Source organism: Crinia signifera, chromosome 1 (genome assembly GCF_055691185.1).
Source record: "Crinia signifera chromosome 1, ASM5569118v1, whole genome shotgun sequence".
Lineage (NCBI taxonomy): Eukaryota > Metazoa > Chordata > Amphibia > Anura > Myobatrachidae > Crinia > Crinia signifera.
Genome location: NC_139217.1, coordinates 34150776 through 34294954, shown reverse-complemented (window position 1 = coordinate 34294954; position 144179 = coordinate 34150776).

Sequence of the window (144179 nt, the reverse complement as noted above, 5' to 3'; positions counted from 1 at the left end):
GAATTCTTTGCAGCATACAATTATACATATGGCTTTCTCAGGTTAAGATGGTCTGCAGTAAAATACCTGCAATTTATGGCTATACATTATTCCCTTATAATCCGCTTCTGCTGCAATTATAAAAGATGTGCATTTATTTAAATTTTGCACTGCTTATAAAACAATTCAAATTTAAAAAAAAAACAATTCAACCTGAAACAGCCCTTGCCAATCATATCTGACTATTATTTAAAAGATAAACATAAAAAGGAGATACCATCACATGAGAAAAAAACAAATTATTAAAACATATTTACTTATAGAATTGCATCTTGATATTTAAATATAAATAAATGTTTTTCCTTTTGTCCCAAAGTTCAAATTAGAGCTTTGTAATACTACAGATCCAACACAGGCCCCTAACCGGCAGTAACATAGAAACACACAAAATGCACCAGAAAAAAATAAAAAAAACTTTTTCTTCTTTTCTGGTAGATGATCCCACACCTGCCGATATTCGCAAACCTGCGCATATCTGCACATCGTCAAATGCTTAATCCCTAGGACTGAGGCCCCATCTATTTAAGTACATTTATTTATATATGCAAAGTCTATCTAATTTATTCATTTCGCACGCAACCAATAATTGAATGTCCAGATTTATAATCAATGAATATTATTTATGAATGTAAACTGATGAAACTGTATCATGGATTACAAAATATAACAATACAGGTATTTATACATAATAACGATTATTATTCCAGCATCCTTAAATAAAGCTAACCTCAGTGTTATATACTGTGTATGCGAATACAGCGCGGGAGGGGGCGTGGCTATGAAGCAGCCATTTTAGAATAACTACTTGTCGGCCATCTTAGCTAGAACACATGTTAGTCTGCCACATGGCATTCCTCCATCTTAGCACACAAAGGAAACCTTAGCAAAAGACTATTAACTTCCGCCTGGCAATCACACATACACTGACTGTACGTTCATTATTTCTATTCACAACATTTACTCCAAATTTAACCTTTAACCTGCATCATGCGATACTCACCGTCCTGACTATAACTTGCACATCCATCAAACACATTAAACCTGTTGCACACACAATTAATATATATTTAATCTGTCTATGCACTTCCGCACAGAACACCCAAATAGTACCACACAATCCAAGGACCAATCACATCACAATCACATCACAAGCTATTACACACACACCATCCGAGCATCACGCTATCCACATTTGTTATATATATGTAGGCTCCATCAGATAGTCTATCCAGACACTCTCACTGGACACCACACAAAGCACTCGCACTCTGTTCTTGCATAGCCTTACACATGCATTCAAACACCAAGAATCCAGACAATAGTGAACTACCCTCACAGCACATGTTTCTCAAAGTCACATCCGAATATCTAGATAATCAAGCCAGACAACACACTCCAAAAGCTTTCAGCCCCACGCATGGACACACTGTGGCTAGTCCAAATGTTAGCTGTTTACCTACACAAAAGACTCACTGCAGGCCAGAGCCTGCAGCACCTGTCTACACATTCTGCTTACATAGTAATAGCATTCACCATGCTCAAATCAGTATAATCATTACAGCTTATCCTTACAAATAAACGTACACTGCTATCTCTACCAATTTAAGCATATCCTCGCTCACAATTCATAACTACAGGCTAGCTAAACATCATTCACACAGATCAACTTCAACTACAGACAGAAGCTTTCTTTGTCCAAACCATAGGTAAACATACACTGGGCCTATGCACATGTTAATATCTGAAGACAAACTAAAAATGGAAGTTAACTACTCTTAAACTCTCTAGCATAATCCATATTCCATAACAGGGGTCCTAGTACACAATACAATTATATGATACATAATACTTATCACATCCAACTCCATATGTTATGGAAAGAGCCTCCCGGTGAAGCCAGACCCATCCTTTCTGCGTCTTGATCGAACAGCCACTGGCTGTGTGTTTCTCTCTTGCTTTTCAAGAGAAGTCTCGGGGGAGGGGAGAATCTATTCATTCACCTGGTTTCACTAGATAGACACGCCCCTTTGTTTGCTGTATCTTGTGACTGGCTTAGCTAGTCTCTTTGGAAATGTTAATGACTTCATCTCTAATGCTGGTTTAAGAATATGTTACTACTAACAATATCCATTGTAATATTTCTCTGCAATGTGATATGGAATTCTAATAACTGTCATCTGACAGTTATTATAATTTCGCACCTTTTGAGTCCAAACATGACATTTATGGGATAAAAGATTATTTATCCTTGACTATATTAATTTAGTGGGCATGATTATAATTATGATTATGGAAATTATATGCTGGGAAAAATTAGGCATTGACAACAGAGATCATGGTTGCATATATCTGCAGATATAGGGCTAAGCACCCAGGCCGTACATCAAGGCATCTCTGTGTCACTGGGGGCTCCTAATACTGGGTGTGGGTTCCCATCATCCCGGCACAGGCCGACCACTCCAGGGCAGCACACAAATGAAAATTAGTAAGGGTTAATAAGAAGCACATACGTGCTATGTAAGTAGGTGAGAAGGTAGGTAAAATAATACAAAATACATGCAATGTGATAGGGATAACAAAAGTGTTAATAAAGTGTTAGGGTGTGCCAACCTGAATCAGCCAAGCCATACCAACAAAGGGGGCACTGCACCCAAAAACCCATCCCATAAATAGTGACAAATATGTCTGGGTCTAATAGCCCATTGTAAAGCCACATGATAATGGCTCCTACTGCATCTTAGAGCCAGCTTACCTAGAGATACCCCTGGCTTCTCCAATGGCACTCTAGAGTCAGCAATACCTCCTAATGCTGACCCATCTATGCCTCTCTAAACTACACAACACATTTATTGGCAAGCTGCTCAATCAGATTATGATGTCACTGATTATGATTTGCTAAATTGGAGGGGTAATTCTGTTTAGGAAACAACATTTTGCTATAGCAATTGGACAGTGAGTGAGAAATAACTACATAATAATCATGTAATACAGAGATCTTGTTGCATATATCTGCAGATATAGGGCTAAGCCCCCATACGTCAAGGCGCCTCTGTGTCACTGGTGGTCCCTAAGGTACTTGTGTAGTTGCATGGCGGCAGGCTATGCTACGTTTTTAGCATTGGCCAAGCTACGTTGTCAGCGTAGTCCAGCGGCTGGCTAGCGTAATCAGCATAGTGTCCCCGGCATCCCTGGCAAGCCTAGTGAGTGCCTCTCACACAGCGCCAGTAACCGCCAGATCCCCTGTGCTGGCAGATGCCGACGGAGAGTGGATCATGCGGGTGCCGGAGGAGAGGCGCTCCATCTGTCTGAGAGACACGAGCATCTCAGATGCTTTTGCATCTCAGTAATTCTTGCAGCAGAGTACTGCAACCCTGCCTGGGTCCGCTTCAGGGAGATGGACAGGGTTAGGGGTTGGTAGCGCGTGCGTCTCCTGCGCAGAGGGGGGGGGGGTTGGGTGCACAAGTGTGTCTCATGCACAATAAAGGATGCATTTGCCAGTGCTCCATGTTACATACTGGCAAATGCCTCCATTTCAAACCCCCACTATCCTATATCTAATCTGTGACATTAGGTTCTATTATATATGCATCCTCCCAACTTGTTCAGACCCCCACTATCCACGTCAGCGTGGAGTTGATTTTATAAAGTGTGGCTCGCAAAATGTGGTGAGTGCAGCAAGCCCCGCGAGGGGATGCGGATTACTTGATGTGTATTCTGTGTCCACTCGCACGGCTCGCCACGCTTAGGGCTAGGTGTCTTGCTGTGCTTGGCACACTTTAAAAAAACAACTCCACGCTGCCATGGATAGTGGGAGTATGAACAAGTCGGGAAGACGCGTACCGCGTCCCCTTACAGGACTCGCTACACTCGCCACATTTGTTGTGGTGTGCATAGTGGGGATATGCTAAATGTGCTAAATTGCATCGAATCACACCGATTGCATGCGATCTTATCACATGCAATCTGATTGCATGTGATGCAATCTGTGGGCAGGGGAAATTTGAAACTACAAAAGTACCATTGCATCGCATCTCATCACGTCGCTTGCGATCACATGCGATCAGATCGCATGCGATGTGATGCAATTTCCCTGCCGCCGTGAAATTACACAAATACCCAATAAACAATATAACCAGGTGGGGGAACATGTACAGTCATAAAGAAAGTTATTCCGAGGGTATACCATGTTAGATTACGTGCAAAGGGTTATGGTGTGACTAGACAGTGAGGGGTTCATGAGTTCATGTGTGATCAGGTGAATAGCTTGAAAGAAGAAACTTTTTAGGCTTCTGGTGGACCTGTTGGGAATAGCCCTGTAGCGTCTTCCTGATGGCAGCAGGTTAAACAAGCCATGGCCAAGAAGTAGTTGGTCCTTGGTTTTTCCCTTATTTATATATATATATATATATATATACTCTTGGTGTGGGTATAAGGTAGGACACGATGTGTTTGTTATTTTAGCCTTGAAAAAAATGCCCAAGTAGGCATTGAAACGTTGGTGTATTGTGCTATTAAAAGTGTGCTATTTGCAAATTCTCTGGAGTGCCACATCGTCTTCCCTTGTATCTACTCCCCTGTTGGAGGCACCCGAGTGATTCTCACTGCATAGGAGGCTGTGCCGGACCCTGCTTTGTTATATATATATATATATATATATATATATATATATACAGTATATATATATATATATATATATATATATATATATATTGAGGTTTGGTAGAACCGGCACACACAAACTTCCAAGAGACATCTGCTGGGGTGCCACACTCAGGCCACAGTCCATGGGGGTACAGCCAATGTATATAGTAGAAACAGAGAGCACTCACCAGTCTTCAAGCAGTATGATGCAAATAAAAAACTTTTAATACATCACCAAAGTCTCAGGCAAAAGGTCGACATTTCGAGCCACACCGGGCTCTTTGTCAAGACACAAGAACAGGATGGGTCACAGCCCCAGAATGTGAATCACCATTAACATATACACAATATAGATAGCCCAGAGACAGGAAAAGCCCGCTGCCATCAATAATCCAATCACAGCATTAAAGCATGCCAAATAACAAATATAGTGCAATACAATGTGCGCTGCGCCACAGCAAAAGCATCCCACACAGTAACACTTACTGATATCCATGATGTAAGGTGGTAGAGTTAGCAGAAGTGTAAAAACTCGTATGGTCAATCCGGCGTGCGTTCCACAGTGCTGGAACGCACAACCCGGAAGTTGCTGCATCCAATGGGAAGGCGGCGCGTCACACGCAGTTACCGCCCATTGGGGAAAGCTGACTCGTACATACTGTCAGCCGGAGACTGCATAACGCAGTCCAGGACCTCTGCACAGGGCAAACTACTATCATCATAACGCATGCGCACAAGGTGCGCTTTACTAAATAGTACCAGAACGCATAAACATAGCGCTAATCTCAGTCTATATATAAATAGTAGCAGCTAACCATAAATGCTTATATAAAATAGTCTATATGAACCACTGTGTATTATACTGATGCTGTAGCGCACGCACACAGTGTGCGCTCCACTCAGAAGTGCTGGAACGCACAGCCATTTTTATTTGGCTAAATCTTCAACTACCACAATCTATCACAGTATAATCATTTGATGATATGATCGGTGTGAACAGTTAACTGTCTCTGGTGCACAAGAGAAAACAAGGAGATGCATATCGAGTTAAGACAAACAACACTAATTAAAAAAACTTTATGGAAGACAGACGGGCAGCCCACTGTGGGTCAAAGACCTCTCCCAGTGTACAGTCCATCGTGGCTCCCACACTAAAAAAGAGAACAATAGGAGTCCTGGCATAACAATCTATAAGGGACAAAAAACATTACTGTATGGCATGGATCGCCAAGGTCACAGAATCACTAGGCATCTGTCTGGAAAGGCGAACTATCTTATTTTATCTTGTACTGTAGAGGTAAGTACACAGATTATTCAACAGAGCAGAATATACTAAAGAAATATATTCATATGGGTTTTTTCATTAAGGCCCCTTGGGACCACTGTATCCAGTCGATGGATCCATCGGGCCTCTTTTTTCAAGAGCATCAATCCTCGATCTCCACCCCTTGGGGGTGGGGGGACCCAATCGATGGCCATACACCGCAATGTAGATAATTGGTGTCGTTCTTTTACAAAGTGTGCGGCCACAGGTTTGTCAGTGGTGCCTGTAGAGTAGGCCAGCCTAATTGAGGATCGATGTTGGTTGATCCTTTCACGCAGAGTCCGTATGGTCTTCCCTACGTACATGAGGCCACACGGGCAGGTCAGGTAGTAGACCACGTGATCCAATTGGCAGTAGAGTCGATGTTTCAAAAAGATCTTAGTACCGCTGTGTGGATGGCAGAAATAAGTACCGGTAATGAGTACCCGGCAAGTGGCACAGCCAAGGCATTTGTAACAGCCATTTTTCTTAGTAAGCCATGAGTCCTTGTTGGCCTTGGCAGGTTTCATATTAGGTCTCAGGAGATGGTCCTGTAGGTTAGGCCCTCTATTCACGCTTAAGAGCGGAGGGGTTGTGCCCATTTTCCTGAAGGACTGATCAGACGTAATCAAGTGCCACTGCTTTTTGATGATACGTTGTGTGTTGTTGAAATTTGTATCACAGTGGGTGTTGATAATTAACCTTGAATTAGTTGTCGTCTCTTTCGGCCTTTGAGACTGCTCTAAGAATTTCTGCCTGGCTTTACTGAGCCTTCTGTTGATGATCTTCTGACTGTACCCCCTATCAGAGAATCTCTGTTTACACTCAATCAACTGTAACTCCATGGTTTCTTCCTCGGAGTTGTTCCGCATTACCCGGAGGAATTGTGAAATGGGTAAGTTGGATTTAAGTTAGCCAAGTTATTGGACCATTACCTGCAACCACTGGTTCAGTTGACCCCTACATACCTCAAGGACACCGCACAATTCCTGAGTGAAATTAGGGGTTTAGGGGTGCTTGAACATGACAGTCTTCTATGCACATTAGACGTCTGTTCACTATATACGATCATCCCACATATAGAGGGAATTGAAGCGGTCAAATCAGCTCTGGTTAAGGGCCCATATTCGGGACCCCCAGTTGAGTACATTTTGAGCTTGTTGGACATGGTGTTGAAGTATAATCATTTTCTTTACCAGGATGATTACTATATGCAGTTGGCGGGGACCGCAATGGGGTCCAATGTGGCCCCGGCCTTCGCCAACTTGTATATGCATGAGTATGAACAAAAGCACATCTTTCCGCACTACTCAGGTCAGATCAAGTACCTTAAAAGGTACATAGATGATGTTTTTTTGATATGGTCAGGCGTTGAGCTATCTTTCTCAGAGATGGTATCCACGCTTAATAGTTTGGATACTCCAGTACGGTTTACATCTGCCTCAGATTCTAGCTCCATGAGCTTTTTGGACATAACGGTTCAAAAAAAAAGGAGCCTTCCTGGGGTTTACACTGTTCAAAAAACCAACGGACAGAAACACTCTTCTCTGGGCTACAAGCCATCACCCAGATTCTCTTAAATCCAACTTACCCATTTCACAATTCCTCCGGGTAATGCGGAACAACTCCGAGGAAGAAACCATGGAGTTACAGTTGATTGAGTGTAAACAGAGATTCTCTGATAGGGGGTACAGTCAGAAGATCATCAACAGAAGGCTCAGTAAAGCCAGGCAGAAATTCTTAGAGCAGTCTCAAAGGCCGAAAGAGACGACAACTAATTCAAGGTTAATTATCAACACCCACTGTGATACAAATTTCAACAACACACAACGTATCATCAAAAAGCAGTGGCACTTGATTACGTCTGATCAGTCCTTCAGGAAAATGGGCACAACCCCTCCGCTCTTAAGCGTGAATAGAGGGCCTAACCTACAGGACCATCTCCTGAGACATAATATGAAACCTGCCAAGGCCAACAAGGACTCATGGCTTACTAAGAAAAATGGGTGTTACAAATGCCTTGGCTGTGCCACTTGCCGGGTACTCATTACCGGTACTTACTTCTGCCATCCACACAGCGGTACTAAGATCTTTTTGAAACATCGACTCTACTGCCAATTGGATCACGTGGTCTACTACCTGACCTGCCCGTGTGGCCTCATGTACGTAGGGAAGACCATACGGACTCTGCGTGAAAGGATCAACCAACATCGATCCTCAATTAGGCTGGCCTACTCTACAGGCACCACTGACAAACCTGTGGCCGCACACTTTGTAAAAGAACGACACCAATTATCTACATTGCGGTGTATGGCCATCGATTGGGTCCCCCCACCCCCAAGGGGTGGAGATCGAGGATTGATGCTCTTGAAAAAAGAGGCCCGATGGATCCATCGACTGGATACAGTGGTCCCAAGGGGCCTTAATGAAAAAACCCATATGAATATATTTCTTTAGTATATTCTGCTCTGTTGAATAATCTGTGTACTTACCTCTACAGTACAAGATAAAATAAGATAGTTCGCCTTTCCAGACAGATGCCTAGTGATTCTGTGACCTTGGCGATCCATGCCATACAGTAATGTTTTTTGTCCCTTATAGATTGTTATGCCAGGACTCCGATTGTCCTCTTTTTTAGTGTGGGAGCCACGATGGACTGTACACTGGGAGAGGTCTTTGACCCACAATGGGCTGCCCGTCTGTCTTCCATAAAGTTTTTTTAATTAGTGTTGTTTGTCTTAACTCGATATGCATCTCCTTGTTTTCTCTTGTGCACCAGAGACAGTGAACTGTTCACACCGATCATATCATCAAATGATTATACTGTGATAGATTGTGGTAGTTGAAGATTTAGCCAAATAAAAATGGCTGTTCGTTCCAGCACTTCTGAGTGGAGCGCACACTGTGTGCGTGCGCTACAGCATCAGTATAATACACAGTGGTTCATATAGACTATTTTATATATGCATTTATGGTTAGCTGCTACTATTTATATATAGACTGAGATTAGCGCTATGTTTATGCGTTCTGGTACTATTTAGTAAAGCGCACCTTGTGCGCATGCGTTATGATGATAGTAGTTTGCCCTGTGCGTTCCGGCACTGTTTGAATTAAGCGCATCCTGTGCGCATGCGCCGATTGGTCTGCAGAGGTCCTGGACTGCGTTATGCAGTCTCCGGCTGACAGTATGTACGAGTCAGCTTTCCCCAATGGGCGGTAACTGCGTGTGACGCACCGCCTTCCCATTGGATGCAGCAACTTCCGGGTTGTGCGTTCCAGCACTGTGGAACGCACGCCGGATTGACCATACAAGTTTTTACACTTCTGCTAACTCTACCACCTTACATCATGGATATCAGTAAGTGTTACTGTGTGGGATGCTTTTGCTGTGGCGCAGCGCACATTGTATTGCACTATATTTGTTATTTGGCATGCTTTAATGCTGTGATTGGATTATTGATGGCAGCGGGCACTTCCTGTCTCTGGGCTATCTATATTGTGTATATGTTAATGGTGATTCACATTCTGGGGCTGTGACCCATCCTGTTCTTGTGTCTTGACAAAGAGCCCGGTGTGGCTCGAAACGTCGACCTTTTGCCTGAGACTTTGGTGATGTATTAAAAGTTTTTTATTTGCATCATACTGCTTGAAGACTGGTGAGTGCTCTCTGTTTCTACTATATATATATATATTTTATACACAATTTTATTTTATTTATTATTATTATTATTATTATTATTATTATTATTATTATTATTATTAGTTATTTATTTGGCACCACAAGGGTTCTGCAGCGCATGACAATACATAAATGAGCACAGAAAAAAAATACGAATTAAATAAAAAAATACAATACAAAGCAATTTAAGACAAGTACATGTTACATAAAGACAGTTCCATCAGGGGACAGGACACTGAAGCAATCATCAGGGTGGTGTATATATACATAGAAAAGCACATGAGAGAAAGGGCCCTGCTCGTGAGAGCTTACATTCATAAAGGGAGGGGCAGATAGACCAGAGCCCCGCAGAAGGGGTAGAAGGGAGCATAACCAGAAGGTTAGAATGAGATTATTATGATATATAGCAGAAAAAAAGATATCAAGCAGCAGTAAATAAAAAGTCCATCCTTGAGAAAGGCCCAATAGGGCAGAAACGCGTTGGATCAACACACCCACCACTCACCAAACTTGCAAACCCAAGCCTCCTCCTCCTGGAGTCGAGCCCACTCTGATCCACCCGCCTCCTCAGCCGGTGACGCGAACTCCGCTGAACCCGGAAGTGTAGACGGCGTGTGTTGAAGCGGCGTGGTTGGACAGCCGGCGTCTTCTCCCACCGCACACGCCGGTGCAGTCCTTTGGCCGTGGCTGACTACAAGGGAACGTCCAGAAGAAAGAAGGTTTCCGGGTATCAGGTACGTGCACGGTGCACCGCCAGAAGTGCATGGGACGCCAGCCTCTGGTGACACCCTGACACCTCCCTTGACCCTCCCCCTGACATCCGTTCATCATCTTGGACACTTGTGACTTTCCACACGCCCACCTGGTTCGGAACACATCTGGGGTGCGCCCATACCCAGAGCTTCCAGACCACCACCTTCCTCTCCACCACCTTCCCACACCCGACCCCCAGCTACTCTCCCCACCCCAGCAGCATCATCCACAAGGGAGCACATCAGCAAGCCGCTGAGCCCTTCCTTCTGCCTTCCCGGCCGGGAACGGCAGGAGACACACACCACCATCCTGTGTGTGCTGTGTTATACAAATAAAGACTGCAATTCACCCCACTCCTGCCTCAGAGACCATTTATTCATTTGTGCATGTAGCAAACATTTATTTGACATCACACAGGTCATCTGCTGTCATTAGTACATATTATATTGCCCGAGCGCTGGTCATACCTCTAAGCATCACTAACTGAGTTGGGACCAACTCGACCTAGCTGCCGGCCAAATTTATCGCTACTATCTACCACCAGTATTGCAGTAAATAAAAAGTGGTAGTCGACCCCAATACAATATAAAAAAAATACCAGGAAGGTGTGTAAATGTGCTAGTGTAATGAGTTACCATGTGTGACATAAAAATGGAAATTTAATAATACTATAAAAAATTAAAAGCAAATCATTAATGAGTAACCAACGATGCAGTGATGGTGGAGACTAATTGTCACCCTTATTAACCGCCAGTCCAAAGACAGCCATATTTAGAGTTCACCCATTTCTGGGGTAAGTTTTGCAATATTGAATGAAAACGTGTATGGCCTAATGATAGCCTACAGGGTATTTAAACCCTGACTTTGCAGAGAGTAAGTCACTGTGAAAAAGCTGCAGAGAGCAGCGAAACACTCAACATGTCACAGGTATACCAGAAAGCTGCAACCTAGACTGTCCACCCTCTGCCCATCTGAGAACTTGCAACAAAGGGTCCCTCCATTCATGTTGGATCCAGTGTGACTATCCTCCAAAGCCAGGAACTTCCAGAACATTTTCCCTCTCCTTGGACAACCATGTTTTTCATCAATCATTTGGACCCCCACTTCTCTGTGGCACAAGACATTTCTTGGAGGACCGCCACCTCCTTAAAGGCCTAGTCATCAGAAGTGGGTGAGGACATTTTCAATTAATATTGCAAAAATGACCCCAGAAATGGTTGAACTCTAAATATGGCTGTCTTTGGACTGGCGGTTAATAAGGGTGACAATTAGTCTCCACCATTACTGCATCTTTGGTTATACATAAATTAATTGCAATTAATATTTTATAGCGTTATTAAAATTCCTTTTTTTCCCGAATCTCAGGATTGAAAAAACGACCTGGGATTAAAATCCATTCTAAATACTGTATTTTATTTTCACTATTGTTTTAGAATGATTTACACATAGCATAGCAGAGGTTAGTTGTGTAACTCTGCTAGAGTATAATAATGAGAACATCATTGTCCATTGTTTTGTTCATGTTATTTTAATTTTTTCTTTTTTTTTTTTTTTGGAGGGGTGGGGGGTGGGGGCTTGGTTAGTAAATTGAAGCTGCAGATGTAGCTATACATATTTAAATAAACATGTGACATCAGGATATATTGTTAAAGCATTGTGTAATAATAATCTACATGAGGCACTATATATAGTTTATTTCCAGTATGATTTTCTGGTATTCAATTCTGGTTTTATAAGCAGAATATAAAGTTTTGGGGAAAATATACAGCCCAGAACCCCAGCACATGAGGTCAGTATGGAAAATATCTCCACAGCTACCGCGTTTTTCCCCTTTGTGCTCAGATAAGCTGGAATCATTGCAATCCAGACACTGCAGAACACCAACATGCTGAATGTGATGTATTTGGCCTCATTAAAGCTGTCCGGTAATGTTCTCACCATGTAGGCCAGAACAAAGCTCAAAACCACCAGGATCCCCATGTACCCCAACATACAGCAAAACCCAATCACTGACCCTTCATTACACTGAATGATGATCTTTCCCTGATAAGTTTGATGGTCATACTCCTGGAAGGGAGGAGAAACAGACAGCCAGATACCACAGATCAGAACTTGGAGAGAGGAGCACACAATGACCACATAATGACATATTTTGAGTGTGACCAACTTCCTCCAGGGACTACCGGGTTTGGTGGCTTTGAATGCAATGCAGACATTAAGAGTTTTAGCTAGTATGGAAGAGACAGCTGTGGAGAAGAAGATCCCAAATGAAGTCTGTCTCAGCCTGCAGGTTATATCCACCGGCCGGCCAAGGAACAAGAACACACAGAGGAAGCTAAACAAGATGGAGACCAAGAGAATGAAGCTTACAGTACGATTATTGGCTTTCACAATTGGGGTGTTCCAGTAATAAATAAAGTTCCCTAATATAAATAATGTTGTGGCAGAGAAAAATAAAGCTGTTCCTGAAGATATTTCCCCCACAATGTCCTGTTCATATGACAGAAAGTTGTATGTTTTGGGATCACATCTGACTTTTCTCTCATCCGGCCATTCATCATCAGGACACCTTTGGCAGGACTCACTGTCTAAAATGAAATATAAAATACACATCAATAGTCATTAGAAAAAATAGCCTCATTCCATTTTATTAGCAAAAGGATATTCTTCTATCTTTTATCTTAATACAAAACTGACCGATATATCACACTGGACATCAAATTGAGATTCGACCTATTTAATGTTGGGTCCGTTTTTACGAATGTTGGAATAGATTCCGATGGTTGAAAAGTTGGTGGACCAGCAAAACTGGCCACCAATAGTCGAAAATGTCTGTGGATTCGACAATCAGAGTGAACATACTCTTTTTTTCATCAGTGCTTGTGGACTCTAACAGGACAACTTCTTACCTTTTATATATTTATATTTTTCTATTTCTATTTTTTTGGGATCCACATTCTGTTGCACATGCAGAAGTAATAATTGAATGAGCTAATTAGAAGATTAGCTTTTTTAATATAGATTATTTATATGTCCATATATACTGTATTTCTATTGATCACTAGTTAAAAACCTATCAAAATTCTGCAATGCTCCTAACTTCACAGCTCCCTCTATCCAGCAAGATTCCTACACGTTTGAAACAGAGCAGTTTATGTGAAAGAAAGTGAGATAAACCCTTCTACCAGCGCTAGAGAACATAGGGGAATGGTTTACTTCCCTTGATCAAATATCAGAGGAACTTCTGTAACGGATCACCACATTCTTGGATCCTTATTCCATTTTCAGAAGCAATTCCACATGCAAGATAAGTGTGTACAATATCATCGCATAAAATGTATTTAATGAGAATCAACAAGATAAAAACATCAAAATGGATAAAAACATCAAAGCAAATATAGAATGGCACACAAATAAAGTGACTATGTGCAGCAGCTTTAAAAAGGGTAATTACCAGATGGTATTGAACTGTGAATACAGTTCAAACAGGCATGGGTATAGCATATATGGGTCCCGGGTCTCATACAGCCACCAGGTCTGCGGGTAAGTGCCCTCCAAGGTCCGCACACAGTCGCCTCTCACCGACGCGTTTCAGATCCGCCTGGATCCTTTTTCAAGGTGTAATTTGGTGCCTCCTCAGTCCAGTATTTAAAAAGCATATCCACCAATCATAGACGCCGCGGTTTCCCGCGGCAGAAACCAGATACAGGACTTCCGGGTCCGCGGGTTGCCGCTACGTCACTTCCGGGTATTCCGCTCGCGTCACTTCCAGTTTCATAGGAGTATCGGGTGTAGTTGAAGCTGCTTCCGGGTGTACTGCCTGTTCATCATCAGTCCGATCCTTTTAGTTCTTAAAGGTACTTTACCAGTCTATGGGAGTCCGATCACGTGACTCCAGTGATGCGGTCAGATTCCTCAGTGTAAGGATATACCTTCTCAGTGCCACCAGAAATCAAGTCCATAATAAAGTCCATACGGAAAGTAGCACATAATGATAAAGGAGGAGAACAATGGGGATAATAAATATATGTAAACAGCATAAAAACTTCATAAAAACCACTTTAATTCAAAATCCGCGTTTATACCATTGGGTTAAAGAGTGTTAAAATCACAGATCATTTGCTCAACTTTTGCAAGCTGAGTGCTAAGATCACGTCTGCGTGCATTCCCTACTATATATTTGATGCCCATAAATAATTTGATGTGGTTAATAGAGCAGGCATGGTCGGTTTTAAAGTGCTGGGACAGGGAGTAGGTTTCTACCCCTTTCTGGATATTTCTAATGGGGTTGGGATCATTTGGTCTATTGCATTATGGTAGAAAGTCATTAGGTCGAATCCATTAGGTCGACATGCTAAAAGGTCGACATGATTCTAGGTCGACATGGGAAAAGGTTGACATGATTCTAGGTCGAAAGGTCATTAGTTCGACAGGTCATTAGTTCGACAAGGTCATTAGTTCGACATTGTCTATGTCGACATTCACAAGGTCGACATGGGGTTTTTCACTGTTTTTTTACCTGAATGTCAACACAATCGACATGGACACAGTTTAAAGGGTACTTTTTACTTAGTTGGGCGCCCGTCGCGGTCATCGCGGGTACATTTATGTCTGGCCGCGATGCGACCGACGCGATGCCCGCGATTTCCCATTGAAACCCATGTTAAACATGGAAATCGTGTCGGTCGCGTCGCGGCTGGCCATAAATGTACCCGCGATGCCCGCGACGCGATGCTCCCGATTTCCCATAGGAATCAATGTTAAAAGGCGCGATGGACCCGATTTTACTGTTAAATGGCTCAATGGACCCAATTTGGCCATAGGAATCAATGTTAAATGGGCCACAGAGCCCATTAACCCTTAAATGTCCCCCCAAATTTTTCACGCCACCCCACGATCCACGCCAACCCGAAGCGTGGCGAGCGCAGCGAGCCCGCGAGGGGCGGCGGTACGCGTCCTCCGACCTTTTCATGCCCTACTATCCACTAGGGCGTGGAGTGAGAATAGAATAGTGTGGCGAGCGCAGCGAGCCACCGAGCCCGAAGCGTGGCGAGCGCAGCGAGCCCCGCGAGGGGACGCGGATACCTTCACAGTTATACGCGTCCCCTCGCGGGCTTCACAGGTGTCCGTGGCGACGCCGACACCTGTGAAGCCCGCGAGGGGACGCGTCTACCTGTGAAGGTATCCGCGTCCCCTCGCGGGGCTCGCTGCGCTCGCCACGCTTCGGGCTCGGTGGCTCGCTGCGCTCGCCACACTATTCTATTCTCACTCCGCGCCCTAGTGGATAGTAGGGCATGAAAAGGTCGGAGGACGCGTACCGCCGCCTCTCGCGGGCTCGCTGCGCTCGCCACGCTTCGGGTTGGCGTGGATCGTGGGGTGGCGTTAAAAATTTGGGGGGACATTTAAGGGTTAATTGTGCCTATTTGGCCTCTGTGGCCCATTTAACATTGATTCCTATGGCCAAATCGGGTTCATTGAGGCATTTAACAGTAAAATCGCGGTCAATCAGCCTTTTTAACATTGTTCCCTATGGGGAAATCGCGGTAATCGCGGTCATCGCGGGCATTGCGGGCATCCCGATTTACCCGCGATGACCACGATGACCGCGATGACCGCGATTTTTACCCCCGACGCCCGCGATTTCAATCGCTGGCGCCCTTCTAGGTAAAGAGTACCGTTTAAAGTGCACTGCATCCCCTCGCATCGCTCGCTGCGCTCGCTATGCGTCGGGCACGGTGCCTCGCTACGCTCGGCACACTATTTTATTCTCCCACCACGCCCTAGTGGATGGTAGGGCATGAAATACCGCCTGTCGGCACATGTTGGCTCAAAAAACAGTGAAAAACTCCATGTCGACCTTGTGAATGTCGACATAGACAATGTCGAACTAATGACCTTGTCGAACTAATGACCTGTCGAACTAATGACCTTTCGAACTAGAATCATGTCGACATTTTCCCATGTCGACCTAGAGTCATGTCGACCTTTTAGCATGTCGACCTAATGGATTCGACCTAATGACTGTCGACCATAATGCAGTAGACCAAATGACCGCATCCCTTCTAATGTGTTCTCCCATGCGCACTTTGAGAGGACGTGATGTCCTACCAATATAATATAAATTGCAAGTACACCCAATGGTATAAACGATATTTTTTACATTGCATGTTATGAATTCTTGGATTTTATGCTCTCTTCCATTAATGGTTATGGTTTCCACCTTTTTATCTCCCTTTATATTTATGCAGGCTTTGCACGACCCGCATCTATGGAAGCCCCTCATTCTAATGCCCCTCCTCAAGTTATTGGCGGGGTGCAGGCTCCGAGTTAATTTATCTCCTAAATTAGGGACCTTCCTGTATATAAAAGCTGGGTTCTTAGGTAGCTCCTTACCCACAATTCGATCCTTTCTTAACAGATGCCGATGTTTTTTTATGGCACCCTCTATTTTCTTATGTTGGGCATTGAAATTTGTTATAAAGGCCCACTTTTTCCTTTCATTACCAGTTAGTGGTTCCATTTTTTTGTCTTTCAATAAATTGGACCGTTTTATTTGGTCAACCTTTTGTAGGTCCTCTCCAACGGTTATTCTATTATAGCCACTATCTACAAACTTTTGCGCCAGATGCTTGGCTTGATCTCTATAGACCTCCTCGTTTGTACAATTTCTTTTTATTCGTTTAAATTGGCCCTGTGGAATACAGTTAAGCCAATTTTTGTGGTGGCAACTATCTAGATGAATATAACTCAAGGAGTCGGTGAGTTTGTTAAAAGTTTTAGTTTTCAAAAATCCCATTTCATCATATATGGTTATGTCGAAAAAATCGAGGGTATGTTCACTGATGGTAAAAGTAAACTCAATATTAAAACTGTTAGTGTTTAAAAATGTGCAAAAGTAATCTAAAAGGGAACGGCCTCCTTTCCATAAAAATAAAACATCATCAATGTAGCGGGTCCAGGACACCAGATTCGCCCGAAATGGGGTATCTGCCCATATGTATTCCGACTCCCATTGGCCCATAAAAAGATTGGCGTAACTAGGGGCGAACCTGGTGCCCATCGCTGTGCCGACCCGCTGCAGGTAAAAATCTCCTTTAAACATAAAATAATTGTTATTTAAAATGGAACTGACACCCTGTATTAAAAACTGTTGTAAAATGGGATCTAAAGTGCTATTTTTTGAGGGCATTCTCTATTGCTTCTATGCCTTGTTGATGATTAATTATGGTGTATAGCGATTTAACATCTGCTGTCACCAATAGGTAGCCCTTTTTCCATTCGTAATCAGGGAGTTTTTTTAAAAGATCATTCGTGTCTCTTAAGTGTGACCTGTTTTTTAAAACAAGGGGCTTTAGGAAGTGGTCTATAAATTCAGATAAGTTACAAGAGACGGACTCCCTTTCTGAAACAATAGGATGCCCCGGTGGTGCCAGGGGGTCCTTACTGTATGTATCTTAGGAAGAACATATATGACAGGAGTCATAGGTTCTTCTATCCATAAGAAGTTAGCCTCCTTTTCAGTGAGGGTTCCATTTTTTTGGTAATTATATAAGAGAGCCTTGAGGCTTTCCATAATTTTCTTTGTGGGGTCTGATTTGAGTTTCTGGTATGTGCATTTATCTTCCTCTGCCTCATATTTGATGGTGTCCATCACTACCCCCCCCCCCCCCCCGCCTTTATCGGCAGGTTTGATGGTTATATTTTGGTTTTCCTTCAATATCACTATTCACTATCTTTAGTGCATCATGTTCTTTCTTAGTTAGATTGTATCTGGTACCTTCCTAAATCACTTAAAGTTTCAACCCAATTACCTTTTAAGTGGGCTGGAAAAAAGACAGATTTCGGCTTGAAGTGATATTGGCTCTCTTGGTTTTCCTCAGGCGTTGCTACAGCTGTTTGGCTGGCAAAAAAAAAAATTAAACATATTTTGCGTACAAATTTGTTAATGTCTACAAAGGTTTGGAATTTGTTGATGTTAGCCGTAGGAGCATATTTCAGTCCCTTTTCTAAAATGCTATTCTCTTCTTTGGATAATAAGTGGGTACTCAAGTTAAATAGTTTTACTTTGCTTCTAATGGTGGGTCCTGAAGGAGTCTTTTTGTTATTTTTTGTCCTACTTCTTTTAGTGCGTTTTTTCTTTTTTCCTCTATGGGTGCTTTTTTTATTATTATTGCCTCAGATTGAGGACATTCCGTCTCCCTAAAAAAAGGGAAGACTCAGGGTGTCTGGATAGCGGAGAGTATCTATTTTCGCTATATCTGTCATTGTAATTGTTCCTGTTTATTCCCTACGGTATGGTTGCCTTTCCCTCCAGTTGTGTTCATCTCTCCCCCTTTTATATTGGTTTTTTTTTTTAGAAAAATAATCCTCTTTTCTAAAGTGGTCATAATTATCATATATTTTTTTCCTCTATATTTTTTGGGATTTGGACGAGATGCCTGATTATTGGGCTTTCTGTCTCTATCATCTCTTTTTTTGAAATGTACTCTTTGTGGTGAATGATCTTTTTGTACTTTTCTATTTTTTTCTTTACGCTTATTTTCTATTGGGGTATTAAAGGGTTTCTCTCTCTCCTCTCCCCTTCTTGATGGCATGGGAGTGCTACAGGGACATGTGTCTTCATGTTCTGAAAAAGAGGCAGAGGACTCCTCCCCCATCTCTGAGATGTCATCCTGTGCCTCTTTTTTGTCCCTGATGAATTTACACATTTTCCTATCCTGTTAAAAAAACTGGTCACACTTAAGAGACACAAAGGATCTTTAAAAAAAAAACTCCCTGATTACGAATGGAAAGAGGGCTACCTATTGGTGACAGCAGATGTTAAATCACTATACACCATAATTAATCATCAACAAGGCATAGAAGCAATAGAGAATGCCCTCAAAAATAGCACTTTAGATCCCATTTTATAACAGTTTTTAATACAGGGTGTCAGTTTAATTTGAAACAAATATTATTTTATGTTTAAAGGAGATTTTTACCTGCAGCGGGTTGGCACAGCGATGGGCACCAGGTTCGCCCCTAGTTATGCCAATCTTTTTATGGGCCAATGGGAGTCGGAATACATATGGGCAGATTCCCCATTTCGGGCGAACCTGGTGTCCTGGACCCGCTACATTGATGATGTTTTATTTTTATGGAAAGGAGGCCGTTCCCTTTTAGATGACTTTTGCACATTTTTAAACACTAACAGTTTTAATATTGAGTTTACTTTTACACATCAGTGAACATACCGTTGATTTTTTGGACATAACCATATATGATGAAATGGGATTTTTGAAAACTAAAACTTTTAACAAACCCACTGACTCCTTGAGTTATATTCATCTAGATAGTTGCCACCACAAAAATTGGCTTAACTGTATTCCACAGGACCAATTTAAATGAATAAAAAGAAATTGTACAAACGAGGAGGTCTATAGAGATCAAGCCAAGCATCTGGTGGAAAAATTTGTAGATAGTGGCTATAATAGAATAACCGTTGGAGAGGACCTACAAAAGGTTGACCAAATACAACGGTCCAATTTATTGAAAGACAAAAAAATGGAACCACTAACTGGTAATGAAAGGAAAAAGTTGGCCTTTATAACAAATTTCAATGCCCAACATAAGAAAATAGAGGGTGCCATAAAAAAACATTGGCATCTGGTAAGAAAGAATCGAATTGTGGGTAAGGAGCTACCTAAGAACCCAGCTTTTATATACAGGAAGGCCCCTAATTTAGGAGATAAATTAACTCGGAGCCTGCACCCCGCCAACAAGGAGGGGCATTAGAACGAGGGGCTTCCATAGATGCGGGTCGTGCAAAGCCTGCATAAATATAACGGGAGATAAAAAGGTGGAAACCATAACCATTAATGGAAGAGAGCATAAAATCCAAGAATTCATAACATGCAATGTAAAAAATATCGTTTATACCATTGGGTGTACCTGCAATTTATTTTATATAGGCAGGACATCACATCCTCTCAAAGTGCGCATGGGAAAACACATTACAAATATCCAGAAAGGGGTAGAAACCCACTCCCTGTCCCAGCACTTTAAAACCCACCATGCCTGCTCTATTAACCACATCAAATTATTTATGGGCATCAAATATATAGTAGGGAATGCACGCAGACGTGATCTTAGCACTCAGCTTGCAAAAGCTGAGATGCAAATGATCTATGATTTTAACACTCTTAAACCCACTGGTATAAACGCGGATTTTGAATTAAAGTGTTTTTTATGAAGTTTTTATGCTGTTTACATATATTTATTATCCCCATTGTTTGCTTCCTTTATCATTATGTGCTATTTTCCGTATGGACTTTATTATGGACTTGATTTCTGGTGGCACTGAGAAGCTATATCCTTACACCGAGGAATCTGACCGCATCACTGGAGTCACGTGATCGGACTACCATAGACTGGTAAAGTACCTTTAAGAACTAAAAGGATCAGACTGATGATGAACAGGCAGTACACCCGGAAGCGGCTTCAACTACACCCGATACTCCTATTCACGTCTGTGAAACCGGAAGTGACGAGAGCGGAATACCCGGAAGTAACCTAGCGGCCAACCGCGGACCCGGAAGTCCTGCTGCACATAGTCACTTTATTTGTGTGCCATTCTATATTTGCTTTGATGTTTTTATCCATTTTGTTTTTATCTTGTTGATTCTCATTAAATACATTTTATGCGATGATATTGTACACACTTATCTTGCATGTGGAATTGCTTCTGGAAATGGAATAAGGATCCAAGAATGTGGTGATCCATTACAGAAGTTCCTCTGATATTTGATCAAGGGAAGTACACCATTCCCCTATATTCTCTAGTGCTGGTAGAAGGGTTTATCTCACTTTCTTTCACATAAATTGTCTTTTGGGATACTGAAGAAAATCCCTGTTTGATATATACCCTTTCTGGCTGCTCACTGGTTGCGCACTGTTGTAAATACTATTCTCTGTTTTACATTCTGAAACAGAGCAGTGTCTGTGCAAAAGTTGCTTTCACTTTCTGTTATGACATATTTTAGCATATAAAGGAGTAATTTAGTCTGTATAGTGGCCTCCAGTCGACACTGATTGACACCTCATATAGATAGATATCTATCGATCGATCGATAGATAGATAGATATGTACTTAGAGTGCTAGTGCAGAGGTGACATAATTTTTTTTTGTTTTACACCTGGCTTTAAGGTGCTATTGTATGTAACCACAAGCATACTATTTTCCTCTTGTTGCTCAATATATTAATAAATAAGTATTTTACAAAAAAAAAACCTCTAGAAAGGAACTAGGTATGTTGTGTACTTTTAAAAATGTTAAAGTATGGACCCTACATTTATTTCTCATTCATTAAACTACTGAAATTAAGAACTTTGTTTTATGTTATTTTTGTGTATTATATTATGTAATTTTAACATATGTCTACTGTAGTGATCATATAGCAATCATAGCCTCAGTTACTAACATATATCTACTATTGTAAGCATATAGCAACCATAGCCTCAGTTACTAACATACAGGTATGTCTACTGTAGTGATCATATAGCAATCATAGCCTAAGTTACTAACATATGTCTACCACAGTGAGCATATAGCAATCATAGCCTTAGTTACTTACATATGTCTACTGCAGTGAGTATATAGCAACCATAGCCTCAGTTACTAACATATGTCTACTGTAGTGAGCATATAGCAATCATAGCCTCAGTTACTAACAAATGTCTACTGTAGTGAGCATATAGCAACCATAAGCTCAGTTACTAACATACAGTATGTCTACTGTAGTGATTTTTGTGTATTATATTAATTTTACCATATGTCTACTGTAGTGAGCATATAGCAATCGTAGCCTAAGTTACTAACATATGTCTACCGCAGTGAGCATATAGCAATCATAGCCTTAGTTACTAACATATATCTACTGTAGTGAGTATATAGCAATCATTGGTTCAGTTACTAACATATGTCTACTGTAGTGAGCATATAGCAATCGTAGCCTCAGTTACTAACATATGTCTACTGTAGTGAGTATATAGCAATCATATGTTCAGTTACTAACATATGTCTACTGTAGTGAGCATATAGCAATCATAGCCTTAGTTACTAACATATATCTACTGTAGTGAGCATATAGCAATCATAGCCTCAGTTACTAACATATGTCTACTGTAGTGAGCATATAGCAATCATAGCCTCAGTTACTAACATATATCTACTGTAGTGAGTATAAAGCAATCATAGCCTCAGTTACTAACATGTGTCTATTGTAGTGAGCATATAGCAATCATAGCCTCAGTTACGCAGGTATGATGATTCTTCCTGTGTACAACACATCCGTACCTGTAACATTGGACATTTCTCCCTCAGAACACGGGACGCAGTCATAGCAGCAGACATGGAATCCTCTATTTGAAGCTTTTCTGTACCCAGGAAGACATCTGTCATTGCACCGAGATTTGGGCATCTTGTATAAGAAATTTAATGTAAAATATGAATCTTATATGCAAAATATTTAGTCTTAATAATTTTAAAAGATTTTATTTATAAATAATTAAAACCATTAACTTAATGTACAGTATTATTTATTATGAGTGTGGTATCCTCTTTGTAACCATTAGGAGATATTGGTAACTGACTCTTGCATTATATACATCTGTGCATGTTCTTGTCGGTTATCGTACGGATTGGTGATGTCTTGATCAATCATGTTATGGTTGACCACCCTTTCTAGAACCCATCTAGTTAGATGCCTAAAGATAGTCGACAGCGTCTAGGGGAAGTTAGACACCAGTGTTAGAGTGATGGACACTTGGTCAACATGAGTTATTCACTTTTTTGGGTGACTATGGAAACTGTATAAGTACACAGTGTCCCCTTACATGGCTCACTGCACTCGCCTTTGGGCTGTGCTCGGCACACTAGTATAATCTCACTCTATGTCCACTTGGATAGTAAAGTATGAATCAAGTCGACCTGTGACATTTGCCACCTAAAAAAACGTGAAAACTCATGTCTACCATGTGACCGTCGACCATGCTGCCGTCACTCTAACCCTGGCATCTAACTTCCGTTACTGTCGATCTAGACATGGCAAACTATCTTTTAGGCTTCTAACATTGTATATCTATCGAGTCTGTAGATCAAAGTATTTTATATGTAGACATCATGGGGTCAGGATTGGGGTCTTAGTGGCCATTAACCTAATTTGACTTCTTAAACTATATGTCCTCTACCCTTTCTATATTATGCAACTTTGCCATATATGGCTTCATTGACCCACTTTGTGTAGTGGCTAGACCAATGTTTGGCCCCTGGGACCAAAACAGGGTCAGGATTGGGGTCTTAGAGGCCATAAACCTATTGTGGACCCAATCCTTTGTCCTAATTTATCTGAACCTTTGCTCTGTTTGGATGGATTGGGGTTTGCGGCAGAAACCACTACTGACTCAGGAACTTTGTGGTGAAACCGAGCTGATTTAATAAAATTCCTTTGCAAATAAAGTACAAACCAAAGAAAACAGAAAGCAAGACAAAATGTCTAGGAGCAAAAAGAAGATGAAATCACAAACACTTTATTAGGAATTAGTCTGTAGAGCAGAACATATGCTGGCACTGAAACTTGGAGACAATGAAATTGAAGGTTATAGAGAATATGGCCACCACAGAAGTACTTGTGGGGATTTCAGATAACTGTAGCATTATACTAGAAGAGTTTGGGAAGATTCAGAAAAGAAGAGCTGGTTCCTTGGTGGGAGACATGAAGAAGCAGCTTAGTACAAGGCATTTGTCTGGATCTATTCTGACTGGGTTTCCCAAAGTTGAAGACAGGAATGGGTCAGATGAAAGCTTTACAATCCAGTGCCGCAAGCACCTCCAGGCCCACCCCAGATTCCCCTCACAGTAGAGGTAGGGATAGATAACAGGCCCACTGACTTTTAAACACTCTATTAAGAGTGTAAACATTATTCTAACCTTTTTCACTTTACAGGTGCTTCTTTATTCTTGCCTATACTTTTATATATTCTAACAACTTAGCGCTCATTTTCCCAAATTCCTATAAAGTGTATGTTGAATGTTATATGACATTTTACAAAAATCACCTTTTATTTTTATAATAAATACCAACAACCAATAATGGTCATAATTGTGATTGTCAACCTTAATAAGGTTGCCCATTGTGTTTTTTATTGTAAACATAATAACAACAACAACCATTGTTAACCAAACCTGATGATGGATAGGTTACAGCAGATATTGTATGTATGTAGCAGCCAATGGGCAATGCACTTTTAACAATGTCCAAAACACACTATTGCTGCCTTAAGGTACGCATGGAGCCCGGCAAGGCAGTGTATGGTTTGTTTTATGCATAAATAATCTCATAAAAATTTTCCGGAAAAATACATATAATTGAATTAATATTATTTTGCAGGTCCTTCATGTGCAGTATTGTAGCAGCCTCATTCACACCAGCAGCTGCAGAGTGTCGACCATTATGGTTTGGTCTGGTGTCCTATAGGTCTGATCAGTGGCGTAACTAATGGTGTGTACACACGTTAGATGTGCCTTAAGATCCTATCCACAATCTGATCAGATAGGATCGTGGATAGGATCTTAAGGCACATCCGATTTGCATCCTATCTTGACTATATAGTGCAGATCTGCACTATATAGACAAGGCAGCCAAGACTTTCTGGCTTCCGATACATGAACGCCCATCGGGATCGGATCGGGATCGCAAGGGTTAAAACCCTTGCGATCTGCATCCGATGTTGATCCGATGTTGATCCGATGCCGACGATATCGTCAACATCGGAAAGGAAATCGGACCGTGTGTACACAGCATAAGGCTCAGCAGCCCAAGCCATTGCGGGGGGGAGCCAGCAATATGTGGGCGCAGTGTCACCGCACAGTACCTGTGAATGCAGGAGCTGGAGGCAGGAGGAGAATGCCGGGGGCTGAGTGTTGACGGCTCAGCAAGGTATGCAAAGTGCTCCCTTGCTGAGATGAGATGTGGTGCCTGGCTGCTGCAGCCTGCACCAGTCTGTGACTCTGACAGCAGCGTGGCCAGCTTCATATATAACGATCTCCCTCTCCTCCCGTCCCTGCCACACTTCACTTGATTTATACAGACTGTGGCAGGCTTTACAATCAACCCAAATCCTCACAGTAAAGCCTATTACAGTGAGGCTTTAGATTGATTATAAAGGCTGCCACAGTCAGAGAGTGAGCTGAAAGAAATGACTGAACTTCCCTGTGTCCAGACTCCGGACAGTGACACCTGCTCCTGAAGCCTGCCAGGTCTGAAGTTCTCTAAATTGTACTGTGTGTTTAGTGGGGGAACAGGCAAATAAGGGATAACTTTGATGGGAGGGACAGGAGGCATAATTGTTATGGGTCATAGGAGTGATGATAGAGATGGGGGACAGGAAGTATTATGTATGAAAAAAAAATACAATTAATGTATGGGAGGGGGGGGGGACGCAAAAAAAAATTCTGCAGGGGGGCGCAATATTTCTAGTTACGCCACTGGGTCTGATGTAGAAGAATCAGTGGTGCACACCACAGGTAGTACACCACAGATCAGTGGTGTAACTATCAAAACCGCTCTCCCCTGCTGAATTTCGATAGCCCCCCAGTAAATATAACAAACACCCCCCCCTCTGCCGCCACCGTTGTTGCCGCCCATGCCCCCATGCCTTACTTTCTGCTGACCTTCAGTTCACTTCTAACAACTGCAGGTGAACTTCATGGAGAGTCAAACTGTTCTGCTCACTGAAATCCGCCACCAGTTCTGAAAGGAACAGGACTGCCACAGAAGTAGAAGCTACACGTATCTGAGTACTACGGATAGCCACTTGTAAAGGGCGGAGCAAATCTAGGCCACTAGTGAACAAACAGAGCCTTTTTGGCATTACAATGCGCAGATGTCTGCTTGAAGGTCATAACACCTCAATAAGCAGCTCACAACCTACCAGCCCCATGACCAAAACCACGGATACACCACCAAGGCATAGTGTCCATACCCAGGAGGGTGGGGCCCCAAAACATGGCAAAGGGGGCAGAGGTGATTTATCCAGAATCTAATTTTAATAATCCTCATTGTTCTCACAATTTGTTTTCTGTATATTTTTGGTGATTGCAAAATGTTATTACCAGTATACATGCCTTGGTCATTATTTATTTATTTTTTAATGTCATTTTAATGTTTGCTCATTGCCGTTATAAATTGTAGCTATTCATTTTGATTAAATAATTGTGCACAGGGGGATGGTGTAATGGATTTGAATCCTACATCTGTGTACAAAATTTAGGGGTTAATTTAATGTTAATGTTGTTTTAATTCAAAAGATAAATATCAGGGTAAGTTAGTTCAATGTTAAGATGATTGTTTAATGTGCTATTTATTTTTCCATAGGGTGTCACGAATAACTCGCCTATAAAAAGTAGGTATTTTTTATTCACCATGTAATTGGTAATTTTTCCCCTGCTCGCAGCGCTGAGTAAGCCAGGACTCATTCAGCATTGTAAAGGCCGTGGGGAGAAGTAAGCTGCTGATGACGTCAGCCGCCCTCCCAATAGCCGGGGATCATTCAGGCGTGCACATAAAAATGCTGGGACTGGGAGTCTCCAGGAAAACTGTAGGTGTTCCTGAGCATTTTAGGGAAGGGTGCATGAGGTCATCTCCAGGCCGGATCTGCCTGTTTCCATTGCTCCAATGAGTAAATCTCTGGCTACTCTGATGATTGGTGCCCAATATAAAAATCGTACCATGGTGAGCCTGTTACGATGGGTTTTGGACATGTTCACATGGCTGTAAATAGATTTGCAGCTGTACACACAGGGCCGGCGCCACCACTAGGCAAATCTAGGCATTTGCCTAGGGCGCCGGCCACTGGAGGGCGGCATTTTGCCCCCAGTGCCGCAGGGGGTACCTGTCCTGCGGCGCTGTGTATTTAAAGCTGGCGGCAGAGGCAGCGAGGGGTCCCTGCAGTCAATAAGAAATAACGAGCGCTATCCGCCGGGCTATGCGGAAGCGCTTCTGTTGTGAAAACACTGTCCGCACACTGATTGGCTGAGATTCAGCCAATCAGCGTGCGCCGTGCTGCCAGTGTTTTCACAACAGAAGCGCTTCCGCATAGCCCGGCGGATAGCGCTCGTTGACTGCAGGGACCCCTCTCTGCCACCGCCTCCAGCTTTAAATACACAGCGCCGCAGGACAGGTACCCCCCCCTCCCCCGGCACCGGGGCGCCCCCACCCCGACTTGCCTGGGGCACTCCGGTGCCTTGCACCAGCCCTGCGTACACATCCATTCACACAGTAAGCACATTAATTCTAAAGGTGGGATTTTACTCTAGTGGGGAGGTGGCTTAACTGAATGCTGTCCTTTTGAATTTGCGGGTGTGCAATCAGGTCTGAATGACCCCCATTATGTAAAATATGTAGGTATTAACTGATAATACTGTATATCATACTTTGAGGATCAATCTAATTGTGAAACTGCATCATTTTCCACTATGCACCCAGAAAAGAATAGACTACATGCTGTTACATACGGTAAGGTCTTCAATATTTGTAATTGCAACAAACCTCTTTCCTTTATAATATTTTTGCAACTAAGCATTGTATTTTTTTAAATAAAGTTTTCTTTATAAAAATGAGCCTAATATAGGATGGCTCACAAAATCTCTCTCTCATGGACAAAATGATGTGCACTGCAGGTGGGGCAGATGAAACAAGTGCAGATAGAATTGGATTTCAGTTTGAACACACCCCACTCAAATCCGAGCACATGTACCGTTCCACTGACCAGGAACAGCAAGTCATTGGGCGGTACATGCGCTCCAGGATGCTGACACAGGGCAGTTCCCTAAATTGTATGTATTATTGTATCATTTGTTTTTATATAAACATTTTCACTTTCAACATGAATTGTGTCAATCATTGTAGTGAAAAGGCGCTGCTCTCCTTTGCATTTCTCTGGCTATTCAATGGGTCTCTGGTTGCTGTCCCAGATGGACCTATGGACATTGCTGGCTCCTTTTGACTTTTTGGACTTTACTCTGATTTGAATTCTCCTTGACAAAGCACAAGGCTGAATGCCAGGATATATATATATATATATATATATATATATATATATATATATATATATATATATATATATATATATATATATATATATATATAAAGAAAAGATTCAGAGTGCGCTATAAATGATTACACACAATTAAAATGAAGAACATAATCTAATAAAACAATGCCCCATGGGCAATATAATAAACACAACATTGAGGTTAAGATCTGTGATCCTTCAGAATTTTGGTCTTTCCAATACAGTTAACGGGCCAACGCGTTTCATCAACAAATTGACTTCATCAGGGGCTCAGAGAGCATTGAATTTAATAAGACCACTATAGATAATACAAATATTCAATCAAATATGTATATATACTGTGCTTTCAGCAGAAAATATATATAACATAATATAATATGAATAGAAGAGGAGGGATATGAGAGAAGAGGAGGACAACAGCAGGGGGTGAATAATTCATAGTTTTAGTGAAGGACTTCATTTACATATTATTTAGATTGTGACAAAAAAATGGCAAAAACATAAACGATTAGCCATCCAATCATAGGCCCTTATTCAGAATCGTGCGGTACGGCCCGCGTGCGGCCGTACCGCCGATGTTTTTTGTCTGCACATGCGCAGAGGTCATTCTGCGCATGTGCAGCCCCCTTCGCCGCAGACGGATTTCGTCCGCCGCAAAGGGGGCGGATAGGGGCGTGAGGGGCTTCAGCCCCTCATTTCCCTATGTGTACGCCCCGCGTTTCATGGGCGTTCCCATGCAAACGCGGGGCGTATGCATGGTAATGAGGGCATGACGCCCTCATTACCATGACATGGGGGCGGAAAGCTGACGTCGCCGGATGTCAGCTTTCAGCCCCCTTACAAGCTCCCACACGGACGATTGTCCGTGTGGTCTGAGCTTGCGGGAGCTGCCGCGGCGTGCGGGCCTGCCTTCGATGGTCGTCGACCATCGAAGGCAGGGGGCAGCTCCCACCATGGTGGAGGCGTAGCCTCCACCATTTTTGAGCGGATCGCCAGCCGTCCGTGTATGGACGGCCGTGGCGATCCGTCTGGTGGGCGGCCCTTGGTTTGTGCGGTCGGAGCCCCGTGTGCGGCTCTGACCGCACCAACCAGAATAAGGGCCATAGTGAGCAATACTTCCATGTGGTTCTAATAGAGATAAACGGGTAGAGTCACAATAAAGGAAAATGTCCAGTGTTATAATTATACACACAGACAAAAAAATTACCTTCATACACAAAAAAATTACCTCCATACAGGACAGAATTCAAATATGCAGTAATGATGATAACAGCGTTCATAAATTTGATACAATTGAAATGAGTCTGGAGAAGAAGGTATATATTTGTATAAATATAAAATCCATTTTTGATAAATGACAGGTTACTTGAAAATATTTCTAAATATTCCTGCTTACAAGCCAAATATTTTTTTCAGAAAAAAGTCATTTAGGGTATGGTATGGCACTGCCCACAAAATTCTTGACCTATGAGATGGATTAAATGGGAGTATTAATCCCCAAAAAGAAAGCCCATCTAGGAAATAAACCAACGGGGTTCCCAATCAGTATATATAGACACACAATCAAAAAGTCTCATACTGTATGTGACAGTGATTGAAACACAGAGCAAAGATAGACAGAAACTTACATATGACTTACATATCACAGGAAGTGTGCTCACAGGGATCCAAAACCAGAATGAGAGTCTGGAGACTCTGAAGGCTATATATAGGGCTCTACGATTACCTCACTTCCTGTCAAGCTTAATACATATTAAACTTTTTAGCATAAACATACACTTTACCGGAGTTAAACCCAAATATAATAAAATGGCTATGTGGGAGTATGAAGCAAGGGCATAAAAGCCCACCTATTATTATCAACTTGAAAGTAACCACTTTCTTTAAATTACTTAATTGAGCCGTGGAACGCAGGGAGATCCCGCCATGCGTTCCATTTGGAGGCCATCTTTAATTATACACGTGGAATGCATTTGCATTACTAAAAATGTAGAATTTGCTATGTGTAAAGCATATACCAACAATTTAGATGGAGTGTCTGCGGCTCCAAAACTGGTTTATTAAGTGGGGCAATGTATTACCTGCCGCTATCAACGTACAAGGCGCCGTTCAGTGCTGAACCCAGGAGATTCCTGGGGCGGAAATGGCATAACTTCAGATAATCCAAATGATTTTCAGTCCCGGAACTGACTGTGCATTCCAGGATATGAATGAAATGGAACGCAAACCACAATAACTATTAGCTGCGGTGCCTCTATCTAGTGAGTGGGATGTGGCTATGATTATAGCCTATTATATATATGCAAATGAACACAGCTACTTGACTATTCAGGTAGAATTGGTAGAGAATGTGGCTATGATTATAAGAAATTAGCCTACAATATGTCAGCAAATGAACACAGCCCTTTGACTATACAGGTTGAACTAGGAATAATAAAATACTATTTAATATGACTGATGAAGTCAATTCGTTGATGAAACGCGTTGGTCACAGATCTTAACCTCAATATTGTGTTTATTATATTGCCCATGGGTCATTGTTTTATTAAATTATGTTCTTCATTTTAATTGTGTGTAATCATTTATAGCGCACTCTGAATCTGATCTTTTTATTTCTATTACCCCTTTGGGTCCTTTCTAACAGGGGGCTCTCAGAGGTGCCGCTACCTATACTGTGTGCACAGTTTGGGTTATTTCTGTATATATATATATATATATATATATATATATATATATATATATATATATATATATATATACAAATACAGGGGGCCCAGCACTCGCCATAATAAACTAACTCACCTTAACATACAAATAATAATATAGCAAGGGGGGTACCGGCACTCTAATCAAATAGAACAATGACGGTGCCTGTCAGTCCCAACAGGGAAAACAATAGCAAGAACAACAGAAAGGCAATCTGGAGGATTTTTCAACATCTGCATGGCGGTAGTGACATAGTAAGAAGGAGCAAGACAACAATCTAGTGCATCTTTAACATTTCGGGCATGTGGCCCTTTATCAAGACATGACAAGTAATACAATGGTACTCACATTTATAGGGGAGTGTGGGGGCAGGAGCACCTTGTGCAGACATCACCAGCTACGGCACCCATCGGGCAGTAGATGACGTCATCTCTACTGCGTGTCGGGGAACCCTGGGTCACCAGGGGGTGTGAAGGAGCAGGATCACCAGGGCAGGAAGGAGCAGGATCACCACAGACGCTGAAAGTGGCGTCCGTGTCAGTGAAAAATGTGCTCCAACGGCAGAGAGCCAAGGGGGAGCAGGAGATAGGAGATATATATATATATATATATATATATATATATATATATATATATATTAGGGCGGAGTGAAAAAGTTGAAATTTAGATATTCAAAATCGGCTAGTATGGAAAAGTTGTGACTTGACCTGATTAAGAAACGTGCAAAAGCGTTTTGCTCTAAGTCAATATCCGGAAAGACACCTAAAGTAAATCCCTTTTGTTTGCCCTTAATAGAACAGTGCACCTCTGTGTCTTCTAATGTCCAACTCTTTACTGAATTCTACAGTAAGTTTAGTCAACAATGCATTAAACTCTGTTACTTAGGTCAATTATTTTAAACACTTCTGTTTATTGTCTTTATTTGTGGCTGTTTATTTTAAACATGCATTTCCCCCTTTAACATCAAGGACAGCTTGAAATCTTTTGTGGTATTTGTGGATGAGGCTCTTTATGTTCTCAGATGGTAAAGATGTCCATTCTTTTGGTAAAAAGCCTCCAGTACCTGTAAATTCTTGGGCTGTCTTGCATGAACTGCACGTTTGAGATCTCCCCAGAGTGGCTCAATGATATTGAGGTCAAGAGACTGAGATTGACACTCCAGAACCTTCAGTTTATTTTGCTGTAGCCAATGACAGGTCTACTTGGCCTTGTGTTTTGGGTCACTATCATGTTGGAACGTCCAATTATGTATCTTGCGCAGCTTTCGGGCTGATGAGTGCAAATTTTCCTCCAGTAATTTCTGATAACATGCTGAATTAATTTTGCCATCAATTTTGACTCTTTCCACTGCCTTTGTATCTCACACATCTCCAAAACATTAGCGATCCACCTCTATGTTTCACAGTAGGAATGGTGTACCTTTTATCATAGGCCTTGTTGACTACTCTCCAAATGTAATGTGTATGGTTGTGGCCAAAAAGTAAAATTTTTGTCTCATCACTCCAAATGACTTTGTTTCAGAAGTTTTGAGGCTTGTCTCTGTGCAGTTTGATGTATGGTAAGTGGGATGCTTTGTGGCATTTGCGTAGTAATGACTTTCTTCTGGCGACTTGACCATGCAGCCCATTTTTCTTCAAATGCCTCCTTATTGTGCATCTTGAAATAACCACACCACTTTTTTTCTTATTTTAGCTGAAGTTATTTGTGGATTTTTCTTTGCATCCCGAACAATTTTCCTGGCAGATGTGGCTAAAATTTTTGTTAGTCTACCTGACCGGAATTTGGTTTTCACAGAATCCCTCTTTTTTCACTTTTTAATTAGGGTTTGAACACTGCTGATTGGCATTCTTAATTGCTTGGATATCTTTTTATATTACATTCCTGTTTTATACAGTTCAATTACCTTTTCCCACAGATCCTTTGACAATTTATTTGCATTCCCCATGACTCAGAATCCAGACATATCATTGCAGCACTGGATGAAAGATGCAAGGGTCTTTCAGGAGACCTGAAACTCACTGACCTTTTATACACACACACACACACTGATTACAAGCAAACAGATCACAGGTCAGGATGGTTACCTTTAGTAGCCATAAAAACCCGTTTGTGTCAACTTGTGTGAATGTAATCAGGCCAAAATCTTCAGGGTATGTAAACTTTTGATCAGGGTAATTTGGATAGTTTCTGTTGTCATTAAGATTTAAAAAGAGTAAACACAGTTGTTTGACAATAAATGGCTTCATCCAACCTCTAACCAGCTGTGGACTTCTTCAAGGGGAGCAGGGGAAACGCGTTGGGCCCCCTCCACCAATCTTCTGAGTCGCCAAGCCTTGGACTGAGTCCCTGTTCTTGAGTCCAGATTCAAGAAAGGACTTTGAGTTTTTAAAAAAATTTTGGCGAGCTAAGTACCTCAAAAAGTTTTTAACATCTATGACACGTTTTAAGTGAACTATGTATTAATTGAACCCCTGTCTTTCAGCCCATTGTTTCCCAATCCCATTCCCATTCCCCTCTATTCCTGTGTACTTACCTAAAAAATCTTTATATGGTACTTGTGTAGTTTCACGGCGCCACTAGATAGGATACTAGATAGGATACGATTTAGTATGCGATTTGACATAAGATATCACATAAGATATAGTATAAGATTTACTATCCATTTCATTACCCCACTATCCACTAGGGCGTGGAGTTGATTTTATATAGAGTGGCGAGCGCAGCGAGCCACCGAGCCCGAAGCGTGGCAAGCGCAGCGAGCCCCGTGAGGGTACACGGAATGTATTTTATGGAATTGCATGCAAATGACATTCGATATTGGTGACTTGCTTTGAAACAACATCCGTGTCCGCTCGCCACGCTTCGGGCTCGGTGGCTTGCTGCGCTCGCCACGCTATATAAAATCAACTCCAGGCCCTAGTGGATAGTGGGGTAATGAAATGGATACTAAATCTTATACTATATCTTATGCGATATCTTATGTCAAATCGCATACTAAATCGTATCCTATCTAGTATCCTTTCTAGTGGCACCATGAAACTACACAAGTACCCTTTATATATATTTTTTTTATATATCAACTGTGAAAATTAAATGTTTTTTATATACCTAACTTATTCCAGTTCTGTGGTCGTATTTGAAAGTTAAATAAGATCAGGCGCCTGTTTTCTCTTCCCCCATCCCCCCATATATATATATATATATATATATATATATATATATATATATATATATATATATATATATATATATATATATATATAGACTTCGTGGGGTAGACACAGCACTCCAGACGCGTGGAATCTCAAAAGTATAAAGTTTTATTGAAGATGGCAATGTTTCAATGCGGATGCATTTTCGTCAGGGAGCCTGACGAAAATGCATCCGCATTGAAACGTTGCCATCTTCAATAAAACGTTATACTTTTGAGATTCCACGCGTCTGGAGTGCTGTGTCTACCCCACGAAGTCTACATACCCCCCTGACACCGGCACCCGACCAGCAACGTTCTAAGGGAAGCAGTGCCCGGCATACCAGAAGTCTATATATATATATATATATATATATATATACGCCAAGATCCGGCACAGCCTCTTAACTCAGTGCTCCACCGGGTGCCCGCTCATTGGGAACAATAGAAGATGCAACAGGGAGCAGCACACCAGCATGTAGTAAATAAAACTTAACTTTTAATCCAGCAACATTTCAATGCCTTGTCATCAGGCTAAAAAACATACATACAACACATACCTTATATCGCTACACTTGATATAACTTGATATATAATATTCAAGGGCCTAGGGCCCTGTACAAATAGCAAACAGTGTATACAGTGCAACACCCCCACCCCCTCCCCCCGTGAACCCCCCTCCCGCGATTTGCTGCACCCCCCGTGACCCCCCCTCCTGTGATTCACGGCAAAACCCCCCACCTCCCTCCTCCCGCAATTCGCGGCACACCCCCCCTGTGACTCCACCCCTCCCGCGATTTGCGGCAAATCCCCCCCCCCGTGACCCCCCCTCCCTCGATTCGCGGCAACCCTCGCAACCCCCCCTCCGCCAGTGGGGAGCCGCTGACTCAAAAACACCCTACTATACTATTGCACACACACACCTAAACAACACGCACGCACACACCTCCACACCCACAAATGTCACTGTACCATCCACACTATCAATGTACATCTTACTCTGTAACCGATTTTTAATTAAACAAAACAATACACACCCCCTTCCAAATCATATGCTCTCTATTTCACACATTCACCTATAACTTAAGTTGCAATACAGGGCATCTTTCATGAAATTCTAACCATATTTCTCACAATACAGACGTTCACAAATTAAGGGGGCGCAGCCCCTTACGCCGGTGTGAAGAGCGCCCGTAGGGCGCGATGAATCACCTAGTTATGTCATATTTGTTTTAAGTACCTTAACTCATTTTTTATATATTTTGATAGGTTGTTCAGCACTACTTTTTGATGATATTACTCAACCCCCCCCCCCCCCTTCTTCCTTCCCACCCCCCTCTGTCTCTGTCTTTGTCTGTATATGTGTATCTGTGTATTGCTCTAACAGCTATACTGGTTCAATTATCTTAAAATGGCCACAGGTTACCAATGGTATATTTCCAGTCCTTTCCATTTGGAGTTGCCTTCCTACTAGATTACCCTAGCATTCCTCTTAGATCTACCCCTTTATTGAATCACTTATGGTACTTGTGGAGTATCACGGCTCCCACGACCTGCATCGTATGCAGATCGTATGTTAAAAATCGCATCACATCGCATACGATCAAATCGCATGCGATGCGATGCAATGCGATCGCACCCGATTTTGCACTGAAATGCATCAGAATGCATTGAAATGTGTATTAAACTTGTGTAATGCCCCCAAATGCCATTTTTCACAGTGCACCACCCCCACTATCAACGTCAACCCGAAGCGTGGCGAGCGCAGCGAGCCCGCGAGGGGCGGCGGTACGCGTCCTACGACCTTTTCATACCCCCCACTATCCACATCGGCGTGGAGTTGAAAATAGAATATTGTGGCGAGCGCAGCTCGCCACCGAGCCACCGAGCCCAAAGCGTGGCGAGTGCAGCGGATACCTTCACAGCTATACGCGTCCCCTCGCGGGCTTCACAGGTATCCGCGTCTCCTCGCGGGGCTCGCTGCGCTCGCCACGCTTCGGGCTCGGTGGCTCGCTGCGCTCGCCACACTATTCTATTCTCAACTCCACGCCGACATGGATAGTGGGGGTATAAAAAGGTCGTAGGACGCGTACCGTCGCCCCTCGCGGGCTCGCTGCGCTCGCCACGCTTCGGGTTGACGTTGATAGTGGGGGTGGTGCACTATGAAAAATGGCATTTGGGGGCATTACACAAGTTTAATACACATTTCAATGCATTCTGATGCATTTCAGTGCAAAATCGGGTGCCATCGCATCGCATGCCATCGTATGGCATGCGATGCGATCGCATACGATTTTTGAGCAAAAATGCTCAAAAATCGGTAAAAATCGTAATCGGGTGCCATCGCATCGGATGCCATCGTATGGCATCCGATGCGATCGCATACGATTTTTGAGCAAAAATGCTCAAAAATCGGTAAAAATCGTATCGCATTGTATGCCATCGTATGCCACTACATATGGCATACAATGGCATACGATGGGAGCCGTGATACTTCACAAGTACCTCACTTATTCTTACATTATATCAGATGGGCTAATGAGGATGAACTCAATGGCATTACAACTGTTGTGGAAGCTTTACACCCTTGGTTTAGTGTGATCCCTATCCTAGTGGCCGAATAACCACCTCTGACACCAGTTCCGTGCACAATACATCATTGTAAGCTGCTGTATGTTGTTTTATACCCTTTAACACATGTTGTACAATGTTGTTTCTCTATATATGTACTTGAAAACCAATAAAAAGTTCTGGGAAAAAAAACTGAAAGTGGATAAATCAATGGGGCCAGATGGGATACATCCAAGGATACTAAAAGAGCTTAAAGGGGAGCTGGTAAAACCAATAACAGAATTATTCAACCAGTCACTAGCTACTGGAGTAATCCAGGAGGACTGGAAAACAGTGAATGTAGTCCCACTGCACAAAAGTAGAAGCAAGGAAGATGTAAGCAACTATCGACCAGTGAGCCTTACATCAGTAGTAGGGACATTGATGGAAACAAAGATGAAAACAAAGAGTTGTAGAATATCTCAAAACCAGCAATTTACAGGATCCAAAACAGCATGGGTTTACTGGGGGGAGATCATGTCAAACAAATCTTATTGACTTTTTTGTCTGTGTGACTAAAGTAATAGATCAAGGTGGGGCTGTAAGGCTGTCTAGACTTTAGTAAGGCTTTTGACACTGTCCCACATCGCAGACTGTTAAATAAACTTGAAAGCTTGGGATTGGATTCTAAGATAGTTGAATGGATAAGAGCATGGTTGCAGGACAGAAAACAGAGATTTTTAGTAAACGGAGTACAGTTAAAGGAGGGAAAGGTTACAAGTGGAGTACCCCAGGGATCTGTACTTGGACCAGTGCTTTTTAATATCTTTATTGGTGATATTGCAAATGGAATTGATGGTAAAATGTGCCTTTTTGCAGATGACACAAAGGTATGCAACAGGGTAGACACACCAGGAGGGGTAAAACAAATGATTGATGATCTAGGTAGATTAGAGGAATGGTCAAGAGCATGGCAACTACAGTTTAATGGCAAACAAATGCAAAATCATGCACTTGGGTAAATATAGTATAAATGGCACTATAATGGAAACTACTGAGGAAGAGAGGGATCTAGGTGTCACTATTTCAGGGGACTAAAAGGCCGGTAGGCAATGTAACAAAGCAATGAAGAAGGCAAGTCAGATGCTTGGTTGCATAGGTAGAGGTATCAGCAGTAGAAAGAAAGAAGTAATAATGCCACTGTATAGGTCATGGTACGACCTCATCTAGAGTATTGTGTTCAATTCTGGAGGCCATATCTCCAGAAGGATATAAATACATTAGAGACTGTACAAAGAAGGGCAACTAAAATGGTGCATGGCCTACATCACAAAACGTACCAGGAAAGACTAAAATATCTTAATATGTATATTTTATAGAGCAGAGAAGGGATAGCCTCCCATCAGAGGTGGTAGAGGCAAATACAGTAGTACAATTTAAACATGCTTGGGATATGCATATTGATATTCTTACAAAAAAATAAGGATCAAATATGGTTTGAGGTAACATGTTTAAAAAAGGGGCAGACTAGATGGGCCAAGTGGTTCTTATCTGCAGTCAAATTCTATGTTTCTATCAGTATAGCATACATCAGTAGGCATCAAGTGCACAGGAAAGCATGCATAGGGACATTGTGGAAACATAAAACATACCAGTTTGTAATTGGATTGGGATGGAATCCAGGAGATCAGAAGACAATCCCCATGCTGCGCCAGCACTGTTCACGATGCTGAGAAACATGGTGCCGGGCCGAGTGTTCAGGAAATGTCACTCAAATAGGCTGGGTCGCACGACGGTCGTACAACAGTCGCACGCAAAAAAAACACAAACGATGCACATGCAATGGGTACCCGGTCGGAGTTGGATTGAGGGATCCTGACTGCAGCAGGTAGGATCCGCAAAGCGACCTAAACGATCCATGGGGACGCGCATCGGATCGGAATCGGATCTAAAACATGCCAAAACATGTCCAAAAGAACATACAATCTTTCGGAATTGATGGGTTGAGGCCAAATCTCTCTGGTGTGTACCAAGCATAAGAATAAAGCAGCCAGTATGTACTCTGTACAGAAACAAAATAACCCACCAAAATGTTACATCAGCCGCACTTGCAGTGCACACAGTTTTGTCCATTAAAGAAGGAGGTTACTTTTGCAAACCAACCTGAATAACCCCCTATTTTTCATATACTGTATGCTCCAGAACACAGTCTTTGAGGAAAATATTAGACCGATGAGGTTATGCTAATACTGTACCTGATTCATATACACAGGGGGACAGAGTAAGGGCCTGATTCAGACCTGATTGCTAGGCTGCGTATGTTTCTCATATGCATGTGAGGGGGGTGCATAAAACATAAACATCATCTCGTATGCAGCTGCATGGGTGAAAAATGATTTGATTTATTTTGCGGCAACCAGTATCTTACCGTGCCTGTTTTCCATATGATGTCATCTGGATCTATGTGGAAATCTCGCTGGTCTTCTAGTGATTCCTCAGAAGTCGTCAATGATCTTAGAAGAAACTCATGTGTAGTATTAGTTCTGTATATGACCCAGTTTGCAATAGACCACTTAGATGGCTGATCTCCTCTCTCATTAAAGATGATCTCTTCCCCAGTGGGATCTGTGTAATGAAGGTTTCTCATATAGTGCCGCTTAAATTGAAAAATAAAATATACAGTATACCTAAATAATACAGATATTTTATGTACGAATACATGTTATACAGCATAAATATGACCAAGGGCCCAATTCACACCTGCTTTCTAAGCTGCGTATATATTCGCTGATATCATTCGATGGTTTCTTGCCATTAATTTAATTTCCTCCGTAAATCAGGACTTTCTTTTTAGATGAACGCTTTCTGTTGAATTGGGGGTGGCTGGGGGCGGACGCTTATGTCATGTGACATCATCTGCCTTCCCTGAGCAGGCAGAGGCAAGTCTACACTCCGGAAGGCCCGACCAGAGTTGCTTTGGGCGTGCCCACCGTGTTTGTATGTGCGCTAATGAAACACTGGGTGCCCACTCCAGAACTCCCCTTGGCTGTCAATCGAGCCCCGGCCAAGGATGGCAGGGGCTCCATCTGTACTGTAACTCATTCTGTCACTTTAGTGAGAAATGAGGCACCAGTATCTATATTTCCAACTAGCTGACCCGCCCGACGTTGCCCGGGAAAACCTTGCATTTTTTTATTTTCAAAATTGCTGTAAAATTTCATCTTATGCTGTGCCAAAGCCTCCACCATAATGTTAGCATGTGTTCGCATTGATACTCAATGACAGCAATTAAATCAGATGTGGTGTTGTTTAAAACACACCACTCCTGACTTGATAGCTTGTGTGTGTTGATGAATTCCACATCTACTACTATGATTTAGCACCTATGACATACCCTCCAACATCTGATGGTCAGAAATCAGTACAAAATCAGAAAGGGGCATAGCCACGGGAAAGGGGGTGTGGCCACACCTCCATTTATATAATTTCAATGGTACAGTTTCTAGGGTATTTATTTACAGGTGCGCGGAGACCGGGGTTGGTGTAACTTAGTTCGACAGGTCATTAGTTCGACAATGTCTAGGTAGACAGTTAAAAGGTCGACATGGTTTTTTCACAGGTTTTTTGTACATGTGTGTAGTGGGCTGTGTATCTGTGCGATGTTTAAGTGTTTGTGTTCTGTGTGTTGTACTTTTTTTGGGTGTGTGTTGTAGTGAATGTGGGTTATCAGGGCAGCCGAGAGGGGGGGGGGAGGGTACTAATTACCCGGGCCCATGATTGCTGGAGGGGCCCAGTGGGGGCCCTGGTCCGACCCCCTCATGCCTTATCCATCCGTCCCTCCTGGGCAGCAGCAGCACACACCTACAGCAGCATGTGCTGACAGCAGGCTCAGCATGAGCATCTCACTGACAGCATGAGAGGTCATGCTGAGCCTGCTGACCGCATAGCACATGCTGTAGGTGTGTGCTGCTGCTGCGGAGGAGGGAGTGGGCAATACCACTCCTCCCCCTTCAACTTTAAAGGGTTTTTTTTCACCCACCTTAGACATTTTTGGCGGTTTGGCCTAATTGTGGGAGTCAGTCACCTCCTGCGATTAGGCCATGCCTCCAAAATTTTACCGGGGCCCGGTATACCTCTCGGCTGCCCTGTGCGTTATACTGTTAATAGTGTGTTTTGTTGTTTGCATGTATGTGTCCAATGTGTAAGTGTGTGAGGTGAGCTACGTATATATGTGTGTGTAGTGAGCTGTGCGTATCCTGGCAATGTGTAATTGTGTGAGGTGTGCTACGTAGATATGTGTGTGTGGTGAGCTGTGCATATCCTGGCAATGTTTAAGTGTGTGTTCTGTGTGTTTTTCAGTATCTGTGCAATGTTTAAGTGTGTGTGTTCTGTGTGTTTGTTGTACTGTTTTTGCGTGTGTTTTGTCAGTGGCGTTTTTTTTTTTCCTATGGGCTGCAGGACTACAGCCCCCCAGGTAAAATCTGCCACTGTCTCTGCCTAAGTGAAGCCAGATGCAGTCTGTATGACAATACTGCGCAAGGACCCTGCAAAGGCAACTCATGGAGGCTTGGGTTAGCGCATGCGCACTAAGTATGTAGTTACTGCGCATGCGCTGGCCCCATGCAGGGGACTAGCAGTCGGGACCAGCAGTTGTGGGGAGCATGGTGGTGGCAGCGGCAGCGGAGGGTGGCCTGCATTGCCTCCTCCAAAAAGTTAAGAGCCGCCACTAATTGTAGTGTATGTGGGTATGTGGGTTTGTGTTGTACTGCATGTGTGTGTGTTCTGTTTTGTGTATCTTTCCAAGTGTGTGAGGTGTGCTACATATATATATGTGTTTGTTGTGTGCTATGTGTGCGTTTGTGGTGTACTGTGTGTGTATGTGTGTATACAATGTGTATGTGTGTGATGTGTGCTATATGTACTGTATATCCTCAATTATTCATAATTGTTTAAAGCCTTCACCATGATGTTAGAATGTGTCAATCATACTCAATGACAGCATTGAATCAGGAAGGGAGTTGTTCCTTCATCATCCGTTTCCCAGATTGTCAATCTGTTTTTCTAGATCATCACTCAAGGCAAATTAAACCTTGGTGTTTTTTTTTTAATTTCTAAGTAAAATTTCCCAAAAACAGCTTTGAGGTGCACCATCGGGTCGAGAAGTACCTTGTTGCTGAATTTGGTGGCTCTGAGTGCCACGGTGTGTCTACAGTGCGACAGACAAGCACACATGTACACACACACACACACACACACATACTCTTGAACTTATTATATAGAATAGATTTCAAGACAGTGTAGGGCATGATATGTACCCGAGCAGCACAAACTTACCAGTCTGGACACTGTGCACTCCATCAGTGCCCACTGGCAGCTGGTATGTGATAGGGGCTTGGCTTTGGAGAGGAGGGATCATGCAGATTTGCGGCTGTTCTTTATTGGTTTATTGTTCAGGGGTGGAGCATGTTTAGGCTCTTAGCTTTAGTTTCTAGATGCTTTTGCCTCTTTCCAGTTTAGTGGTTGGAGGGTTAAGTAATCCTTGGGCTAACTGAAACTCTTCTCTGTTTCTGTATGGTTAGATTTATTCTATTCTCTATCTTTTCTTCTCTCTTTTTTAATACTCTTGCTTGCTTCTCTTTATGTGTCTCCATCTTTCCTTTTCTATCTTTTCTCTCAATAAATTGTACACACAAACTTATTGATAATCATGTCTGCTAGGCCCAGACATGCTGGGGGGGTCCCCGCCCGTTACAGTGAGGGCTTACCAGAGCTGCAGGATCCCAGGACCCTGTGGCCATATTCAGGTCTAGAGGGAGGGCCAGGCCGCCAAGTCATGGCCCGGGCCCGTTTGCCGTCCCATTCCCCCGTTCGAGGCCGCAGATACTGACCTGTGCAGAAACACCCGCCGTATCAAGTTTCTAACCGCCAGTTAGTGGGAGTGCTAAGAAAAACACAGGCGTGCCTATGAAAATGCTGGGAGTGTACAGGAAAATGCTAGACGTGCCTGAGCATTTTAAGGGAGGCTGTGTGACATCGGCTTCAGGCAGGATACGCCTTTTTCCATTGCACCACCGAGAAAGTCCAGGGCTATGCGGCATCTATGATGACATGTGCCCAGCAATGTTCCCTCTAATTTTACGAAGGCTGTGTGCGGCAAAATATTTTGGTTGTGCAACTTTGGAAGGAAATTTAAATTTTTGTGCGTCACTTATATATAACTGGAAAATGACATCCAGCAATTGTGTTAACTTTACTTCAAAATGATATTAAACATTTAAACATTCAAAACACAGCACATGATGTAGTTAATGGGTGAAACCCACATTAATTGAGTCCACAACTGCAAAAAGGGACCACTTCTGCTTTGTGCGCTCTGTTGTAATGTCTGTGCGCACGCTCGTCGAGTTGTGTGCGCGCGCACGTGCGCACAGCTTAGAGGGAACACTGGTGCCCAGTATAAAACTCATTTGATATTAGCCTTTTACCATGGGTTTTGGACATATCCATATATACATCCATTTTCACAGCGAGCACATTGTGGTGGGCTTATACTCTAGCAGGGCAGCATCTTAACTGAATGCTGGACATGTGAATTTGCAGTGTCACAGTAGGCCACCGGGGGTCACGGCGGGTCCGCTACTCACCTGTTTGTGCCTGTCAGCAGCTCTCTGTTGGCTCCGGCAGCGCTCTGTGAGGGCTGGAGGTTTCAGACAGCTGCAATGGACACGTGGCTGCTGACAGGTGGAAGCAGTGAACAGGGACCTGGAGGTGGATAGCGGTGGGAGTCTTGCTTTTGGGCAAAATGATTATTGGTCAGACAGGACCTGTTCTGACCTCACTCCCCGTGTCAGCCAAGGGCAGCTGCCCTCAAGCCTTAAGAGGGATCTGCCTGGGCAGATTGGGGTCAGCGCAAAAAGTTAGACACGCTGTATGCATCCTGGCTCCAAGTCTGCCAATCTAGCCCTATTTTTGTTTAGGTCATCCTGCCATATCGTCGCTTTCTGCGGTCTAGTTCACTATCCGGTCCTGCCTGTCTTGTCATGTCTACTTCACTGTGGATTCCACTCATCTGGCATTCACAGTTTCCGCCGTCAGCTACAGGCACCAGTAATGAAGTTACCTCCCTCAGCTGACACCTCCCTAGTGGCTACCAGCTTCTAACGTCTTCCAGTTCTTCTCATCAGACCAATCACTTCATTAATAACAATCTGCTCCCATTTCCAAGTAATATTGTCCACCTATCAATAACTTCATTCAGTCACCCTACCAGATTCAAGTGCTCCTCTGCCATTGTTTATTATGGAACTCATGCAAGCTGTATTTCATTTGCCTCAAGCTTTTGTTGACAATCAAAGATGTTATTTGGTACCTTTTCTTAGTTTTACTTTATGCAGAGGTCGTTTATTAAACAGGCATATTTTAAACCTATTTCCTCTGGTTCAGTGGTTCTTCCTGACCCTCACAAGAGTTCATCCAATCTTAAGCCCATTACATGCGGCCATGCGATTAGGTCTGAATCGTGCCCCATATCACGAGATGCAATAGAGACAGATACATTTATTTCTATATAGGAACTGTTGATTTGTTATATTTATTTATTCCTCTTGGTGGACATTCAAAGAAACGTGGAGAGTGAAACATTTGACTTTTTGCCACAAACTAATTGGCTCATGTTCCCATGATAAGTATCCAGGGTTTGACTGTCCCAAAGAGATACAGGAGAAACCCCTGGTTGGCCCAACTGCCTGGATCCCCACTTCCTCTTCTAGGGATCATGTTCCAGACTGCCACATCCATAAACATGGGCCCCTACCACTGAATTCCGCTGGTGGGCCCTTAATGCCTTAGATGGACAATGGAGGCACCAAAAGTCAATCAAAATGATCACTTACTATTTGTTTTGATGAATATGTTTTAAGTGGATTTGTTTTATGAATAGCTTGAGCCAGAGCATAGACCGCCATGTAAGCATAGCGAGGTGTGATATCAGTAACGCCATGAAATGTTAATGGGAGATCTTTCTTCTCAGTGCAGTTAACACCAGAAAAATTGTATATGTATTGATAAACATCATTTTTGAATGTATTTGTGGAAAGACAATGAAAAACCCAAAGCCAAATTTCTTCCAGAATTGGGTCACCCGGTCGGTTAGACGGGTCGGCATTCATAATAATTTTATTCATGATGGGAAATGTTTTGGAATTTAACATAAGAATGAAGCTGCAATTTACAGATGGAAAAAGTATCTCGTTCATATATTTTAGATCAGTCCATGATTTGTGGAGGATTAAAGTGATATTTTCATTAATAGTTTCAGACATATCAAAAAATTCCATATAATTTATGCGGAAAACCCCACATATTACTATAATGCTAGCAGTATATTTACTAAGCTCATACATTTTCTGTGTATTAATATTTCTATTATTAGTAAATTTAATGATAAACTCAATGCAGGTCCCGTGTGCTGTCATCATTTTAATCAGTTCTTGTAATTCCATGTCCCCGCTGCCATCACTTGGTGTAATGACTCCAACCCAATTCCAGCCAAAATTTACCAGACACCTAACAATAGCTGCACACCGGCCCTCATCATCTGGTACAATCCGGTAAAAGGTGGGATATAATTCTCTGTCACTTAGGGCAAGGTTAGTGGTTCCATAATTGATCTGGAGAAAGAGAACATAATCTTAAATACTGTAAATATACTATATATTTGATATGACAATATTTAATACTTTGCAGCCATCACATTTGTAGTGGACAAAAGTAACCCCACTGACAATAGATGCATAACTTACATTCCAATACACCCGCACCAGTAGACCACAGTAAACATTTTAGTAATGTTGGGCAAGGAGCCCATAACTACCCTAACAATATCATCCCACCAAACATGCTCAAAGACTACTTGTACATGCACCTGAGACCACACTCTCTCATCCCTTCCTTCATGGGCTAGCTCTTGGCTAGTAAAGCCATTGTAGAGATTGTGGAGTATCTGGAAGAATGAATCTGCAGATGCTCTCTTCCTCTGTGACTTCAATTGCATCAAATAAACCCTCCCAGTGCTACAGGTCCAGGGAGAATAACTGGCACACCCACCTTTTTCACAATAATAGTGCATCAAGTAAAACAACTGGAAGTGATAAAGCTACTGTTCCTTTCAGTTTCTTCTCATTACTCCATGTCCCCCCACTTCCATTAACAATATGTGTACCCGAGGTTCTGTTCTTGGACCTCTCCTTTTCTCTTTATATAGTATGTGCTCTTTAGATTAGCTCATTAGCTCTTTTGACTTCAAATATCATCTATTTGCTTACTTGAATGTGTGTCTCCAATTATATCTCTGCTATATGTTCTTGGATGTTCCAGCACATTCTTAAACTTAACATGTCTAGGACTGAGATGATTATCTTCCCACCCTTTTGCAGAATCTCACCTCCCATAATCTCATTATCTATTGATGGAACTACTCTCTCCTTTAGCCCCATGTTTATTGTCTTGGAGTAATCCTTGATTCCTACCTCTTCTTCCATCCACACCTTCAGCAAACCTGCTGTTTTCATCTCAAAAATATTTTAAGGATCAAACCCTTTCTCACCGAGGACTCGACCAAGACCCTTATAACCCAGGATTCTGCCAAAAGCTTGTTGCCCCTAAATGGAGCATAGATTACACCAGCAAACTGAATAGTATAAATGAAAGATATCCGAGAACCCCAAATGATGTAAATTAACAGTGGGGGTGCTTTTACCATTAGTGAAAAGGTAAACATAATACAAAAAAAGAGAAAAAAGGACTGTTATGGGGGATGCAGAATTTGGTAAATTAAAACTTAACTTTCATTAAGAATATATTTGAATTCCCTTATAGTACACTTAGGGAAATCAGGAACAGAAGAAAGAGAGTACTGTATGTCACTGTGTGATGCACCTGGAGATCAAGTTTATTAAAATGTTACTTTTATTGTATTACTAAAAAATAGCGAAGTATGGACACACAATAAACAAATTGACACACATGAAAAACAAATGTGGTTTAAAAAAGATAATATACCCCAACTTGAACAACTATGAACTATGTGCTTCCTAGCTTATGATAGTTTTTGGGGTGCCGCACCCTGCACCAAGATATAGCGCTAGGGACCCCCAATATACAGAGAAGCCTTGACGCGGCTTGGGGGCATAGCATACACCTGTGCAAGAATATGTAACCAATATCTCTGAATTCTATTATCATGTAGTGTTCAAGATTGGTTACTAATACTACGCAGTGTGCTGGGGGAAAAATGTCTTGTTTACTTACTCAGTATAAACCCCTCCCTCATGCACCTGAGTAATATTACTGAACTAATTGAGCATCTACCACTATCTGTATGTATGTTGTTAGAGGCAGAAGGGAGCCCATATGAGGAGGAGATGTGGGTCCTGATATGCTCCACATGGAGTAGTCTGGGGTTGCTCCAAGGTAGTTAGCTCTTAGTTTGGATATATCAAGTAAGGAGCCATTATCATGTGGCTCCTTGATGGTTAATTGTAGACCCAATTTAGGGTAACAGTGGTGTGGGGTGCGGTGCTCCTGGACTGGTTGGGCTGGGTGGCTTTAGTGTGGCATGCTCTTACATTCTATTAACACTTTTCCCTCACTAACAAATTCTCTCTCTTATTTTAATTACATTTAATTTATCTCTCTATATAAAGCTTCGGCTTCCTATCACTAATTATTAACACATAGTATCTCACTGGCATGCCGCACTGTGCTTCCTAGCTTATGATATTTTTTGGGGTGCCGCACACTGCACCTAGATATAGCGATAGGGACCCCCAATATACAGAGAAGCCTTGATGCGGCTTGGGGGCATATCATACACCGGCGCAGGTATATGTAACCAATATCTCTGAATTCATTTATCATGTAGTGTTCAAGATTGGTTACTAATACTACTCAGTGTGCTGGGGAAAAATGTCTTGTTTACTTACTCAGTATTAACCCCTCCCTCATGCACCTGAGTAATATTACTGAACTAATTGAGCATCTACCACTATTTGTATGTATGTTGTTAGAGGCAGAAGGGAGCCCATATTAGGAGGAGATGTGGGTCCTGATATGCCACATGGAGTAGTCTGGGGTTGCTCCAAGGTAGGTAGCTCTTAGTTTGGATATATCAAGTAAGGAGCCATTATCATGTGACTCCTTGCTGGTTAATCGTAGACCCAATTTAAGGTAACGGTGGTGTGGGGTGCGTTGCTCCTGGACTGTTTGGGCTGGGTGGCTTTAATGCGGCATGCCCTTACATTCTATTAACACTTTTCCCTCACTAACACTATCTCTCTCTTATTTTAATTACATTAAATTTATCTCTCTCTTTATATATAGCTTCGGCTTCCTATCACTAATTATTAACACTTAGTATCTCACTGGCGTGCCGCACTGAGCTTCCTAGCTTATGATATTTTTTGGGGTGCCGCACCCTGCACCTAGATATAGCGATAAGGACCCCCAATATACAGAGAAGCCTTGACGCGGCTTGGGGGCATATCATACACCTATGCAAGTATAGGCCTCCCATGGGACACCGCTGCCTGATAGCAAAAATAACAGTAGCAGGAAGGAAGACTATACTGTCCCAATGGTTATCTATTGACACTCATACTATTGCTTTGCTGATGCCCCATATAACTTACTTATTTAACATGGACTGGTTAGAGATGTCTATACTGTAAATAAAGAGGCAAAAGTAGAACATTTTTTTCAACATATGGTTGCCATATATACAAATCCTGCCTTCTGCACAGAAAGATAAGGCTTACGTCTTGGTATAACTTAGAAATACTTTTAAAAAATTGCCCTCCTTTTTGTGTTAGTAAAAAGGAGATACGAACAGTAACCCAACAGCAGTTTCTTCCCTTTGTTTTTTACATAACTATACATTTCAATTTTATTATGATCAGATGTATATGTGGGTTTTATTCTGTAAAACCACAGTGTGCGATCCCCTCTTCTCATTTTAGTCAATGATAAGTTACAAGGTGCACCTTTATGTACATAGTGAGGGTTGTCAATTTTCACTACAAGTTTCTATTTTTCTACAGCTTATGTTTTCCAGTTATTTGTTAATTATTAATTGTTTACAAGATGTATTTACTGTACTTCTTCTATGAAATACAATATCACTGTATTTTCCTGTTCTATGCTCATATTATATGTGAATGCCTACTTGTCGGAAAACATTTTTGTGCAGTTTTTTCAATTCATTGCATTCATATTTTTAGAATATTAGAAGACTAATAAGATGACTGGGGAAGAGGAAGGAAGCACTTTTCCGGAGCTCCAGGCCTGGACTCTGAAAAAACAGCCTTAAATACCTTCCACCCCCTCCCTCTAACCTGAACTGGCACAGCGGGCACCCCATTACACGTGCCACACTTGCTGGGGAACAGCTGCGGAGTCGGGGGACCCGTGCACGGGTCTCTGCGGACTGCGGCCTAGTAACCGCCGAAGCCGGGCCTTGATTACAAAGCCGATCCGTCGCCGTGTCACTGCACGGTGGTTCGGCGATAGGAAGAGCAGAGGATGGCGCCGGGACTCAGAGGAGCTTCTGGAGTGCCCCCTGTAGCCACCGGATACCTGCAGATGCCTGCCGCTGCCTCCCCTGTAAGGTAGGAGCCACCTGAGCAGCACTCGCTCCCTCCGGCGGCCATATTGGAAGCCCGAGAAGCCACGGCAGCATCCCAATGCGACTCCGGGTGTGCTTGCAGACCCCCGGCGTGGCGTCCACACCTCACTGTCCCCCATTTGGCCCCCTAGAAGATCTTACATTAGAGGCACTGTCCCCCACTTCTAATAAAAACAAGCTGAAAAGAGCGGCGGCCACATTGGATGGGGCAACAGCTTTTCTTCTGCTACCATTGTAACACACAGTGACCTACTGCACTGCTGTTAACTAATCTGAACTACAGGCTCCTGTCCATTACCCTGCTGCAGACACAACCAACCCTGAACATGGCTGCAGGAATATGCCCACTGTGCTAGCCCCCTGATATGCACCACCCTACAGTGTCTACTTAAATAAGACGAGCTCTCAGCATTTATACTTGCCCCTCATCAGAGGAATTACCTGGATTATTAAAGCATCATCTGCTTATCCTACAGTACTCCTACTCTGGGTATTCAACACACAGTACCACTGGGCTCCACTGTTATTCAGCCATGCCGTCTAAGAGGAGTAGTGAAGTGTCAAAGGCTGTCTCACAGGTGCCTTTCTTTAAACCGTCACTGCGTCGTGTGTGGGGCCAGGTACCTTTGCCCACGGAATAGGATACAGCCTGCTCTCCGTCTCTGAATACTGGTGAATCCTTCCGTCCCTCCCATACAGGCCCCCTGGTGACCCCGGGGATTGAGGACAATGCTGCTTTGACCGTTGGGACTTTAAAGAAACTGCTCTATCAGTTTAAAGAAGACATGACGGCGGAGCTGCGAGCTTCATTCCAGGCGTGTCAGCGGTCAATTGATGACCTAGGCGATCGCACAAACACCCTGGAGACCAAAATGGTGAGGTGGTTGGATCTCACAACTTGCTTATAGATGCTCATGCAGCTCTGGAGGATGAAGTAACGGCCCTACGAGATAAAGTCAATGATTTGGAGGACAGATCCCGCAGGAACAACCTGAAGCTAAGAGGGGTCCCCGAAAATATCTCCAACAGTAGTCTCCATGACTTCACCCTGGACATTTTCAGAAAACTCCTTCCATCGGTAGCTAGCTCAGACCTCCTCCTTGATCGGATCCACAGACTACCCAAGCCTAGGGGCGCTCCTGAGGATGCCCCCAGAGATGTCTTGATGTGCGTCCATTTCTTCCATATAAAGGAAGCCCTGTTAAAAGCTGCTAGACCTTCTTCTGACACAGCTGAAACATTGGGTTCCCTACAACTCTTTGAGGACCTATCTAGAGCCACGCTGAATAAAAGGCGGTCTTTTCAGCCAATAACCAGTGTGCTTCGAAAGGCTAACATTCTGTACAGATGGGGATTCCCCACAAAGCTGCTCATCTCCAGAGACGGCTCCACTGTTGCCGTATCTGAGGTTGAAGATGGGTTGAACCTGCTCCACAAATGGAAGTTGCTGGTATCTTCGCCCTCCTCCTCTCCTGAACACCGTCTTCAGCAGGACTGGTCGGTGGTGGAGAAATGAGGGGATTATAGTTATTTACTTGCTACCCACTTTGTCTTATAAGATCTGACTTATTGTACAAGTTCTAGTTCATGCTTAGGCGTTAACTGTGTTGCCCTCTGCCTACTTCTCTTATGTTTATTTGGGTTTTTTGTTTTTTATTATTGCTGGCTATTTGAGGTGGGCGAGAAGTAATTCTAAAACTAGGGACTTGTTGGTAGTCTGTTTAGGGATGTACCCTTAGTATAGATACCATGTTATTTACCTATGTTATCTTTTGGGTATTACTTTTGGGTATTGCCTCGGATAAGCAGTAACCTGCCTAAATTGCCTCATTCGTTCTCTCACCTTTGATAATTAGAATATATTATACCCGTATGCATGCTGTTATTGCTTTTATTGCTATAGTTATATGACGTTTGTTATATTGTTCTGTTGACACTATGGGGTGGGTTGCCACTACCCCCCTTAAGAATGCCTGGTGCGGTGCCCTGTTTCTGGCATCTCACTCCGACTCTGTATAGAGCCGTTATGTTATGTCTATGTGTCCCCTGCCCTCATGTTTGGTCTCCTTCCTCCCATTTTCTTCCCCTCACCTTCATTCCAGGTCAATCAATTTATGTTGGTTCAATATCTGCCTTCCGGAATGCCCCATGGTGAAATTTATATCTTTAAATGTTAAGCGCTAAACTCCCAGCAGAAACGGAGGTTAGCCTTAAATTCCTTCTTTAAAATGAAAACTGATATCGTTGCACTGCAGGAAACACATTTCATTAAATCGGCTCCGCCCAAATTCTTTGACAATAGGTTCCCCCAGTGCTACATGGCGAATGGACCTAAAAAAAAAAGTGGGAGTCGCTATATTGGTATCCTCTAAAAGTTCCCTTACGGTGGAGTCCCAGGTGGCAGATCCGGAGGGCAGATACCTAGTGTTGATTGGCAAATTAGAAGACTCTGAAGTAACGTTGGTCTCATGTTATGCCCCTAATACCGGGCAACTCAAGTTCTGCAGGAAACTATGTGCCATAGTGAAGCAACACCAGAGAAGCTGTTATCTTAATGGGTGATTTTAATATGGTGCTTGACGCCATGGTTGATAAATCTAAGCCTATTAGAGATCACCCTCAGTCCACATCCCCCCCTTCCCAATCCTTAGGATTTTGTCAGCTATTAGGGGAATATGGCCTATTTGATGCTTGGAGAGCCAAAAACCCATTGACGAGAGACTATACCTTTTTCTCTAACCCCCACCAAATATATTCTAGAAAAGATTTAGTCTTAACTGACAAATGGACTTTAAAGTCTGTTACCAAGGCCCGCATCTTACCAATGACGTGGTCAGACCATTCCCCTCTACTGATCAAATATGAGCTGAACTCCCGCAGAGTCCCCCAGGGTCCCTGGCGGCTGGATGCCCATACCTTGTCTAACCCAGAAGCTTGCAATGCCATCAAGACCTCCCTGTCGAATTTTATTGCATCCAATAGCCCGGAGGATACTAGTGTCTTTAATCACTGGTGTGCGCTAAAAGCTGTTATAAGAGGTCAGCCATTCAGGTGGCTTCTAGGATCAAACAAGCTCAATCTGCTGAAGCTAGGCAATGTGAGGCTGAAGTGATTAAGTTGGAAGCGGATCATAAATCCCATCCGAGGGACTTGCAAACCCTCTAATCTCTCCTTAGTGCACGAGAAAAATTGAATGGGTTATCCCTTAGAACAGTGACTAAGAACCTTTTTAAATTTAACCAGAGATTTTATGTGCTGGGCAATAAGGCTAGAAAACTCAGGGGACGTCAGGCTAAAGCTGGGATACACAGTGTTCACAATGCAGCGGGGTTAAAAATATCTGACCCATTTGAAATAGCCAACACCTTTGCAGAATATTATTCTGGGCTCTATAATTTGAAATTTGACGCTGAGACCCCACAGCCCACTGTCTCTGAGATTGAGGATTTTTTGGCGGATGTCTCCCTTCCGAGATTGGAGCCAGGATTGACCGATGCTCTATGCTCTCCGTGGAGTTTAGCGGAGGTTGAGGCGGCCATTGATTCTCTACCTAGAGATAAGGCCCCGGGCCCAGACGGGTACCCTTCTAATTTTTATAAACAGTTTAAATCTATTATAGCGCCAATTCTCCTTAATGTGTTTAATAAAGCTTCTGAGGAGGGCAACTTTCCTAAAGAGATGCTAGAGGCGCGGATTGTCACTATTCCCAAGCCAGGTAAACCCCCCACGGCAGTACAAAATTATAGGCCAATAGCCCTTCTGAACACCGACCTCAAATTGTATGCTAAGCTTATAGCTAATAGACTAGGCCCCCTTTTGCCTTCACTTATTGCAGCAGACCAGGTTGGCTTTGTACCGGGCAGGCAGGCCCCGGGCAATATCCGTAGAGTACTTAATATTGTAGAGAGCTGTGAATCTGAAAAGACCTCTTTGTTAATTCTGTCCCTGGATGCTGAAAAAGCGTTCGACAGATTACACTGGGGGTAACTTAAATCAGTACTGCTTAAATATGGATTCTCTGGTAGATTTTTGGATGCCATCTTTGCACTTTATTCCTTTCCCTCTGCGAGGGTGTTTAATAACGGTTGTTTATCTAATCTGTTCAATATAACAAATGGCACCAGACAAGTTTGCCCCCTTTCCCCACTCATATTCGCCCTAGCTATGGAGCATTTAGCGGAGAAAATTAGGTGCTCTGCCCGTATAGAAGGACCCAAAATGGGAGGGATAAACCATAAAATTAGCTTATTCGCAGACGATGTCTTGTTGTGCTTATTTAACCCAGAGACCTCGTTATGTGAGCTTCACAAAGTACTGTCCCTCTACACTAGGGTATCATATTACAAGTTAAACACCGCTAAGTCGGAAGCCCTTCTATTAACATTCCCTTAGAGAGAGTTAAGCGGTTTAAGGATCAATATCGATATGCCTGGCAATTGACCTCGATTAAATATCTAGGTGTCCAAATCGCTAGGGCCTCTGCTAGGAGAAAAATTAATAGGGGAATGGGGTCTCCATGAAATCTCATGGTTGGGCCGCATCGCAGCAGCCAAGATGGTGCTGCTCCCGAAGATATTGTATCTGTTTAGGGCTATACCAAGGATAGCCCCCAAATCCTATTTTTTTGGAATTCAATAAACTATTTGCCAGATATATCTGGAAAGGATCTAGACCTCGCATAGCTAAACAAGTCCTTATTCTCCCCAAACAGTTGGGTGGGGTGGCATACCCTGATCTGGGGCATTACTTCTCAGCCTGTGTGTTGAACCAGGCAAGGGACTGGTTTGCCACTGGGCAAGTGAAACCTTGGGTGTCTATAGAGCAGTCCTTTTTGCCTAAGGTCCGCCTGTCAGAGTTGTTCTGGCTGCCCAGGGGGGAAATTCCCTCCTGGGGGGGACCAGGAAGCTCAATTAGAGATACCCTACAAATTTGGCATGACTTAATAGCAAAAGACGCAGAGGCCTCCCTGCCCAGCCCAGACTTGGCCATTTTAACTATAGTGTCCCTCATTCCCAACTTGAAATTAGATAACTGGGTAACAAATGGTATATCCACACTTAGAGATATTTGTCCAGTTGGTAATCTTATGTCCTTCACAGAAATCTCAGAGAAATTTGACATACCACAACAAGATTTCTATAAGTATCTACAGCTAAGACACTGGCTGAATGCATCTGTTGGTAGACCTATAGTGCCACTTTCCTTCCATAAAAGACTGGTCCTGGTCCTGACCTCGCAGAACAATAAAGGAGGCATCTCTAGATGGTACAACGTACAAGACAATAGATTACAGTCGAATGAATTATTATCCCAGGTCAGATGGGAGACCGATTTGGGTAGGACCCTTACTAGGGAAGTATGGGATTGTATTGTTCTCTCCTGCTTTAAGATTATAAGTGTTTAATTAATTCAGAAATGTTTTACAAGCTGTGCCATAGAGCTTATTTCACCCCCCGGCGGCTACACACAATTTGGCCGTCGGTCTCTAACCTCTGCTGGAGAGGGTGTGGATCTGTTGGGTCTCTCCTGCATATCTCTGGGACTGTCCAAAATTGCGGCCGGTGTGTGTGGAAGTGTTTGCCCTGTTGGGAGAAATTGTAGGTGTTCATCTCTCTATGGATCCAGTTGTTGCGCTGTTCCATCTATCTCCCTCCATCCCAGAACACGATAGCTATTTGATAGGTCAGATCCTAATAGCCACTAAAGCAGCGATTGGCCAGTACTGGAAGTCCCCGGAGACTCCCGATATTCATCTTATTTTAGGTAAAATACATAAACACTATCTATTTGAAACGATTGACTGCAAATATTCCTCTTCCGCCAACTCTATACAAGTGGCTTAAGTGGTGTACCTATAGAGAGAAAAGAAATCTCCCACTAGGAATCTCCTTCCAGGTGGACCCTGCCTCGATACTGTCTACTGTCTCTGTTGTTATATGAATTATTGCCCTGGATTCCCTTTCCCCTACCTTCCATTTACCACATGTCTCCACCATTGTTCCCTCTAATTTTACGAAGGCTGTGTGCGGCTAAAGATTTTGGATGTGCAATTTTGGAAGGAAATTTAAATTTTTGTGCGTCACATATATATAACTGGAAAATGACATTCAGAATTTCTGTTAACTTTACTTCAAAATGATATTAAACATTTAACCCCTTCCTGACAGAGCTAGTTTTTGCGTTCCTGACAGAGCCATTTTTTTCAAATCTGACATGTCTCACTTAAGTGGGGATAACTTTTTTTTGCTTTTACTTATCCCAGTGATTTTGAGATTGTTTTTTCGTGACACATTGTACTTCAAATTAGTGGTAAATTTGGGTCGATACAGTCTGTGTTTTTTTGTGAAAAATACCAAAATGTCGTGAAAAAATGGAAAATTTAGCGATTTGCAAAATGTTAAATTTTCTGCTTGTGAGACAAATAATCATACCACTCAAAATAGTTAATAACTAACATAGACCATATGTCTACTTTATGTTGCCATCATTATTTCAACTTCCTTTTCATTTTTTTGGACACTAGGAGGCGTAAAATATGAATAGCAAATTCTCAAATTTTCAAGAAAATTTCAAACACTGATTTTTTTAGGGACCAGTTCAGTTCTGATGTGACTTTGAGGGACTTGTATGTGAGACACCCCCATAAATGATGCCATTTCAAAAACTGCACCCCTCACAGTATTCAAAACAGCATTTTGGAAGTTTGTTAACCCTTTAGGTGTTTCACAGGAATTAAAACAAAGTGTAGGTGAAATTTCAAAATTTCATTTTTTTTGCAGAGTTTCAATTTTAATACATTTTTCTAACGAATACAGTAGATTTTACTAGAGAAATGTGACTAAAAATTGATTCCCCCAATTCTTTTGTTTTCATAAATATCCTATATGTGGCCCTAGTGTGCACGGTGACCAAACCACAGGCTTCATAATAGAAGGAGCACCTACTTGATTTTGGAGCCTCCTTTTTATGAGATTATTTTTTAGGCACCATGTAGGTTTCTAGGCACCATAAGATGCTAAAAGTTAGGAACCCCCCCACAAGTGACCCCATTTTGCAAACTACACCCTTCAGGGAATTCATCTAGGGGTATAGTGTACATTTCAAACCCCCAGGGGTTTCACCAATTGTGGTACAACTGGGCAGTGAAAATAAAAAAAAATTAATTTTTCATTTTCACAGCTCAGTTGTATCAAAATTGGTGAAACCCCGGGGGGTTTGAAATGTACACTATACCCCTTGATGAATTCCCTGAAGGGTGTAGTTTGCAAAATGGGGTCACTTGTGGGGGGGTTCCACTGTATGGGTGTTTCGGGGGTCATTCAACCAGAATCTGTGCTGCAAAATCCAAAAATCACTCCTTCCCTTCTGAGTCCTGCCATGCACCCAACTGGTATTTTTTGGTCACACATGAGGCATTGCCGTACTCGGGAGAAATTGGGGCACAGATTTTGGGGTGCTTTGTCTCCTTCATTCCTTGTGAAAATGAAAAATTTTGAGCCAGATCTGCATTTTTGTGTAAAAAAATGTAATTTTTTACACAAAAATGCAGTTCTGGCTCAAAATTTTTTATTTTCACAAGGAATGAAGGAGACAAAGCACCCCAAAATCTGTGCCCCAATTTCTCCCGAGTACGGCAATGCCTCACGTGTGACCAAAAAATACCAGTTGGGTGCATGGCAGGACTCAGAAGGGAAGGAGTGATTTTTGGTGGCGGAATGAATGGTGGGTGCTATGTCGCATTAGCAAGACCCCCGAAGCACCAATACAGTGGAACCCCCCCACAAGTGACCCCATTTTAGTCACCAGCTTTGGGAGGGGGGCTGGCGCTGCGGCTGGCGGGGGGGTGGGAGGGGTGCTGGCGCTGCGGCAGCCGGGTGGGTGGGAGGGAGGGGGGCTGCCGGGTGGGAGGGGGGGGGGGGGCTGGCGATCGGTGGGGTATATACACACACACACACACACACACACACACATATATATATATATATATATATATATATATATATATATATATATGTGTGTATATATGTATATATATATATATATATATATATATATATATTTATATATATACATATATATACACACACACACATATATATATATATATATATATATATATATATATGTGTGTGTGTATGTATATATATATATATATATATATATACATATATTTTCAGTGCATATATTTTATTGTACACCTTTTTCAGCAGCTTGATGCTGCTGCTGCTGCTGCGGGGGGGGGAGGAGGGCAGCGCTGTGTGTGCTCCAGACGCTCCGGGGGAGCCGTTGGAGCCGCTGCTGCTGCCGGGTGAGTGCCCGGCGGGTGCGAGGGGTGGGCTGCACATCGGTGGTGATCGGTGCTGTACCTGACAGCACCGATCACCACCGATCCCTGTGTTACCGAGCGGCTTAGCCGCCGGTAACACAGGAAACGCTGTGAATGGCTGTTCAGATTTGAACAGCCAATCACAGCGATCGCCGACCGGGGGGGGCACCCCTGCCCCCCCTGGGCGGCGAGGGGGGATGTCTGCTGTCAGGGACAGCAGACATCACCTAACTGTCACTGCGTCTCTAGACGCAGTGACAGTTAGAAGTCATGATGTACATGTACGTCAAATGTCGGGAAGTACTTCCCGACCATGACGTACATGTACTTCAAATGTCGGGAAGGGGTTAAACATTCAAAACACAGAACACAATGTAGTTAATGGGTGAAACACACATAATTGAGTCCACAACTGCAAAAAGGGACCACTGCTGCTTTGTGCGCTCTGTTGTAATGTCTGTGCGCACACTCGTCGAGGTTTGTGCGCGCGCACGCGCGCACACCTTAGAGGGAACACTGGTCTCCACCCTCGTGTGTCTGTCCTTTGTGGCTTTCTGTCTCTGGGCAGTATTCAATGAGAAAAGTTCTCCGTCTTTTGTGGAGAACTTGTGCTTTTTTCGCCGTGGAGAGAGGTTTTTTTTCTCCAAAGGCGAGCCACCCTATTCAATGTGAAATATTCTCCGTCTTTCTTAGTGATTCTCGCCGTCTCTCTCCGTGAAGAAATTCTCCATCTTTTGATGGAGAGCAGGAATGTGAACTTTTAAACTAAAAGGGTGTTTTTTTTAATTTTGGTGTCAAAAAATCAGGTTTTTTTTTCTGTGGAGGGCCATGTTATTTTTATTCATGTGCCTATAGCACATGAATATATATTTAATTTTTAAAAAAATATTTTTTTACATTTTTTTTTTTTTTCTTTTTTTTACACAGTGCAGCCAGCAGGGGGCCAGAGCGCTCGAGCCGCTCATTAGATATTCATATATTCACTGCACCCGAAGCACGTTCGGGTACAGTGAATACTGGGTCCCCCGCTGGCTATAGAGGGGGGCAGCCTGTGCTGCCTGGGTCCCAGGGGGGCCCCCTACCCTCACATATGTTCTGTGGCATCCAGGGAGACTTTAATCTCCCTGGATGCCACGTCCCTGTCAGCTCCCTGCTGCGGACGCTCGTCCGCTGCAGGGGTTAAGACTCGCCGCGAGTGGCGGCGAGTCTTATAAACATTGAATAGTGGCAGCAGGAGAGGCAACGAGCCCTCCGGAACACGGAGAGTGCACGGCGAGCAAAAAAAAATGCTCGCCGTGCACGGAGAATATTACCATTGAATACTGCCCTCTGTCTTCATGTCTTTATATTTTTGTAATTTGTCTAGTTCCCCCCTTGTTTATTTTGGTCAGATTCCTTACCTTCTGACTTGATAAATACGTCGGTACTTTATAGGCTTGTGTTATATTTACTCATTTGTACCTTACACTACTTTTCTGCTATTGTTAATATTTGTTGTGGCCTCATGTGAAGTACCTCTTGTTCAAATTTGTACTGGCTTAATAAAAACTATTCTGGAAAAAAAGAAGACTAATAAGATACAGCAACTATACAGAGACCGCTGACCTGTGGGTACTTGTACAGACTCAGTAACTGGGCCATTGCATAACTTGTGAGGAAACCAGAATCACCGATAAATCCAGCCACTTTCCCGTGATCCATACAAGAGTAATTTGGAGCATCCATTGTTTCTCCAGACAATATCCGCAGAACATATTCTAAGGATTTCTTTGGATGTCCACAACTGTTATATATGTGATAACCCAGAGTAACATTGGGGAGAAGATTGGGGTCCTTGTTGATCTCGTCAATTGCAAAGATAATTGCCAAAATGCTCCTGTACTCTTCAATATTAATACTGTGAAATAGAAAGAATGTGGTTTATTTAGTAAATCAATCATTAGCTTCAGTTGTTCAGATACAGAAAATACTGTAGTTTAGCTGTATCCCAATATGTACTTAGAACTCACCCAGGAAGAAAACTCAAGGATGATAGTAGAGTAATCCGAGCCTTCTGCCCCAAAAAAACTAAAGAACCAATACTTGGCAGAAACAAAGGTGGTGATTCAGGTTTACTCGGTATGAAGAAGGCTGGGCATCCCCATGAGAATGCAGGCATGTCAAAGCTTACACAGGGTGGGCAGCTGACATCACATGATGCCAGCACCCACCCCAAATTTGGCCATGTCCGGGTCAAATAAAAGTCAGTCTACATTTACATTTGTTTGCGAATTGGTTAAAAGTATTTTGATGGTCTGCGACCATCAAATGATTTTTTGCCCGTTTGACCACATGCGAATGAAAGTGTAAGCCTGCACATCCATTCGCATGCAGACATGGACATTTGCGCGGTCTCGGAGGGTGGGAGTTCGCTCTCCCTGAACGCAGAATTTCACACTTGCTAAGTTGCGAAAGAATGCTGCTTAGTGAGCAGGTCTGAATCAAGCCCAAAGTTTCTAAAACATGCACACTGTCGCAGATAATTGTCAGGGTACTTGTTTAGTTTCATGGCGGCAGCGTCTCAGTCGTGGCAGTGTCTGTGTCCCCTTGCGGGGCTCGCTTTGCTCGCCCACGCTACGGGCTCGGTGGCTCGCTACGCTCGCCACGCTATCTAAAATCAACTCCATGCCAACGTGGATAGTGGGGGTATGAACCAATTCACGTTGGCATGGACTTTATTTTAGAAAGTTTGCCGAGCGCCGAACCCGTAAATAGCAGATGGCCATGCTGCCGCCGTGAAACTAAACAAGTACCATTGTCAGTGCTCTGTGCTGATGATGTGCATCAAGACCAGCCACTTCTAGCTTTCTACTAGAACTTCTTAGCTTTATGTGATAGTGCAGAGCAATGTCCGGTGGATGAATGGTCCTTAGTCTTTCATCTCCGCACAGACCCGACTACTTAGCAGAACCTGGTATTAACATCTGTCTGTATCTACACAAAATATTGTCATGGGGCTTGGGGCACAATTCAGCCGTGATTGCTGCTGTGAGAATTCACACAGAGCATGCTTTTCGATGAACTGCGGATGCGTATAGGGTGCAAAGCACATGTGCGACACCTGCTAGTAAGGAACTCCTGCTACTATTTCCCTTAATTTCAGTTTCATTCTGAGGAAGCCGCAGATGACATTTACAGGACCCTACTTACTGGTGAAAAACCAAACAGAATCCCGTAAGTCACTTCCAGATAAGGAAGATGCATTCTGGGGAGGCACCAGCAGCCAGGAAATACACATGAAGATATCATAGGCATCATGGGGCTTCTATATATTATTGCACTTGGAGCATCAAGGCCGACTGATACCCCTTTTCCATTAGCAAAAATAACCTGCTATATTGTACAGGGATTTTTACTAGTGGAAATGCTTCCCAAGGCAAAATCCCGAATGAATGAACCAGGACTGCAACCTGGGTAGTTACCTGGGTTGGACCCGAGATGCTCCCGGGTCTAGGGGCAGTGGAAATGTGTAACCCCGGTCGATGCGACCTGGGTCCCTTTTCTGCAATGTAAAAGCAGCTGCTGGGAGATGGGGGTATTAGTATTATTTCTAAAGTTACTTTTGTTGCATATACTATGGATGGATACTAAAATGCATATTATCTACTACACTGCTGTGAGAGAGCAATGAACCTTGTTTCTACTAATTACTTATCCATATCAGCTGTGAGAGAGCTGCTTTCAAAGAAGCTTTCCATATAACTATACCATTTTGCTCATATTATCTGTTCCACTGCTGTGAGAGAGCAATGAACTTTATTTTGATTTCTAATCGGTACCAGCTGTGAGAGAGTGGTTTTCAAGAGAAGAACTTTGCATGTGATTGCAACATCTTGCTTATGTTTCTGCCATTAACAAAATTCAGCTGTGAAAGAGCTGTAAAAAGCTTATAACACCAATTGCCATTCTTTACCTGCATTAACTTCTTGCACTAAAGTAGGAATTTAAGAATGCCATTTTGATGAATTATATGTAAAAGCCTCAGATTATTAGATATAACATTTTATGTGTTAATTTTATGTTTTTTCCCCGTCTGTATATTAATATGAGAGTGTAATGATGTATTTTGTGTATTAAATGTCATTTGTATCAATTCCAATAGCGCTGCCTTTATTTTATGTATGTTGTTGACTTTCCTTAAGGGCTGAGTATCCCGTTAAGGCAGCATCAGATTGAGGTTAAAAGCAGACCCACTCTTGGTTATTGGCTTTATTTCAACACCTGGAGATACTGTATGCCTGATGGTAGCTACACACATGTTGTGGTGTCTTTCTCAGTACAAATAGGTAATATGGAGCATGTCAATGAGGACATGTGTATTCCCTGTTTTACTATATTAGCCATTTCATGAAGTATGTATCTTTCAAATAAGCAAATACATCAAATTAATTTGTTGTTTTAAAAGCACCACAAAAACACATATAAATTCTCTACTTACAATGCACATATACTGCATAATACAGGAATGCCCTGAAAATAGTTATTCTCTACAGTTCTGTAATGAGCTGATATTAATCCGCCCAAGATGATGTCTCCTTCTTGGTAATACTTATACTCAAACACAGATCTATGTGCAGGAAGGTTACACTGAATGGAAGAGTCCTGCTTTATACGTCCAGGTCCATAGCATGTTACCAGTAGGGAGAGTGTAATCATATAACAGGCAGGGAGTACAGGAGACCAGTACATGGTATACACAGGATCTTCGCATTCTGTAGTGTCACTGACTGCACTGTGTATCCTCAGTACAGGGGAGTATGCAGCCACCAGCTGCTTATATACATTATATGGGACTGATTTAGTTTCAGAACTTTGTCTGCAGAATAAGATACAACTGCAATAATTGCATCATCAACTTAAAAATAATATATATATATGTTTGATTGGGATAATTTTATTATCAGCCAGATTTCTTTATTTCCTTATTTGTAAAAACAAAAGTGGATTGCTAAAGTGTTTTTTTTTTTTTTTTCAAATGATTAATTACAGTGTGTGTGCTGAGCCAAAGTACAAAGGACAAAGGGGTAATTCAGACCTGACTGCATGACTGAGAATTCCCACAGTGGCCGATTATCGATACACTACGCATGTGTACGGTTCGCAGTATCCATGCACAAGGCCATCCTGCAATTCTTTTTCTATATGCACGTTGTTCGCGTAGACTTAAATTTTACTTTTTTATCACACCAATATAATGCAAGTTTTTGTTGTTTATGTGTAAGGCAATGGCAGGAGGATTGGGCAGCCTTTGGATGTCTCTTTTTTCCCATATGTTCTCTTATTTAATCTCCTTAGTTTCATATGTCGATTGGGACATCCTTATGGGTTGTCATTTTGGGTTCAGAAAAGATATGTTAAAACTGACGGGATTGTATACTTCATACGTTTTTATTTTCACCATGTTTTATTTATGTGCGTAAGTTTTATGTTTATTTCTGATATGAGTTCTTCGTTGGATGCTTATGTTTCCTATGCACCTGGGTCTGCTTGCTGGGATGGGCCTGGGAGCAATTTTCTTTGGTACGAATTTGATCGATACCCTAAATAGGGAATTGGTTCGTCTTAAATTTGAATGCCGACCCTTAATAACACTGCATAACTTTCCAGCTCTACGGCTCTAAAGAAAAATGTAAAGCTTTTTTTATGGAATGTAGAGCGGTCGAACACACCTGTTAAATGGAAAAAGGTGCTACACCATCTCAGAATGTTCCATCTCTATATAGTTTTCTAGTACTTGTGTATTTTGGCAGCGCCCATCGCATCGCATACCATAAGGCATGCGATGGTATGCGATGTGACGCGATATCGCGCTATATTGTACAATGCCATACAATTTTAAAATTGGGGGGGGATGGTAGCAGCGCTGGTTAGAATAAAAATATATTAAATTAAAATAACATAAAAATGATGCAGATTGGACTGATTGTACAGTTAAAAGGAAATACAATTTATTATGATAAGACCAAAATGGGCTGATAAAACACAGGGAATATATCCTGGGGGGGTAAATAACAATGAGGAACTGTCCGTTCCTATTTCGCCTGGAATTAAAGTCATATGGTGCAAAATTGCAATGAACAAAATTGGGTTACCGTCCACCTGTAGACATGCTGAAGGGGTGTGATGAATCTCTCCCTGGGACTCAAGGCCCGAATCGTGATATGGGCCGAGTCACCGTCCAGAGTAGGGGAGACACCCGAGATGGAAACTCCCAGAGATGGTATTGGGGTCTTTCAAGATCCGGTTTGATGTCCACGGTTAGGTATATCCCAAATGGGGTCCACGGCTGGTCTGGAACAGTCCAATAAAAAGTGAGGGGGGGGTTTGAAGAACACCTGACGCGTTTCGCCGTCTCAACGGCTTTATCAAAGGTGACATACTGGTATGGCTGAGGGCTTTTTATGCCAGACTTTGCAGGAAGTGGGTTTGGTCACATGATACACAATATACATATAATCAGTCCAATCTATAATAAAAATTAAATGTAGGTATGTGGAGGAGGCAGAGAAAGCATAAAATTGATTGTAAAGTAACATTTTTGTAAAAAAGTCGCAGCATAATACATAATAAAATAGAATAGAAATCGGGGGAATTAATTATCAGTGCACTTTAATCACATGGTTCCTGGAAAGAGCTACCTTCCCATAGGTTGTATCAAAGTTGCTGTTTTACTAATATGTCCCCGTATTGGTTGGACGTATGAGAATAGGAAGAGGGGCAGAGGTTTGTGATGCTTGTGAGGGCGGAAGTGGTGTGTCCGTCCGTTTGTTTATTTATTTTAGCAGCTGATAGGGCGACGCCGGCAGTGTGCGCGATGACGTTGCGCTTCCAGCCGGCTCTCTTCTCAGGAGATTATCTATAGTACGTCCAGGAGGTGGACGCGGGGGTGATGTGTTAATAGTATCGTGGTGTAGGATACTCGCACGATACGGCCGGGTATGCGCGTGATTGCGTCACACGTCCGGCATCCCTACTGAGGCCATGAATGGCTAGATTTGGTCACGTGGTTCGCATGCGTCATGTCATCTACACATAGATGTTTTTTATCAATGGACCATATTACTATCTATTATCTATTTGGTCACGTGATCGGGAAAGGAGATCACGTGATCGGGATAATACATGACAGTTGCTATGGTTATCGTAACCAACGGAGAAGTGTGTATATCACTAGGACTAGGAAGATTCAAAACAAAGTTTTGTTAGGTGAAGTAGGTCACAAGCTGATATTATAGTTATGGCAGATAAACATTGACTGGACATACAGGGAAAACACATTCTATATAGGGGACAGATAGTGTCTCCATACAATTCGACCCGTTCAGCAGGGGACACAATTCTTCTTTTCATTTGTATATAGGCAGTTTATAAGAATTTGCAAAACAATCTATTAAGGAAAATATGTGTGAAAAGATATATATTATTAACCGTTATATGTGGGCAGTGTCCAAAGAAGGGAGCAATGGTTTCTCAATCCTGAATAGCCATATTTTTAAACTCTTATACTAATGACAATTTAAAATAAGAAGATCCCCTATATCACAATGTTAGTAAACACAGCCTGGGAAGCTCCAAGCAAATATATTAGAAGATGACAATAGGGGGTCACTCTGTATACATATAAATATATATCAGATTTCCCTACATTGAAGCTTGTTAGGCCTATGGGACATCATGCTGGTAACTGGATAGAGACAACGAAATTCTCAGGAGAGAGCAGAGGAATTTATGGAGAGAGAAATGAGAAGAGTAATGGGTTCTATTTTAGATTAGAATATTCAATTCGACGGCCTCATTTAGGCCTTCCGGGTGTATTGAGCCAAACTGGTGCATCCAAAATACTTCCTGGCGACACAGGTTTCTGTATCTATCGCCACCTCGTGGGGTCGTGCCTATATGTTCAATCCCCAGAATCTTTAAACTCTGGGGGTCTTTGTTGTGGTGGGTGTAGAAGTGTTTGGACACACTATGAGTTGCTAGGCCGTTTATAATATTGCGCCTATGCTCCAGGAACCTTGTTCTCAACTTGCGGGTTGTCCTGCCTACGTAAAAGATGTTGCAACTGCAGGTCAGGACATAGATGATATATTTAGTGTCACAGTTTATAAAATTTTTGATTGTATATAGATTTTTACTAGTCGGAATTGTATAGGTTTTGGTTTTGAGGATATGTGAACAGGTTATACACCTGTTCCCATTACAGCTGAAGCAACCTTTCGGTTTTTGGGGTATCCAGGTATTAGTAGCACCTATATTAGGTTTTTCTTCTTTCAAGAAGCTTGGAGCTAGGATTTGTTTCAGGGAATTACTTTTCTTAAAAATGAAGATGGGTTCCTTTGGGAGAGATTTAGCCAGAAGAGGATCTTGTTTGAGAATAGGGAAGTTCTTCTTTATGATATTCTTTATTTCTTTGCTGGAACTACTGAAAGTTGATATATATGCCACTTCTCTGTTTGATGTTTCTTTTTGTTTGTTGTTATAAACCAGAAGGTCTTTTCTCTCGACGCTCAATACTTCATTGTAAGCTTTGTCTACTATATAACGAGGATATCCTCTCTGTAGGAATGCTGACGACATTTCTTGTGCTTGAACCTTAAAGTCGCTGGTAGTGGAGCAGTTGCGCCTTAACCTAATAAATTGACTCTTTGGAATTGCCCGCTTCCACGGGAAATAATGTTGACTGGTGAAGTGCAGGTAGGCATTTTTTCCTACATCTTTTATATAATTTTTCGTGATAATTTTGTTATCAGATATTTCTAATGAAATGTCCAAAAAAGTGGTTTGAGTAGCGTGAAGGTGATGGGTGAAGGTTAAATTAAATGCATTGTGATTAAGGTGATCAACAAAAGATTGTGCTGAGCATGCATCCCCATCCCAAATAATAAAAAAGATCGTCAATGTACCGACCATAGAGGACCAGGTTCGCGCCAAAGTCACTACCCCAAATTAGTTGTTATTCTAACTGTCCCATATATAGGTTGGCGTAACTTGGCGCAAACCTGGTCCCCATGGCGGTACCCATGACTTGTAAATAGAAAGTGCCGAGGAAAAGAAAATAATTGTGTTCCAAAATAAATAAAATAGAATCCCGTATAAAGTGTTGGTGTTCCACCCTCAGGTCATCATCGCTCGCCAATCTATCTACAATTGCTTGGATACCTGTATGGTGTGGGATGTTGGAATAGAGGCTCTGTATGTCCAAAGTAAGAAATTGATAGGTGTTTTTCCAGGTAAAATCTGTAATTAAATTCAGAAAGGAGGTTGTATCCTTGATGTATGACCTGAGGGTGGGCACCCGTGGTTGTAAAAAATTATCAACATAGAAAGAAAGGTTAGAGGTGAGTGAATTAATACCTGAAATAATAGGTCTCCCAGGGGGTGCTGTGAGGGATTTGTGCACTTTGGGTGAATGATAATAAATAGGCACCACCGGGTATTCAGAAAAAAGGAAGTGAAATTCATCTTTTGAGATGATTCCGTCGATTCTAGCTTGTTCTAAGAGGGTGTGTAATTCTGTGAGGAAAGCAGTTGTTGGATTTTTGGTCAATTTCCTGTAGAATGTGGTGTCTTCGAGCTGTCTAAAGGCTTCGGACACGTAATCCTCGCGATTCTGGATCACGAGTCCTCCGCCCTTATCGGCTTCTTTAATTATTATTGTAGTATCAGATGTCAATTTTTTGATAGCCTGTTTCTCTAATTTTGATAAGTTGGGTTTGTTCTGTATTTGGTGGCCTTTTGGGGAAGGTTTGTTGAATAGAGATTGAAAGTCTGATAGAGTGGTCTTGTAGAATGTCTCTATAGTTGGGCCCTTGAATTTTATGGGAAAAAACTCAGATCTTGGTTTGAAACTCCCTCTTGTGATGTCGAAGATCTTCTCCGTTGTTGGTTCTGCTTCGACTGAGGAGTTTGTTGATTGGAGTTCTTCTAATATTCTTAGTGCCTGTTGGTCATCTAAGTCCAGAGTGATGGGGAGGGCTTGTTCATGATCATTCTGGATGTTCTTATTTGCGAAGTAGCGATTCCTGCAAAGGCTACGTATATACCGGTTTAACTCCACAAATAATGTGAAGATATTGGTGGTGGAAGTGGGGGCAAATTTAAGGCCACGGCTTAAAAGGGAGATTTCTGGTTTAGTTAGTGTTTTATTAGACAAATTTATGATGTTAACTGTTTCTTTTTCATTTCGTTTGTTTATTGAATTCTTGAGTGCCAGTCTTCTTCCTCCTCAACATCCTCTATGCTGTACCTTCTTCTCTTGGGGGGGTCTGGTATCCTGTCCGGACGTGAGGTTCTCCTCTGGCTCAACTCTAAAAAACCCAAGGGTTCGTTTGATCTGACTACTTCCGAATACAGTCTCTCCTTCCTCTTTGGTCTTGCTCCAAGTCTGTTGGGGGTTTCATCTGTATATGATGTTGATTCTGGTCTTTGTCTATGTGGTGGTGTTGGGTGATTCGGTCTTGGTTGGTGGTGACTCCTTCTTATTGGTTGGGAATCTGGGTATACATTTTGTTGTGATCTATCCCTATATTGTTTGGGGTATCCCTCTTCGTTTCTTCTTTTTTCATATGTGTTTTTGTTATTATACTCTCTTGAATTCTGGTAATTAATTCTTCTTTTAGTCAAATTGGTTCTGTTTAGGAGTTTGTATGTTCGTTCTTCCCCTCTTTTGTAGTCTTCTAGATCTCTTTTGAACTTTGAGCATTTATTATTTAAGAGTTGTTGTTCAAAACTCTCTACTTTTTCAGTAACTACTTTATCTCTCTCCTTAAATTCCTTGCTATTGCTCAGAGGTTCCATTGAAATCTTGAGATCCTCGATCTCTTTTGCTATGGACTCTGCTCGTTCTTTCCTATATTTAATCACCACCTCCATCAGGGAAAAGGAACAACGGTCGAGAATGTTGTTCCATTCCTCCTGGAAGATGGTCTCCTCTTGAAACACAGATGGCTTAAAAAGTCTCAGCCCTCTGGGTACCATTTTTTTGTCGACATACTTCTGTAGGTTGGTACTGTCCAACCAATGTCTTAGTTCGGATTTTAATAAATCCTCTAGTTTAAAAAAACTTTCTTTAAGTCCATCATTTAGATTTCCAGGGGGGTCCTCTATTGAGGATTCCCACTGTGAAATATGGTTCTGCCTCCTCTTCATCCTATCTTGAAAGTGAGTGAAACAACTCATGTCAGCAGCCACCCAGAGACTAGAAAAGAGAAAGGTGTTGTACTTCTCCACAGGGGAGGGGTACGGGTTGGGTGGCGCTGTGACTTGTGTTGAGTCACTAGCAGCTGCTGATTTATGTCGGGGTTGTCAAGCCCGAACTAGATAGATAGCAAAAAAGGGGGGGATGGTAGCAGCGCTGGTTAGAATAAAAATATATTAAATTAAAATAACATAAAAATGATGCAGATTGGACTGATTGTACAGTTAAAAGGAAATACAATTTATTATGATAAGACCAAAATGGGCTGATAAAACACAGGGAATATATCCTGGGGGGGGTAAATAACAATGAGGGACTGTCCGTTCCTATTTCGCCTGGAATTAAAGTCATATGGTGCAAAATTGCAATGAACAAAATTGGGTTACCGTCCACCTGTAGACATGCTGAAGGGGTGTGATGAATCTCTCCCTGGGACTCAAGGCCCGAATTGTGATAAGGGCCGAGTCACCGTCCAGAGTAGGGGAGACACCCGAGATGGAAACTCCCAGAGATGGTATTGGGGTCTTTCAAGATCCGGTTTGATGTCCACGGTTAGGTATATCCCAAATGGGGTCCACGGCTGGTCTGGAACAGTCCAATAAAAAGTGAGGGGGGGTTTGAAGAACACCTGACGCGTTTCGCCGTCTCAACGGCTTTATCAAAGGTGACATACTGGTATGGCTGAGGGCTTTTTATGCCAGACTTTGCAGGAAGTGGGTTTGGTCACATGATACACAATATACATATAATCAGTCCAATCTATAATAAAAATTAAATGTAGGTATGTGGAGGAGGCAGAGAAAGCATAAAATTGATTGTAAAGTAACATTTTTGTAAAAAAGTCGCAGTATAATACATAATAAAATAGAATAGAAATCGGGGGAATTAATTATCAGTGCACTTTAATCACATGGTTCCTGGAAAGAGCTACCTTCCCATAGGTTGTATCAAAGTTGCTGTTTTACTAATATGTCCCCGTATTGGTTGGACGTATGAGAATAGGAAGAGGGGCAGAGGTTTGTGATGCTTGTGAGGGCGGAAGTGGTGTGTCCGTCCGTCCGTTTGTTTATTTATTTTAGCAGCTGATAGGGCGACGCCGGCAGTGTGCGCGATGACGTTGCGCTTCCAGCCGGCTCTCTTCTCAGGAGATTATCTATAGTACGTCCAGGTGGATGCGGGGGTGATGTGTTAATAGTATCGTGGTGTAGGATACTCGCACGATACGGCCGGGTATGCGCGTGATTGCGTCACACGTCCGGCATCCCTACTGAGGCCATGAATGGCTAGATTTGGTCACGTGGTTCGCATGCGTCATGTCATCTACACATAGATGTTTTTTATCAATGGACCATATTACTATCTATTATCTATTTGGTCACGTGATCGGGAAAGGAGATCACGTGATCGGGATAATACATGACAGTTGCTATGGTTATCGTAACCAACGGAGAAGTGTGTATATCACTAGGACTAGGAAGATTCAAAACAAAGTTTTGTTAGGTGAAGTAGGTCACAAGCTGGTATTATAGTTATGGCAGATAAACATTGATTGGACATACAGGGAAAACACATTCTATATAGGGGACAGATAGTGTCTCCATACAATTCGACCCGTTCAGCAGGGGACACAATTCTTCTTTTCATTTGTATATAGGCAGTTTATAAGAATTTGCAAAACAATCTATTAAGGAAAATATGTGTGAAAAGATATATATTATTAACCCTTATATGTGGGCAGTGTCCAAAGAAGGGAGCAATGGTTTCTCAATCCTGAATAGCCATATTTTTAAACTCTTATACTAATGACAATTTAAAATAAGAAGATCCCCTATATCACAATGTTAGTAAACACAGCCTGGGAAGCTCCAAGCAAATATATTAGAAGATGACAATAGGGGTCACTCTGTATACATATAAATATATATCAGATTTTCCTACATTGAAGCTTGTTAGGCCTATGGAACATCATGCTGGTAAATGGATAGAGACAACGAAATTCTCAGGAGAGAGCAGAGGAATTTATGGAGAGAGAAATGAGAAGAGTAATGGGTTCTATTTTAGATTAGAATATTCAATTCGACGGCCTCATTTAGGCCTTCAGGGTGTATTGAGCCAAACTGGTGCATCCAAAATACTTCCTGGCGACACAGGTTTCTGTATCTATCGCCACCTCGTGGGGTCGTGCCTATATGTTCAATCCCCAGAATCTTTAAACTCTGGGGGTCTTTGTTGTGGTGGGTGTAGAAGTGTTTGGACACACTATGAGTTGCTAGGCCGTTTATAATATTGCGCCTATGCTCCAGGAACCTTGTTCTCAACTTGCGGGTTGTCCTGCCTACGTAAAAGATGTTGCAACTGCAGGTCAGGACATAGATGATATATTTAGTGTCACAGTTTATAAAATTTTTGATTGTGTATAGATTTTTACTAGTCGGAATTGTATAGGTTTTGGTTTTGAGGATATGTGAACAGGTTATACACCTGTTCCCATTACAGCTGAAGCAACCTTTCGGTTTTTGGGGTATCCAGGTATTAGTAGCACCTATATTAGGTTTTTCTTCTTTCAAGAAGCTTGGAGCTAGGATTTGTTTCAGGGAATTACTTTTCTTAAAAATGAAGATGGGTTCCTTTGGGAGAGATTTAGCCAGAAGAGGATCTTGTTTGAGAATAGGGAAGTTCTTCTTTATGATATTCTTTATTTCTTTGCTGGAACTATTGAAAGTTGATATATATGCCACTTCTCTGTTTGATGTTTCTTTTTGTTTGTTGTTATAAACCAGAAGGTCTTTTCTCTCGACGCTCAATACTTCATTGTGTGCTTTGTCTACTATATATCGAGGATATCCTCTCTGTAGGAATGCTGACGACATTTCTTGTGCTTGAACCTTAAAGTCGCTGGTAGTAGAGCAGTTGCGCCTTAACCTAATAAATTGACTCTTTGGAATTGCCCGCTTCCACGGGAAATAATGTTGACTGGTGAAGTGCAGGTAGGCATTTTTTCCTACATCTTTTATATAATTTTTCGTGATAATTTTGTTATCAGATATTTCTAATGAAATGTCCAAAAAAGTGGTTTGAGTAGCGTGAAGGTGATGGGTGAAGGTTAAATTAAATGCATTGTGATTAAGGTGATCAACAAAAGATTGTGCTGAGCATGCATCCCCATCCCAAATAATAAAAAGATCGTCAATGTACCGACCATAGAGGACCAGGTTCGCGCCAAAGTCACTACCCCAAATTAGTTGTTATTCTAACTGTCCCATATATAGGTTGGCGTAACTTGGCGCAAACCTGGTCCCCATGGCGGTACCCATGACTTGTAAATAGAAAGTGCCGAGGAAAAGAAAATAATTGTGTTCCAAAATAAATAAAATAGAATCCCGTATAAAGTGTTGGTGTTCCACCCTCAGGTCATCATCGCTCGCCAATCTATCTACAATTGCTTGGATACCTGTATGGTGTGGGATGTTGGAATAGAGGCTCTGTATGTCCAAAGTAAGAAATTGATAGGTGTTTTTCCAGGTAAAATCTGTAATTAAATTCAGAAAGGAGGTTGTATCCTTGATGTATGACCTGAGGGTGGGCACCCGTGGTTGTAAAAAATTATCAACATAGAAAGAAAGGTTAGAGGTGAGTGAATTAATACCTGAAATAATAGGTCTCCCAGGGGGTGCTGTGAGGGATTTGTGCACTTTGGGTGAATGATAATAAATAGGCACCACCGGGTATTCAGAAAAAAGGAAGTGAAATTCATCTTTTGAGATGATTCCGTCGATTCTAGCTTGTTCTAACAGGGTGTGTAATTCTGTGAGGAAAGCAGTTGTTGGATTTTTGGTCAATTTCCTGTAGAATGTGGTGTCTTCGAGCTGTCTAAAGGCTTCGGACACGTAATCCTCGCGATTCTGGATCACGAGTCCTCCGCCCTTATCGGCTTCTTTAATTATTATTGTAGTATCAGATGTCAATTTTTTGATAGCCTGTTTCTCTAATTTTGATAAGTTGGGTTTGTTCTGTATTTGGTGGCCTTTTGGGGAAGGTTTGTTGAATAGAGATCGAAAGTCTGATAGAGTGGTCTTGTAGAATGTCTCTATAGTTGGGCCCTTGAATTTTATGGGAAAAAACTCAGATCTTGGTTTGAAACTCCCTCTTGTGATGTCGAAGATCTTCTCCGTTGTTGGTTCTGCTTCGACTGAGGAGTTTGTTGATTGGAGTTCTTCTAATATTCTTAGTGCCTGTTGGTCATCTAAGTCCAGAGTGATGGGGAGGGCTTGTTCATGATCATTCTGGATGTTCTTATTTGCGAAGTAGCGATTCCTGCAAAGGCTACGTATATACCGGTTTAACTCCACAAATAATGTGAAGATATTGGTGGTGGAAGTGGGGGCAAATTTAAGGCCACGGCTTAAAAGGGAGATTTCTGGTTTAGTTAGTGTTTTATTAGACAAATTTATGATGTTAACTGTTTCTTTTTCATTTTGTTTGTTTATTGAATTCTTGAGTGCCAGTCTTCTTCCTCCTCTACATCCTCTATGCTGTACCTTCTTCTCTTGGGGGGGTCTGGTATCCTGTCCGGACGTGAGGTTCTCCTCTGGCTCAACTCTAAAAAACCCAAGGGTTCGTTTGATCTGACTACTTCCGAATACAGTCTCTCCTTCCTCTTTGGTCTTGCTCCAAGTCTGTTGGGGGTTTCATCTGTATTTGATGTTGATTCTGGTCTTTGTCTATGTGGTGTGTTGGGTGATTCGGTCTTGGTTGGTGGTGACTCCTTCTTATTGGTTGGGAATCTGGGTATACATTTTGTTGTGATCTATCCCTATATTGTTTGGGGTATCCCTCTTCGTTTCTTCTTTTTTCATATGTGTTTTTGTTATTATACTCTCTTGAATTCTGGTAATTATTTCTTCTTTTAGTCAAATTGGTTCTGTTTAGGACTTTGTATGTTCGTTCTTCCCCTCTTTTGTAGTCTTCTAGATCTCTTTTGAACTTTGAGCATTTATTATTTAAGAGTTGTTGTTCAAAACTCTCTACTTTTTCAGTAACTACTTTATCTCTCTCCTTAAATTCCTTGCTATTGCTCAGAGGTTCCATTGAAATCTTGAGATCCTCGATCTCTTTTGCTATGGACTCTGCTCGTTCTTTCCTATATTTAATCACCACCTCCATCAGGGAAAAGGAACAACGGTCGAGAATGTTGTTCCATTCCTCCTGGAAGATGGTCTCCTCTTGAAACACAGATGGCTTAAAAAGTCTCAGCCCTCTGGGTACCATTTTTTTGTCGACATACTTCTGTAGGTTGGTACTGTCCAACCAATGTCTTAGTTCGGATTTTAATAAATCCTCTAGTTTAAAAAAACTTTCTTTAAGTCCATCATTTAGATTTCCAGGGGGGTCCTCTATTGAGGATTCCCACTGTGAAATATGGTTCTGCCTCCTCTTCATCCTATCTTGAAAGTGAGTGAAACAACTCATGTCAGCAGCCACCCAGAGACTAGAAAAGAGAAAGGTGTTGTACTTCTCCACAGGGGAGGGGTACGGGTTGGGTGGCGCTGTGACTTGTGTTGAGTCACTAGCAGCTGCTGATTTATGTCGGGGTTGTCAAGCCCGAACTAGATAGATAGCAAAAAAGGGGGGGATGGTAGCAGCGCTGGTTAGAATAAAAATATATTAAATTAAAATAACATAAAAATGATGCAGATTGGACTGATTGTACAGTTAAAAGGAAATACAATTTATTATGATAAGACCAAAATGGGCTGATAAAACACAGGGAATATATCCTGGGGGGGGGGTAAATAACAATGAGGGACTGTCCGTTCCTATTTCGCCTGGAATTAAAGTCATATGGTGCAAAATTGCAATGAACAAAATTGGGTTACCGTCCACCTGTAGACATGCTGAAGGGGTGTGATGAATCTCTCCCTGGGACTCAAGGCCCGAATCGTGATATGGGCCGAGTCACCGTCCAGAGTAGGGGAGACACCCGAGATGGAAACTCCCAGAGATGGTATTGGGGTCTTTCAAGATCCGGTTTGATGTCCACGGTTAGGTATATCCCAAATGGGGTCCACGGCTGGTCTGGAACAGTCCAATAAAAAGTGAGGGGGGGTTTGAAGAACACCTGACGCGTTTCGCCGTCTCAACGGCTTTATCAAAGGTGACATACTGGTATGGCTGAGGGCTTTTTATGCCAGACTTTGCAGGAAGTGGGTTTGGTCACATGATACACAATATACATATAATCAGTCCAATCTATAATAAAAATTAAATGTAGGTATGTGGAGGAGGCAGAGAAAGCATAAAATTGATTGTAAAGTAACATTTTTGTAAAAAAGTCGCAGTATAATACATAATAAAATAGAATAGAAATCGGGGGAATTAATTATCAGTGCACTTTAATCACATGGTTCCTGGAAAGAGCTACCTTCCCATAGGTTGTATCAAAGTTGCTGTTTTACTAATATGTCCCCGTATTGGTTGGACGTATGAGAATAGGAAGAGGGGCAGAGGTTTGTGATGCTTGTGAGGGCGGAAGTGGTGTGTCCGTCCGTCCGTTTGTTTATTTATTTTAGCAGCTGATAGGGCGACGCCGGCAGCGATGACGTTGCGCTTCCAGCCGGCTCTCTTCTCAGGAGATTATCTATAGTACGTCCAGGTGGACGCGGGGGTGATGTGTTAATAGTATCGTGGTGTAGGATACTCGCACGATACGGCCGGGTATGCGCGTGATTGCGTCACACGTCCGGCATCCCTACTGAGGCCATGAATGGCTAGATTTGGTCACGTGGTTCGCATGCGTCATATCATCTACACATAGATGTTTTTTATCAATGGACCATATTACTATCTATTATCTATTTGGTCACGTGATCGGGAAAGGAGATCACGTGATCGGGATAATACATGACAGTTGCTATGGTTATCGTAACCAACGGAGAAGTGTGTATATCACTAGGACTAGGAAGATTCAAAACAAAGTTTTGTTAGGTGAAGTAGGTCACAAGCTGGTATTATAGTTATGGCAGATAAACATTGATTGGACATACAGGGAAAACACATTCTATATAGGGGACAGATAGTGTCTCCATACAATTCGACCCGTTCAGCAGGGGACACAATTCTTCTTTTCATTTGTATATAGGCAGTTTATAAGAATTTGCAAAACAATCTATTAAGGAAAATATGTGTGAAAAGATATATATTATTAACCCTTATATGTGGGCAGTGTCCAAAGAAGGGAGCAATGGTTTCTCAATCCTGAATAGCCATATTTTTAAACTCTTATACTAATGACAATTTAAAATAAGAAGATCCCCTATATCACAATGTTAGTAAACACAGCCTGGGAAGCTCCAAGCAAATATATTAGAAGATGACAATAGGGGTCACTCTGTATACATATAAATATATATCAGATTTTCCTACATTGAAGCTTGTTAGGCCTATGGGACATCATGCTGGTAAATGGATAGAGACAACGAAATTCTCAGGAGAGAGCAGAGGAATTTATGGAGAGAGAAATGAGAAGAGTAATGGGTTCTATTTTAGATTAGAATATTCAATTCAACGGCCTCATTTAGGCCTTCCGGGTGTATTGAGCCAAACTGGTGCATCCAAAATACTTCCTGGCGACACAGGTTTCTGTATCTATCGCCACCTCGTGGGGTCGTGCCTATATGTTCAATCCCCAGAATCTTTAAACTCTGGGGGTCTTTGTTGTGGTGGGTGTAGAAGTGTTTGGACACACTATGAGTTGCTAGGCCGTTTATAATATTGCGCCTATGCTCCAGGAACCTTGTTCTCAACTTGCGGGTTGTCCTGCCTACGTAAAAGATGTTGCAACTGCAGGTCATGGCCTCAGTAGGGATGCCGGACGTGTGACGCAATCACGCGCATACCCGGCCGTATCGTGCGAGTATCCTACACCACGATACTATTAACACATCACCCCCGCGTCCACCTGGACGTACTATAGATAATCTCCTGAGAAGAGAGCCGGCTGGAAGCGCAACGTCATCGCGCACACTGCCGGCGTCGCCCTATCAGCTGCTAAAATAAATAAACAAATGGACGGACGGACACACCACTTCCGCCCTCACAAGCATCACAAACCTCTGCCCCTCTTCCTATTCTCATACGTCCAACCAATACGGGGACATATTAGTAAAACAGCAACTTTGATACAACCTATGGGAAGGTAGCTCTTTCCAGGAACCATGTGATTAAAGTGCACTGATAATTAATTCCCCCGATTTCTATTCTATTTTATTATGTATTATACTGCGACTTTTTTACAAAAATGTTATTTTACAATCAATTTTATGCTTTCTCTGCCTCCTCCACATACCTACATTTAATTTTTATTATAGATTGGACTGATTATATGTATATTGTGTATCATGTGACCAAACCCACTTCCTGCAAAGTCTGGCATAAAAAGCCCTCAGCCATACCAGTATGTCACCTTTGATAAAGCCATTGAGACGGCGAAACGCGTCAGGTGTTCTTCAAACCCCCCCCTCACTTTTTATTGGACTGTTCCAGACCAGCCGTGGACCCCATTTGGGATATACCTAACCGTGGACATCAAACCGGATCTTGAAAGACCCCAATACCATCTCTGGGAGTTTCCATCTCGGGTGTCTCCCCTACTCTGGACGGTGACTCGGCCCATATCACGATTCGGGCCTTGAGTCCCAGGGAGAGATTCATCACACCCCTTCAGCATGTCTACAGGTGGACGGTAACCCAATTTTGTTCATTGCAATTTTGCACCATATGACTTTAATTCCAGGCGAAATAGGAACGGACAGTCCCTCATTGTTATTTACCCCCCCCCCAGGATATATTCCCTGTGTTTTATCAGCCCATTTTGGTCTTATCATAATAAATTGTATTTCCTTTTAACTGTACAATCAGTCCAATCTGCATCATTTTTATGTTATTTTAATTTAATATATTTTTATTCTAACCAGCGCTGCTACCATCCCCCCCTTTTTTGCTATCTATCTAGTTCGGGCTTGACAACCCCGACATAAATCAGCAGCTGCTAGTGACTCAACACAAGTCACAGCGCCACCCAACCCGTACCCCTCCCCTGTGGAGAAGTACAACACCTTTCTCTTTTCTAGTCTCTGGGTGGCTGCTGACATGAGTTGTTTCACTCACTTTCAAGATAGGATGAAGAGGAGGCAGAACCATATTTCACAGTGGGAATCCTCAATAGAGGACCCCCCTGGAAATCTAAATGATGGACTTAAAGAAAGTTTTTTTAAACTAGAGGATTTATTAAAATCCGAACTAAGACATTGGTTGGACAGTACCAACCTACAGAAGTATGTCGACAAAAAAATGGTACCCAGAGGGCTGAGACTTTTTAAGCCATCTGTGTTTCAAGAGGAGACCATCTTCCAGGAGGAATGGAACAACATTCTCGACCGTTGTTCCTTTTCCCTGATGGAGGTGGTGATTAAATATAGGAAAGAACGAGCAGAGTCCATAGCAAAAGAGATCGAGGATCTCAAGATTTCAATGGAACCTCTGAGCAATAGCAAGGAATTTAAGGAGAGAGATAAAGTAGTTACTGAAAAAGTAGAGAGTTTTGAACAACAACTCTTAAATAATAAATGCTCAAAGTTCAAAAGAGATCTAGAAGACTACAAAAGAGGGGAAGAACGAACATACAAACTCCTAAACAGAACCAATTTGACTAAAAGAAGAAATAATTACCAGAATTCAAGAGAGTATAATAACAAAAACACATATGAAAAAAGAAGAAACGAAGAGGGATACCCCAAACAATATAGGGATAGATCACAACAAAATGTATACCCAGATTCCCAACCAATAAGAAGGAGTCACCACCAACCAAGACCGAATCACCCAACACCACCACATAGACAAAGACCAGAATCAACATCATATACAGATGAAACCCCCAACAGACTTGGAGCAAGACCAAAGAGGAAGGAGAGACTGTATTCGGAAGTAGTCAGATCAAACGAACCCTTGGGTTTTTTAGAGTTGAGCCAGAGGAGAACCTCACGTCCGGACAGGATACCAGACCCCCCCAAGAGAAGAAGGTACAGCATAGAGGATGTAGAGGAGGAAGAAGACTGGCACTCAAGAATTCAATAAACAAACGAAATGAAAAAGAAACAGTTAACATCATAAATTTGTCTAATAAAACACTAACTAAACCAGAAATCTCCCTTTTAAGCCGTGGCCTTAAATTTGCCCCCACTTCCACCACCAATATCTTCACATTATTTGTGGAGTTAAACCGGTATATACGTAGCCTTTGCAGGAATCGCTACTTCGCAAATAAGAACATCCAGAATGATCATGAACAAGCCCTCCCCATCACTCTGGACTTAGATGACCAACAGGCACTAAGAATATTAGAAGAACTCCAATCAACAAACTCCTCAGTCGAAGCAGAACCAACAACGGAGAAGATCTTCGACATCACAAGAGGGAGTTTCAAACCAAGATCTGAGTTTTTTCCCATAAAATTCAAGGGCCCAACTATAGAGACATTCTACAAGACCACTCTATCAGACTTTTGATCTCTATTCAACAAACCTTCCCCAAAAGGCCACCAAATACAGAACAAACCCAACTTATCAAAATTAGAGAAACAGGCTATCAAAAAATTGACATCTGATACTACAATAATAATTAAAGAAGCCGATAAGGGCGGAGGACTCGTGATCCAGAATCGCGAGGATTACGTGTCCGAAGCCTTTAGACAGCTCGAAGACACCACATTCTACAGGAAATTGACCAAAAATCCAACAACTGCTTTCCTCACAGAATTACACACCCTGTTAGAACAAGCTAGAATCGACGGAATCATCTCAAAAGATGAATTTCACTTCCTTTTTTCTGAACACCCGGTGGTGCCTATTTATTATCATTTACCCAAAGTGCACAAATCCCTCACAGCACCCCCTGGGAGACCTATTATTTCAGGTATTAATTCACTCACCTCTAACCTTTCTTTCTATGTTGATAATTTTTTACAACCACGGGTGCCCACCCTCAGGTCATACATCAAGGATACAACCTCCTTTCTGAATTTAATTACAGATTTTACCTGGAAAAACACCTATCAATTTCTTACTTTGGACATACAGAGCCTCTATTCCAACATCCCACACCATACAGGTATCCAAGCAATTGTAGATAGATTGGCGAGCGATGATGACCTGAGGGTGGAACACCAACACTTTATACGGGATTCTATTTTATTTATTTTGGAACACAATCATTTTCTTTTCCTCGGCACTTTCTATTTACAAGTCATGGGTACCGCCATGGGGACCAGGTTTGCGCCAAGTTACGCCAACCTATATATGGGACAGGTAGAAGAACAACTAATTTGGGGTAGTGACTTTGGCGCGAACCTGGTCCTCTATGGTCAGCACAATCTTTTGTTGATCACCTTAATCACAATGCATTTAATTTAACCTTCACCCATCACCTTCACGCTACTCAAACCACTTTTTTTGGACATTTCATTAGAAATATCTGATAACAAAATTATCACGAAAAATTATATAAAAGATGTAGGAAAAAATGCCTACCTGCACTTCACCAGTCAACATTATTTCCCGTGGAAGCGGGCAATTCCAAAGAGTCAATTTATTAGGTTAAGGCGCAACTGCTCCACTACCAGCGACTTTAAGGTTCAAGCACAAGAAATGTCGTCAGCATTCCTACAGAGAGGATATCTTCGATATATAGTAGACAAAGCATACAATGAAGTATTGAGCGTCGAGAGAAAAGACCTTCTGGTTTATAACAACAAACAAAAAGAAACATCAAACAGAGAAGTGGCATATATATCAACTTTCAATAGTTCCAGCAAAGAAATAAAGAATATCATAAAGAAGAACTTCCCTATTCTCAAACAAGATCCTCTTTTGGCTAAATCTCTCCCAAAGGAACCCATCTTCATTTTTAAGAAAAGTAATTCCCTGAAACAAATCCTAGCTCCAAGCTTCTTGAAAGAAGAAAAACCTAATATAGGTGCTACTAATACCTGGATACCCCAAAAACCGAAAGGTTGCTTCAGCTGTAATGGGAACAGGTGTATAACCTGTTCACATATCCTCAAAACCAAAACCTATACAATTCCGACTAGTAAAAATCTATATACAATCAAAAATTTTATAAACTGTGACACTAAATATATCATCTATGTCCTGACCTGCAGTTGCAACATCTTTTACGTAGGCAGGACAACCCGCAAGTTGAGAACAAGGTTCCTGGAGCATAGGCGCAATATTATAAACGGCCTAGCAACTCATAGTGTGTCCAAACACTTCTACACCCACCACAACAAAGACCCCCAGAGTTTAAAGATTCTGGGGATTGAACATATAGGCACGACCCCACGAGGTGGCGATAGATACAGAAACCTGTGTCGCCAGGAAGTATTTTGGATGCACCAGTTTGGCTCAATACACCCGGAAGGCCTAAATGAGGCCGTCGAATTGAATATTCTAATCTAAAATAGAACCCATTACTCTTCTCATTTCTCTCTCCATAAATTCCTCTGCTCTCTCCTGAGAATTTCGTTGTCTCTATCCATTTACCAGCATGATGTCCCATAGGCCTAACAAGCTTCAATGTAGGAAAATCTTAAATATATATTTATATGTATACAGAGTGACCCCTATTGTCATCTTCTAATATATTTGCTTGGAGCTTCCCAGGCTGTGTTTACTAACATTGTGATATAGGGGATCTTCTTATTTTAAATTGTCATTAGTATAAGAGTTTAAAAAATATGGCTATTCAGGATTGAGAAACCATTGCTCCCTTCTTTGGACACTGCCCACATATAAGGGTTAATAATATATATCTTTTCACACATATTTTCCTTAATAGATTGTTTTGCAAATTCTTATAAACTGCCTATATACAAATGTAAAGAAGAATTGTGTCCCCTGCTGAACGGGTCGAATTGTATGGAGACACTATCTGTCCCCTATATAGAATGTGTTTTCCCTGTATGTCCAATCAATGTTTATCTGCCATAACTATAATACCAGCTTGTGACCTACTTCACCTAACAAAACTTTGTTTTGAATCTTCCTAGTCCTAGTGATATACACACTTCTCCGTTGGTTACGATAACCATAGCAACTGTCATGTATTATCCCGATCACGTGATCTCCTTTCCCGATCACGTGACCAAATAGATAATAGATAGTAATATGGTCCATTGATAAAAAACATCTATGTGTAGATGACATGACGCATGCGAACCACGTGACCAAATCTAGCCATTCATGGCCTCAGTAGGGATGCCGGACGTGTGACGCAATCACGCGCATACCCGGCCGTATCGTGCGAGTATCCTACACCACGATACTATTAACACATCACCCCCGCGTCCACCTGGACGTACTATAGATAATCTCCTGAGAAGAGAGCCGGCTGGAAGCGCAACGTCATCGCGCACACTGCTGGCGTCGCCCTATCAGCTGCTAAAATAAATAAACAAACGGATGGACGGACACACCACTTCCGCCCTCACAAGCATCACAAACCTCTGCCCCTCTTCCTATTCTCATACGTCCAACCAATACGGGGACATATTAGTAAAACAGCAACTTTGATACAACCTATGGGAAGGTAGCTCTTTCCAGGAACCATGTGATTAAAGTGCACTGATAATTAATTCCCCCGATTTCTATTCTATTTTATTATGTATTATACTGCGACTTTTTTACAAAAATGTTACTTTACAATCAATTTTATGCTTTCTCTGCCTCCTCCACATACCTACATTTAATTTTTATTATAGATTGGACTGATTATATGTATATTGTGTATCATGTGACCAAACCCACTTCCTGCAAAGTCTGGCATAAAAAGCCCTCAGCCATACCAGTATGTCACCTTTGATAAAGCCGTTGAGACGGCGAAACGCGTCAGGTGTTCTTCAAACCCCCCCCTCACTTTTTATTGGACTGTTCCAGTCCAGCCGTGGACCCCATTTGGGATATACCTAACCGTGGACATCAAACCGGATCTTGAAAGACCCCAATACCATCTCTGGGAGTTTCCATCTCGGGTGTCTCCCCTTCTCTGGACGGTGACTCGGCCCATATCACGATTCGGGCCTTGAGTCCCAGGGAGAGATTCATCACACCCCTTCAGCATGTCTACAGGTGGACGGTAACCCAATTTTGTTCATTGCAATTTTGCACCATATGACTTTAATTCCAGGCGAAATAGGAACGGACAGTCCCTCATTGTTATTTACCCCCCCAGGATATATTCCCTGTGTTTTATCAGCCCATTTTGGTCTTATCATAATAAATTGTATTTCCTTTTAACTGTACAATCAGTCCAATCTGCATCATTTTTATGTTATTTTAATTTAATATATTTTTATTCTAACCAGCGCTGCTACCATCCCCCCCTTTTTTGCTATCTATCTAGTTCGGGCTTGACAACCCCGACATAAATCAGCAGCTGCTAGTGACTCAACACAAGTCACAGCGCCACCCAACCCGTACCCCTCCCCTGTGGAGAAGTACAACACCTTACAATTTTAAAATTGTATGACATTGTATATGGCATACAATGCCATACAATGCAATGCGATTAAACATTGTATAAGCACCCTAATGGGTGCTTACAATGTTAAATGCACCCCCACGCCACCCCCCCACTATAAACATGAACCCAAAGCGTGGCGAGCGCAGTGAGCCCGCGAGGGGCGGCGGTACGCGTCCTCCGACCTTTTCATACCCCCACTATCCACGTCGGCGTGGAGTTGAGAATAGAAAGTGTGGCGAGCGCAGCGAGCCACCGAGCCCGAAGCGTGGCGAGCGGACGCGGATACCTGTGAAGCCTGCAAGGGGACTCCGATACCTGTGAAGGTATCCGCGTCCCCTCGCCACGCTTCGCGCTCGGTGGCTCGCTGCGCTCGCCACACTTTCTATTCTCAACTCCACGCTGACGTGGATAGTGGGGGTATGAAAAGGTCGGAGGACGCGTACCGCCGCCCCTCGCGGGCTCGCAGCGATCGCCACGCTTCGGGTTCACGTTTATAGTGGGGGGGTGGCGTGGGGGTGCATTTAACATTGTAAGCACCCATTAGGGTGCTTAAAAGCACCCTTTAGGGTGCTTATACAATCTTTCATTGCATGGGGGGCAAAAATCGCGTCGCATCGCATCGCATGCCATCGGGTGCATGGCATGCGATGCGATTAAAACATTGCGCGATGGAGATTGGGGGCGCCGCCAAAATACACAAGTACCAGTTTCCTTGCAGAAAATACACTGGAGATTGGGTGATCTTAATATCTTAAGAGACATGTGGGTGGGGGAGTGCTTCATATACTAATAAGACATACTGTACGGTAATAATATTTATGCACCCCAGGGTCCCAATTGAAGCTTCTTTTCTGACCTTTATACCAGTTTGCAGACTTGGAGGAAAATGCCCTTGATTTTAGATGGAGATTTCAATGTGGTTCTCTGGATGTGTCTGGAAGTCCTCAACAGCTTGGCCAAGTTTGACCCCCCCCAGTTTCATTATTGATATATTTGTTTCAATTACTAGACCCATGGCGTCACCTGCACCCACTGGCCCATGAATATTTTTCTCTTCACACTCAAATAATTTGTTTTCTTATTCGGATTATTGGTTGAGGTCAAGTTCTTTACTTTATAGATTGGATAGAGCTTTAATTGCAGATATTTTCTTCTCTGATCACAACCCTATATGCCTTACTCTACAATTGCCTAGGCCTTGTACTATTTCTTTTAATTGGAGATTCCTGATTATTTAGATGAATTGGCTGATATCTGAAGTGTTCCAACTCAGTCCTTCCAGAATTACTGTACTAATAATGCTGCTCGTGAACAGGATATTAACCTTTTTTTGGCAGACAGCCAAACCTGTTATATGTTGTTTAAAGAAAAAAGACTTTTCAACAAAAATTTTCCTTCGCAACAAATAAGGTATCATCTGCTTACTCCATTATGTTGGCCTATCCGACAGAAACTAATCGGCTACTTTATAAGGATGCCAAACTGGTTTACGATAATTTGTCCTCTTAACAAGCACATTAAATTTACTCTATCAGAAGAATAGATATTTTAGATGGGGTAATAGACCAGGAAAACTATTGGCAAATTTAATTAAATTCTCTTTAGCAACAAAACCAAACACAATTATCCATACTCATACTGGCGCCCTTTGTAATCAGCCGGAGGAAATTAACAAGGATTTTTTCTTTAGGCACTTTATTCGCCTGATTCTCCAACAAGTGAAATGGAATCCGTAATGCAAACCGGACGCCTTAAATTAAAATCTGATGACTGAGATGATCTTTTATCAACATTTACAGAATTAAAAGTGGAATCGGTACTTATGTAGTATCTGGGCGTCCGATTTAGAAATCGGATCGGATCGCATGCGACCAAATCGTATGCGATGCAATGGTCAAGATTTTTCCATAGGATTCAATGTTAAAATGGTCTGAGTCCATTTTAACATAGAATTCAATGGGAAAAAGGGGTCCTTTTCCTTTCCCCACTATCCAAGTGGGCATGGAGTTGGATATAAACCTGTGGCGAGCGTAGCAAGCCACCGAGCCCGAAGCGTGGCGAGCGGACACAGAATACTTTTTAAGAAACACGCGTCCCCTCGCGGGGCTCGCTTCGCTCGCCACGCTTCGGGCTCGGTGGCTCGCTGCGCTCGCCACGCTATATAAAATCGACTCTATGCCCACTTGGATAGTGGGGAAATGAACAGGACCTTCTTAACATTGAATCCTATGCAAAATCGCATCGCATCGCATCTCATCTGATTGTATGCCTTAAGGTAAGGCATACAATCACAAAATCGGCAGCCCAGATACTACATAAGTACCGTGGAATTTATTATAAAGTTGAACCTTAAAAGCAAGACCCAAGGCCCAGATGGTTTTTATGAAAGCGACTATTAGCTTCTTCTTTCGCAACTTAACCCATATCTAAGACAATTATTTAACTACATTTTAGGTGTTCACAAGGCTACAGTTTTTTAATGAAGCTAGGCTGCTAAACCAAATAGGGATCCTGCCCTGCTTGCTTTTTATAGGCCTATTTCCCTGTAAAAATAAAAGATTTTAAAATATTTACCAAACTACTGGCCAATCGCCTTCAAACAATACTGTACAAGTTAATTCACCTGGCTCAAACTGGGTTTGGGAAATACCATCATTTGGTACATAATGTCCGCACTCTGCTGAAAGAGATGTTGTAATAACATCAGGGTGATGAGTGGGATAATATAGTAATTAGTTGCAACAAATCAATTGATAGAGTTTCTTTGGCGCACTTTCTGTAAATAGAATCTTTATGCATCAAGGATTTGGCTCTGAGTTAATTCATATCTTTAATACCATCTATTATCAACCTCAGGCCTACAGAACTATACATGCCCTTAACACCAGACCATTATGTTTAGATAGAGGTATGAGACAAGTTTCCCCCCTATCTTCTCTGCTATTTAATCTTGCATTTGACCCTCTTTTATGTCATTTTGTTAAGGAAATGGTTTGGTCGGGTATTAAATTAGCCAACTCGGAAATAAAATTTTCTGCTTTTGCTTATGACCTTTTTGCTTTTCTTTTCAAACCCAAAAGCCGCACTGCCCTGCTGACCTCCCTATTGGCTGATTTTGCACATATTGGAGGTTTTAAAACGAAAAAACACTGGGTGCAGATGCAAACTCCATATTATTAATAAATAATAGAGGTTCTTGGTATATTCATTGGCCAAGAAATATTTGCCCACCAACCAGCTTCAAGGTGACCTAATTTCTGGTGGGTCCATAATACTAAGTTTGAATCTTGGGCACGGAACCCCAAAAAGGCTGGCATAGGCCAGTCACTCCAAGGCAGCACACAAGTGAAAAACTAAGCTATATTAATAAGAAAGAAGCAGAAGCTAGAGGTTAAAAGGTGAAGTGCTAGAAAGTATAATATTAGTGGAAAATAAATAGTGCTAAATAAATGTTAGGGTGTGCCACCCTGAGGGCAACTCAGCCACACTAACCCAAATCCATCCCCAAGATTAGCAATTAGTGTCAATTTTTAGGTCTTACCTTAATTGCGCCTTCAGTTTGCAGTCTGGGACCAAACTGGTTAACTGATGTTCAGATCAGGTGGGCGGGGTGCTACTCTAAGATGAAGGAGACCCAACCTTCAGGTGTACGGGGTACACAAAAGTAGCTTATGGGGGGGAATCTTAGAATGCACACCCTACAGTATTTACATGAGGTGCTATCGTGCTGGGACTTGTAGTTCAGCAAAGAAAAACACTGGGTATTTTCTTAGCAGAACTAAACAGGAGCGCGCACCTGGCAATTTATCCAGCGACCATATTCCCAGCGATATCAGCCCCTATCGCTGCCATGTGTACACGGCTTGACACACTCCTATTAATACATTCCACTTGTTTAGCTTGGAGAGCAGTCTGTTGCACTCTTGGAGTGTCCAGAACAGCTTCTATAATATCTTCCATTCTGGGGTAACCCTAATTTTGCCCAACAGAAACTATCACCATTTTTTAGGACCTGGTATAAACAGGGACTTTATTTTATATATCACTTTTTACACCCGGAAAATAGACAATTACAGTACTTACCAGTTCACAATTACAAGACAAATTTCCTGACAGTACGATACCTCTGTTTCCATTTTTACAAGCAACCAGTTATATCCAAAATGTTTTGTTAGGCATGATTAAAGTAAATATGAAATGTACTGTATTTTGGATAGAACAATGTGCAGATTGCTCAGGACCCCACTTTCTATCTCCATTATTTACACTCTCTTCCGCCCGTCACTAAATATTGATATGGGTCCGGTGGGTCTTTTGAAGTGGAAAGCTGAATTCCCTTTACTATCTATGAAGAATATATTTAAAGCATATATGTGCATCAACCAGCAGCTTGTTTCTATATCTTATTTTGTTAATGCATCACAAAAATGCATCACAGTAGAGTTGAAACAGATATACCTGCATCACCTGGACTGCCATTAACCCTTCTCCTGCTGCCTGACTTATTCGAAGACAGCCTGACTGACTCTGCAAATATTGTTAAACAGCCTGACTTAGCAGTGGATGGCCATACATTGCCTGTTCAGGTATTGTTCCCCTTTTTTGTATATCCATTTGGTGCAGTTTGTTTTTATGCACACTACCCCTGTTATATCCCAATAAAATAATATCCTTACTGAGAGAGAACCTTGTTTCCTTTCATGTGACACCGGGAACATTGGAGGTAACCATTGAAATCCCAATAAACATACTGGGACCTAAAGATACCTTGATAGGAGTATCACCACTTGTGTATATGTGAGTACGGTACGAACCTATTTAAAAATCCATCCCTATGCACGGAGGTGTTTTCTGAAAAACCCAAAGATACCTTGATGTGGATGTACATGCACTGTTTCGTGTGAGTGAGGGTACGATATCTATCCTCTTGGGAATCTTTTCCATTGATCCCCCCAAACTCTCTGTCTATTATTTATATAGAGACCCCATACTGATTGCTGTCTTTTTGTTTTATTTGTTTTCCTTATAAACACATGTAAACCATTGGACAGCCACCTTATTGGGTCAACAGGAATTTAGCACCCCTTTCACACTGGTTATCTTCCTACATTTCGACTACTAGAGATAGTCGGTGATTCTCTTCTTCCAGTGTAAGGCTGCAAGATTCGGGCTTAGCGCCTTGGGACTGATTCACTTTTGTCGTATTGATACAAATATAGTTGATTGCTTGTGGGACTGTCCGCAGGAGGTACAATCAGTGTGGATCGAGCTTCAGGATTATATTTGTATGAAGATAGATTCCCAGATTTACAAACAACAGGCTTTTTGGGGGTTATACTCTAAAGAGGATGTCGTTAGCATGCATTATGGCAACCGCACATTACTTATAAAATTAGCTGCAGCCACTAAAAAGACTATTCTCTCATAATGGATACCCACAGATTCAGTGTCTATAAGCTTAATGTACAGATGGAGCCGCTCTCTTCATCTCCACTAGCGCCCAAGATGCTTGTTACTGGCTGCTGGTGTGCCGGCTCCTGTGAATGCATGAGCATCTCACATGATCGTGAGTCCATTGCCGTGGATGGAGCACGCAAGTGTGTGAGGTGGGCCTCGGTGAATGGCGCACTGGTGAGAAAGGCTCCATCTGTATACCAGAATCTCTTTTTTTTTATTTTCAATGATCTTTGTTGAAGCTTTTCTGGACATCACTTTTTTTTATATCTGGCTCCTTTATGTACCCACTTTATAGGTGGTCATGAGGTAGACACTACAGACCATTTTCAGAGATACTTCCTGGTATGACATGGATGTGCTTCATAGAGGTCCGTCTTGTTAGGCTTTTGAACATGTACAGTATTTCTTTGGCTTACTTGGTGGACTCTGATTCATAACTTCATACTAATGATATTCTCAGAAAGCGTCATGTCTATGGCCCTTATTCAGATTCGCGCGGTACGGCCCGCGTGCGGCCGTACCGCCGATGTTTTCCGTCTGCACATGCGCAGAGGTCAATCTGCGCATGTGCAGGCGAATTCGCCGCACAGAAATTTACTACGCCGCAAAGGGGGCGTATAGGGGAGTGAGGGGCTTCATGCCCTCATTTCCCTATGTATACGCCCCGCGTTTCATGGGCGTTCCCATGCAAACGCGGGGCGTACGCATGCTAATGAGGGCATGACGCAACTCATGGGGGCGGAAAGCTGACGTCGCCGGATGTCAGCTTTCAGCCCCCATACAAGCTACCACACGGACGATTGTCCGTGTGGTCTCAGCTTGCGGGAGCTGCCGCGGCGTGCGGACCTGCCTTCGATGGTCGACGACCATCGAATGCAGGGGGCAGCTCCCACCATGGTGGAGGCGTAGCCTCCACCATTTTTATGCGGATCGCCAGCCGTCCGTGTACGGACGGCCGTGGCGATCCGTAGGGTGGGCGGGGATTCGTCTGGTGCGGTCGGAGCCGCATATGCGGCTCGACCGCACCAACCAGAATAAGGGCCTATGTCTATATTAATGTACTTTTCTGTGGTTGTATCATGGTTGTACAGGGCCGGCGCTACCCACTCAGCAGCTCCTGCAAAGCAGGGAGGCGCCATGCTGAAAAGGCGCTGTCTCCCTCCCTGCTCTGCTAAAGCTGCCTCAGCCCTCACTGTCACTGCCTCCTGCACGCCACTCGCAGCGCCTGTCTGACAGCGGAGGGGCGGCAGTATATAGAGCTGCTCCCTGCTTCGTGCACACACTGTCCTCCTGTGACCTGCCCCCTCTTCCTCATGGACACTTGTGCTGAGGCATGAAGCGCTGTCTGTGAATGCCTGGATGATATGTCATGTCCGAATTCGCCCCCTACCCATTGCTCCCTGCGCCTGTCAGCTGTCAAACAACAGGCAGCAGCACCGCCCTTCCTTCCCTCCTCTCAGTGTGCTGTGCCAGTGCGGTACTCTTTACCTAGAACGGCGCCCGCGATTGGCATCGCGGGCGTCGGGGGTAAAAAATCGCGATTTTCTCATAGGGATCAATGTTAAAAGTGAGATTGGACTCGATTTTAGTGTTAAATGCCTCAATGCCCGCAATTTTTACATAGGAAACAATGTTAAATGGGCCACAGAGCCCTAATAGTCCCCCTGAAGTCTTAAATGGCCCCCACAATTTTTCACGCCACCCCACGATCAACGTGAACCCGAAGCATGGCGAGCGCAGCGAGCCCGCGAGGGGCGGCGGTACGCGTCCTCCGACCCTTTCATACCCCCACTATCCACGTCGGCGTGGAGTTGAGAATAGAATAGTGTGGCGAGCGCAGCGAGCCACCGAGCCCGAAGCGTGGCGAGCGCAGCGAGCCCCGCAAGGGGACGCGGTTACCTGTGAAGCCCGCGAAGGGACGCGTTTACCTGTGAAGGTATCCGCGTCCGCTCGCCACGCTTCGGGCTCGGTGGCTCGCTGCGCTCGCCACACTATTCTATTGTCAACTCCACGCCGACGTGGATAGTGGGGTTATGAAAAGGTCGGAGGACGCGTACCGCCGCCCCTCGCGGGCTCGCTGCGCTCGCCACGCTCGTTGTACTTTAATTCATACCGGTCACTGTTAAGTCATCTATTTCTAGGATAATTTCTACAGACCTAGCCGGCATCAACTGACAGTCAAGAACTCACTAGTCTCTGCTGAGACTGAGACATTGTTTATATATATTTCAATAAACATATACTCTGTTGCCATAGTGTAACAGAAAGTGAATCATTCCTGGGGAATCTGTATTTATAACAGAGCATTTTTGAGACCATTATAGAAAATTATAGAGACCATTTACAGACACACGGGAGCCCCGCACGTGCTGTTTTTAAACACGCACTTATTTCACTTTGTTTGTCAATATTTGTATGTTTTTTTTATATTTTGCAGCCCTCCCAATGGACCATGATGGTGCTTCCCGCCACATGGACCCCACTGTCCACCACCCCTGACACTGCACATAGGTGTGTGTGCCACCGGATCTTCACCACTGGCACACACCTATGATCAGACCCAACACATCACAGTGATGTGCCACTGGTGGATAAATTTAATGTTTGTTACGACCAACCTCCCCACTCCTATCTGATGTGCATAAGAACGCACATGCTGGATCAGGCAAAGTCATCCCAAACTTGATAAGTGCATGGGCACCTTTACTGACCAGTGAGATCACTACCTGAGACATTTTTCTCTGAAACATGACCTGATCCTTGTTGGTATGACACTTTGTCAGTGTATTTCATGCTGAGGAAAAATACATTTGGTTCAAATGCAATTGACTCCCCTCTGTTGATTTCAGGTATCACATTTTTTGCCCAAGACTCATTAACCCTTGAAAAACTGCAGCTAATAATTCAAAATGGTAAATTATAGTGTATGTGTCCACTTTGCTAGCGTACTTCTTGCCCAAATAAGTGTTGGGCAACGCAAAATACAAATATGCACTTGACCTCTTCTGTTGATATCAAGTGTCAAAACTTTTGCCCACGACTCGTTAACCCTTGAAAAACTGCAGCTACTTATAAAAAAAAAAAAATTATGGTGTTAAGGTCAGGCACAGAGACAGGGAGGTCAAGGGGGACAGCTGACCTGGGCCCCACTGATCTGAAAGGCCCCAAAACAGGCACCTCCACCAGGCCACCCCACTCAATCGGTCGTCTCGCTGGCTGCCGGCTGCCGTTCCCCCAGCTGAAATGGGTAGCCAAATGCTCAGCTACTCGGCACCCCTGCTCTGCAGATGGGCGGAGCTACACCATACCTTATGGGGGCGGAGCTAATGGGTACCTAGCCAGGGGACAGAGCTATAGGTGGCTGCTGCTGCAGCTTCCTGCAAGGCCTGCTGCATTACAGAGGAGAGGCTGCTGCAGTCAGTTACAGCCAGCCCCACCCAGCAAGGCCCACCCAGCCAGCTAGCTGGGGATCTTTTCAAAGAAGGGATGATGGTGTATGTGTTTATATACTGTATGTGGGGTGGGTTAGCCTTAGGCCTCTGGGGGCAAGGGTTAGGCCATCGATGGCGAGGGTTAAGCTTTAGCGGGAAGGTTCAGAACTAGGGGTATAGACAGAGGCTTAGGAAGCGTGTCAGCGTTATAGAGCCCAGGCTGCAGTGTGAGGGTGTTTGTCAATGTGATAGAGCACAGGCTTAGTGTGCGTATAGGTGTGATATAGCGCAGGTCACAGGGTAAGGGCTGCATATCAGTGTGAAAGAGCACAGGCCACAAAGTGAAGGAGCATGTCAGTGTAATAGAGCTCCGGCCACAGGGTGAGGGAGAGCAGAGTGAGGGAGCATCAGTGTGAAAGAGCACAGGCCACAGGGTGAGGGAGCACGTTGGTCTAGTATAGCATAACAGAATGTTTTGAAGGAGTGCATCAGTATGATAGAGCACATGTCACAGGGTGAGTGAGCACAGGGTGAGGCTACATGTCGGTCTGATACAGCGTGGGCCGCAGGGTGAGGGAGCATGTCGATATGATATAACATAGTCCACAGGGTGATGGAGCGCATCAGTGTGATAGAGCGCACGCCACAGGGTGAGTGAGGGTACATGTCAGTCTGATAGAGCATGGGCCGTAGGGTGAGGGAGCATGTAGATGTGATAAAACACAGCCCACAGGGTGATGGAGTGCACAGGGTGATGGAGTGCATCAGTGTGATAGAACGCAGGCCACAGGGTGAAGGAGAGCGTCCGTGGAATAGAGTGCAGGCTGCAGGATGAGGGAGTCCGTAAATGTGATAGCAGGCTGCGGGGTGAAGGAGTGCATCCACTTTATGTTCCAGCTGATAACAGTTGAAGGGGTGGGGTGCCCCATAGATTTCTGCTGCCAGCCCAGACTAATTTTCTGATTTGCCAATGTACTTTCTGCCCAAACCAGTGATATGCAATTGACTCCCCTATGTTGTTTTCAGGGGTAAAATTTTTTGCCCAAGACTCGTTATCCCTTGCAAAACTGCATCAACTTATTAAAAATGGTAAATTATAGTGTACATTCCACCTTTGCCAGCTATTTCATGCCCAAACCAGTGTTGGTCAAGGCAAAATACACGTGGGTCATATGCACTTGACGCCCCTCTTTTGATTTCAAGGGGGAAATTAATATAGGAAATTTGTAAAAAAAATAGGTGTATTTGTATCCAGAAATAAACTTATTTTTGACATTTACTATCCCGAAAATACGGCAATTCGTATTGGTATTGATAGCACATCAATATGATTACGAATTGGCGTATTTTTGGGATAGTAAATGTCAAAAATAAGTATACTGTATTTCTGGATACAAAAACACCTATTTTTTTTACAAATTTCCTTTAGTAAATTCCCCCCCAAGAGTCAATTTTTTTTTATTGTGAACATTTTTTATTTTGAATGAAATAAATCCCAATAAGTGAACATCACAAAAAGCCGTAAATTTAGACCATGAGAGTAATAGAGAGGTAGAGGAGTAATTCTCCATGTGCATGTATATTCGTATTGGTAGTATTGGCTATACAGACATACTTTCATGGAATATACAGTATATCTAATATATCTAATATAGAGTAATAACAGGGATGGCATAACTATTGAGTAAACACATTAATCCGATATTAATGTCTGTTCCGTAATCTTTATAAATAATATCCATCGAATGAAATACTATACCAACTAAATAAATACTATAGCACAATGTTAACATAGATAAACCCGCGAGAGGAGGTGTGTGGTGGAGGGGTGGGTTTGGGCCAGAAAAGGTGAGGGGGGATGTTACATTCATATCAAAACTTAGTAGTACATCTAAAATGACAAGTCTTAAATTATTTGAAAGTACTGGTGCAGTTTTGTTTGAATATTATATTCTAGTATCCTAAGGTAGTCATTGGTCAGTGAGAGTTATCCATCTTGTTCTCTTATTGGCCGTAAGGTAAGTCTCTGAAGTTATTGGGGGGTAATATGAGGTTGTCACTGATGATGAATCCAGGAAACATTTGGAAGAGTAGGTTGGAGGGCCAAGCAATGCACTGCGTGCTCTCTTCTGGATAAGGGTAAAAGTCTTCAAATTGGAGTCAAATTATGGGTAACTTGGGTTTTTTGGTGTTGGAGCAAGGATTCTATAAATAAACCCCATTTAGACAAAAAAAAATTCTGGGGACACAGAAGGTGTGTTCATTAGAGATTGTTCATCAAAAAGAAGTAATGGTACTTGTTTCCTAGCACGGCGTCCACGATTTTAATCTTATTACATCGTTTTGATCGCATGCGATGCGATCAAAACGATTATTTAATTGTACATGCACCCTGATGGGTGATTAGTATGTTATATGCACCCCCATTGTTAATGCCACCGCCACTATTAAAGCCAACCCAAAGCACAGCAAGCGCAGCGAGCCCGCGAGGGGCGTCGGTACGCGTCCTCCGACCCTTTCATACCCCCACTATCCATGTCAGCGTGGAGTTGATTTTATATAGTGTGGCGAGCGCAACGAGCCACCGAGCCCGAAGCGTGGCGAGCGCACGCGGATAACTTCACATGTATTCTGCGTCCGCTAGCCACGCTTCGGGCTCGGTGGCTCGCATAGAAATCGCATCACATTGCATGCCATTGTAATGGCATGCGATGCGATATTAAAATTGTACAGTGCGGCTCTTAGGACCCGAAAATCGGGTCCCATCGCATACCACTAATTAAGGTATGCGATGGTATGCGATGTGCGCCGTGCTAGGAAACAAGTACCAAAGTAATTGGTGTATTCTATTTTTCAGGACATCTAGCGTTGGGGCAGTCTTAACTGGCCAGTAGGTTAAAATAATTTTTTTAGCCATCATAACGAGGGTCGGAAGGAAATAGCAGCAGAGCGAGGGGTGGTGGGGGGGGGGGGGGGGAATTGCCAGTTTGTAAAGTTAACACAGAGGTATGCCAGTGCATCCAGGGGGAAGATAGACGAGTATAGAGCATTAATGTACATCAGAACTTTACACCAGAACCTAAATATTTTAGAACAGGATCAAAACCAATGGTAAAAAATTTGCATTTGTCATTCTAGAAACATAGAAACATATAATTTGACAGCAGATAAGAACCATTTGGCCCATCTAGTCTGCCTCTTTTTTTAATCCTTCAGGTAATCTCAACCCTTTTTGATCCTTATTTCTTTGAAAGGATCAAAGAAATAAGGAAATTCTACACTTTAAACATTCCCCAGTAGCGTCAGGTTTCATGTATTTAATTTGTACAGTCTACAGTATGTTTGGTTTTAACATGCACCTCTTGTAAATAAGCAGATTGTTGGTACTTCATTGATTGTTTGAAGTGGGCAAAGAAAGCATCATTGTCAGATATGGGGAAATCAGTTGACCATTTATGTAAGAGCTGAGGGTTAAAAGGTCTTGTTGTATGGGAAGTTAAGGTATCATATATGTATAACTAGTTTTGTATTTGCATACATTCATTATCACAAAGGTATGTGCTGATAGGTCTGGGTCGTGTGGCAATTGCAAAGATGGGATTAAGGGTGTTACAGTGGGGGAAATTTACTAAAGGAAATTTGTAAAAAAATAGGTGTATTTGTATCCAGAAATACACTTATTTTTGACATTTACTATCCCGAAAATACGGCAATTCGTAGTCATATTGATGTGCTATCAATACAAATATGAATTGCCGTATTTTCGGGATAGTAAATGTCAAAAATAAGTGTATTTCTGGATACAAATACACCTATTTTTTTACAAATTTCCTTTAGTAAATTTCCCCCATAATGTCTAGCTTGGAGAGACATGAACAGTGTATTCAGAAGATTATATGTCGTTTTCAAAGTAGAGAAGGGAAGGATGGAGCCTCCAGGGTCAAATAGTTTTGTGTCCAAGTCTAAAGCAGCCCATACACACTGCTTTGTGTGGGCGTGCTTTCCGTGCTGTACTAGCACGGATCACATTGCATTGCATCCGTTGTGCATGCAATGCAATGTGATGAAACCTAAGTACAAAAAGTATGTGCAAGCACGTACTTTTTGTACTGTGCGATGAGGTGCCGCAGGAGCGCGCACCTCAAAGCACACATCGGGTTAGCACTATAGCAGCGTGTATGGGCTGCTTCAGCCTTTACATCTTCATTCCAGGAATTTGGAGTTGGTCATGGAGGAAGAAAAGGCAGGGTTGCCCCATATGGGTATAAACTGAGACTGAGTAGGGTCTCTGTGTCATTTTTTGTGAATAATGAGCGATGCGATTATAATTGAGCACACGCTCAATTATAAGACCTTTACATTCAGTGGAGATGCCTAACAGGAACGGCAAGGTATGAGATACAAAAGTGGCTAACTCTGGGCCTTTCAGGGATTCTGGGAGGCCGATCACCCGGAGGTTCGGGCTGTTCTCCATATCATCAAGTTTGTTCTATAATTGCCTGTTGTCTCTCTGCAATCTGATTATGTCACGCTGTGGTAGGTGCATGTCATGGCATGCAGCTCCTATTTTGTTCTCATTATCTGTGACGCTAGCTGTGAGATGCTGCAGTTGCTGTGTTATATCTGCCACTGCTTTGGAGAGCTGGGGGTTATTGTGGCATTTATAGAAGCCACTATGTCATTATATGTGACAGGGAGGTCTGGGTTTGGTGGGTGCAGCTGTACCTGGGAGTCTGCCAGCTTCTGTGCTGGGTTGTGAGGAGCCAAGGCAGTGTCAGACGCCATCTTGGATTCTGCCAGGTGCTTCTCAGGGTGCTGCTGCGGTGGCTTCTGAGTGCCTGGGTGGGAGGAGAACTTCTCCATTTGTGTCATCAGTGCCTCAGCAGGGACTTGCGGCTGGATTGAGGGCTGGGGAGCAGCCTGAACAGCGGGTGAGTCGGTCTGTGTGTAGACACCGGAAGTGGAAGTTCCGTGTCATTTTTTTCCCCAAGACTCGTTAACCTTTGCTAAACTGCAGCTACTGTACTTATTCAAAATATTAAATAATAATATGGTTTATGTGACCACTTTGCCAACATATTTCATGCCCAATTTAGTGTTTGGCAAGTCAAAACACGTGTGTCATATGTATTTGACTCCCCTCTATTGATATCATGGATCAATTTTTTTATCCAAGACTCATTAACCCTTGCAAAACAGCAGCTACTTATTCAAAATGGTCAATTATAGTGTATGTGCCCATTTTGCCAGTGTATTTCATGCCCAAACCAATGTTGTGCAAGGTAAAATACATTTGAGTCATATGCAATTGACCACTCTCTGTTAAAATTAGGTGTTATTTTTTTTGCCCATGACTCGTTAACCCTTGCAAAACTGCAGGTACTTATTCAAAATAGTAAATCATGATACGGTGTATGTGCCCACTTTGCCAGAATATGTCATGCCCAAACCAGTGTTGTGCAAGCCAAAATACATGTGGGTCATATGTAATTGACTCCCCACTGTTGATTTAAGTGGTCATTTTTTTTCCCAAGACTCCTTAACCCTTGCACAACTGCAGCTACTTATTCAAAATATCAAATTTTAGTGTATTTGCCCCCCTTTGAATTGTATTTCATGCCCAAACCAGTGTTGGGCAAGGCAAGATAAATTTTGGGTCATATGCAATTTACCTCTCTGTTGATTTCAGGTGCCAAAATATTTTTTTCAAGACTCGTTAACCCTTGCACAACTGCAGCTCCTTAATCAAAATAATAAATAACGGTGTGAAGGTGCTCACTTTGCCAGCATATGTCATGCCCAAAACAGTGTTCAGCAGTCAAAATACGCGTGGGTCCACACTTATTTATTGCCTAAGACTCATTAACCCGTGCAAAACTGCAGCAACTAATTCAAAATGGTAAATTATAGTTTGTGCACTCTTTGCCAGTGTACAGTATTTCATGCCCAAATCAGTATTGTGCAAGGCAATATATATGTCATATGAAATTGTTGATTTAAGGTGTCAAATGTGGTACCCAAGACTCTTTAAACCTTGCAAAACGACAGCTACTTATTAAATTTGGTATATTATTTGGTATATTATCGTGCATACATTATGCCAACTTTGCCAGTGTATTTCATGCCCAATCCAGTGTTTATCATAGCAAGATACAACTCTATTGATTTTGTACAGTATGTAAAAATTTTGCTTGACCCTCGTTAGTCTTGTAAAATGTTATGTTCTGAATGAGAGGCTGGAGCTTGAATAAGAATCTAATGTCTTCCTCATTGCAGAAAGCACTGCCGGCTCCTGAGCTCTCTGCGTTCTCTCCAGAACTAAAGCCATGTCAGGGAATTGGCAAGCCTGCCATTAATAGCATCACTAACTGGGTAAGTAACAGTCTACTATTAGACTGAAGACAGAGTCTAAATTAGACTGAAGACAGAGAGTGGAAGTTTTCTTGAGGGGGACAATGTAATAGCAGATAATATTAATAATTATTTCTGCTCAGTATTCACTGCTGAAAGAGAGGGGAAGGGGCCACAGTTAAGTTGCAAGTATAGTCAGAAAACTGAGGAAGAGACAAGTACATTTACAGAGGAGAAAGTCCTCACAGAACTCTCAAAACTGAAAGTGGATAAATCAATGGGGCCAGATGGGATACATCCAAGGATACTAAAAGAGCTTAAAGGGGAGCTGGTAAAACCAATAACAGAATTATTCAACCAGTCACTAGCTACTGGAGTAATCCCAGAGGACTGGAAAACAGCTAATGTAGTCCCACTGCACAAAAGTGGAAGCAAGGAAGAGGTAAGCAACTATCGACCAGTGAGCCTTACATCAGTAGTAGGGAAATTGATGGAAACACTCTTAAAACAAAGAGTTGTAGAATATCTCAAAACCAGCAATTTACAGGATCCAAAACAGCATGGGTTTTCTGGGGGAAGATCATGTCGAACAAATCTTATTGACTTTTTTGACTGGGTGACTAAAGTAATAGATCAAGGTGGGGCTGTAGATGTAGCTTATATAGACTTTAGTAAAGCTTTTGACAGTCCCACATCGCAGACTGTTAAATAAACTTGAAAGCTTGGGATTGGATTCTAAGATAGTTGAATGGATAAGAGCGTGGTTGCAGGACAGAAAACAGAGAGTTGTAGTAAACGGAGTACAGTCAAAGGAGGGAAAGGTTACAAGAGGAGTACCCCAGGGATCTGTACTTGGACCGGTGCTTTTTAATATCTTTATTGGTGATATTGCAAATGGAATTGAGGGTAAAATGTGCCTTTTTGCAGATGACACAAAGGTATGCAACAGGGTAGACACACCACGAGGGGTAAAACAAATGATTGAGGATCTAGGCAGATTAGAGAAATGGTCAAGAGAATGGCAACTACAGTTTAATGCCAAAAAATGCAAAATCATGCACTTGGGTCTCAGAAATCCAAAGACTCAATATAGTATAAATGGCACTATAATGGAAACTACTGAGGAAGAGAGGGATCTAGGTGTCACTATTTCAGGGGACTTAAAAGCAGGTAGGCAATGTAACAAAGCAATGAAGAAGGCAAGTCAGATGCTTGGTTGCATAGGGAGAGGTATCAGCAGTAGAAAGAAAGAAGTAATAATGCCACTGTATAGGTCATTGGTACGACCTCACCTAGAGTATTGTGTTCAGTTCTGGAGGCCATATCTCCAGAAGGATATAAATACATTAGAGATTGTACAAAGAAGAGCAACTAAAATGGTGCATGGCCTACATCACAAAACGTACCAGGAAAGACTAAAAGATCTTAATATGTATACTTTAGAGCAGAGAAGGGAAAGGGGGGACATGATAGAAACTTTCAAATATATCAAGGGCTTTAACAAGGTACAGGTGGGAGACATTCTTCACAGGAAGAGGAGCAACAGAACACGAGGACATGCACTGAAACTAGAGGGAGGAAGATTCAGGGGAAAAGTGAGAAAGATTTTTTTCACAGAAAGAGTAGTAGATAAGTGGAATAGCCTACCATCAGAGGTGGTAGACGCAAATACAGTAGTACAATTTAAACATGCTTGGGATAAGCATATTGATATCCTTACAAAAAAATAAGGATCAAATATGGTTTGAGGTAACATGTTTAAAAAAAGGGGCAGACTAGATGGGCCAAGTGGTTCTTATCTGCCGTCAAATTCTATGTTTCTATGTTTCTATGTTTACTATGACCACTGGCCTCTGATACAGATGTACTGCCTGTCAGATTTGCTCGGTGCCGGACACAACCTCCCCTCTGGCGAGCGCTGGTGGACAGGGGCTACATTGAACTGGGACACGCGTGCCTCTCATGCACACATGTGTCCCAATCCTTCAGGGAGATGGGCAGGGTTAGGGGGGGTTGGGGCGGTGAGGGGGACCGGGGGAAGCTCCGTAGCCACGGGGCACGCGAGCGTCTCGTGCGTGCACACCCCCTGGTGGGAGCTGGCAAAAATGTACTAATCGGCCATATTTACAGGAGTTGTATTGCCCGATGGTGTAGGTGGCCAAATGCCTTCGTATTTGTAGGCTGTATATACGGCCGCCAAATACATATAAAAATTGGCAGCCTGCACAGATCAATCAGTGCAGTGCTGTGTGTAAAAAAAGGCCTGCCTCACCCCCCACCCCCCATCCCCCAGGACTATAACCAGCCCCGGGATCAATAAGGGGAGCTGGCAGCAGCCTTTTTTGAAGCAGGGGAGGAGGGTGGCGTATCTGTGCTGGGTGCCATGCTGTTTTCGGCATGTCTCTTCTCCTGCCTGGGGACTGGCACTTTGGAAGGTGTCGCCGGGGAAAGAAAGCACTCCATGCACTGCACAATGTGCAGGGGAGCAGGGCAGCTGTATACGGAAGCCACGTGTTGCTGTAAAATGCTGAGCTGTGTGGTTCACTCCGGAAGCTCCCAGCTGTGGTACTCACTGCATGAAGCTGGAATAGATAGTCTTAGATAGTATAACTTTAATTCACACTACAATAATACAAACTATACATTACTCACCTATTGCTCCACCACAGGTCTGTCCCCTTGTCCAGTAGAATCCAAGTGGGTGGACCTGTGGAAGGAAATTACACTTACCAAGGCCTCCGACTTAGGTTGTCTGCTTTATTCCTTGTAGCATCCCTGGATAGTATAAGGAAAAAAAACACAGTACGAGTACCAGCGGAACGAATAGCAGAGAATGTTTGCTTACATTCTTCGCTCCTCCCCCCGAAGTGCACAATTGATCCCTTATCAGCCAATCAGGAGCTGAGTTTCAGAAAACTCAGCTCCTAATTGGCTAATGGACAGCCTATCGTGCACTTCCAGGGGAGGAGCGGAAAAGGCAAACATTCCCTGCTTCTCCCGGTTCGTTGGGTATGTGTACTGTCATTTCCTTTTTTTTACCTGTCCGGGGTTGCTACATGGAACATAGCAGGCCGATCTTCACCTTGGTAAGTACCGTTTCTTTCCACACGTCTGCCCACTAGGATTCTACTGGAAAGAAGACAGGGCTGTGGTGGACTAATAGGGGAGTATAGTGTGTAGGATTATAGTTATACTTTACTGGTGTCTGTGTGTTTTATTTAACTATTTTCAATGTTTTAGAAATTCAAGACCCAGTGGGCCATTTAATGCCCAGCATACTGGAACTTGTGGTTCTCCAAGTCACTGCATGCGGTGCAGGCTTGCTGGGACTTATAGTTCCACAACAATGTACAATCGTTTTAATCTATTTTTAAAATTTAAACCATAAGCTCAGTGACCATTTCAGGTTTACGGCCCTTTATTGGGAGGGTTCCACTCCCCGAGGTTCTTTGCCTTGGCTGAACAGTAAGTGGGATTAATGTTTGAGCAGGTGAGCTTAGATAAATAGTTTCCTCTGGCAATGGCATTACCGTACCAGAACTGGCTCTGAAAATATGGGGGACCCCCTACTCATTTTGTCCACTGTGTTTTGGCAACCAGGGCCTTGAGCCTGGTGCTTGCTTTAGAATTTACAGGGATCCCCTATGATTTTTGGCCTTTGAATTGTAAATCCAGGACTGGCACTTTGAGTCTGGGCTGGTTATAGCTGTTAGGGAGGGGGAACCACCACACCATTTTTTTTACACACTGAAACCTGTATGGATTTGACCGATCTGTGTAGGCTTCAGCCAAATACGGAAATTTAGGAGTTTTTTCCAGGCGTTTATTCAGGTCCTATACCGGCTGTATTTTACATATGGCTGTTTAGTAAATTCACCATGAATGGCTCTCCATTTTCTTTTGATGGCGTATTCATTTATATTTGAAAATACAAAAACACCTGGAATATGAATACGAATGCCCATACTGTATCTGGGCCATAGTAAATTCCAAAAATCCAAATTTACGGCCCTATAGCACAAATGGCTACACATAGGCATATTCATAGTCATTTGAGCTTAGTAAATTTCCCCCAATATGTATGGCTGATCCTACTGTCGCATATAATGGGTTACTGTGATCACTGGCCCTGTATTTGGGAGCTATTCAGATGTAGAATACAAAAGATCTGACAACGCTCCCCCCTGTGGATGCTCCCCACAGCAGGTAGGCAGCCTTGGTGCCACCTACCCTACCCTAGACAACCTGGTGATTAGAATGTAGGCCCGTCGGCACAGTCAGGCCCTCTCAGCCTGTGGGCATGATAGTCGTGCCCCGTTGGCCCATTGGTGCTTTAGTCAGCCCCTTTTGGCCCATGGCCAGTAAACTTTGGCCACCCCAGGCCCATGGCCATTATTGTCAGAGCCTCCAGGCCCATGGGTAATTTAGTTGGTAATTTAGTGGGGCCCCCCAGGCCCATGTGCAAAAATAGTTGGGCGCTCAGGTTCGAGGCTCTGTGAGATGGGTTTTTCCTTCAGGCCTGTGCCTACATGTAACAGTATTAGGCCTGGGAGCAGTTATGAGATTGTGCCCCTATTATAGAGACAGCTGACTTTGGACATTAGGCCCAAGTCACCTTATCCTGGCCATGTTTGATGGGCACTAGGTTTGAGGATGTTAATCAGGCCCCTTGGATAGGGGGCAATAGACCCAGAACTGTAACCCCCATAGCATATTGAGCTTCTCATGGGCGTTTGGGGTTAAGAGGTGGGCAGGCTGTGCAGCTGTCACTTCTCTGGTTCCCAAGTAGATTGAATGGGAACATTTAGGGGTGTGTGTGAGCTGACCAGCTCTAGCTAGGTAGAGAGTTATAACACCAGAAAATAGGCAGAGATTTCATGGGACTGTCTGGTTGAAAATCTTGTACTGTGTTGCATGTTTGTTTTGTTCCTGCAGAGAAAAGTTGTTTAGCCGGTTTGTTATAGTTGTATCCCACCGCACACACCTACTCAGTTCTAGGGCATTGTGTTGAAGTTATGGTAGTTGTGCCACATTTAGCTAGTGTTAGGCTCTGCATGGTTCTGGTGTTCTTGTCTCCTTACATGGACCTGTGAGGAGAACCGAGGGTGAAGCACAAGATTGATCACGGTGAGTGCCATCTTGTCCGTCCATCTTTGTGTGTCTGTCTCTGCCTATCTCCCTTCCTTCTATGCAGAATTTTGACCTTTTATTCCTAGGTGACACTTCGGGTTCTGAGGCTGTGTGCTGAGGATGACATTCCCTGGAGCCCAAAGCTCCTTTGTGTAGGGACGGAGGGTGCATCGGTCTGCTCTAAGGAACAACAGAACTCATCTCCTCTCCTTCCTCCTAGGTGAAACTGTCCAGGTTCCGGAGTATTACCATCAGGGCATAAAGTGGTCATGCATAGGTGGGAGAACTCATTTCACTATGCCACCTAATTACACCCCCTCCCATCCCCCCATTAGGCAGAGACAGGGCCAGTGGTAGGGTTTTTTGGCACCCCCCTGCAAACTGGAAAGTTTTTTGTGAGAAATACTGTGCAGGGCCAATGTGGAGGTTAAAATGTTCCACCTCACCATTAGAGGTGATGGAACTCAGTTTCACCCCATTCCCTCTAACTTTAACCCCTGATTACCATTACCATGGATTCATCATGGCCTGAAGGTGAGAGCGTATGGTGCCAGGTAAGTGGTCAAGCTGCACATGCAAGGCAGCAGGCACCACACCATACGGGTCCCCTCACATGCCTTCCATTTCCCAGATGCTCCCACCATTTATTCTGGCACGCCTGTGTTTTCCTTTTCGTTTCCACCCCCAGACACCTACTTCCCTGTCAATCACCTTGTGATCATCGGGCATATAGAAAAAGTATTGCAGGATGGCCTTGTGCATGGGCGAGTGAACCATACACATGTGCAGCGTAGCGATAATCGGCCACTATGAGAATTTGCGGTCGTGCAGTCAGGTCTGAATTACCCCTGTGTCCTCTTTATTGGCTCAGCACACTTACTGTTTTTTACAAATAAGAAAATAAAGAAACCTGGCTTATTCTAAAATGATCGGAATTAAATATAGATATTATTTTTAAATTGATGATGCAATGATTGTGTTTGTATCTTATTCTGCAGCCAATGCTCTGAAGCTAAATCAGTCCCATACAATGTATATAAGCAGCTGGCGGCTGTAATCCCTTGTACTGGGAGGACCCTGTGTATATCATGTACTGGACTCCTATACACTCAGCTTCGTATATGATTACACTAACCCTGCTGGTAACATGCTATGGACCTGTACATATAAAGCAGGACTCTGCCGTTCAGTGTAACCTTGCTGCACAAAGATTTGAGTTTGAGTATAAGTATTACCAAGAAGGAGACATCATCTTGGGAGGAATAATATCAGCTCATTCCAGAACTACAGAGAATAGCTATTTCCCGGTCATGCCTGTATTATGCACTATGTGCTTATTGTAAGTACAGTATGTCTTTGTGTTCTTGCAGTTTTTTTTAAACAATTGCATTTGATGTTTATGCTTAGTTCAAGGATACATGCTGTATCAAGTGGCTAAAATAGTAACATAGGGAACACACGTGTCCTCACTGACATGCTCCATATTACATACATGTACTGAGAAAGACACCACAACATGTGTTTTGCTACCAACAGGTATATCTCCAGGTGTGATACAAGAAAGAAAGAAAATGATTGTCTCTTTTGCTGGCTCACTAGTAGAAATAATTTATAGATATGTGAATATTCAGAATAAAATATACCTTTTATCATTTAGTAAAAAAAAAAAGTTTTACATGAAATATACAATGCAGTCATATATATAAAATAACAAACACATTTTGCACAATAAATTATAAGATGTATTACATGTGTTGCTGTGTGTTGTATCACGTTAAGGGGAACACATGGGATGCGGTCATTTGGTCTACAGAATTATGGTCGACAGTCCTTTGGTCGACATGGGAAAAGGTCGACGTGGTTCTAGGTCGACATGGTTCTAGGTCGACATGGTTCTAGGTCGAAAATTCATTAGTTCGTCAGGTCATTAGTTCGACATTGTCTAGGTCGACAGTCAAAAGGTCGACATTGGGCTTTTTCACAGTTGTTTGAGCCGACATGTGCCGACAGGCGTTAGTTATTTCATGCCCTACCATCCACTAGGGAGTGGTGGGAGAACAAAATAGTGTGCCGAGCGTAGCGAGGGGATGCGGTGCACTTTAAACTGTGTCCATGTCAACTTTGTTGACATTCAGATAAAAAAACTGTGAAAAACCCCACGTCGACCTTTTGACTGTCGACCTTAACAATGTTGAACTAATGACCTGTCGAACTAACGGCCCGTCGAACTAATGACCTTTCGACCTAGTACCATGTGGACATTTTCCAATGTCGACCTAGACACATTTCAACCTTTTCCTATGTCGACCTAATAGTGTCGACCATAATGCTGTAGACCAAATGATCCCAACCTGCACACATATGTAAATAATTTATTGTGAATTATTAAATGTGTCTATACAGCCGACCTTGAAATTCACGGTAACTACCACCTACTATTAAGTAGTTTGTGACAATAGTCAGATTGGTTGCACTGCTTCAGAAATATTGTAGCTAATATTGCTCAGGGTTCAGTTTTATACCTCTGTTTGCGGGATTTTATTACTGCTTCAATAGCTAGGAACCTTGGATCATAGATTGGTTACATCTGTACATGAATTGATGGATCATACAGTTGATCCTAATTTGAAGGTAATATGAATTATCAGATAATTCTTAATAAGACTACAAGGGTGACATTTAACAGGATGAGAGATTCAGCAAGTGAGAGATTTGGTAGGAAATCTCAAGGTTTTTTTTTTTTTTTTTTAAAGCGCCAATAATTTACACTGCAAAATCAAACTGGTTTTGCAGTGTAAATGATTGGCGCTTTAAAAAACTGGAGATGTCTTACCAAATCTCTCACTTTCGGAAACTCTCATCCTATTAATTTTCACCCAAAGTATTCTGCTGCCTCTTTATGCAATTGCGGTCTGCTTGTGCATTTAGTAGATGAAGATTCCTGGGCTGGGCTCTGGTTAATAATATTTTATTTTAAATCAGTGCATAAACGTACAAGGTGGGGGCTAAATTATTCTGCTGCCCTTTATAGAGTTGTAAACTGCTTGTGCTTATGGTGTGTACACTGGAAGCGGTCATCTATTAGAATGAACTTAGGTCTACAGTCATTAGGTCGACCCCACTAGGTCGACTGGCAGGAAGGTCGACCTGACTTAAGGTCGACATGGGCCAAGGTCGACATGACTTAAGGTCGAATTTGCATAAAGGTCGACATGCGGAAGGTCGACTGGTCATAAGGTCGACATGGGGTTTTTCACTGTTTTTTCAGCCGACATGTGCCGACAGGCGGTATTTCATGCCCTACCCTCCACTAGGGCGTGGAGGAGGTTATTAAAGCTGTGGCGAGCGAAGCGAGCCACCGTGCCCGATGCATTGCGAGCGAAGCGAGCGATGCGAGGGTCCGATTCTCATTGCCAAATGTGTCCACTGTGTGTCCATGTAACTGTGTCGACATTCAGATAAAAAAACAGTGAAAAACTCATGTCGACCATATGACCAGTCGACCTTCCTCATGTCGACCTTTATGCAAATTCGACCTTAAGTCATGTCGACCTTGCACCATGTCGACCTTAAATCAGTCCGACCTTCCTGCCAGTCGACCTAGTGGGGTCGACCTTATGACTGTAGACCTAAGTTCATTCTGACAGATGTACCGATTCCGTGTACACACGGTGAGATTCCCTTGCTATTTGAATTAAGATTCGAGTGCTATGCAATCTTTGTACTATTTACATACAATTCATGCTATCTACAATCGATTTACCCTATATAGTCATTGCTGCCCTGTCTATCTGGGTTTCGATTTGTGCTGTCATCGGGATCGGAAGGTAAAAAACCTGTGCGATCTGCATGGGAATCTGACCGTGTGTACACAGCATCAGCTACAGCCCCAACTGATATGCAATGTCAGGCACACGTCTTCAGGGTTAAATTACTCTGCTGCTTTATTTATGCAGTGGCGATATGCTGACATTTCCAGCAGCCAAATTGTCCCTTTAGTGTGCACTGATAATATTGTTTTAAATTGGTGGATGGGTTTGCACTGTGGGTTTAAATTGTTCTGCTGTTCCTTATACAGTTCTAAACTGCTTGGGTTCTGGCAGCTACAGTCCCCCCAAAGAAAACACTTTTACTGGATAGTTCTAGGCAGCTTGAACCACTGGATCTTAAATTAATTATTTAACGTACACTGTTAAACAAATTGAAAGAACTAGTCGGAGATGCAGGTTTAACAGTAGTCAGTGTGACTCCAGCCAAGGTGTGCTGGTATTCACAGCAGTCTGAGTTCCCTGAGCAACACATTGTTCAGCATTACTTTTCATTAACCCTGCAGTTCTCTTCGGGTAGAAACGAAACTTGATTCAGTGTCAGTTCCTTATTTATGTAATTATGATTGTTATATTTTGCAGGCAAATATATATATATATATATATATATATATATATATATATATATATACAAACACAGGGGGCCCAGCACTCACTACAACAAACTGACTCACCTTAACATTCAAATAATCAATTAAATAAAAAATAAAAAACACATGTTCATTTTAGCTATGATGTGCAAACAGTTGCCAGGTTCCCATGAAAACCAGTTTTTAGTGTAGGATTTGCAGTGAAATGGGGTCCCTTGGCGATGGGCTGCAAGCTTAAATGCATTACACAATTCATGAACTAAAACCCCATTATTTATTTAATTGATTATTTGAATGTTAAGGAGAGTCAGTTTGTTGTAGTGAGTGCTGGGCCCCCTGTGTTTGTATTTACTAGAGTGTGGTCACAGGCCAATGCACCCCATCCTGGGAAGTAGGTGCTGTTTGCACCCCATTCTTAGGAATGGCGAGTGTGTTGGTACTTCTGTATCTATCTATCTATCTATCTATCTATCTATCTATCTATCTATCTATCTATCTATCTATCTATATATATATATATATATATATATATACAAATAGCAGAACAGGTGGCACTCAGAGACGATGTAAATGAAACCAAACTGGTTTAATAAGTGCTGTAGCAACGTTTCGGGGCTGCGCCCCTTTCTCACGCAGTACAAAACAACAAGTGAACATACATACAAAAAATTGTGTTTAAATACCTTAACTGAAGCAGCCGCCGCCTCCTTCTCCCCATTGTCACGTGCTACACGCCGTCTCTCACATCCGCCCCTATCCGAAGCCTGCTCTCACCAGGCCGATGACGTGGGCGGAAGCTGTGGTGTCAGCTGAGCCACTTCGTGCGTAAGCGGGGGGGGGGGGGGGGCGTCTCTGTTGCCTGGGAAACAGAGACAAAAACATAAACAAACATGGAACGCAAATTTGAAAAAATACTTTACATATATAAAAACAATTGACTTAAGGAAAAGCTTAACAATGTGGGTGTGCCGTGTGTGACATGCAGTATGATTACAATGTGGCCAATGAAAAAAGAGAGTGTATGTGCGCGAACAGCACTACCTGTCGGTCTTCAAGCATCGCACTGCTATTGCAATGTGTGTGTCTCGATTGGACTGTGTCCGTGTTAACTGCCTGTGATAAGTGAGTGTAATCCTGTGGATTATGTATACAGTCTGCAATACAGACTTGGGGGAACCCCTAAGTGGCATAAAAACATACTAGGGCAGTGAGATGATGTGATGTGGTTATGTGTTAGCGGTGCCATGCGTAGGCATTTGTATATTGCCTGTTAGTGCTGATGGTGGCATGTGTCAGTGCCTCCCTCTCTGTGTGCACCAACTGCTGATGTGCCTGCATTGCTCTAATCTTTAAGAAAAACTGTGCAGAGTATACAGATTCTAGCCGTATTGATGCTCAGGAATGTGTTACTGCTATATCTGTCATATCTGTCTGTCCTGGCTATCAATGTCATGGGCCGGAGTTTATAGGGAACATTGCCATGAATTATGAAATGCTATGCTGCCAATGAGGCTAATCTAATAAGTGCCCTTGCTGGGACATATTGCATGGATGGATCAGGGGACTTGTAGGAACCCCTCACATGGCCTGTCAGTTATGTGTGTTGCAGCCTAAGACTGATAGCAAAAATCCTGAAAAAGAAACACATGTTATAAGAAACAGCCCAACCACAGGGATTCATTTAGCCCTTTGGGCTGCACCGTATCCAGGCGGTGGATCCATTTAGCCTCGAGCTGTAAGAGGATTTTTCCTCTGTTACCTCCTCTGGGAGATGTCAGGACTTGGTCTATTATTTTATGCCGCATGGTAGCCACCCCATGTTGTAACAGGGCGAAATGGCGTGCCACTGGTTCTTTGCTGGTCCCATTCACCAGGGCTGCCCTGATTGCTGTGCGGTGTTGGGCCATCCTTTCATGGAATTGTAGCTACGTTTTGCCCACGTAACATAAGCCACATGGGCAGACAGAGCGTACACTACGAATTTCGATGTGCAGGTCAGATTTTTATCAATGAAAAACTTTTTCCCTGAGTGCGGATGCGAGATGGAATTTCCAGTGAGCATGTATCCACATGTTGTGCATCCTAAGCATTTATTGCAACCTTTTTTGCTGGATAAAAAGTGTTCATGCCCTGTCGGAACCATTCTGGTGACATCAGTCTTAACGAGCCAGTCCTTATGATTGTGACTTTTTTTGAATCAGACGATGATGTTTCAATGCTTGAGGATCTGGATCTGATGTTATGATGGACCAAAATATATATACAGGATGCAGGATCCGGCACTCCAAAATGAACTTGGAACGACCTAGGTGCTTCCTAAATGGAGTTAGTATAGCAGGTAAGTACCGAAGCGTTCTAATGTTTCGGCAATTGAATGCTTTTTTTAAAGACACACAACATTGAAACAGTACTCACTTAAATAACAGACAGATCACAGTGCATCATGCAGCCTCCCCTCCTCCCAGCAGGTCCCACAGCGGTGCCGACGAGTGACGTCATCCCGCTCAGTCAGATGCGTTTGTCAGGCTTGTTGCTAGGGCAACCACAAGCGTCCCGGCACATCCTGATGCTCTGATGTATACGTCACCAGGGCCGGCTCTACCATTAGGCAGCTTTAGGCAGCTGCCTAGGGCGCCAGGATCTGAAGGGGCACCACCAAGTCTGCCTACCAAAAAATCAAGGATTTCTATGAGGATTATGTACCTTGTTGTACTTAATGCAGGTGTCTGTTGTGGAACTTCTAAGACCTTATCTCCATACTTTCCCTTGAGGCATACTTCCCTATTTAACTGCTTCCTCCTCCTTGTACTCTGTCATGGGTGGCAAGTTCCTATTATTGTGAGGCTTCCTGTACAGAAAGTGCTTTTTAAAGTTTGCTCACGAGGGGTTTGCAGAGCTTTCTCCTTGGCTGCTTTAAGCGTTAAGTCATAACCCCTGTGTTCAAATTTATCGACCATTTTATCCATTTGTTGGTTAGCATTTATTTTATTGCTAAAGATCCTCCTTACCGTCAATAATTGAGAGTAGGGCAGGCCCTTTTTTTGAAGTGGGAGGGTGGAAACTTCTTGCATCCAAAAGGGTATTTCTGTCTGTATCTTTATGGAATAAAGAAGTGGATAAGGTTGTCCCTTATCTCTCAATCCGCACATCCAGATTGCCTCAGAATCAATGACCAATGTAAACTTGATGTTGACATCACCCGCATTAGCCTTGATAAGCATCTCTTCCAATGCTTTCCAGGTACTTGTCCTTATCAGTAGGATATCATCCATGTATCTTACATTGATGACAATTGTGATAATATAAGACTTCCATCTCGAACATAAAGGCATTGGAATACGTCAGGGCTATGCAAGAACCCATTGCGCAGCCCCAACGTTGCAGGTAGTATGATCCGTCGAAGTAAAAATAATTTCATGTCAATGACAAGGAGACACAGATAGAACTCAATATCAGGGCCAGCATACTGGTAGAAATGAAGGACCTCGTAGCTTGTATCCCAATGAGATGGGGGATCTTGTATACAAGCTCACTATATCTAGTGAACAAAAATAAAGTTCTCTGGGAGATCTTGCAGTGTTTGTAGTCTACAAATCAAGTCAGTGGTGTCCTTTAAAAAGGATTTTTGGGCTTGGACCACCGGCTGGAGGTATGCATCAAGGTACTGCGAGATGACATAGTACAGGGATCCCCTCACCAAAATAATTGGGCGACCTGGCAGATTTGTTGGATTCTTGTGTAACTTTGGGATGGTGTACAGAATTGGTATCAGAGGAAATTTAGTTTTTAACACCACATTTACTGGATATGGTGCCTTGCATCCTTGCTGTTAAGATGGTCTTGTCCAATTCTATCTTAAATTGTTTGGTAGGTTCCCCCAATAGTTTCTCATAGGTCTCTGTGTCATTGAGCTGCTTATAGACATCCAGTTTATACTTCTTCACATCCATTATCACAATTGCTCCCCCCTTGTCCGCTGCCCGAATTACGTTTCTATATATATATAGAATAGCAGATTGAAGGCGGCACTCAAACAGACTTGTAAGTAAAATTCCTTTAATCGGTCCATTACGGGAAACAACCCGTCATCACGGACACATAATCACAAATGAACAAGAGACACATATAAATTCATGAAAATTGACAAACTTCCCCGCCCCCCATGTGAAACCGATTGGCTGAACACTGACCTCACACAGCTGGAGACATCAAGACATGGAGACCTAATAATTGCAACGCCAATGCTAAGAGCAAGGCAGTGGCGTGCCACAGGTTGGTCACTGGAACCACTGGTTAATGTCTGATGTATGGCCGGCCTATGCAGGGCCACATGCTCCCTGAAAGAGTGCTCAGTTTTCCCTACATAGGTCAAACAAGGGGTACGAATATTACAGACTCAGTGGTCAAGTTAGATATCACAGGTTGGGATAAACCTACTGCCACTCATTTTCTCTCTAGAAAAACATGGCTGTCATCGGTGTCTCAGGTGTACTACCTGTAGATCAATGTCAACTGGAGGCTTTTTCAATCATCCCCACACAGGGAAGAAAATAGTTATAAAATTTCCCTTGACTTGCACATCCACTCATGTTTTATACACATTGACCTGCCCATGTGGTTTGACCAAATTTGGTATGAAATACCGATGGTCAAAATACCGATGGTCCAAATCCCGACGGTCAGAATACCGACAGCTATTGACCAACGGTCAAAATCATGACAAAATCAAAATCCTGACGTGGTCAAAATACCGACATTTAAAATACCGACAAGGTCAAAATCCCGACTAGGTCAAAATCCCTACAAGGTCAAAATACTGACATATAGAATGTAGACAGTTTTTTTACCCGAATGTCGACACAGTCTACATGGACACAGTTGGAAGTCAACCGCAGCCCCTCGCATCGCTCGTTTCGCTCGCCATGCTTCGGGCACACTATTTTATTCTCCCGCCATGCCATAGTGGATGATAGGGCATGAAATACAGCATGTAGGCACATGTTTGGTCAAAAAACAGTGAAATCACTATATATATTTTATATTATTATTACTAATGTACTGTTCTGGTCAATATGACCCTATGTGAATGTTATGTTAGTGAGTGTCCGACAATGTTTTGAAACACATTGGGGAAAATGTAATAGGATGAGAGATTCAGAAAGTGACAGATTTTGTAAGAAATCTCCAATTTTTTAAAAGCTGCAATCATTAACACTGCAAAACAGTTTGATTATGAAATTTCACCCTTTATTTCAATAGCAAAAAATTCTGAAAAATCAGGGCAAGGTCTGAATCAGGGCCCAAGACATCTCACATGTGTAATATTCTCTATGTTATTGTAATTTCTCATCAGGCTATAGCGATAAACCACTACATCCCCTCAAGACAATACATTTGAGTTACGCCACTGGTTTCTATAGGTCAACCTGATGTCATATTGTCCTGACATCAGGTTGACCTATAGTGACCAGTGGCGCAACTAATAATGTTGCAACCCCCCACACACACACACACCAAAATTTCAGCTGCGCCCCTCCCCCCCCACACACACACAGTTAACACCCTCCCCACCCCACAGTAAAGTTGTCTTGCCGTTGCCACTGCGGCCGCCAGGAGATCACCTGTGGTTTGAGCCCAGGACCTGCAGAAGATTTATCTGTGGTCTCAGCTCCCCTGTCAGCTCCTGGCTCCAGTGTCTAATGAAAATGGACCATCACAAAATGTCCACCCCCATACAGCAGACAGTTTTCTGCTGTATGGGGGTGGTCATTTTGTGATGGTCCTTTTAGATTAGAAGCAAAAGCTAGGAGGGGACAGGGAAGCCGGGACCACAGACAAATATTCTGTGGGTCCCGGGCTCCGACCACAGGTGAGCTCCCGGAAGGCGGCAGTGGCAGCGGCATTACAATAGCCCTGCAGACCCCGGCGCCCACACCTATACAGTGCCTCCCCGCCACCGTGGGGTCTGCTGGACTTTTGTTATGCCACTGATAGTAACCCATTATTCAGTCTATAATATGGTAACAGCATCAATTATTCCATTCATATCATCAAATATTTAGTTTCCTAATTTCAAATACACGCATGTGTCATTGCTCATTTACAGTGGACAAACCTGACAATAGGCCATAAGCAGACAGGCATACATTGTCAATACATTTAAAGCTTCAGTAAAAAGTATCTTTACTGTTTAAGAAGAAGAAGATTTAGGATATTATGGTAAAGAGTTAACACCATAGGATATTCCATTCCTTGTGTCTGCTGTTTCCCTGTGTACCATGGTGCATTGAACAAGAGAGTGAGACCAATCCCGATAAGAAGGAAGATGAGCAGCCAAATTAAATAGCCTTCAAATTCGGCAGTCACTTGGGGATTCCAGCTGAACTTTGAGGATTTTTAAAGGGACACTAAGTTACACAATGAAAATGTATGCCCTGTAAGTGACTGTCCATTTAAAATAAGTTATGAGATACGCCGGCATCCCTTATAGTCAGGGGCGGATTTAGGGGTGATGGTACCCCTGCACCCCTAGGCACAACAATAACGCCCCCCCCCCCCGCCTAAATGTATTATTTTTATTGATTATTTATAAGCCCTCATTTAATGGATTAATTAATAAAAAGCCACTAACTGACTTTTTTAAATTATGTATACATATTTACTAAGTAGGACAGTTTACAGGGGCAGTATCTACATGTCCTATCCATTTACACTCTATTCAAGAAGGAATATGGTATTGTACAGTGTATATTTTGCACTTACTGGTACATATCAGGGTGATAGTTCTATCCCAAGCATCCAAGTGCCGCCCCCAAATATGTGCCGCTCCTAGGCACGTGCCTCACGTGCCTAATGGGAAATTCAGCACTGCTTATAGCCACCAAATTCAAAGGCCATTACATCTGCAGATGTCACAAAACCTGATAGAAATATTAAGTCCATGGGTTGTAAAACTGGATCCCACTGGAAATCTATAAATAAATGAGTATTTAAGGGTGTTAACAAATGATAATTATTGGCCAGTTATACCCAATATTGTGTGACTCTAGCAAACATATACTATATACAGTTGTCCTTGTATCAATTATTATTTTGCCTCCAAATGATGAGATTACCCTGTTGATAAGTCTCATTATAGTTCATATATGTTCAAACAGAGATCAAGGGCCTGATTCAGAACAGATTACTAGGAGTAGACAGGGAATTACACGGTTGGAATGAATACAGCAATATCCGGCCTAGAGCTGATGTCACACCCTCCCCTAAAATGCTTTGGCACCCTGCCTTTTCCCTGACACTAACAGTGTTTTTATTTTTGACAGTATTTTTTAACACTCCCATAAAACGTTATTTTACCACCCCAGATGCCTACTTCCTGTCAATCACCCAGTGAATGGCTAAAGAAGGAAAAAGCTAGCAGGCTTTCTTTACTCACGCTTTCTCACACATGCTTTGCACCCTATTAGCATGCACAGTTCATCAATAGTCATCCCCTGGGCAAATTCTCGCAGTAGCGATCATGGCTGAATTGGGCCCCACGCCTCATAACAATATTTTGTGTTGATTCAGACAGATATAAATACAAGGTTCTACTAAGTGGTCCGGTCTGTGAGATGAAAGACTAAGGACCATTCATCCACTGGACATTGCTATATGCTATCAAATAAAGCAAAGAAGTTCTAGTAAAAAGCTGGAAGTGGCTGGTCCTAATGCACTTGATCAGTATAGAGCACTGACACATTTCTGCAACACTGTCCATGTTTTAGGATCTTTGGACCTGATTCAAAACAGCCCGCTAGGCAGTGTATGTTTGCATCCTATCAAATCAGATGGCCGCTGTATTCTGAATTCTGGGTGGGTGCTGATGTCATGTGATGTCAGCTGCCGGCTGAGAGCAGGCACCACCACGCCAGCCTTAGCAGGGGAATGCCCAGCAGTTTTATTGGGACACTGAGCATTCCACTGCTGCCACCCTCTTCCTGCCACCAACCACCCCTTACTGAGCGATTGCTCAAAACTGAACACCTGAAGCTAATGACAGATTTACTAAATAAACCATTTCTTACTATTTCACAGTATTAATTTGGAAGAGTACAGGAGCATCCTGGCAATTATCTTTGCAATTGACGAAATCAACAAGGACCCTGATCTTCTCCCTAATGTTACTCTGGGGTATCACATATATAACAGTTGTGGAAATCCAAAGAAATCCTTAGAATATGTTCTGCGGATATTGTCTGGAGAAACAATGGAGGCTCCTAATTACTCTTGTATGGATCACGGGAAAGTGGCTGGATTTATAGGCGATTCTGGTTTCCTTACAAGCCATGCGATGGCCCAGTTACTGAGTGTGTACAAGTATCCACAGGTCAGTGGTCTCTGTATAGTTGCTGTATCATATTAGTCTTCTAATAAGTTATTCTAACAATATCAATGCAATGAATTGAAAGAACTGCACAAAAATGTTTTTGGACAAGAAGGAATTCAAATATAAAACGAGCACAAAACAGTAAAAGACAGTGACATTGTATTTCATAGAAGTACATTAAATACATCTGGTAAACATCATTTATGATTAACAAACAACTGAAAAACATGAGCTGTACAAAATACAAATGTATAATGTAAATTGAGAACCTTCACGTTTTTGTCAATTGTTTCACCGCTCGTTTAGTTTTTATTGACCGTTTTTTCGTCAGAAATCTATTTCACACTGTCTTTGTACATTTAGATTTTGTTGTATCTATTACCTAACAACAGATGGGTTTACTCAGGGCCTCAAAAACAAAATCTCTCTAATCTTTCACTACTGTGGTCATGTTCTGTAATTGGCAGCACCGAGGTCATGATATGTAACTGGCAGTACTGGAGAAATGATATGTAATTGGCAATACCGGGTGGAGACATCTGTAACTGGCACTACTGGGGACATGATATGTAACTGGCACTACTGGGGACATGATATGTAACTGCCACTAAATATGTGCAATAAAATTATTGCTTAGTATTCAAATTCAGTACCTGAGATAGTACACAAACTTAGTTTCATGCACAAATTAAATATATTTGTGAGTATTTCATTAGTTTGCTGTGTTGATACTATATATGGTCCGATCCTGAAGATACCACATTAAAATATCAAATATATTCCAAAGTACAGAATACCATTATTAAAAATACTTTTGGTCCCAAACATTTTGAATAAGGGAAACTCAAAATTTGGGATGAACAGAGGCGTGCGCAAGGGGGTTCCCGCAGGTGCCGGACCTCTAGCTAGAGATGTAATAGAATGAGATTTTTAGACTTTGCAGACTTTTAATTAAAAAATGGAAAATCTCTGCTCCTGATTGGCTGGTGGATGGTTCTAACCCCTGGTTTGGGGAGGAGCCGAGATTCTCAACAAACAGCTCTAAGAAGTGGAACAATCTACACCAAAGGCATTGGGGGAGTACAATTTCCTTCAACAGGTACCCCTAATTGGATTTTACATGGACAAGAGGACTGGCCCTCTGTGGAATCCATAGGTGAAAATGAGTGAGTGGATGTATAATGAAATAAAGTTTAATTTTTCTGGTGCGTCCAGGGTTTTTTAAACTATTTGTAATGTTGTGCCCTTTAATGCTCCATATGCTGGTACTTGTGGTTCTCCAAGTCCTTGCATGCAGTGCAGGCTTGCTGGGACTTGTAATTCCACAACATTACTCAATAGTTTTTATCTATTATTAACAATTTAACCATCAGTTTGGTGCCCTCCATGCTGGGGCACCAGGAACAGCCCCGGTTTCAGCCCAGGCAGGGTTCATTCTGAAGGGGACCCCTTTATTGGGGGGTCCCCACTACTACATGGTCCCTGTCTGGGCTGACCAGGCACATGGATGAATGCTTTAGCTAGATTAACTAATATAAATAGATTCTTCCGGCTGTGGCATTACCCTCCTGGCTGTTTGGGCCAGGTGCTTGTTGCCAAAATACTACTCATTTTTTCCTGTGTAATCTGGGGACCAGGACCAGCCCTTGAGCCTGGTTTTGGTTTTAGAAATTACAAGGAACCCCTATGTCCATTATATTTCAAAACCCAGGACCGGTTCAATGGGACCGGGGGGACCCCACCCCGTTTCTTTTTTTTTAACCTAAACTGCACAACACCATGAGAAAAAAATTACACATGTTTAGCAATTCACACATTTTCATGACCAATAATCGCTGTTTTACATTTTTAAAAATTGCAACAAAATGCATGTGAAATCCATTTCTGCCCTTAAATACACATTCTATTACATTTGCGAATTTTCAAAAATTGTGCAATTTTTAAACATGCCATTTGATGCGATTTGAAATCTTACCAAAAATGTAACCCTATTTAATTTCACCCCTGGTGTCTGTCAGAAGAGCACAGTGCACCCAGCACTCCCCAGAAAGTGCATATTTCCGGGAGTGCTGTTGCACTGTTAGAAAGGAACTTCCTAAATAACAAGAATTTATTCCCCTCCCCATACTGGCAATGAGTATATAAGTCCCCTTGGCAATGAGCATGAAAGTTGCCTTGGCAGCATGCATGCAAACCCCGCTCCCTCTGACAATGAGTAAATATCTCCCACCTGGCAAAGAACATATACTGTAAGTCCCCCCTTTTGCATTATGCTTAATGGACATTACAGCTTAGGGCATTATATGTAATGGGCATAATATTGTGTGACATTATGTGTAATGTGGGTTATAATGTGTGGCATTATGTGTAATTGGCATTACGGTTTGTGGAATTATTTGTAATGTTCATTATAGTGTGTGGAATTATGTATAATGGGCATTATGGTGTGTGACATTATGAGGGCAAAAAAACATAGGGGGAGCTATTGGAAAACTGAGCTCAGGAGGTTATGAGCACAGAGAATATGGAGGCTGAGGTCAGGGACTTTGTGTGGGGGTTACAGGGAGGCTAAAGTCAGGGACACTGAGGGTGAGTTGAAGAGAGGCTGGGTTCAGGGACACTGAGGGGGGGGGGGGGGGTTACAGGACAGCTAAGGTCAGGGACATTGGGGGTGTTAAAGGGAGGCTGAGGTCAGGGACACTGAGGGGGATATGTAGGGAGGCTGAGGGCAGGACATTGAGGGGGAAATTGCAGTGAGGCTGGGGTCAATGACACTAAGGGGGGAGTTGTAGGAAAGATGAGGTTAGGGACACTGAGCAGGGCCTGGCTAGCCTCTCAGCAGCACTTATTGATGTCGAAATGGCTGTGCAACCCAGCTGTGATGTTCCAGTCACTCTATTTGCATAGTGCATGCTGAATGGTCGATTGCGATAAACTTATTTTGGTCGGCACCTTCCAGGAGAACTACTCTACCTTATAATTAAAACTGCACAAAAATTGTCCAGTGGTTTTCAAGATTATTGCTTTCAGACATACAGGCATGCTTCAGTGACTTTGCTTTATAATATGTAAGTATTAGTTAAAAGCACATGAAAATTATGGCTAGTCCTGATCTGTTCCTACCTCCATTCTATCTATCCTACTGTCTTCACACCTCCCAGGAAGTTTGACACATGAGATTTTGGTTTCACTTTCTGTTAAGGAGTAATTTGGTCCATCGATTGACCTCTAGTGGTCACTGTTTGTACTTCACCTAAAAAAGGTGAGTAGTTAGGCTTTTTATATATAGTATTGCAAGTAATTATGATGTGCATAGCGATGACATTTGAAGTCAAAAGAGCTAATGAGCTCACCAAGAATGGATGAATACAGAGAAAAACGGAGAGGAACAAGACTTGAACCTTGTGGGACACCTACATTTAGTGGAAGTGAGGGGACGTAGAGCCATGAGAGGAGACAAAAATAGAACAAAAGCTTTATCACTACCAGTTGTTTTATTTGGGCAAATAAGATGCACAATTAGGTTGAAAAAGATGCGTGTGCCGATTATTCCGGAAGCACAAAAAGGGGCTATTTGGAGCAACTGAAGTCGCAGAGAAAAAGAGCATCTTCCAGATACTCCATAATCTCTGCAATGGATTTAACAAGCCCAGGGCTAGCCCATGAGGGAAGGGATGAGGGAGTGTGGTCTCAGGTCCACGTACAAGTAGTCTTTGTGCACAGTGGCATAACTATAAATTATGCTCCCCCCTGACATAAAATTTTGTGCCCCCCCCCCCCCATATAAAAATGTATATATATATGCAGGTGCTGGGGGGCCAGGAATAATACTGCATGTACCCGGGGCTGGCAGTGACAGATTAGTGATGACCTGGTTGGTCTCCATTAATGGGGGGGTGGGGTCAGGGCTTGGGGTGAAGGAGCCCAGCTGAGTGTGCGGCTGTCAGCATGTGAGAGATCAGCTGCCAGCATCTCTCCAGAGGGAGGTATGGGAGAAGTGAGAGAGAGTGCACAAGGGAGGGAGAGAGAAAAAGATGGGTGGGAGTGGGGTCTCACATTACATACATACATTACATACATATACTGCCTTACTCATAGATACCTACACTGTCTCCCTCATAAATACTGTACAAACATACATTCACTGCCTCCCTCATACATACATACATACACTGTCTCCCTCATACATACATACGTACATACATACGTACATACATACACTGTCTCCTTCATACATACATACATACATACAGATGGGGCAGGCCTCTTCCTTGCTGGCGAATAGCCAGAACGTCAGCGCTGGCGATCCGCCAGCAGCCTGCCTCACCATCTGACTGAGACGCGTGTGCGTCTCACGCGCACGCGCATCTCAATCTCCGTCGGCGGGGCGACGGGAACCCTGTCCGTCTCCGCCTCAGGGAGACGGACAGGGTTAGGGGGGGTGCGGGCAGGCGGCGGGGACCCCGGGTTACCGCCGATGAGCCGGCGGTGACCCGGGGGAGCGTCTGGAAGCGCCGTCGGAAGGGGACGCGCGTGCCTCTCGTGTGCCCGCGTCCCCTTCTCGCTATGCAGATGGCGCTGGCGGGGGATGGCGGCTGGCGTCGCCATCGCCATCCCCTGCCAAGATGGGACCTGCCCCATCTGTACATACATACATACATACATACACTGTCTCCCTCATACATACATACATATATGCATACACTGTCTCCCTCATACATACATACATACACTGTCTCCCTCATACATACATACATACATACATACATACATACATACATACTGTACACTGTCTCCATCATACATACATATGTACATAATACATACACTGATTCCCTGTACATGACCACCTCATATAGTGCTGCAATGTCGTCGTCCCCCCCCCCCCCACACACACACACACACACTCAATTAGGGTCCATATCAATAGCCCCACTACCCCCCCCCTGCGATGAGGCTCTATCATGGGCAGTATATCATGGGCAGTAACTACACTACATGGCAATGAACTACATGTACCCCTCCCCCCGCTTCCCCGCCACCACCTCCAGGTGCACTTACGGTTCTCACTTCTCAGTGCTGCTAGCGGTGCTCCTGTTTCCTTATTCCAGGCGGGAGGAGCAGCTGTAAGCAGCCAGGTCCACGGATGTAACTTCCTGCCGCTGATGGCGTGCTGACCCCACTGGCGGAGGTACGGGGATGGGAGGGAGCCGCAGCAGGAGACTGCCTCTCTGAAACCCTGGCCGGACATCATCATATAGAGCGGCGCCACTGGAGCAGGAGAGGAGAGCACATCACAAACACTGTCCCTCCTCCTCCTCCCAGCGCGTGTCGCAGCGGTGTGTATGTCAGACGTCACTCACTAAGATGATTTCTCAGTGTGTGCCCACGGGTGCCAGCGCCCACACAGCCCCCACTCCCCCAAGCGGCAGCGGGGGCTGCCTTACACAAGCTACGCCACTGTTTGTGCATGTTTTTGGTAGCTATGGGCTCAGTGTCCTACTTTACTGAAAAGTACACCATGGTCTAGTGGTGGAGATGTATTGGAAAGTAAATTGTCGGTGGGGATACTCCTGCACAATACAAAAGTGATGGCTGCAAAGATGTAAATATTGTCATCTTTAATATAAAGTATACTTACAGTATTTGCTATTATGTTCTCTTTCCCCAGATTAATTATGGAACCACTAACCTTGCCCTAAGTGACAGAGAATTATATCCCACCTTTTACCGGATTGCCCCAGATGATCGGGGCCGGTATGCAGTTATTGTTAGGTGTCTGCTGAATTTTGGTTGGAATTGGGTTGGAGTCATTACAGCAAGTGATAGCAGCGGGGACATGGACTTACAAGAACTGATTAAAATGATGACAGCACATGGGATCTGCCTTGAGTTTATCATTAAACTTACTATTAATGAAGATATTAATAAACAAAAAATGTATGAGCTTAGTAAATATACTGCTGGCATTATAGTAATATTGGGGATTTTCTCCATGAATTATATAGAATATTTTTTTATTTCTGAAACTATTAATGAAAATATCACTTTAATCCTCCACAAATCATGGACTGATATAAAATGGATGGAAGATACATTTTTCCCATCTGTAAATTGCAGCTTAATTCTTATGTTAAATTCCAAAATATTTCCCAAAATGAATAATTTTATTATGAATGCCGACCCATCTAACCGACCGGATGATCCAGTTCTGGAAGATATTTGGCTTTTAACTTTTCATTGTCTTTCCACAAACACATACAAAAATACCATTTATCAAGACATGTACGATATTTCTGGTGTTAACTGCTCGGACAAAAAAGATCTCCTGTCAGCATTTCATGGCGTTGCTGATATCACACCCCGCTATGCTTACATGGCGGTATATGCTCTGGCTCACGCTATTCATAAAACTAATCCACTTAAAACATCTTCAATAAAGCAATTAGTAAGTAGTCTGTACTTTCTGTTAATAATAAAGTGATCATTTATGAATTACTATTGTCCATCTGAGGCATGAAGGGCCCACCAGCAGAATTCAGTGGTAGGGGCCCATGTTTAGTGTTGTGGCAGTCTGGAACATGATCCCTAGAAGAGAACACGGCTGCCGTGTGAACAAGCCCTGGCGAAACGTACGTCACTCCATCCCTGCCGATCACGTGGGCGCTCACGTGACCGGCTGTCCCGTCTCCGTTCAGCCAAAAAGAATACCTGCGGCAACGAGGAGACGCCGTATCCATGTCCAGACCCGGTAATCGGACCCCCCATGGTGTGGACGGTAGACTCTTAATAGAGTCTCCTGTCTACCCAGTGGGCAGCGGTCCGTCTCTCTCTATATATTTGCAAACAAGTATCTATAAATCTGTCCTTGGTTTTTTCATATGTATGCCGTCTCTGCCACAGTTAAAGACCTACATACACTGCTGAAATTTACATTTTCTTCAGTTATAAATAGCATGCCTACTGTTTTTTTGTGTATACCTAGTCTGCAATTATCATTGTGATATGGGTTATAATTAAGGCATAAGCAAATTATATATACTGCTGAAACAACATTTTCTCCAGTTACTAATAGCGTACACACTGGTTTCTGTGTGTGCACTCAGATTGCATCTATCACTGTGAGATTGGAGGTGACGTCAATTTGGGACTGCACCCAGCATTTATTTGCACAGGCAATATAGTGATATAAATGGCAGAGTACGCTTGATGTTCTGCATGCGGGAACGAACATATTGTGCTGTCGAAAGGGGCCCCCTCTCTCCTTCTCCCTGCATATTGCTAACCCATTGTGGGTATTCAGTGTGGGGAAGTGGCTGCAACCTATACATAGGGGATACATAGTTGCAACTGAGAGGGATTAATTGATGCATGGTTACATATGTTACAAAATTCTCCTGTCTCGGATAGCCAAACTTTGTTGCTATTTAGATTGCAAGGTGATGGTTTATTCTGTAGACAGGAATTTCAACCAGTAAGGACAGTATAGAGATATATGTCGACAGCTTGTGTCCACTTTGTATATATGTAAAATATGTGTATATACTTTATTTGTTTTGGTGTGTGAAATTTCTGTTGACCTATGATTAAAACCTTACCATCACTCCTGTGAGTGAAACACCGGTAAAACCTATGGTGTATATGATAGGGTAATATGATGGTCATTATAATTGTTAATTATTATCACACCGATTCCTTTATGAAAAGTGGACACACACCGTTGAGATACCGGTGTTTGATTTAATTACCTTTATAGAAATCGCTGGGATTTGAATATTCAACTCTTTACACAGCAATGTTAGCAACTAAATATCACTAATATTTATTAAAAATAATTTTTGATAATAAACAAAATAAAATGTGCACAGCAGAAAAAATGTACAAAAAAAATCATAATTTAAATTAACAGAACAACTGTAGTTAGGGGATCTAGAGTGCACCCCACCCGAGTTTCTTTTTTCTTTCTCGTTGTTAAAATGACTTGGCCCAACTCGGGGGTGCACCACTGAACAGCACTATTGTGGCCCAGGACCTTGTGGTCAAAGGCTATATGTGGTGTATAATATAAAAAATAAATTCTGTAATTAAAATCAGTTCGATCCCTACTGTAATTAATTCAATTAAATAATTAACCCTAATACATAGTGCAGTTCCCCAAAACAACCCTTGATATTGGGCATACCTGCCACCCAGGACACACATATGCCCGCCAGAGGCGCATTGGCATTTTGGGGGGTGCAGCCTAATTAATGGGGGCATGGTTTATACTCGCAACTCCCACAAGGCCACACCCCATTTTCGAAGCTTTGGGGGCATGCCCAGCAGCTCTGTGAGGAGCTGGGCATGCGCCCAGCCCCTCCGGCTGCAGGAATAGATGCTGCGTACATGCGCACAGTGTCTTTTCAGGTGACAAGGGGGACTCCCAACAGCCCCCCACGCCGCGGGACACTGCCAGCCACAGGAGGGACGCCGGAACGTCCCAAAATACCGGGACGTTCCCGCGCTAAGCGGGACAGTTGGGAGATATGTATTGGGGGAAATTTACTAAGAAGAAAGTTGTATTTCATATGATATTTTTAAAAAGTGAGCCAGTGAGACACCCAAAAGAACTGGATCTGGATTTTGCCGAGCGCTCGTTTGATCCCCGCTCTCTTTAGTGAGTCACTTTGCCCATCTCTACTGACACTTCCTGATTTCTAATACTACTGTATGCTGCTGCATGCTGCTGCCTCCATCCAGCCTCTGTTAAGCCGATGGGTCCTAGTGCCGGCAGGTGGCTTACCTTGTTATAGTAGTAAGTCCGGGCGATGCAGTGCAGTGACTAGCACTTCAAGTAAAGACAAAGTCAGCCGCGCTGGTCATCGGCCCTTCTGGCATTTGCCAGAAGTGACAGATGGCCAGTCCGGCCCTGCATGGGAACCTAAATAGAATATACATGAGGCAAAGATCAAGGCTACCAGGATATTTATTTCTCCATTGTCATTTAGGTACACACCAATCTAAATATATTACCATTGCCTATAATGAACTTGGTTACATTTATGCTGTATAACATGTATTTGTACATAAAATTTCTGTATTATTTAGGTATATATTTTATTTTCACATTTAAGCGGCATTATATGAGAAACCTTCGTTACACAGATCCCACTGGGGAAGAGATAATCTTTAATCAGAGAGGAGATCTGCCCTCTAAGTGGTTTATTGTAAACTGGGTCATATACAAAACTAATACTACACACGAGTCTCTTATAAGAGTATTGAACACTTCTGTAAAATTAGAAGACCAGCGAGATTTCCATATAGATCCAGATGACATCATATGGAAAACAGGCACGGTAAGATACAGTTTGCAGAAAAAAGTGCATGGAATAAAAAGCCAGATTCGGTAAACAAAAAAGCGAGGACATGCCCAAATTCTGATACATTGATGGTGAAGCCGGATATAATACACTGCATATTCTGTGTCTCAGCCTATTGTATCATAACATGGGCCCTTATCTTGGTTCACTCGCGGAGGCAAATTCCTTCTGAAATGGACAGAACCATGTGCACTGCAGGTGGGGCAGATGTAACATGTGCAGAGAGAATTAGATATGGGTGGGGTTTTACTTCAAAGTGAGGTTTACATTTGCATATAATTACAAACATCTGTTCATAGTTAGTTGGCTCTTTTTACTTAATGACATAATGCTCCATGTGGTATGTCCACAATAACCTTCATTATATACACTATGATATTACTGTAAATACTACAAACAGTAGCTGGAAGGTGCAATTGGTTATTGCATGTCCCTGAAACTATAAGGGGATATTTATGAAAGGTCAATATTTAATCAATTAAAATCAATTGATCCTGTTTGAAGGCCAAAACACACATTTACTAACAGATTCATTTCTACATTCATTTTTAGATTTCATTACAGATTTATTTTCATTGATTTGAAAGCTAACACCGACCTTAAGTAAATATTTCACCTTTTGATTTCAATATTGCACCTAAACTACCAATAGACTTAATATATATCTAGGACTTTGTGAAGCAAAGGGGTAATTCAGACCCACATGGCCTGGGATGAATTCGCTAGGGTTAAGGTTTGGGAGCCTATACTCTGGCACAGGGGTGCTACCAGGGATTTCCTTTTTAGAAGGACCCATGGGGGTCTTGAGGCCAGAAAAAGAGTCCGGCCACTACACAAAGTGGGCCAGGGAAGAAAGACATGGCAAAGTTTTATAACGTAGAGGATACATGGGGTTTAAGAAAAAATGATTGGGTTATAAGGTTCATGATTGGTATTAATTAGGTTCATCTCCACTAAGACCCCAAATCCTGACCTTATGGTGATCCTGGGGGGTACAAAAAGGTGTCCTGCCATTACACAATGTGGGCCAGGGAAGCAAGATATGGCAAATTTGCATAACATAGAGGGGATTGAAGACATGAGAATTAAGAAAAATGTTGCCAGATCCAGAATCCAACCACAGAGAGGTGCATGGGCATGGGGAGCATGTTCAGGACCTTCAACTGTATGTATTCGGATGAGAACATCAGAGAGGGATGGCCAGGACCACTGTTCCATTTCAAGTTGGTGTATATTGGGCAGACCCAGGAAAGTGTTCAGGGCCTTCCACTAGAAGTATTTCGATGGAAATGTCACAGACAGATGACAAATGGTCTATGATGTATGTAGAAAAGCACATATCGCCTTCTACAAAAAAACAAGATGCATCCCTTGGTTGCCATAGGGAAATCCTCCTGTTCTCTCCTCATACACCTTATTGTAGAATTCTCCCATGCAGTGGATATGAGGAGAAAAAGAGAATAAATGTGGTATGGCGAAATACATGTAAATGAATGTAAAATTACAGTAGTTTCCAGCTGAATTGAAGTTGGGGATGCAGCAGTTTAACCAATGATTTGTGACTAGAGGTGGTGTATCTGATTGGAATATTTTAGGAAAGGGAGTAGGATTCCAAGGCTCATGTGTACTAAGCCTTAACAAGAGATAAAGTGGAGAGAGGTAACGAGTGGTAAAGGAGCCAATCAGCTCCTAACTGTCAGGTTACAGGCTGTGTTTGAGAAATGACAGTTATGAGCTGATTGGCTGTTCCTTTATAATTTTTTATCATCATCCACTATATATATTGCTAAGGTTTATTACTTCTGACCCTTAGGACCTTACCCCTTTCCTTAAATATTGTATGCCAATCAGATGCACCACCAGTAGTTACAAATGATTGGTTAAACTGCTGCATCTCCAGCTTCAATTCAGCCCAAAACTACAAGCATTTTCCATTTTGCAACTGTGTGTGGGGTCCTTTTTAATTGTCGACCCAGATTGCAGGGGCTTCTGGCTTACTCTGCAACCAGGGCTTTATCGCCGGGCTGCAGGGAGGTGACGGTGAGCAATCCTGCGCTCAGGTGGGTGAGCTCCTGCCAGGTGCTCAGCTCCCTGTTGTAGAGTAGGTGCGCCCAAGCCTGGAAATTGGTGCGCATAATAGACTAGAGCTACAGGTTGATTGATGCAGCGTCAATGCATTTGTCAGCAGCTGCTGTGTGACGCACCTTTAGCATTGCCCTTAGAAATATAAAACCTATGCCATTGCTTGCTCCATAGATGTGGGCTTCCACAAAGACTTGATTCATATACTGTAGCCATTTTGTTCACTTGCTCGGTGCTCGAGTCTGGCCTGCTTGTACTTTATGTTATTCATCCTTTAATTCTGTGTTTATCTAGTAATGAGACGCACGTACATCAGTGCCTTTACAAAAGTGTAAACTATGCCGTTGATAGCTCCATAGATGTGGGCTCCCATGAAGCCCTTGCTGAATTCCAGTAGCCATTTTGTTATCCCAAGTCTGGCCTAAAGTACGTACAGAACTTTGGCAATATTGTATACTCACTTACTTGTCCCCATAGTATGTAAAATAAATAATATTTATTGTAACAGTTACACTAAGTGGGGGTACAACAGGGAGGGTGTGGATGCTCTAAGCAAGAGTCCGTGACCTGTAGATAGTTACAGGTATGGGTGGTACAAGTCAATGGCAATGAGCCCTGGAAGGGAATGAGGGTGTCAGAAGAACCCTTTGTACAATAAAGATCCTTCAGTTTATGTCTCAAAGCTGTAATGGGGTGTGGGGATAGATAGTGGTGTGTATGGGCCTATATGGGGAATAAGGGTATCAGCAGAACCCTTTGTGACCATAAACCTCCTATGGTTTATGTCCCATACAATTGGGCTGTGCGGTTGGTGCCTCTGAGGGCCTGTAGTGAGGCAAGTCAATGTTAATGTGGTGGGGGTGTGATGGCAGTGAGCGGCATCCCACTCAGTGTCCAGAAATGCCTTTGAAGGCATTCCTGGACACTGCCACCCATCACTCACTGCCTACCCTGGGGCCACGCATTTGCTAGTCACCCGGATTTTCCACCATTTCATGGGACTTTGCTCCAAACCTACTGTGGATTACAAATTCTACATCAATCGTGAGGACCTCTTAAACATCTGGGAATAAGATCATCCTCCAGCGTGAATAAACCTACTGTGGATTACAAATTTCAGACTAATTGTGAGGACTTCTCAAACATCTGGGAATAAGATCATCCTCCAGCATGAATAAACCCACTGTGGATTACAAATTTCAGACTAATTGTGAGGACTTCTCAAACATTTGGGAATAAGATCATCCTCCAGCGTGATTTTCTATATCTGGCACGGTACTGGACTCTTCTACATCACGAAGTGGCACAAACCCAGTGGATCAAGGAACATATCATCTCCACGGGAGTAAGACAAATTAGCAGCTCTCCAGTTACTAATAAGTATAAGCCTTCATTGTCTATATCACTTATTGATACACATGCTACAATTTTAACTTCAATATTGTCATTGATGTTTATTTATTCTTCCTTTTTAATCAATATTATTGTAATATTCAATTGATACGCCGTTATAAACAGTGTATTGAGACGCACGTCTATGTAATAGTATTTTTTGAGAAAAATGTCTATTTACCATACTGTACAGTACAGTATAGTAAAGTAGTTATTGTACTATAAAGCATTTCAATGGACACTTCACACATGCATAATGCGGATTCTTTTGCTATAGTATTAAAATAGACATCTGATGAATGCGCAGTGGTGATTTTTACAGAGCAGCCTCTGGTGGATGATTGCTGGTATTGCACTCATTCGGTAACACCATATGCCATGCTGTGCAACTTATTGCGCTGGAGTGCGACTAGGCACACTTTGACAAGTTGTTGGGTCAAGCACCATAGGCAGCATACAGTAGATGAGGGTGTCTCCATCTGTATTACCTCACTTATTTATTTGCCTAAGCCAAAATGCTTAGGTCAGACATGAAGTGCATTGAACTCAAAAACATTTCTCTTTGTCAATGTATGATCAATGGTGCTGCTTTTACATCAAAAACACGGGTTGGACCCGGGATCTGAATCCCATCCCGAACCCTGCTCCGCACATCAAATCTCACCCGCACATTATAGAGTGGGACCTGAGTTTAACTCTTCTTAGAACCTGGGTAGAATTGGTGGGATGCTTGACCTAGCTTAAAAGGTTTGGTGCTATCACCATGCACCTCAATCTGGCAATATCCTGGTCCAAGGTGCCATATGAAAGTGGTTTTAAGGTGCAGATGTATCAAGCTTAAAAAAGTGTTAAAGTGGACATTGATAAACATCCAGCTAATCTGCTTCTCACTGCCATTTTGCAAACCCAGCCTATAACATGGCATGTAGGAGCTGATTGGCTGTTTGTTTCTCACTATTACATTTTTAACCTTGATACATATGGCCACAAGTGTTTGACCAGTGCCATTTTTTTCTTCATACAAAATACTTTGACCTACAGACAAGGACAAACATAGATGTATATAATACAGGAGTCAGATATACCAATATCACCTAATAAAACAATGGTTACAAATTGGAAATATGACACTCATATTACATAATACATTTAATTAATGGTTGTAATAATGTATAAATAAAATGTATTAAAACAATTAAGATGGAATATTTTGCATAAAAAATCTGATTAATATTTTACATTGCATTACTTATACAAGATGCCTCAATCTCGGTGCAATGACAGATGTCCTCCTGGGTACAGAAAAGCTTCTAATGGAAGATTCCATGTCTGCTGCTATGACTGTGTCCCGTGTTCTGAGGGAGAAATGTCCAATGTTACAGGTACAGTATGGTTGTGTTGTACACAGGAAGCATCCTCATACTGTATGTGCATAACTGAGGCTATGATTGCTGTATGCTGACTGCGGTAGACATATGTTTTATATATATATATATATATATATATATATATATATATATATATATATATATATATATATATATATATATATATATGTTAAAATTAATATAATATACAAAAATAACATAAATCAAAGTACTTCATTCCAGTAGTTCAATGATTGATAAGGTAAATCACCCATAGGTGCACCCTTATTGGACTGTATCTGGGCCTGTACTGAATGTATTTCATAAACTGCCCTAACAGGGCTTGTACCCAGATATTGTAATCCTTAGAACTGGCCAATAAACCCATGCGGATGTTGTAATCTTATCCATACCAGAAGGGATTTTTGGAACTATGACATTTTATTTTTCTATACATATATCTATACGTATATCATGTATGGACACATTTCTGTTGAAAGGGAATCATGTTTGAAGTCAAACGCCAGGTAGAGTGAACATTCAAACCTTGGTTAGGAACCAACACCACTTTAGGAATTCTCATTTTATGATCTAGATAATAAAACAACTTTTTTTCCTGTTGAAAACATTCACTTTGTTGAAATACCACTATTAATCTGCTAACACTTGATAGAGTCTTGCTAAAGTTGAAACGCATTGGTATTCATCTCGTCACCATTTACGCACTGAAAAATCTGCATTAAGGGGGTTATTTTGGTTTACTCTTTCTGACAAATTCCTTCTTAGATGGACAAAACCATCTGCACTGCAAGAGAATTAGATTTTGGTGGGAGTTTACTTCAAAGTGAGATCTATATTGCAGTGTAAAAATAAAGCCAGTATTTACCCTGCACAGAAACAAAATAACACCCAAATCTAATTCTCTCTGCACATTTTACATCTTCCCCCCTGCAGTGCACATGGTTTTGTCCATCTAAGAAGGAATTTGTCAGAAAGAGTGAACTAGAATAAGGCCCTAAATTTTACATTTGAAAAGAAAGAGAATTTTGAATAAAAAAAACTTTTTCATGGACTTCATTGATATACATTATTTGGATTAAGAACTGGAACACGGTTTGAAAAGGTTGATTGATGGATTATAACCTCTGTTAGGGCTCCATCCTATAATTGTCTACAACTGGTTTTCATGGGAACCTGGCCACTGCTTGCACATCAAAACTAAAATGAACATGTGTTTTTTTCTTGGGTTAAAGCTCAACTGCCATGTACCTTATTGCTTTTAAAGGTGAGACAATCCCAAACACAGCACCTGAATTAGTATTAATGGGGCATCTGTCACAGGTTTCAGGTAAATGAGCTTATCTAGGGTGCATGAGAAAGCTATGCACCTATTACTGTGATGTAACAAAGGTTAATTAAAAATCAACCCAAATATATAGATACAGAAGTACCAACACACTCGCCATTCCTATGAATGGGGTGCAAACAGCACAGGCCTCTGCACCCCAACCATGGGAAGTGGGTGCTGTTTGCACCACATTCGTAGGAATGGCGAGTGTGTTGGTACTTCTGTATATATTTATATATATATATATATATATATATATATATGTGACTCAACCACTGACTCCTCCACTGTATATATATATATATATATATATATATATATATATATATATATATATATATATATATATACAGTATATATATATATATATATATATATATAGACAATGGTGGTACTAGCGTTACACTTAGCTAGTCCGTCATAAGATTGTAGGTTGTCCAAATCCACCCTCCCTCAAATTCGAATTAATAGCCATTTATCCAGTAGTTTTTTTTTTTTTTTTTTCGCTGAGAAAAACTCGGTTCGATCTGAAATAATGATGAGAAACAGCGCCACCTAGTGCAAATTATTTTGTGAGTTTTTAGTCTGCCACCAATGAAATAAACAGCCTAGAATTTAAGGTGTACCATAGTGTGAGGTTTGACCACCACTGCTATACAACACATCAGATACTTAGATGCAGCACACCATCCCTGTTCAAAAGGCGTCGTCTTTCCAAAACTCCTTTCTCCTCCAGATGTTACCGTGTGCAAGTAGAGGGGAACAGAAAAGGTCACAATAGTGTCATATGTATAACAATTTATGAAAACACGTAGATGACACACAAGTTGCCCATACAATATTTCTAAAATTGAAAGCTTATCTGAAGCGTGCTTTTCGTCCTAAGCACCCATATTTCCAATGAGTTTTGTCCCTGTGCAAGTTTATGCTGGAATTCTTAAGGAGTGGAGTATTCTAAATTGTAACAAGTCCCAGTTTAAATACAATACTAATGGGTTCCAATTAGAGTTAGACACACCGTTGTGGTTTTACAGAACCAGATTTCCTGGGTATGGAATGCACTTCCTGTCTTTGGAACACATAGACAAATAATTATCTATCTATATATAGCCAGAACAAATAATAGCCAATGTAAACGGTTTGGGTAATAATAAAAACTGGCAAACAATGGTCTTCTGCCCAAATTTAAATGCCCATGTTATTTGGTAGTGGACAGGACAGAACACAGGACTGTGTGGGATTAGTGGGTCACAGTGCCCTCCCTCCCAATCCGTGAAATGTCCCTCACAACTTACCCACAATATAAAAGTGCTTAAGTGCCAATAAAAAAAATATAAAAAATATATAATACAAACTATAAAAATATCGTAATACATAGTAAAAATGATGATGATGGCATAACAAAGGAGAATTACGATAAAACCACATTAAGTTATAAAGACTATCAACACTATAAGAATCCGTTTGGATTTAGTGTATTGAGTTCATAACTCCAAAACATCTCACGCCATGATAGTAAATTCACACGGTCTCCTCCTCTTCGAGCCATAAGAAAATGTTCTGAAAAGACCTTGGGATGGTATGAGTATTGTTCTTATTTATGATACTCCTTACATGCCCTGATTTTCAATTGTCGCTTCATTTTTTCCCATGTATTTCAGTTTACAGGGGCACTCTAGTAGATATACCACCCAACATGTGTTACAGGTAATTAGGTCTTTAATTGTGTCGTCTTTTGTACCACCCAATATCTTATTGTCATGATTTGAGAACTTGCAGCTACTGTATTACAATGACTACATTTGAAAAAAATCTCTAGGTTGATCCCAAGTTGTCCTGAGGGATTTCTTTACTGTTGGTAACATGCTTGGGGAATGAATTTCCTTCATGGGGAAAGACCATATTAGGAATCTCTGGAAGGATTTTTATTAAGAACTGGATCCATTTTCAAGATTCCACACTGCTTATTGAGTACTTTTCTAATTAATGTGTCTTGTAGTGACGAAGTTAATGCCCTTGTTCAGGGGCTCCTGTGTATTATACACTAATAATGCATTGGTATCCACTAATTCTAATTTGATAGAGGCCTCTCCTGTTATATTCTTCAGAAAGCCCCTCTCCAAGAAACATTCTTGATATACCCTCATTTGTTCAGTTAAGTCAGCTGGTCTCGAACAGTTCTGCTTCACTCTAGAAATTGTGAGAATGGAATGTTTGTCTTCCACTTGGGTAGATGCCCATTTTTAATAAAGGGGTTTTTTTTTTTTGTGTGGATATATTCCCCTGAATGCAGTAAAACCAGATTAAGATATTCTACTTGTTCAGTACTGATTTTGTAGGTAAAAGATAAGTTAAAATAATTTATTCCCAAAATCTCCATAATTTATTCAAATTCCACCTTAGTACCTTTCCAAATGATAAAAATGACAACAAAACTGGTTCTTTTTATATACATTCTTATATTCCCAACAGCCAATGTGTAAATTAGCAAATCTTGGGGCAAAGACTGTGCCCATTAGGGATGGGACATCAAAAGAAAACATGTTGCATGATGTTTCTCAACATTGGTTACAAAAAATTATTTAGACCTAAACATTGGTATTCTGAAACCAATGTTAATCAATATTAACCAATGTTTCTATATATTTTTTAATTAACTGTCTACTTAAGTATATAATACACTAATAAACTTATGAAATGATAAATAATCCTTCTATTAAGTTTATCTTGTTGGCGGCTTACAGTTTACACACATTAAATATGATTCATGTTTTGTGGTAAATAAAATTTGTTACGGAGGGGAACAAAAATGAAGCATTAACTAGCAAAACTTTATTGCAACAATTCACAGCAGCTCACAATCTGCTATTTTAAAATATTTTTAAGGTACTTCCTCAGCTGACGCCAGTTATGTTAGCTGCTACATGAATTGCGATTGTCCCTTCACGATTGCTCACCACGCTTCGGGCTTGGTGGCTCGCGCTGCTATGCTTGCCACAACATTACTAATTGTGGCGTGGACTTCAAAAATAACCCTAGCGGCTCGCCGTAAGCTAAGTAAGTTCCGTAACATAAGCGGTGGCCGCAAAGATGAGGAATTATCACTTTTAACTTGATTTATTACAGTAGCAACAGGCTAATAACTTAAGTTGAACATAGAAAATAACAAAAAACTGTCCTTACAGTACAACATAGAACATACTGTACGTTGAAAAAAATTGCCTTTTCTTGTGGCAATATAGGAGTTTACTATACAGTACCTTTAATGTTCTCACGGTTTTTTCTCTCTCTTTTCTCCTCTCTCAACTGAGATGTGTATTCTACTTCACATGTGATGTTGCTATGAGCAACTGATCAAAATCTACTTCTTATTTATTTAGCACCCTCTAGAAGATAGTAGACAGGATCTGATTAGTTTCCCATAGCAACATCACCTGTGAAAAAGAATTCACATCTTAGTACAGTACATTTCCCCCAGTGTGTGTTAGTGTTTTGTATCTGTTTTTTTTAGTTGTCAACGAATATAAAACAAGGACTGATCTGACTGCCGAAAGCAGTGACAGCGCCACACAGTGACACACAAAATAATTTTTTTTTTGAAACTTGAGTAAAACATCAGGGGAGAAATCTAGCAATGTTGACGAAACATTGGATCCTCAACATTGCAGGGTTAAACATGGAACATTGGAACAATAAATCTGATGTTACAAATGAAACATCATATGATTACCCATCCCTAGTGCCCATGGCAGTTCCACACATTTTGATGTAAAATTGGTCTAAAAATGTAAAATAATTATGGGTTAGAATGTATTGCACGAGACAACAGATAAAATACTTGTGCTCCATTCCTAAAGTGGAATCTCTCAGTGAAAACTCCCGGCATGATTCAATCCCCTTTTTGTGTTCAAAGTGTACAGGGATTGTATATCTACAGTGGCTCAAAAGTATCCTTTATATCCTTTATTTCCTTCAGGATTATTGGCATTTAAGCACTTTTGTGGGTAAGGTGTGCGGGACATTTTGCGGGTTGTGAGAGTGGGCACTGTAACCTACCATTCCCACCCTGTCCTATGTTCTGTCCAGTCCACTGCCAGGTAACATGAACATTTCAATTTGGGAAGAAGACCATTGTTTGTCAGCTAGCAAAATGGTGACCGAGGTCTCAAGAACCAACTTTGCACAAAATATACTTTTTTTATAAAATGAGCCTTTACAGTGTTTTTTAGTAATGAATACAGGCTAAAAAAAAGTCCATATGGGAAGTAAGATAATGGGTGCGCTCCGATAATCAGAAGTACAGCACTGGCATATACATATGCACAGTCCCTGCCAATACCGGTAACATGTGGAGCGCATGATATAGGCTGTTTTTTCTAATGACTATTTTTGTGTGTTTGTGTTTTATTTTAGACAGTGAGATCTGCCAAAGGTGTCCTGATGATGAATGGCCGGATGAGAGAAAAGTCAGATGTGTTCCCAAAACATACAACTTTCTGTCATATGAACAGGACATTGTGGGGAAAATATCTTCAGTAACAGCTTTATTTTTCTCTTCCATAACATTATTCATATTAGGGAACTTTATTTATTACTGGAACACCCCAATTGTGAAAGGCAATAATCGTACTGTAAGCTTCATTCTCTTGGTCTCCATCCTGTTGAGCTTCCTCTGTGTGCTCTTGTTCCTTGGCCGTCCTTCGCATATAACCTGCAGGCTGAGACCGACTTCATTTGGAATCTCCTTCTCCACAGCTGTCTCTTCTGTACTGGCCAAGACTATGAATGTCTGCATTGCTTTCAAAGCCAGCAAACCCGGCAGTCCCTGGAGGAAGTTGGTCACAGTTAGAGTATCTCATTATGTGGTCATTGTGTGCTCCTCTGTCCAAGTTCTGATCTGTGGAATCTGGCTGTCTGTTTCTCCTCCCTACCAAGAGTATGACCATCACACTTATCAGGGAATAATCATCATTCAGTGTAATGAAGGGTCAGTGATTGGGTTTTGCTGTATGTTGGGGTACATAGGGATCCTGGCGGTTTTGAGCTTTGTTCTGGCTTACATGGTGAGAACATTACCAGACAGCTTTAATGAAGCCAAATACATAACATTCAGCATGCTGGTGTTCTGCAGTGTCTGGATTACAATGATTCCAGCTTACCTGAGCACCAAGGGGAAAGATTCGGTGGCTGTGGAGATATTCTCCATACTGACTTCTTGTGCTGGGGTTCTGGGCTGTATATTTTTCCCAAAACTTTATATTCTGATTATAAAACCAGAATTGAACTCCAGAAAAATCATGCTGGATAAAAACAATTTATAAAGCATTATTATACCATGTCTCAAAATTTTCCCTGATGTCACATGTTTATATAAATATGTATAGATACATATAGCAGAGTTACACAACTAACCTATTACATGTAATGCTCTCTGTAAATCATTCAAATATAATAGTGAAAATACAGTATTTAGACAAAAACATTGGCCCAGCCCTTGTCCCCTCTCTTGCCTCTTATCTGGCAGGCAGGGAAAGTGCAGTAGGGATGGTTTAATTGTTAGCATTACTGCCTCACAGCACTTACAGTAGGTCATGGGTTTGATTCCCATCATGGCCCTAACTGTCCGGAGTTTGTATTATTTCTCTGTGCTTGCATGGACCTACTCTAGGTACTCCGGTTTCCTTCCACAATCCAAAAATGTACTGGTAGATCTGTGGAATGCATTTGCATGTGGTTGGGATTTGAGAATATAGATTGTAAGCTCCACTGGGGCAGGGACTGATGTGAGCTTTCAAATATTCTCTGTAAAGATTCTCTGTGTAGATTTGTGTGAGTTATTTTGTTTCTGTGCAGGGTAAATTCTGGCTGCATTATTTTTACACTGAAATTTATATTTCACTTTTAGCACACCCCACCCAAATCTAACTCTCTCCGCACATATAACATCTGCCCCATCCGCAGTGCAGCATGCTTTTGCCCATTTTGAGAACAAATTTGTACTGCGATTAGATCTGAATAAGGGCCATAACGCTTACACAGTTCACAGAAAAGTCTCATTACCTTCTCACTGGTAATGTCCTACGAACCTTCTATATAACAGGACATTAGCACATATGTAAAGGAGTAAAGCTGATTATATTTTTCACAACCTTATGTGAATTTAGGAATGTTTTGTGATAGTAATGTCAATCAAGTTTAAAAAAAAAAACCTGCACTGTTTTTGAAATCTGTAAATTAAAAAAAAAAAAAAAAAAACCATACTATTTAGCATTTTTTTGGAGCACTGTGAGTGTGGTATATTGTGGTTGTCTGATCTTGCTAATAAGAAATAACTGTTGCAGTCTGTTATTGAAAAACAGTAACTATTACAATAAGTATTACAAGTAACAGTGTAAACGGTTTAATGTATCATTTTAAATACAGTATCACTAAACATTAGATGTATTTGTTTATTACATCATAATACACTTCAACGTATTTAACTGTTTATATATTGGCTTATCTTTGGCATAACTATGGCCCTTATTCTGGTTGGTGCGGTAATATCCGCGTGCGTTCGTGCCGCCGATGTTTTGTGTCTGCGCATGTGCAGAGGCGTGTCTGCGCATGTGCGAGCGGGGCGTATGGCCAAATTCCGCATGAAATGTGTACACTACGATCAGGGGGTGGAGAGGGGCGTGAAGGGCTATTTGGGCTCATTACCATATGCATACGCCCCGCGTTTCATGGGCGTTCCCATGAAAACGCTTGGCGTACGTATGGTAATGCGACCATCGAATGATGGGGGAGGTTACCTGAGATGGAGGAGGCGTATTCCATGAGAAATACACTTGCGGTCCGTTCGGACATTTTCTTACCGCGTTCGGACGGAGTTGGCGATCCGTATGGAAGGCGGGGTTTCGGACGCACGGTCCTGCCCGCATATTCGGATCCGGCCGCACCGATCAGAATAAGGGCCTATATGCCGTAATGCAGCCCATTCATGTTGCCAGCACAGTTGATGCAAAACTGTTTTTCAGGCCAATTCATGATTAAAATAAACTGCCGCAAGTAAAGACAATAAACAGAAGTGTTTTAAATACTGCACCTAAAGAACAGAGTGTAATGCATTGTTACTGAACGTACTGGAGCATTCAGTAAAGAGTTTGTTGGACATTAGAAGACACATACAGTAGGTGCAATATTCTATTAAGGGCAAACAAAAGGGATTTAACCTGTTTTTTTTTGCACCAAGTTTATTTTCTTGATCACATCAATTACAGAGCATCCTCTCCCAAAAAATAAAAAAAGAAAACATGTTCAGGAGAAAACACCATAAAAACAGTTGAAACCATGAAAATGGGTCAATTATCAGGGATTTTTCTCCAGCCAAAATCAGTCACTTTGCACTAGGACAAGCTCGTACTCTCTTTTACTATGGTCAAGTATATTAATGAACCACTCTCTGAGATCCTGACATAATTTTAACTAGATCGAAGCATCTTCACAGTTTTTGTCTTTTTCACCTAAAAAGTGAAACTTTAGGACTCTTGCCATAACTGAAGATGTTGAAGCTTTTGCACGTGTCTAATTCAGGTCAAGTCACAACTTTTCCACACTAGCCGATTTTGAATTTCTCAATTTCAGTTTTTTCACTCCGCCCTAATAATGTATATATATATTTAAAAGAACCTGTGTGTGGTCTCCATTTCTTCTAAGTTGCCAAGTGCTGCCTGGTTACTCTCTCTCTCTCTCTCTCTCTCTCTCTCTCTCTCTCTCTCTATATATATATATATATATATATATATATATATATATATATATATATATATACATACATACAAAATACCAATCTCCGCAAAGTCTCTGAGATAATGGTCTCCATCCAGAAAAAGGTAATGAGGCTGCTCTACTTCAAAAGAGGCTTGCTCGAGCCTCAAACAATAAAGGACATGTGAAGAAAACAGAAGGAGTGTACCAATGAGCAAAAGTATCAAAGTTTACAAAAAACAAAACATCAGCTCACATACATGATAACCAAAGACTGTTAGCATATCACCGTATCGCCCAACACTCGTCCACATCAAATATGTACATTGAAGGGAACCCAGCACGGTAAGGCAGTATCAGGCGTACTCCTCAGCAGAAGACACCCGGTGGTGTACGGACAACCGCAGCTGGATACACGAGATGGAAACCGGACAGGACAGCGAGTATACGGATCAGCACATTGGGAAGCCACGCCCCAATGCGTTTCGTCACTGGGGACTTCGGCAGGAGGCGAAGTCCCCAGTGATGAAACGTGTTGGGGCGTGGCTTCCCGACGTGCTGATCCATATACTCGCTGTCCTGTCTGGTTAAGGGGGACTAAAGAGGAGGGTGGGGGACACTGTGCAGCTTCTGCCAGTGGGTGAGGGTCCAGTGTGGCAGCACAGGAGTATAGGACGGTGGTCCTGAGTCAGTGTCTCCTCCTACTGGGTGGGAGTTAGGGTGCATGAGAGCAGGAGGCTGGGCTATGAGGCGTGAGAGGGGCATGTGGGCAACACAGCGTCAGTGACTCCCCAGTGGTGGAAGTTATGGTTCAGGAGAGCAGGAAGCTGGGCAGTGATAGAGGTGTGTGGGTATGAGGGGGACTAAAGCTTTTGTGCTGGTGCAGAGGAGACACTGTGCAGCTCCAGCCAGCGGGTGAGCATAGTGCATGCCAGCACAGGAGTACAGGACGGTGCCCCTGAGTCAGTGTCTCTTCCTACTAGGTGGGAGTTAGGGTGCATGAGAACAGGAGGCTAGGTGATAAAGCATGATAGGGGAATGGGCAACAAAGGGTGAGTGGGTCATCACTGGTGGAAGTTACGGGGCAGGAGAAAAGGAGGCAGGGCAGTGATAGGGTGTATGGGCATGAGGGGTAGTTAAGGCCTTTGGCTGGGGGCCCGTGAATAGTGAGAGGGGGCGCTGGGGTCCACAAATCGCGGGAGGGGGGGCACAGGGGGCCCGCAAATCGCGGGATGGGGGGTCGCGGGGGTCTTTGTGGGGTGGGGGGGGTGGTGGTGTGGTGTGCCGCTCACCTACACCATGGTGGATGGTGGGCGTGTACTTTAGCCCTGGGTGGGCGGGGGGAGGTGATGTCAAGGGGGTGGTGGTGTGTATAACACTGTATTTTTCCTGAGGGGGGGCGGGTTTGTGTATAGCGCTGGGCGGGAACGTTACACACACAGGGGATTAGTGACAGATTAGGCTAAATATATAAGAGATATATAAATTAATATTATTATTCCTACCTGCAGTTACCCATTGACCAAGTTTATACTGGCCTTATTTTGTGTTTTGACATTGTAATATTCACCCGTGCTGTTTAGGGCCAGTAATGACAAGTGCAAGGGGCCCCCTGTCTAAAGTGACCCGGGCCCCCTGAAGGCTTAATCTGTCCCTGTATACTGCCCCCTTCTCATATTTAATGTATATTTTTATTCATCCTCAATGTATAATAACCTACAGTAGTATCTGAAAAGGAGGATACAAAATAGAAAATTTTCTATACAATACTATATTACACTTTATTAAGAATTATTATATTTAAAATTGTCCTGAAATTTACAACACTATTTTTGAGTGCATCTACAGTATAGTACAGTACAGTACAGAACATCTACAGTACAGTACTTGCATGAAAAAACAATATATCAATAATGTACAGACTTTTTTTTAAATACTATTCATTGAACTATTTTATGTGATAATACAAACAAATAGATAAGTACAATCAGCATAGTTCCCAGAAGTAATATTAGTGGACATACCAAAAGCCATTAATTACAGTTTAAATTGAGCACTCTGATTTGTTAATACAGTATTAGTAGGTTAAGAAGTACAAAAATAATTAATATGGGGTTGTTCACATTTATCTTTTCTTGGTATGTTAATAGTAAGTGGTACTGCTGCTGATCTATTAAAAATAGAATGAAGGACTTGCAGAAACATTCAATGAAGACAAGAAAGGGGGAGTGGAAAGGAAAGGGGAGAAATGGTAAATTGGGCAATGGGGGTTGGATATCTCAGGCTATTGCTTTAGACATTCTTTTATATGCTATACCATAAATAGATAAGTTATCATACAGATGGAGTGCCTCTCAGCCAGTGCTGGGGCTAGCCAGACTGATAGGTGCTGTATCTGACTGGGATGCGCTAGCATCTCACATCCATGTGCGTCCTAGTTTTTGGGTGGTAGGGGATGTGAACCCTGCCCATCTCAGCTTCAGGGAGATGGGCAGGGTTAGGGGGGGTGCGGGGAGGCGGCAAGAACCGTCAGGACCAGCGGGGAGCAATGGGGAGCTCCATCAGAAGAGGACACATGAGCGTCTCATGTGCGTGCTCCACTTCTGGCGGCTGGCAGGGGCTGGCAGTTGGCGATCTGACCTGCCGACCCCCGCTAAATGAGAGCGGCACCATCTATATTAACAACACAGGGTAAGGAAGTTTGCTAAATGCATAATACCACCAAAGACCTTATATAGATCATAAGTGGATGGTCGATAGTGGAAACTATGCTTTCTCCATGTATTCAACAGTTCAAGAATGCAGAGAAAATGTGTTCTTTGGTACAAACAATGAGGGTATTTATGAAGAATGTTCACTTTTGATAAAATGATACTGCTTTCACATTGCAGAAATGGGTAATGACACGGTATTCTTAAATGGAACTTTAAAACGGGTCAGAGCCTTGAGACCTTTCACAGTGCAGGTGAAAACCGTTTTAAAAATCATTTAATACCATTCAAACATTCAACCCGTTTAACCCCCAAGGGACACGTTTAAAGCCATTGAAATAGAGCTGTTCAAACTGCCAAAAAAACAGCTTTAAAATGTGTAGGACTCTGCTTTTTAACCGTGTTGAAATACCGGTTAACTTTAACCGGTAAATCAACTCTGGCACTTTCACATTGCAGCCTTAAACATTTTAAAATGGAAAAAAAACGGCAATATACCGTTTTAAAAGTGCGATGTGAAAGGGGTATAATTGAGCTCCAGAATGAACATCTAATCTTGCATATTTTATTTCAAAGTATATTATCTGCAACAGCTTTTGTTTGACCATTATCATTTGGGGAACGGTCTTCTTCGTCTAATGAATCAAACATTTCCAGGCTAATGCCAGTGTCATAGTTAGAAGAGGATACATATGTTTATTGATTTTGTCCATCAGCTAAGCTGAAAAGTTGCGTAAGTGTACCCCATTGGTCTGGGCCCCATCATGACGTGGTCGAGAACCACTAGTTCCAATGGTTGGTGACTGACGATCTGGTGAAGAGGTGCCTTCTCTGTCGAAGCCACCGGCTGGCACACAGCACACTCCAGGCAGTCTTTGCACCAGTCTTCTACATCTCTCCTCAAGTTGTGCCAATTGAACCAAATAGGTTCACTTCAGTCTTCTGGACCCTGAAGTGTCCTGACCCATTGTGGTAAGCCCGTAGGCAGGGCCGGTTCAAGGAACCTGAGCGCCCCAGGCAGGAGAGGGGGAGGGCGCCCCGATGCTCACGCTCCACGGGGGGGGGGGTGAGGTGATGCGGCCACTGTCCAGCACGGGGAGCAGGGGATTACCGCGTGCATGCTGGGGGCTCCAGGGGGGTTGTGGCAGGCGCTACCTGCTGCAGATTGCCGCTGATGATCAGCGGGGGGTGCGGGCAGGCAGCACCAGCAGGTGCCAGCACTGA